Source organism: Phoenix dactylifera, chromosome 7 (assembly GCF_051530095.1).
Source record: "Phoenix dactylifera cultivar Ajwa chromosome 7, Ajwa_hap1_PhDact_Kaust_v1.1, whole genome shotgun sequence".
Classification (NCBI taxonomy): domain Eukaryota; kingdom Viridiplantae; phylum Streptophyta; class Magnoliopsida; order Arecales; family Arecaceae; genus Phoenix; species Phoenix dactylifera.
Genome location: NC_143196.1, coordinates 21,957,273 through 22,079,168, shown reverse-complemented (window position 1 = coordinate 22,079,168; position 121,896 = coordinate 21,957,273). Strand labels below are relative to the sequence as shown.

At 40.8% G+C, this 121,896-nt stretch overlaps 4 protein-coding genes and 1 pseudogene across 9 annotated transcripts; 4 read left to right on the top strand and 1 right to left on the bottom strand.

Moving 5' to 3' along the window:
- Nucleotides 1–579: 579 nt before the first annotated feature.
- LOC103718667 (cyclin-dependent kinase inhibitor 1-like) lies at nt 580–1,695 on the top strand. Its single transcript, XM_008807587.5, has 4 exons — nt 580–1,066; nt 1,153–1,205; nt 1,295–1,489; nt 1,580–1,695. The coding sequence occupies exons 1-4, from the start codon at nt 671–673 to the stop codon at nt 1,647–1,649; spliced, it is 714 nt and encodes a 237-aa protein (XP_008805809.3). The 5' UTR covers nt 580–670; the 3' UTR covers nt 1,650–1,695.
- A 5,711-nt stretch (nt 1,696–7,406) lies between these two features.
- Nucleotides 7,407–8,678, top strand: LOC149753172 (uncharacterized). Its single transcript, XM_089924059.1, has 2 exons — nt 7,407–8,412; nt 8,485–8,678. Exons 1-2 carry the CDS (start codon nt 7,407–7,409, stop codon nt 8,676–8,678), a joined length of 1,200 nt encoding a protein of 399 aa, XP_089780185.1.
- Nucleotides 8,679–19,040: 10,362 nt separating this feature from the next.
- LOC103718678 (uncharacterized) lies at nt 19,041–27,569 on the top strand (annotated as a pseudogene). The gene is made up of 7 exons (XR_016395832.1): nt 19,041–19,486; nt 21,470–21,527; nt 21,883–21,963; nt 22,060–22,160; nt 22,375–22,381; nt 24,178–24,322; nt 26,492–27,569. The product of XR_016395832.1 is annotated as an uncharacterized LOC103718678 (transcript).
- Nucleotides 27,570–30,923: 3,354 nt separating this feature from the next.
- LOC103718666 (putative membrane protein At3g27390) lies at nt 30,924–40,363 on the top strand. 2 transcript variants are annotated; one of them, XM_089924316.1, is made up of 10 exons: nt 30,932–31,304; nt 31,412–31,520; nt 31,668–31,791; nt 32,331–32,526; nt 32,635–32,768; nt 33,444–33,732; nt 33,800–33,906; nt 34,050–34,224; nt 38,749–39,194; nt 39,478–40,363. In XM_089924316.1, exons 4-10 carry the CDS (start codon nt 32,341–32,343, stop codon nt 39,641–39,643), a joined length of 1,503 nt encoding a protein of 500 aa, XP_089780442.1. In that variant the 5' UTR covers nt 30,932–31,304; nt 31,412–31,520; nt 31,668–31,791; nt 32,331–32,340; the 3' UTR covers nt 39,644–40,363. The 2 variants fall into 2 exon arrangements, with proteins under 2 accessions (XP_008805808.4, XP_089780442.1); XM_008807586.6 differs by lacking the exon at nt 31,668–31,791 and having other exon boundaries at nt 30,924–31,304.
- An 11,291-nt stretch (nt 40,364–51,654) lies between these two features.
- NQR (ARP protein (REF)) lies at nt 51,655–117,813 on the bottom strand. Of its 4 annotated transcripts, XM_088701291.1 has the most exons (19): nt 117,544–117,813; nt 115,267–115,440; nt 113,449–113,630; nt 107,844–107,949; nt 100,085–100,161; nt 99,160–99,247; nt 97,974–98,163; nt 90,951–91,077; nt 90,739–90,819; nt 81,221–81,319; nt 80,988–81,083; nt 80,654–80,728; nt 79,383–79,502; nt 77,082–77,210; nt 57,471–57,548; nt 54,316–54,402; nt 52,082–52,168; nt 51,920–51,977; nt 51,655–51,818 (listed from the first exon to the last, which is right to left on the bottom strand). In XM_088701291.1, exons 1-18 carry the CDS (start codon nt 117,596–117,598, stop codon nt 51,927–51,929), a joined length of 1,902 nt encoding a protein of 633 aa, XP_088557417.1. In that variant the 5' UTR covers nt 117,599–117,813; the 3' UTR covers nt 51,655–51,818; nt 51,920–51,926. The 4 variants fall into 4 exon arrangements, with proteins under 4 accessions (XP_088557417.1, XP_088557420.1, XP_088557418.1 ...); XM_088701294.1 differs by having other exon boundaries at nt 51,655–51,977; nt 115,263–115,440; nt 117,544–117,753; XM_088701292.1 differs by lacking the exon at nt 79,383–79,502 and having other exon boundaries at nt 51,655–51,977.
- Nucleotides 117,814–121,896: the final 4,083 nt, after the last annotated feature.

The following is a 121,896-nucleotide window of genomic DNA, read 5'->3' as shown; positions in this document are numbered from 1 at the left end:
ATTACGGCCATTAAACGGTAGACTTTATTGTCTGTTAATGCATCATAACGGCTGTTATCAACATTTCAAATTGTACGCTCTGCCGTTATGAACTTAATAACGACCGTTATAACATTTCAAATTATCACGACGGCCGTTCGATTGCAATTGGACGAGTGGCCTCTGCCGTTGCTGGTGGGGCCCACCTAACGTGCCGCCCGTTGGTAAACGGGAAGCTAAGACTGTTACTGGTAGTTTCGTTACTAAGGCGACGATAGAGGGTATTTTAGGAAATTCAAGCCGCTCCCGACCAGCCCCACGCCACACGGACTCTGGCCACCGGAAGCAGCCCGTTGCCATCCCATCTGTTAGGCGCACTAACAAGCGAGGTGACCGGATATCAGGGTATCCGACCGGATGAGCCGGTGGACGAAACGGGTTGAGACGGTGACACGTGGCGCTTCATTCCACTCGAAATCCCAACGTCCAGATTCGCCTGACGGCGCCGTTCTGTACCCCGACGTCACCGTTCCGTTCCGTGCCCACAGAAACCCCCACCTTAGAAGTACATCCCAGCGGACGGCAGGATCTCGTCACCACCCCCTTCGCCTCGTTTTTTCCAGAGAGAGAGAGAGAGAGAGAGAGAGAGAGAGAGAGAGAGGAGAGGAGGAGGGGAAGGTCTGGGGAGTGCATGAGGAAGTGCAGAGGGGTCGGGGGGGAAGTCGGGGTGATGGAAGTGTCCCAGGTGGTTGGGATGAGAACGAGGTCCCGGACCTTGGCCCTCGCCTCCGCATCTGCGGCGGCGGCGGCGGCGGCGGCGGCGGCGGCGGAAAAGGAGAGAGCGGGGTCGAAGCGGAGGAAGGCGGCGGAACCTGCCGGGGTCCAGAATTCTTACCTCCAGCTCCGGAGCCGGAGCCTCGTCATGACCCCCCGGATCGCGAGGACACCGGCGAATCCCGGCGGCCCGCGGGCTCGGGGCCCTAGCCCAGCCTCTTCCGACCGCCTCTCCCGCTGTTCCAGCAACGCCTCCAGTGAGGTCGTGTCCGTCGAGGGCCGCCGGCGGCGCCTTCGATCCGGCGATCGGGAGGTAGGCGGAACACGAAACAAAGACGGAACTGAGCTCGTTAGGGTTTCAGCTGATCTGAATTCTTCGTTTTTTTCTCTTTTCTCCAGGGTGACGACGATTTGGAGACGTCGCCATGTTATTTCGAGCGCAGCAGAGAGAGGTTCTCCACTATTTCCCATTTGCCTCCCATTTATCTTATTCTGTCTTAATTTTTGTGATTTAACTTGAATATTTTCTATCTTATTTTAGGAAGGAGACGACGCCGCCGAGCGAGCTGCGAGGGGAATCGTGCAACCTGGAATCAACGGCGGGGAAGAGAAAATCAAGGAGATCGGCGACGGTGGAGGCGGCGGCTATAGCGACGGTGGAGGCGGCGGAAATCGAGGTGTTTTTCGCGGCCGCGGAGAGAGCCGCCTCCGAGAATCTCCAAATCTTCGGCGTCAAGTAAATCCCCTCCTCCGTTCTCCCTCGTCGTACTTTCGTAACGACATATCCGGCTGCCCTAACCTGAGCGCCGTCCTCTCTTTGTCGCAGGTACAACTACGACGTCTCCAACGACGTTCCATTGGACGGCCGGTACGAGTGGCATCGAGTAAAGCCATGATCAGAAGGGAGGGGAGTAAAAAGAAAAAGAAAAAAAAAAAAAGAAATGCAAAGTTGTTATCTTTTTTCATTTTATTTTAATTTTAGGGAAATAATGTACAGTTTTGTTGTAAGTTAACAATCATCCTCTTCCGCTGTCCCTATCCCTCTGGAGTACGAGATATACGGAGAAGCTTCTGAACTGAAGCCCCCGTCCTTTCGTCTCGTTTCAGGTGGGCAAGAGGAACATTTTAAACTCCAATAATTTGCTCCGCCCTAAATCCTCCCTTCTCTCTTCCCCTTCTCTACTGCTTTCAGTTGACAGTTTGCATCTTGGGTTGTTCTGGGCGTCGGCGGAGGCGCGTCGGCCTGAGAGGAGGGAGAGACCGCGTGGGAAGGAGGGGTGAAGCACGTGGTGAGCTGGCCGTCACCCAATCATCTCCAGGCCTTTTTCTTCATCCTTTCTGGATTAAATGATGATTTTTTTAAAATTGTTTAGGGTTATATTTGATTAGTTTTTTTTTCTGAGGATCGCTTTGGATCTGGTGCCCATGTCAAGAGACATGGAGGCTATCTCAGGGGGGGGGACTCTGGGAGGAGAAGAAGGAATGTTAGCTTCAGAAGTAATTTGAGATCCAGGCTTTGTGGCGAAAGGAGAGAGAGGTGGACTTTTGGGGAGGTAAAGGCTTGGGACGTTGGGAACTGGGGAGAGAGCCTTCTGTGGATCCCTAGGTGTGCAAACTTCCGAGGAAGTCAAAAGAGGCGAGGGTGAGAACGTGGTCGCCTCAGCAGTGGATGGCTTTGGCAGTTTGCTGAATTTTTTTAATCAACTACTTTTATCTTTCCAGTCAAGGGCTTTTTTTCCCCTCTCTATCCAAGCTACCAACAGTCTTAGCTTAGCTTTTTTGTGTATGTTGAAGTGCAGCTATAGGTAATATGTTGATAAAGCTTCCATTTTAGTAGCTAAGGAGTAAGGGAGTGAGGGGGAATATTATTTTTAATGACATTTTGTTCGGAAGGATAGTGTATGTACTTGCAATTGGGGTGAGATGGATTAAACTGATACCAATTGGACTATTTGCTCCACAAACATGTTGTCAGTTGTACTTCTCATTTTTGGATGCGGGAGGTTTATGGATTGAAATCGTAAGCTTGAACTGGAAATGTTGAGCAAATGGATGGCGACAGTGGATGAGCAAGAGGCCCTACAAGTGTTGTACCTGTCCCTTTTAACTGTTATGGGAGAGCATCATGATTAGTATACTGTTAAGCACGTGAAAGCGTGTACTAATGAAGTGCAATTCTCGTTGGAGTATGGAGGAACAAACGAAATGAAGGATTCACAAGATTTAGTCGACATGATTTATAACTATTTTAAGACCTTATGATTTTAACATCTTTTTTTCTCGAGTCTTGAGACATGATAGGAAAATGAGCATGTACGGAGATGGCTGGGAGTTTGCACCCTTGAATAGAGGAAATGATCTCATCTCATGATTTATTTTGGTGATGTGGTAGGAAATAAACATGATGATACTGTATAATCGTATTTGTCCAAATCACAGTTGATATGGCCATTGGGATATACTCCGCAACCCTTTAATGTTGTCGGATTAAGTCAAATCTGACCGATCAACTAGTCAGACCCAAGCATATCAGAAGCGTCTAATCTCTAATATCACACATCATTCGATGTGCTGGATGAAATCTTACAAATCGGCCGGACAGCCATTCAGCTCGATGCTCATCTCAAGTCAACCCGAATCCCTTTAGCTTTGTCAGCGACTTCAGTACTTCAATCACACCGAGAGTTAAAGATTATAATCATGGCCAATATGTGCCAAGTAGCTCCAGTTACGATGCAACCAAAATGAATATTGGAGATTCCAAACTCCATAGCGATATATAGATTCAAAACCTCTGCATAAAGGGTTAGACAAAAAGATTATTCTCATTCCCTCGATTTTAGTTATCAAGTTACTTATCTTTCGTACACCCAATACTTTCTCTCTATCTTAAACATTGGAGGGCTTGGCAGATTCGGTGAGTTTTCTACCCATTATTGTCTTATAGATCGACAGGGGCAATCCACCCTAGTAGTCTGGAGATTGGCAACAACAGTTAGATATGGTGAAATCATGATATAAAAGAGAAAGCTTCATTCTTTGTTCATCTACCATACTTCAGACATAAGTTCGAGTTGTGCTTCTTGTATTCTTTCTTGTTTTCATTGAAATTCTTTATTTTCATTAAAGTACATCAAGCTTGCTACCACAGTGAATGATTTTTAACTAGTAGTGAGCATGAGTGATCTCTTTAATATTTTCTAGTTTTATATGTGCATGGCGTGGACGTTTAGTGGTGTTCTATATTGTTTCTATCAAAAAAAAGTAATTCTTTTTTCAAATTTATTGCAAGTTTATAATTAATAAAGCTGAATCCTAGTAGCTCATCTTTTGCCTTGGCTCCATCGATTAGCCTATCGACTCCACCCTCGCTGCCAACCTCGGCATCTGCCTCATCCACGTCAACACCATGATAAGGAGGTCGCCAACAATATCATGTCCCTCTTATTTTGCCTCCTCCTTTAGACCACCTCCTCTCCCGCCACTCCTCCTTTGCTGCCTCTTGTTGGCTTGACAATGGGTTGTTTAAAAAAATAGTGATGCTGAATATGTTTGTGTTTCTAGAAATCTTAAAAAAAGATAGAAACAGAATTTCTATTTCTAAATTGTTTTAAAAGGAAAAGTGACAGTGATATCAAATATAGCCTTAATGAACACAAGGTGAGAATAGGCTTGGGGAGACCTAACGTGGTTTCACCCTTGTTTGTCCTAAGGATCAGCCTTTCCAATGTTGCCACTTTTCAGGTTATTAAAGCACAACTAATTAATTAGTTCTAAGGATGTGCGAGCATACCATCGGCCTGAGTAGAAAAGGGTAGATAAGTTTTGGGTTATAGTGCCTTGAACCTTCAAAGACTTTTCCTGTTGAAATGCTACCTACTTGAGAAAAAGGCAGCGGTGATAGATTAAGCTATAAACTAAACTACTGATAATTTAAGATAAAAATAAATTTAATTGACAAATAAAAATAGGGATTTTAATGATTGTTCATCTAAAAAGACCGTTACAACTTCATATATATACATTCTTTTCTATAACTAATAGAACAAATGGTCCACTTCTATTCTAACATTTGTCATTATTGTTTCATGCCTCCACTGCTCATAACAGTTATGGTACCCCTCCATTATCTGGGCATTACTCCCTATTCCACATGATCTGCATCTTGGTAACCGTACGTTTATCACTTATCAGTCATTCCTCATTGAGATAGTTTGTTCTTGACCTACTAGGGTGCTTTGTTTTATGTTGAGGATTTGTTCCCTTTGTCACTTTGATCTACTTGGGAATTGTCTCATATCCTGCCGCTTAGCCGGCAGTTTGGCCTATGCTCATGCTCAATTTACATGGCAGTGCTCTATACTTGGTCAGTCATTAATATTCAATTTGTACTGTAATGTCCGGGCCCACAACCTACTAGGCCCAATAAGAAATGGGCCCAGTTAAGGGTTTGGGCCCAAATTTCACTGTGGGCAGTGTTGTTATAATGTTAAAAAAAAAAAAAAACAAAAAAAAAAAGACAGAGAGGGAAAGAGAGGGAGTGACCGAGAGGGGGAAGGCCACAGATCTGGCCGGAGGAGAAGAAGGGGAGCCGGAGGAGAGGGCCGGAAGCATGGGCTTCGGTAGAGACGAAGGAGAGAAGAGGGAGAGAGAGAGAGGGAAAGAGAGGGAGTGACCGAGAGGGGGAAGGCCACAGATCTGGCCGGAGGAGAAGAAGGGGAGCCGGAGGGCCGGCCGGAGGCATGGGTCCGGTGGAGACGAAGGAGAAAAGAGAGGAGAGAGAGGAGAGTGGGAGATGAAGAGGCGGAAGCCTCTGGAAGGGGGGAAGAAAACCTGATAACGGGTTCGCGGGTCGGATCCGAATCCGAATCCGCAACCCGTTAAGCCCAAAGAAAAAGAAAAAGAAAAAAACAAGAAAAAGAAAAAGAAAAAGAAAAAGAAAAAGGGAAAGGGTTTAGCCAAATTTGACTAAACCCGAGCCCAATCAAATTGGGCTAAGTCTGGACAAGCCAGACTATAAATTTAACCAAAATTAAACCCAATTTAAGCTGGGAATTAAGCTTAGTGGCCAATCGGAAGGCCAATTAAGACTTATGAGCCCAGCCAAGACCCCAATACAGAGGAATTAGGCTTGGGCTAAATTTCAGGTAGAAAAGGAAATAACATATTGTTATTATGACATGATTGTAGGTGACTTAGGACTCGTCACCAGGACGCAGGAGACCTAGGAGAAAGGCAAATTACTGTAAGTAACTTGTTTTAATCTTGTTGTGAATCGTGTATGTAAGTAGCCTGTCCTAATCTTTTATGGATCATGCATGAAATTTAACCCGTTATACTTGTATTATAGGTCATGTACCCTAAATTATAAGCTGTGAATGGTGAATGTATATGGCATGCTTTAGTTATACAAGTTATGATTATATGTGCTTTATGATTTCCATTGTGCCTACGAAATAAGTAGATTACATTATATCCTAAGATATGGATTATGAATCATGTGTATGAGTGGCATGTGTTAGCCATATAATTGGTGATTATGCATAAATCATGCTTATGTAGATTTCATAATGCATGTAAGGTGAATGGAATGGTATGTCATAATTTTTATTAGCATGAGCATAAAGCATGATGATGAATTGCCTCTAGTTGTTTGCACATCTTGCAAGGGGTACCTAAGGGTTCTTGATGCTACGGGCCGAATGCAACTGAGCCGGCCTTGCCAGTGGCCGATAATGACTGAGCCAGCCCCGCCAGTGGCCGACTAATAACTGAGCAGGCCCCGCCAGTGACCATTAATGAATTCGCCGTAGCATCTATGAGGTACTACCTATACGGAGCATTATTTATGAACTCTTAAGAGCTACTGACCTAATGTAACTGAGCCGGCCTTGCCAGTGGCCGAGAATGACTGAGCCAGCCCCGCCAGTGGCTGCCTAATAACTGAGCCGGTCCCGTCAGTGGCCAAGAAAGACTTCGCAGTAGCATTTAAGAGCCTGACCACGGCAATGCCGGTGGCGCGATTTTTCCTACATGTGCATATTACTTGATTTCTTGATATCGTAGGATACTGTTTTATTTACTCAGCATGGATATTTTATTATGATGATTGATTTAGTAGCATACATGTCAGCTTTTCAAATCCTGATAAGCATGGTTAGTATTTTTAAGTCGATTCGACAAGATTATGCAGGATTACTTACTGAGCCGTGTAGCTCATGCCTGTTCATTTACGTTTTTTTTAGATCACCACCAGTGATAGCTGCCAGAAGCATTTTTCTTTTGCAACAGGGCTTCTTTATTTTTGGAGATGATATAAATAAACTTTTGTGTATATAAACTATGTAGAAGCTCTGTACTCTATACGAACCAATGGGTTGTAATACTTTCTTTTGATATATATACAAGTTACACTGCTTTTGACTACCTGTTGACCATGTACGAGGCTGCGTGCTATTGCGGGTAGTAGTCGGCAATAGCACGGCCGTGTCACGGAGCCGGATCCGGGGCGTGACATTTCGTGGTATCAGAGCTTTAGGACTAACAAGAATATAACAATAAAATTTAGGGTTAACGGGTAGTTAAGGGTGTTGAGACTTATTAGGGTATATTGACCTTACTTTGAATTTTGGTTGCAGTAAACACTATAAGATATGGAGGATGATAGGAGGCCACCGTCCCCAGATCCTAGCTACCGCTCCGAGTCCCCGGATACACCACGCTCTGGGGCAGGTAGCGCGGATCTAGCTGGAATGTACCAGCTGATAGTGCAGCTCCTCCAGCAGCAGCAGCAGATACAGCTAGCTACCCTACAACCAACCAGCTCTTATTATGAGAGGTTCCGACGACTGAACCCACCAGTATTTGATGGCGGACCGGACCCGATAGCGGCCGAGACATGGATTCGGGATATGGAGAAGATGTTCCAAGCACTCCAGTTCCCCGAAGAAACGAAGGTCCGATTAGCCATCCCCCAGCTGAAGGGGAGCGCCGAGTTTTGGTGGACGACCATGGAGACCGCATACCCCGCCAACAGGATTACTTGGAGGGACTTCACGAGGCTGTTCTATGCAGAGTATTTCCCGGACTCGGTGAACCAGATGAAACAAGATGAGTTTTTGACACTGATGCAGTCCGAGCATATGTCTGTCCTGCAGTATGCCAGCAGATTCAACGAACTGGGCCGGTTCTGCCCCCAGTTCATGGAAAATGAAAGGAGTAAGGCAAGCCGGTTTGAACGAGGGCTGAGGTACAGGATCAGATCTCGGATATCTTCTCACCTATTCACCTGCTACAGAGACGTGCTGGACCGGGCCTTGAAGGTTGAGGCCGACTTGATGAGGCCTGACTTAGAAAGAGGTGATCTGACGAAGGCCAGGTCAGCAGGAGGACAGAGCAGTAGGCCCAAGGGCATCAAGGGGTCTATGATTAAAAAGAGGCAGAACCGAGGTTGCCCTAGCTGCGGCAAGCATCACAGTGGGCCCTGTCTGAAGAAAATTGGGGCCTGTTTTACATGCGGCCAGCTCGGACATATGGCACGTGATTGCCCAAAGAGGGCACCCAGACTTCCTGCAACTGAGGGCCAGAAGCCAACGAACACCCCCCGAGTATTCGCACTGACTCGCCAGGACGCTAGTGCGAGCGACCAAGTGGTGACAGGTACACTGCCAGTTAATTTGATTGATGCCTCTATTCTATTTGATTCTGGTTCCACACATTCCTTCGTGTCAGTTAGTTTTTCCAAACAGTTGCACTGCACATCTGAGAAAATAGAACCATTGCATGTTGCCACACCCCTTCAAGAGACAGTGATAGTTGATACTAAATACAAGAACTGCATAATTCATTTGGGAGGAAAAGAATTAGAAGCAAATCTTCTACAGCTGGACATGCATGATTTTGACATCATCTTGGGAATGGACTAGATGTCCCAGTATCATGCCCACATTGATTGTTACCATAAGAAAGTGGTATTCCGAATGCCAGGAGAACCAGAATTCTTCTTTCAGAATGACGATACGCCCCCTCAATGTAAGCCGACACTGCATTTCATTTCTTCCTTGCGAGCCATTAAAGCACTCAGAAAGGGGTGCACGGCTTACCTGGCATGTGTCACGGATACCCAAAAGGAAATCAAACTAGAAGATATTCCGGTAGTCAAAGAATATCCGGATGTTTTTCCTGAAGAGTTACCGGGACTACCCCCTGATCGAGAGGTCGAATTTACTATAGACCTCACCCCTGGAGCAGGACCTATCTCCAAGGCTCCTTATCGAATGGCCCCTGCTGAGCTCAGAGAATTAAAGACACAATTACAAGAGCTTTTGGATAAAAAGTTCATTCAACCCAGTGTGTCTCCATGGGGAGCTCCAGTACTGTTTGTAAAAAAGAAGGATGGGAGCATGCGGCTGTGCATCGATTACCGGGAACTGAAAAAGATAACTATAAAGAACAAATATCCTCTGCCCCGGATCGACGACCTGTTTGACCAGCTGCAAGGTGCCCAAGTCTTCTCCAAGATAGATTTGCGGTCCGGTTACCATCAGTTAAAAATCAAGCCGGATGACGTGCCAAAGACTGCATTCCGAACCAGGTATGGGCATTACGAATTTCTGGTTATGCCATTCGGACTGTCCAATGCTCCAGCTGCTTTTATGGACTTAATGAACAGAGTCTTCAAGCAGAATTTAGATCAGTTTGTGATAGTCTTTATTGATGATATACTGATTTACTCAAGGAGCAGGGAAGAGCACGAAGTTCATTTAAGAATGGTACTACAGACCCTTCAGAAGAAAAAGTTATATGCCAAGCTGAGCAAATGCGAGTTCTGGTTGAGCAGCGTGGCATTCCTCGGTCACGTGATCTCCGGGGATGGGGTGTCAGTAGACCCTAAGAAAATAGAAGCGGTGGTAGATTGGCCTTATCCCACCAATGTCAAAGAAATTAGAAGCTTTTTGGGACTGGCCGGGTATTACCGACGGTTTGTGGAAGGGTTTTCCAAAATAGCCACTCCCTTGACCCGATTAACCAAAAAACGGGCCAAGTTTATCTGGGACAGCAGTTGTGAGAAGAGCTTCCAGGAGTTAAAACAGAGGTTAGTGTCTGCTCCAATTTTAACTCTGCCATCCACAAATGGAGAATTTACTATTTATAGTGATGCTTCCAAAACCGGACTAGGCTGTGTATTAATGCAAAATGGCAAGGTAGTAACCTATGCCTCTAGACAGCTAAAGCCCTATGAGCAGAATTATCCAACCCACGACCTGGAGTTAGCTGCAGTGGTCTTTGCCCTGAAAATCTGGAGGCACTACCTTTATGGAGAGCATTGTGAAGTGTACACTGACCATAAGAGTTTAAAGTACATATTCACTCAGAAAGAATTGAATATGCGACAAAGAAGATGGTTGGAACTCCTGAAAGACTATGATTTGGATATCAAGTATCATCCAGGCAAAGCTAATGTGGTGGCTGACGCTCTAAGCAGAAAGTCAGCAGTAAGTTCATCTGCACTACTCACCACCCAGCCACAGGTTCAGAAGGATCTTGATAAGCTGCAGGTTGAAGTAATTGTACAACCTACAAAAAGTCTGCTGGCCACTCTAAGGATACAACCGACACTGATCGACAGAATAAAGATCGCTCAGCAGTCTGACGCACACACAGGTCAACTCAAGGATGAAGTGGAAAAAGGGTTACGACCCGAGCTCCAGATTCACTCAGATGGTACCCTGAGGTTCGGTCATCGATTGTATGTCCCAGCTGATGTGGAATTAAAGAAAGAAATTCTAGGAGAAGCCCACCAATCCCGCTTCTCCGTTCACCCCGGCAGTACCAAGATGTACAGGGACCTCCGAGAGCATTACTGGTGGAAGGGTATGAAAAGAGAAATAGCTGAGTATGTTGCCCGATGCAAGACCTGTCAGCTGATAAAAGCAGAACACCAGAGGCCGGCAGGGTTACTAGAGCCATTGGAGATTCCAGAATGGAAATGGGAGCATATCACTATGGACTTTGTTACAGGGCTTCCAAGAACAGTAAAAAGGAATGACGCAGTGTGGGTGATTGTCGACCGCCTCACAAAGTCAGCTCACTTCCTACCCTTTAGGGTTGGAACCTCATTGGACAGGCTGGCCCAAGTGAACATTAATGAAATTGTGCGCCTACATGGAGTGCCAGTGAGCATCGTTTCTGATCGCGACCCCCGATTCGTATCCAGATTCTGGGGAAGCTTTCAGAAGGCCATGGGTACCGAATTGAGGCTCAGTACCGCATACCACCCCCAGACCGACGGTCAGTCAGAGCGAACAATACAGACCCTGGAAGACATGTTAAGAGCTTGTACCATGGACCTAGGTGGAGGCTGGGACGACCACATACCTCTGGTAGAGTTTGCCTACAACAACAGTTACCATTCCAGCATCCAAATGGCTCCATATGAAGCTCTATATGGAAGGAAATGCCGATCTCCTCTGCATTGGGATGAGGTCGGAGAGCGAAAACTACTCGGTCCTGAATTGGTCCAGAGTGCTAGAGATAAGGTACTGCTAATAACGCGGAGACTACAAGCCGCTCAGGACAGACAGAAACGATGGGCTGATAAAGACAGGAGAGAATTGAAATTTTTGGAGGGGAACTTTGTCTTCCTAAAAATTTCTCCGTCAAGGGGTGTTACCCGATTTGGGCGGCACGGTAAACTGAGTCCCCGCTACATCGGCCCATTCGAGGTTCTCGCTAAAGTGGGCAAGGTCGCCTACAAGCTGGCCCTACCTCCAGAGTTATCAGGAGTACACGACGTCTTTCACGTCTCCCTCCTACGCAGGTACATCCCAGATCCCAGCCATGTATTACAGTATGAACCCTTGCAGATAAATGAAGACCTGACCTATGAGGAAGCTCCTCTGCGCATCGTCGATAAGAAGGAGCAAATTCTTCGGAGGCGTACCATCCCTTATGTCAAAGTTCAGTGGGCCAACCACACTGAACGGGAAGCCACCTGGGAACTTGAAGAGGAGATGCGCCAAAGTTACCCCCAGCTCTTCGAAGATAGAGGTATGTATAATTTCGCGGACGAAATTTATTTTAAGGGGGGTAGGATGTAATGTCCGGGCCCACAACCTACTAGGCCCAATAAGAAATGGGCCCAGTTAAGGGTTTGGGCCCAAATTTCACTGTGGGCAGTGTTGTTATAATGTTAAAAAAAAAAAAAAAAACAAAAAAAAAAAGACAGAGAGGGAAAGAGAGGGAGTGACCGAGAGGGGGAAGGCCACAGATCTGACCGGAGGAGAAGAAGGGGAGCCGGAGGAGAGGGCCGGAAGCATGGGCTTCGGTAGAGACGAAGGAGAGAAGAGGGAGAGAGAGAGAGGGAAAGAGAGGGAGTGACCGAGAGGGGGAAGGCCACAGATCTGGCCGGAGGAGAAGAAGGGGAGCCGGAGGGCCGGCCGGAGGCATGGGTCCGGTGGAGACGAAGGAGAAAAGAGAGGAGAGAGAGGAGAGCGGGAGATGAAGAGGCGGAAGCCTCTGGAAGGGGGGAAGAAAACCTGATAACGGGTTCGCGGGTCGGATCCGAATCCGAATCCGCAACCCGTTAAGCCCAAAGAAAAAGAAAAAGAAAAAAAAAAGAAAAAGAAAAAGAAAAAGAAAAAGAAAAAGGAAAAGGGTTTAGCCAAATTTGACTAAACCCGAGCCCAATCAAATTGGGCTAAGTCTGGACAAGCCAGACTATAAATTTAACCAAAATTAAACCCAATTTAAGCTGGAAATTAAGCTTAGTGGCCAATCGGAAGGCCAATTAAGACTTATGAGCCCAGCCAAGACCCCAATACAGAGGAATTAGGCTTGGGCTAAATTTCAGGTAGAAAAGGAAATAACATATTGTTATTATGACATGATTGTAGGTGACTTAGGACTCGTCACCAGGACGCAGGAGACCTAGGAGAAAGGCAAATTACTGTAAGTAACTTGTTTTAATCTTGTTGTGAATCGTGTATGTAAGTAGCCTGTCCTAATCTTTTATGGATCATGCATGAAATTTAACCCGTTATACTTGTATTATAGGTCATGTACCCTAAATTATAAGCTGTGAATGGTGAATGTATATGGCATGCTTTAGTTATACAAGTTATGATTATATGTGCTTTATGATTTCCATTGTGCCTACGAAATAAGTAGATTACATTATATCCTAAGATATGGATTATGAATCATGTGTATGAGTGGCATGTGTTAGCCATATAATTGGTGATTATGCATAAATCATGCTTATGTAGATTTCATAATGCATGTAAGGTGAATGGAATGGTATGTCATAATTTTTATTAGCATGAGCATAAAGCATGATGATGAATTGCCTCTAGTTGTTTGCACATCTTGCAAGGGGTACCTAAGGGTTCTTGATGCTACGGGCCGAATGCAACTGAGCCGGCCTTGCCAGTGGCCGATAATGACTGAGCCAGCCCCGCCAGTGGCCGACTAATAACTGAGCAGGCCCCGCCAGTGACCATTAATGAATTCGCCGTAGCATCTATGAGGTACTACCTATACGGAGCATTATTTATGAACTCTTAAGAGCTACTGACCTAATGTAACTGAGCCGGCCTTGCCAGTGGCCGAGAATGACTGAGCCAGCCCCGCCAGTGGCCGCCTAATAACTGAGCCGGTCCCGCCAGTGGCCAAGAAAGACTTCGCAGTAGCATTTAAGAGCCTGACCACGGCAATGCCGGTGGTACGATTTTTCCTACATGTGCATATTACTTGATTTCTTGATATCGTAGGATACTGTTTTATTTACTCAGCATGGATATTTTATTATGATGATTGATTTAGTAGCATACATGTCAGCTTTTCAAATCCTGATAAGCATGGTTAGTATTTTTAAGTCGATTCGACAAGATTATGCAAGATTACTTACTGAGCCGTGTAGCTCATGCCTGTTCATTTACGTTTTTTTTAGATCACCACCAGTGACAGCTGCCAGAAGCATTTTTCTTTTGCAACAGGGCTTCTTTATTTTTGGAGATGATATAAATAAACTTTTGTGTATATAAACTATGTAGAAGCTCTGTACTCTATACGAACCAATGGGTTGTAATACTTTCTTTTGATATATATACAAGTTACACTGCTTTTGACTACCTGTTGACCATGTACGAGGCTGCGTGCTATTGCGGGTAGTAGTCGGCAATAGCACGGCCGTGTCACGGAGCCGGATCTGGGGCGTGACATGTACTAAGTCTCCTGTTAGTATTTCATCTATGCTCGGTTTGTACTCTGATGTCTGGTTCACGCTCGATTTACTATTCTAGCTCGGTCTACATTATCGAACTTCCATACTCTGGCCAAGATCTTTGGATATGTGATGATTCCTCTTCTTCATAGAAGTCACTGTTTCTTAGCCTGTTTTTAGTCTCCTCACCAATCTGTATTTGATTGGACCATATCTCTTAACCGTTCGCTTGGATACGGTGTAAAAATTATTGCCTATAGCCCATTAATTAATGATCACAAGGATGATAGGATATACTTGACACCAAATCCAGCCTCAATCCTGTGTTTGAAGAATTTTCCACACACCAAAATTTCATCATTATTTTGCACCTCTTTAGTTTTGTAAATCATAATCGATGTGCCATGTATTTATATCAGGGAGGTTTTTCTAAGTGGCATACTATCTTTACCTTATCCTAGAGATTTCACCCTTGCTTGGCATCTTATCCATATGTCTTTCTACGGTGCGCCCAGCTTCTATAGTAACGCCCAGCCTTTTTCTTTCATTTATCCCCACCGTCTTCTTCCTCTTGCAAAAATCTAATTTCATTGCTGCTCGTTCCTATGTTCTGAATTAAACTTCATTCTTCTTCTATTCGCAACCCATTCCTTCATAGCCTTTACTGAGATAGAATCTGTAGTGAAGCAAGTGGAGTAGCGATCGGAGCAACTCGAACGCTCTTGGTTTTCTTAAAGCTATTTCTCCTTAGGTACTCATTCCTGACCATAGTCTTCTCATTCTTAGCCTAATGGGATGTTACATGTTATATCCTTTTATAGGTCTCCCTCTGCTTCCAACCAATCTTTACTTCTTAGCCCTTAGGTACTCATTCCTGACCATAGTCTTCTCATTCTTAGCCCTTTGTTTGCGGTTGCCTTCGACCAATTCGTTGCACTTGAATCATGGAATGTCAAGTCCTAGTCTTTTGGACCTCAGAATTCTTTTAAACCTTAGGCTGACTGACAAGGAGTTTAGCATCCTTGATGTGGAGTCTGGCTGTGATTTAGAGAAAAACGCTCGCTATACTAGTTACATCAACACCTTTGATCAAAGAATCAGCTTATTTCCAAGCAAGAATAAGTTGCCCTTTTACTTGTCTGGATTTGTAAGTTTCTTTTGTGCTCTTGCTTAGCTAGAGTTGTCATCAAGACCTACCTTCAACTGGCTATTGCTGTGTTTGAGGATCGGCCTAGTATGATGGCCGTCTAGTTTTTGCCGGTAAGAAATTATAAAATATATAAATAAATCTATCTCATCCTATCAACTTAAGCTTTTGGGATAATTGGTAATTTTAACATGGTATCAGAGCAGAGGTCATGCATACTTACCAAGACTTGCTCATTTGGCGGTCCTTGTCTTTCATTTTCCATTTACTTCAATTTTTTTTTTCTGAGAGTTCGGCTCGCTGGACCAACTTTTTCTTTTTCTTCCCTCCTCGCGACTCTAGTTTCCAAGGGTTGGTATGTCTTTTAAGGATGCCAAAGCTATGAGGGCATTGTGAACATATTTTCTAGTCACATGAATGGGATCTAAACATGGGCCATATTATCGAACAGTCTAGCAATAACATTGTGTTTTGTAGAACATGATTCTTTCAACTTTTTCGCCAGACAGTTCGGCCTTGCTCTAGTAATCCCATGTTCATCTATTAACTCCCTTATCACCTCCTTTTAATGATCCACACTTGATAATTTATCCGGGCTTATTCTCTTCAACCATCTTCTTCTATAGCCAGCATGCTTAGAGTTCCAATTTATCACTTTCACTCATAAGCCTGCCATGACTGAGAACGTCTTGGCTTGGTGTGATTCTTATCTGAACAAAATCCGATCCTATAGAGTCACTGCCATCCTAGCCCATATCGATGTTGATTCTCTTTTTGCTTGGATGATGAGAATGGTTCATCCAGTACCTGCAAGTCGGAAAATAACCAACCTATTTTGCAGCCTATAGATGGAGTGGCGTTGGTCTTCCCTGAGAATAAAGGTAACCTCCAGCATCTTTGTAAGGCAATAAAGATGCATGAGAAGTTTTATGGGGTCAATACGTTGGATATCTTAAGGATATTAACTCGAGTCAGAGATTGTTAGTCGAGTGTAGATCGGAGATTCCGGGTAGGATGAAGGTTTAACTAGTTGGCCTACCATAGAAAATTTAAAGAGTGCCTAACTCCTCATCAGCCTGCAAAATATTATAATATAATAATATTATTACTATAAAATAATATTACTAATTATATAATAATATTATTATCTTAGAATGTTTTATAATAATACGAATTACTTGTGTATGTTATTTTATCATATTATATTAAAGTATTATTATTCATTACTGTGTTAATAATATTATTACATGACCATTACATAATAATACTAGTGGCAACGACATTTTTGAAATTTTGTAAATATTTTGTTATTACGTGACCATCACATAATAATGATTTGTAATGGGCAAAAACGACCAAAATATATTGCAACACAAATTAGTTTATGGCATCTAATTAAAGTTTTAGAAAAATTGGGATAATTTTTTTTTTTATCCAAACTTAAAATGTTGTTTATATAATTTTTTCTGGGCAATACCATCTTTTTTTTTTTACTGCTATATTTTTGGCTATTATTATATATCAACATAGACAGGACACTCAGATCATTATTTATGGTACTTGTTGTCAGGAGCGCCCCAATATATTTGGAGGCCTAAGGCCATTTTGTCTTTGAGGATTTTTTTTTGGGGTAATTAATCACCGCTACATTTAATGACCGGTCTCTAATGTTTAATCCCTGTTGACTGATTGTTTAACAATCAGTCCAGCCATATTTCAATACTTTATTATGAGACGAAAATACCCCCTAAAAATATTAAAATGCTCCTAACCCTTTTGATCTCCCATTCCCAGAAGAAGAAGAAGAAGAAAAAGGGGCAGCCGCCACCGACCACGGCCCGTCCCCGCCCGAGCTCCCTCCCGCGGCCGCCACCGGCCCCATCTCGCTCCCTCCCGAGCCCCGTCCCGCGGCCCCGCCCCCTCCCGTGCCCCTTCCCCTCCTAATCTCTCGTTCTCAGAAGCAAAAGGAAAAGAAAAAGGCCTGGCCGTCGCCGGCCCCTGCTCGCCACCTCCCAAGCCCCCTACTGCGGCCTCGCCCCCTCCCGCGACCGTCGCCGGCCCCTGCTCGCCCCCTCCCAAGCCCCCTTCCGCGGCCTCGCCCCCTCCCACGGCCCGCCCCCGCCCGATATCCCTCCCGCGGCCGCCGCCAGCTCCTGCTCGCCGCCTCTCGAGCCCCCTCCCACAACCGCGCCGCCATGAATGCCCCCACCCCCGACCCCGCCTCTTCACGAGCCCCCTCTTGCGGCCACGGCCCACCCTCCTCCTGCATCTGTCGCGGCCCGGCCTCTTTCTGGAGCCACCGGCCTTGCAGGAGGAGAGGTGTTCTCCGCCGCCGCCGACGGCGGCCCCGCCCCATCCCGCGGCCCCCTCCAACAGCCCGACCCCCTTCCGGTGCCGCTGGCTCGCGGGAGAAGAAGAAAGAAGAAGGAAAGAAGAGAAGAAAAAGAAAAAAAAAAGAAAGAAAAAGAGGAAAAGAAAAAAAAGAAAAATAAATAAATAAATAAATAAATGCATAAATAAATAAATATAAATAAACAAGTAAATAAATAAATAATATATTCTAATAAAATAAAATAATTATAAATAAAAAAGGAAAGGAAAGAAGAAGAAGAAAAAGAAGAAAAGGAAAAAAAAGAAAAGAAAGAAAAGAAAAAGGATGAAAAGGAAAGAAATAAAGAAGAAAAAGGAAAGAAAAGGAAAGAAAAAAAAAAAGAAAAGAAAAAGAGAAGAAGAAAAAGGAAAGAAAAAGAAGAGAAGGAATGAAAAAGAAAAAAAAAGAAAAAAGAAGAAAAGGAAAGAAAAAGAAACAAGAAAAGAAGAAAAAAAGAGAAAAGAAAAGAAAAAAAAAAGGAGAAAATGAAAGAAAAAAAATTAAGTATGTGCAGAGAAGACTTAAATGTGTACAGAGAACACTTAACTGATTTCTTTTTCTTCTTTTTCTTTCCTTTTCTTTCTTTTTCTTTTAACTTCTTCTTTTTCGTTCCTTTTTTTTCCTTTCCTTTTCTTTTTTTTTCTTTCTTTTTGTTTTCTTTTCTTCTTTTTCTTTCCTTTTTTTTTTCTTCTTTGTTCTTCTTCTTCTTTCTGTTCTCTTCTTTTTCTTTCCTACTCTGCACATAGTTAAGTATTCTCTGCATCACACAATTAAGTGTGTGAAAAAAAAAACTTAATTGTATACAGAGAACACTTAACTGCGTGCATTACACATATAAGTGTTTTTTTGTATACAATTAAGTCTTCTCTGCACACACTTAATTTTCGACCTTTTCAAAAAAAATAAAAGGGGCTCAAGGACCGGGAATTAAACTTGGTAAAGATATTGGATGAAAGATTTTAAGACCGGTCAACTGGGACTTTTTGTTATAGCGTGGTCTTTTGGAGGGTGGGAAATTAATTATCCCTTTTTTTTTTGGTGTAACGACAGCTCATATACTGCAGGTGTGAAAATGGCCAACAAAATAAGAAAATAAAATACTACGTAATGGCCCTACAACAGACCTACTCCCAATCCAAATAAAATCACCAGAGTGGTGGGCCGCATAGGAGGCCACCTAGTCGGCCGCCTCGTTGACCTTCCTGAACACGTGTGAAGCCTGGTGGAAGTCGCACTCCTCCATCAACCTGCGAATCTCAAAAATCAGTTGCCGATTCTCTGCAGTGCGTCCCCGTCCTCAGATCCATTCAACCACTGAGGCCTTCCCTTCAGTGCCGGCCTAAGGCAAACTCACAGGTAACCTTTTTTCTTTTTATTTTGTCTTTGAGATCTTTTCTGCGGTGGGCCTTCTTTAGGCCGGGGTCTTAGGCGACCGTCTCAGTCGTCTAAAGATTGGGCCGGTCACAGGAGGACTGTTGTTAATATCAAAAAGTAAGGATTATAACGCCGTTATTTTAAACCTCACGGCCAAGGTGAACCTCGTTCGCCAAAGCTTATCCTGCGCCTCCAGCGAAAATTAGCGCGGGCGCTATCCAGTTATTTTAGACCTCGAAGCCAAATGGTGGCGAGGGGCTTCTCTTCCCATTTTCCTCCCTACTTTTCTCTTCTCCTCTTTCCGAAATCTCAGACGATAATAGGGTTTTTCTTTCGAAGAAATTAGGCTTTACGGATTCGATCATCGGAACCTTGAATCGCCTCTGAACGACGAGATTAAGATTTCTGGAGTCCCTAGCTCTATAATCTCCGGGAATGTGGGAACATGGAGGTCGGTTCTACTCGGGGAGGAGGGAAGGGTTGGGAGGCAGGACGTGGAAGGAATAGTGGTGGTGTTCGCGTGGCTCTCGAGCGAGGCGAGGGATCTGAAGCCGTATATAGATATCTACTGGTCCCTCGGGTGGAGCTGCCTCGTCTGCCATGCAGATTTCCTCACCCTGTAAGCTCTACTCCTTAAGTTCCGGGTTGTCCCTTGCTCGCATCCTTTGCCTCTTAGATTTGAATTGTTGGTGTCTGTTTGATCTGTTGACACAGTAGAAAAGCATTAAATAGTTGAGCTTTATGTGTAATCATAGCTCTATGGAGTTCTAATGCAATAATGTTGCAAACTTTAACGTGGTCATACTCAGTTGCCAAGTCAAAATACATCAATTTTTGTTTGTCTTTCTTAGTTTTCATACTAAATTATTATGTATAACTTATAGGGAAGAGGGATGAAGTGTCACAAATAATGCCTTTGATTGAATTTGGAGTCTCCACAAAATATATTATTTGTTTATGTTCGTTCGTGCAATGTTAGGAAGCTTGCTTGCTTAAGGGACTAGTCATTTTACTCGAAGGTCACTGGTTGCCACACTAATATGTAACTGTTATTGTGAACTACATCAATAAGCGTGATGTTTTATTCTTCTGTTACATGATTATGGATCTGTTCCAAAGGTGTTCAGCTCATTGAATATGTTGCCCTCTCTTGGAGTTCAATTTGTTCTACTTAGAAGAATGTTACACCATCAATTGATGCTGTGCAGGGTTGCTTGTAGAATAGAATAATTATAAAATGCTGTTGTTATATTCCATGAATACTGTTGATCTAAAGTTATACCAGTGAATTCGGTCAAAATACAAACTTGGATTAAGTAGAGGTGCATTTTTTTAGTTTGATTTTTCTGGATTTGAAATTTGCAGTCCATGTGCTTCCCAGAAAACCATTTTGTGTACCAAAACCGACACTGCAGTAGAAATGCATTTAAGTGTCAGTGAAGTTTTATCAAGCTAAATCATGGTTCTAGAGATACACTTTTTAGTATATATGGTACCCTTTGTGTGTTATATTTCTAAATATCTTTTTAAGATGAAATATCTTGTGAAAAAGACAAATTCGATTCTATATCTGGATCCCTTCACTTAGATTTTAACCAACAGACCAGCAAGACTTATCGCTTTCCATTTTAAGCGAGATCAGCTTAAAGATCAAGCTGTGATCCAAAAGGTTTGTGAATGTTTTATGACCAGCTTTGAACTTACTATCAAGCTTCTCATTTTATGAGAATTCCTAGCCAAAGCAACTCTGAGCAAAGTACAAGCCTATTATGAAACCTAAAAGCCGTGACCCTATCTTACTGGCAGAACAGTGTAAGAACATGCTCTGGGGAACAGTCATTCACCTACATTTATCACAGAATTTTTCTGACTCATTAAAAAAATGAAATAAACACTTATTTTCTTCTAGTTCAGTTAACTTATCTCTGAAAATGGAATTGGAACATAATTTTGTTTGTTTTTTCAATTTAATTTGATAGAAGAATATCTTTGCACCTGATAAATAATAGCTAGAACTCAACTATTTGCCAATAATTTACATTAGCGAAAGTCAGGACATGGCTATTATGGTTATATGCTAATATAATAAAAGTAAAATTATTGTTGAAGCTTTTAAAATAAAATATTCTAACATATGATTCTTCTGAGTAACAGAAATCTACTAATTTTGCAGAGCAATAATTTTAGAAATTGAGTACATTTTTCTGTCTTTTAAACTATTCTCTGCAAGTGGTTATGTCTAAATTAGGTCTAATACTTTCATTTTTCGACCTTTTAAGTATAATCTCCAAGAGAACTTTCTTTAGCCTTATATTGACAAAAGTATTTTTATGTAAGAAAATTTCATTCATGATCAGAATCTTTGAGGCCGATAGCTAATGGAGGGTCAATTCCAAGGATTTTGCAGTGTGAATTTTAAGCCCCCATATTTAGCAACGGGATTATCAGACTTAAAGTGGCTCTGAGTGAGCTTTTATTTACATTTAATTTCTGTATCTCTGTGATTCTTTGCATCACTCTATGAATTGAATCTTTATTATTTTAGAAGGTCTATAATAAATATCTCAGAACTTTTTGAGCACATAATTTGTAACTTATGCAGATTTTTTTCTGATAAGGCCAGATCACTAGCCTGTGGTGTTCTTGATGAGCTTGTTAAGGTATTATTGTGGTATAGCAGGTTCCATTGGATTATTTTCAAGGCATATTGTCCTGTGATTATACATTATCTTTTATGCAACAAAAGAAACTCTAGTGATTATATGCTTCCTACTGTACCCAAAATGTTCTTGGACTTCGAATAAATTGTAGTCCACTTTTTGGATGAGCTTTTCCCAGAATTTTCATCATATAGCTGTACCTTTTGACCTGGATTGAGTGAAGGTTTGTCCTGGTGAATTCCTGATTGCTGAACCTTGCACATTTGAATCCCTAATGCCGTCTTAATAGAATTTGACATCAACTAGTTGGATTATAATTTGTTTTCATCTTTTTGGTGCATTGCTGGGGAAACAGGAACTGGAGTATAGGCCATTGCCTATTGTACTCGCAACTTTTTCTGGAGGTTCAAAAGGTTGCATGTACATGGTTCTTCAGGTATAAACTTTGATGCTGGACACCATTCAATAGTATGCTTTATGTTTAACTTTCATTTCTGTCAGCTAGTTCTTGTTCTTTTTATTCCTTTTCCAGTTGCTTGAGGGAGACTGCGGTGGACAAGTTAGTCTGGTACACTCATTTACTTTTAGTTGCAAAGCCAATTGCTTTTTCTTACATATTGATACCAACATTTAGCATGCACAATACATGGATTTTTGAAAAAAAAATAATAAAATGGGGCATAATGGCGGGGATTTGAGGAGAAAGATGGTTGGTTTAGGGTCCTTTTTAATGCTCTCTTCCGCAGAGTGACCTATTATGTTATTTAGGATCTAGCATATAAAATAATTAGGAGATAGATAAAGATATATGTAATAAAATTAGAGCTGATTGGATGATGTGGAGAAGTGCATCCGTAATATTATGTGATAGGCACATAGCTTAGAGGCTCAATGGAAAATTTTATAGAATAGCAATAGTTGTATGGCTATGAAAACAAATTAAGTGTGCTAGAAATCAGAATATTAAGATGAATGTGTAATAAAACTAGTTAGGATAAATTAAGAAATGAATATGCGAGAGGAGCTGTAAGAGTTACACAAATTAAGAGCAAAGTGATAGAAGATCGATAGAGATGGTATGGTCATGTATAATGAAGGTTTAAGAAGGCTTCTGTAAGGAGAGGTACATTAGTGGGTGCTGAGATTTGTAAAAAAAGAGAGGAGGAAGACCTAAATTAACATGGATAGAGATTATGTGGAAGAATATGGAGAAACTTGGAATAACATCAGAGGTGGTCCTGGATAGAAATACGCAGCGAATAAGGATTGATGAAGCCGATTCAAATAGTTGGGAAAAAAGCTAGATGATTGTGCTTATGATTATGATTTTTTCCCATACGGAAGGCGATGAGATTGACCTGTTTCCTTTTCTACTAAGTTATCTTATTGAAACTTGAAATCCCAAAAATAATACTCCTCATGCCTTAATAAATTTCTCTGTTCAAGTTCATGATTACGTGGAGAGTTCAGCTACAAAGGCTACAAAGGCCTCGACACATTAGAATGGCTACAAAAGTCTTTCCCTCTTAAATAATAAAGTTGCGAAAGTTGTGTCTGCATATTAAAGAAATTCAAGAATATAAAGGTTAACTGATCTATATATTCATGCCTTCACTATCTATGTTGCATATATCATACAGAACCTGCTGAAATCTATATGCAAGGAACTTAGTTGCCACAAAATTTAAATGAGCCAGTGATTAATGAGGTAGTATTTTATGCCTATTAATCTGCTACTGTACTTGTCCATGCAGTTGAAGTGGTAGGTGGTCTCCATTATCGTTAAATTCTAAAATTCATGATCCAGATCTTACAATCTGGATCAAAATGGCCCTAAGCGATCCCAATCTCATTTCTGGATTGGGATCAAATTAGGAACATAGGATCTAGATCCGTATTATGAATTAGACAGACTCTTAGTTATGTGACCTGGGTACAAAATGATGCGAGGCCCCATTTTCTATAATTTATTTGACCATATGACTTTAGTTACTTATGACTCATAAATTTTGCATAGTAAAAATTAGTAAGCCTGCTATTGGAGTTTATGGAATTAAAAGTAAGTGGTCGATTTTATATTTTTAAAAACTAAAATTAAATCTTATCCTTCTTTCCTAAGACATTTTAACTAACTTGATATTGACGTAATAGGTAATATATAAATATCTTGAATTACTGTAAAGAATGTTTGTTTCATAATGATCTTATGTTGGTGGGAACAAGATATCTTATATGTATGCCTTTTTTTTTGTAAAATTTCATACATGTATGCCTTTTTGTTCTCCACTAATATTATCCTATATACATTTAACTCATTATTTAATTTTCGTTTTTATTTTATATTTTTAATTTTTGGAAGAAATCAGAAAAATCTTACAACTTGCTTCTGATCCACAATCCCATTGGATCTCACTCACTCTATGATTTATGAGTTGTATCTTAACAGCATTGGTTGTCTCTATTGATTATCCCTTCCATTTTTTGGTTTTGATTATGGGGTATTGGTGATTCTAAAGGATTTGGTTGTACTTGTCAAGCTTGTTTGCTATTATAGGAACAGATATATGTGCACTACTTATTTTAGTTGTGTTTATTAAATTCGAGATATTTTTAATTTACATATTATTTTCCTTCTGAAGGATGATATCAGCTTGTAAGAGGCTGCATCTGCGGACAGATATATTCAGAAGATGATGACCTTGCTCCCTACCAAATCATCTCTAGTTTTGCTCAGCATATGCAAGAGCTTGGTGGCAATGTCAAGCTAATGAAATGGAACAACTCCTATCATGTAGGTGCATCCATAACTAGTTTTTGTTTTCCATTCCAACATGACATTATTATTTTTTTCCTTTTTGATTAGATCCAACATGATGTTATTCAACTAGTAATGTTTGATGGTTTTTTCCCCCGAATTGCAGAATATACCTTGGAAGAGGAGTTAACAGAGAATAGTTGGTATGAGTGCTGCACATGCTTGAGAATGAACAATCCATGTGAAGCTTTATCTGTGTTTTATTCCTAGCCGTGTATACGGTGTAGGGACAAGTTCTATAGAGCATATGCTGGCTGGTTGCTAGCATAGTATGGAATCTATGGATTATATTGCCATATTGTCCTGACACTTGGCACATGCTGACATGAAAATGATGCACAAGACCACTAAAATGTACTAAATTGGCAGCTTAATGTGCACTAGCTAAGCCTTTTTATTTTGCATTTCAATTGATTTTGGTTTCCTTTCTAGTAGGAAAACATATCTCGAGTACTTAGTTACAATTTTTGACATATTTATGTACTCTACTGAAAAAGCATAGACATCGAAGATTCATTTTGGAAGCTTAACATGAGTTACATTGAACTATGAATAGTTCAACTAAGATCAAGCTTCTGTCCAAATCTTAATGCCCTCCACACTTCCATTCATACTCACTAGGAACTAATTTTTCTACAATGCAGTGTAGCTAATAGATGTCCAGAATTGACCACTCCTCTTCTAGGCTTCTAATAATGTCCTGGGTATGCATTGTCTTTTCTACTGCAGAGATTACATTGCAGAAGTGTGATGAAAATCCATGTATCTATAGGCATTATAATTTCCATGTTATTTTATATCATCTGTACATGCTAGAGAAGTACCTTTACAGAGGTCACTAGACAAATGTTGCCTCACATTGCAGCATGGTGCTTTTATATGATTTATAACACAGCACAATTTTCAAAAGAGATTGGTTAGCGTTACAGAGGAAGAGTGTCATAAGAGGTTATTTTTGATTGTATTAAACATTATCATTCTAGACTAAGGATCAGCCCTAAGCATATGAAATTGTTAATAATTTGGTGGTGTCCCTGTGGCTCTCTATATGTTGTTTGGAAAGAATAATTGCTTATTGATGAGATGATACGATATCTAAGTCAGTAGATATATGTAAAGTTTAATGTGCAAGTTTAGTGGAAATACAAGGAATAAAGTTTAGTGCAAGGATCATTTATTTTTATTTTTATTTATAAAATTTTATATGATGTAGAGATGGTACTTGGATTTGCTAAGGAGGAGAATGGCAAAGAGACATATGATCAAATGATTCCCTACTGGATGAGGTTGAGAGGTTCTTGAGGTGTCTTATTTATTTATCACATGCTTCTGAGCCTAAAGGAACACTTTATAGGACATCAAAATGGCCAATATTCTATCATGGTTTACAATGTAAACTGTAAAGGCATGTAGGAGGGGTGCACGACAAAACCTGAAAAGATTTGTTTTGGAATGAACACATTTAGGGAAGGTTTGGGGGGGGAGGGGGCGGGGGAGGTCAGGTTTGTCATTGCTAATCATGTATCAGAGATGTGAAGAGGCCTGATTAGACTCGAGACAGAGAAGAAAATATCGGAAAATGTAAGATTAAGATGGGGTGAAATTGTACCGATGCAGTAGGCAATAACGGTGAATATTCTCCATAATAGGTATATGCTTTGGAGAAGAATTCTTATTTTTTAGATTAGTTTAATGGACTTGTTGACTGTATTATTGTTTATTGATGGAACCATATGAACCATATGCGATGTTTGCTTTTCTGAACTACAGATAAACTAATTTGTAGAAGTTTTAAATAGTGATGTGTCACTGGATGGAGGAAAAGGTTGGATATGACATGGAAAACAATTACAAAATAGATTCCACAAAATTTCCTGAGTGATATTAGTTTTGAAGATGCAGTTATTGTGACTAGACACTGGAGATGCATCAAACAATTGAATGGCATTCTCATGAACATAGTTGTTAGATGTGAATTTAGGAGCAACATTAACATTTTAGCAGTAGATGTTACAGCAAACTGAAAGCAATACAATATTACTGGCATAAAAAATAACTGTATCGTGTCGTTTATGTATTGTAAGCAATTTCTGTCAATTCTATTATGCTGCAAAATTGAGATGTCATTATTATATTTTGTTTTCTTCAGTGCATTACTCGTATCACCAAACTGAGTACAAGGATGCTGTGTCTGAGATGCTCGTTGGAGCAACTATAACCTATTCTCAGAGAAGGCAACTAAATGGTGAAACACTGGGCACGTTAGGTGCATGCAACAAGATATCAGAGTTTGCAGTCTTCATGAAGCAACAGTGTGCTCTAGTGAGAGTGTTAGAAGGGTAGCTATTGGTCCAAGTGACCATTTCTTCTTGCCCAGCTCAATGGAGTCTAGTGAAACTAAAGATGCTGCGTCTTTGCTCAAGGAGCAGATGGTGGAGTTGTTCCATCTACCTAGTATCAGTCCCAAATCCAATGGGATTCTGGGCCAAGTCCTTGAAGAACATCGAAAGGTTGGAGTATTTAGACAGTGTTCTCCTTGAATGGAAGGCAGATGCATGCTTCTTCTCATAGGCATGACCCTTTCAATCCTCTCAAATGCATACGCCGCCCTAGATTGTAAGGTGGAAACTCTGATGAATTTCAATGTGAATTTTGACTGCTACCATTGTTCGGCCTTAGATCCCTGGATTTGCAGGAAGAGAATGACAACTGTGCAGGAGCGATGAGGCATGTAAATATTCTGTTTAACCTTGTAGCTTTTTTCCCCCCTTGGCATATATTTTACGGTAGGCATGAATTGTTGATAGTTAATAACAGTGGGTAATTAATTTTATAAATGGGGCTACGTGGGAAGAGTTTGAAACTTCATGCATGACAGTTCTGGGCCTTAAAGAAAAGATTTTTTGGTCGTTAGAACTTCAAGCCGCCATGTGTAAGGGTTGTCCCGAATGCCAGGCTTCCTGGGACCAACTTCTAGAAGTCTCAAGGATCACAGAATTTTCTCATCTTTATCTTGTAACCATGATTTTTAAGTCTTTGACCAAGAGAATGCGTCAGCTCTTGGGCCATAATCTTGTAATTATTTCTCTCTAAAGGTAACAGTTGCCTGTTTTATTGGCACCAACTTTCATTGATTCCTGAAAAAAAAAAAGTCTTCGCACTTGTAATAATGAAGATCCTTCTTTGGTGTTGGCAGCTTTTGAAATTATAGAAACAGATAAATAAAATAGGAGATAAATGTTGAACTTGAGGATTATGTGTCAGTGCAATTATTGAAAAAGCATCGCTGGTTCTGGTGCGTAGAACTGTGCAGAAATTTCCCGGTCCAAGCTTATTGCAAGACTGGACAATACCTCTAGGCGCTTCGAACCCAATTATAGTCCTGAACCATGAACATGAAGAGCCGATAAGGACATCAGGCATTCATAACAAGGCTCAGGAGTAAGAGGAGACAGAGGAATGGAGAAACCAGAGGGTTATCAGAGTCCAATTATGCAAGAAACACTTATCACAGTTGTCAGGACTGTCTGGGTGTTCAAGCATACTGCCTTTCTATTAGATATCCTCTTGCTCGGATTCGACAAAGATATTTTTACTTGTTGCCACCAAAATCCAAGCTGAATACATCGAATGAGCGGGACAATTGGTGAGTAGTCGGATATGCTTGGATGAAGAAGTTTGCTTGATGCTAGCTTTCAACTTGAAAACAAAGAAGAAACACCAAAGGATTACCAGAATTTGTTCAGCCAGACCCTTTAATGCCTTAGTCAAGTAAAATTATGGAAACACAATGAAGCTTTGAGAAGAGTGAGAATAACCAAAAAAAAAATATATATTTGGAGGTGCCTATATGCTACTTATATAAGATGAGAGTTGGCGTCCATCACCAAGTAAAGAGAATATGCATTTTAACAGCTTGATGACCTTCTATATGTCATGCACATCACGGAGTTTAACTGCACACGTTGGTAGGTTGAGCTATAACCACCGCTTGTTGGAAAGATTTTAAACATCTTTATGGCACCTTTAATGAAGATTATGTAGCGAGCTGCCATTGATCAGTTAGATGATGTCAGCAGAGGTCAGATCCGAGATATATCACCACTTATTGTCTATTGGGGCTCGATAACTAATGATTAGACCATTATAGTTCATGCGGCCTTGTCATGTTTTTTCTTGTGTTTTTTTGAGTATAGAGGACATTGAATTGGAGTCACTAGTTGGTTTGAAAGGTCAGAAGAAAAATGATGATATTGAATTCGCTCTATTTTCGTCGTGCCTGATTGGCCAGCACAAGAACCCATTTTAGACTATATAGAGCCTAGAATTAGGGGTGGCAATCGGGTCGGATCGGGCATAAATGGGTCGGGTCAGATGCAGGTCAGGTCAAAAAATCATAAACCTGAACCCGACCTGTTTATTAAACAGGTCAGAAAATTACAATCTGAACCTGACCTGTTTATTAAACGGGTAACCCGACCCGACCCGTTTAACCTGTTTAATAAAAAAAAAATTTCTCTCAACTCCCCAGTCCCCAGAGTCCCCACCGAACCCGTTCTCCTTCTCCAATCTCCACCCGTTTAATCCGCCGGCTCTACAGTCTCTTCCTCCCATCCTTCCGGCTTCCGCAAACCTGCAAATCCGCCGGCCCTACTCTCTCGGTTGGAAGAAGCCGACAATCACCGGCCTGACTCTATCGGTTGGAAGAAGGCGACGATCTCTGGCTCGACGACGACGACTCTTGCGGAGGTGGAGAAAACGTACCTCGAGGAGTTGCAGCTCGACGACGACGAGATCTGGCTCGACGACGACCTCTGGCTCGACGACGACGATCTCTAACTCGGGGTATTGAGGGCCGATTCGCCGAAGAAGGAGAACAGAGAGAGGGGAGGGCCCGAAACCCTAACCCTAGCCCCCACCGCCGCCCTCGTGCTCTGGGATTCTCCCCCCTTCGGGACGTCTCCGACATCCTCCCCACCGCTCGATTTCAGGTCAGCGGCGTCTAGGGGCGTCGCGGAGGTCGTCGGGACCGAGGATGGTGAGGGGAGCTTCCAAGCCTTCCACGGGTCCTTGATCGCTGACTAAGGAGGAGGAGGAGAGTCCTATGGAGCCGATATGGAGGGGCGCTTCCCACTTCCAAGCCTTGCAGTGGTCTTTGGGACCTTGATCGCTAAGGAGGAGGAGGAGGCCAGGAGGGTGCCATGGAGCTTCGGATAGAGGAAGGGGGAAATGGGGAAAGAGGATGGGGAGTTGCGATTCCATCAGCCTGACTCAACCGCCTGACTCAACCGAAGACGGAATTCCACAGGACTTAGATGGCTTGATCAACAGTGACCAACGGAAAAAAAAAACACACACTATTTGCATCAAATTATAAACAGGTTAAACAGGTTAAACGGGTCAAACAACTAAAACCTGTATCCGACCCAATTAATAAACAGGTTAAACGGGTCAACCTGTTTACGACCCGAACCTGTTTAGGCCAAACCCAAACCTGTTTATGGCGGGTCGAATACGGGTCAGGTTGGCGGGTCGGGTCATATTTTGCCACCCCTACCTAGAATGCATGGCTCTCCATAAACAAGGCCCCAAATGCATCGTCACAAAAATATGATGCTAGATGTGGCGATGGTCTGACGCGAGAGAAACACATCTATGGGGTGGCTCCACGTACCTACATTCATTCTAACATTTCGGATATGATCAAGTTCTCAGCATCGACTTATGAAAGAGGCCGCAGAAATCATCATTCGGCGACCGACTCCTTCTTCCCATGGCGTTGACAAACCGAGTTCTCCCATCTCAACTCCTCGGTCTCAATCGCAGATTTTGCTGCCAAAATTAGCCATTTTTTACCGCACCAAATCAGCGAAAGGTGCAGAAAAGCTGCCCGTGTTCGGATAACTCCCTTTCCTGAATCCCAACGTACTCGTAATGATGTCCGATTGTGCGTTGAGATTATCATAAAAAATTGCACCTGAATCAGACGGAGCCGATTGAGATATCGTGATTGCCAATGTGTGATGATAGGTCCCCATCATTTCAGGTGTTTGTTTCGTTTGCTTTGGAACCCAGTAGGCTGGTCCACCTGCACCATCACAAAACACACGCAACCAGGCTAAGGATGAGACGGGGGAAATTTGAAGAATAAGACTCGGAACAGACAAGCAGCACAATGTCAAACCTCCACGATATTTTCCTTTCTGGTCCCAAAAGACGTCATTGATGTGGAAGACTTACGTTGCAGATGCTGATTGGTGTACCACGCTGTTTTAGTACAATGCATGGTCCAAGCTCATCCTCTTCCTAGAGAAATGGCGGCAAGAGTGCGTTGCCGGCGCGGGCAATGATAAAATGTGCCGCAGGTACAAGGAATAATCAGGTACTAGTCTCATTAAAAATAAATAATATCTCATTATTTATATTTAATCATAACGGTCACGTTACGACGCAAGAAGGCGCGCGGGCAGGGCAACCCCCGATCCGAACGGCGATGGCCATCGCACTTCACGGAAACGTCATCCTTTGAGACGACCGAACCGCGGACAAGTATTTAACCTCTTCTAAACAAAACGAACCAAAAATAAATAAATAAAAAGTTCTTCTCTCCATCGTCCGCCTTCCCTTTTTGAATACTTCTATTTGTTCTTCTACTATCTATCGGATTACTTAATTAATTAGTTAACTAATAGTTTGTGAAGCTTCTCTGCGTTTCTCTCTCTTCCCTTCCTTCTTCCCCACTCTTCTCTTTTCGTTATATTTCTTCTCCTCGCTCTCTTTCTCTTTCTCGTTATATGGTGGTTTTCCGACGGAGATGGCATCGTCGTCGTGGCAGTTGGATTCGCTGATACGCTGGGTGACGACGAACTACGCGGAGCCGTTGGATGCGGTGCAGAGAACGGTGAGGATCGCCTACGTCGTCTTCGCCTTTTGCGCCGCCCTCTTCCTCGGTGCTCTCAAAGGTCTTTCTCTAATTTTTTCTGATATATATGAATACATTTATTTTCCTTTTAATTTTCTGTTCAATATATCTAAATTATATTTGTGCTGTTCTTGTTCTTGGGGGCAGCTCTGGTGGTGGGACCCATCGCGGCGCTGCTGCTGATACTCGGGAACGTCGGGGTGATTCTCGGCCTCTTCCCGGCTCACGTCGCCTGGACTGTCTACTCTCTACTCAAGTTAGCCATCAATTCTTTCTTCAATCTCTTTCTTTGTTTTTTTTTTTTTGCTTGTTCTTCTTGTTTTTTGCTGGTAAAGTTCTTTGAGATTTTAATTGTTTTTGGGATTTTTTGATTTTTTTTTTTGGTTTATATTGATGGAGGCAGTTGATGGATCGATGGATTCTCGTCGAGATTGGATTATGAATGCCAAATATGTTGTTCCTTCGCTGGATATTCTGAGTATTGATTTTTGCAAACAGAGGAAGCACTTCTAGATAACTGTTTGTTGGTATAGAAATGGGTTTTTTTTGTCGCAATTGTTAATTGTTTGGTCAAGGTATTTGGTGTCATTGCTTTGGTTTTTGAGTGAATGAAAAATTAATCTTTAGAAATCACAATGCTCTCTCTCTCTCTCTCTCTCTCTCTCTCTCTCTCTATCTATCTATCTATCAAGGATGTTTCTTGAACTCAGCTAGCTAATGAAATGATCATCCATTGGAGGAAATAGCAACAACAACAAAAAAAAAGATAATTTAGAGATGGGAATATTGGACATTTTTGTTGGGATTAGTGTTGAAGCTTTCGTGGTTCGATATCTTAAAGATCATAGAACTCTGCTCTCTCTCTCTCTCTCTCTCTCTCTTTTCTATAATATTTTTTAAAAATCTTTGATTTTATCCTCTTTATGTTTGGACAATGCTTGCTCTACCAGATCACATTCTCTTTGATTGAAACTTTTAGCTTTCTGATAGAACTAAAATGAGTTCTATGAATTAAATATAACTAATGAGACTGACATCCTAATCTAAGCTGTCTTTTTGATTGCAGGACTAATTGTATGAATGCAGCTCTTAAATTTGCATTTCTTTTTGCTCTGCCTGTATTGTTTGGCCTCTGGTTGGCCTTAAGCATCTTTGGGAGTGGCCTGGTCGGAGTTGGTTATGGGTTCTTCACACCATGGGTGTCAACTTTTGAAGCCTTCCGACAGAACAGTGAAACAAAGAAGTTCCTTCACTGCATTGTGGTAAAGAGAGAAATAAGCTCATATGTCGAGCAGTTCTTTAATTCATTTTTTTTGAGTGTTATAAAAAATCGAATAATAGCATCCATATATTATCTCACAATTAACCAGGATGGAACATGGGGAACCATTAAAGGGAGTTGCACGGTGGTCAGAGACTTTGCAGATTTTTGCTACCACTCATACCCGCTCTACTTAAAAGAGTTACGGGAAAGCACCCATGATCATCAACCACATTCAATCAGGTAGGATATCAACTCAACTTATTTTTCTCCATTGACTGAAAAATTGCAAGTATGTTGGGCTTATTAGTAAAACAGATTCATATTAAAAATGTCTTGCGCAAAATTATATATATTGGTGAATTTTTATGCAACACTAGACAATAATTTCTACACATAGTAATGCCTTGTATTAGCATAAATCAGGTGTACTTACAAGAGGAATAAATGAATCTGTAAGGTTGCTAGATTGGTTGCTAAGCAGCTTTGTAGAAGAAGCCTCTCATAAGTGATTCTGTCTTGCATTTCTTTATATTGACATGTTTCAGTGTGTGATTATATATTATCAATGTAATGGCATTAAATTTGCTTGTTATGTGAGTTTTATAACTCATAGTGATTGGTAATCCTAAATATTATGGTGCATGACAATATAAATGCTCTCTGGATTGATGAAGATAGAAGTTACTCTTATTGAATGAAGAGTGATTTTGTCTGCAATAGTATGCATTAGGTAAATACTTTCTAGTAGTAGTTGTAACCTAGTTTACTTTAATGGTCTCTTCTGTCTATGTCTTAGTTGGCTGGCAGTTTTATTTATTTCCAAGTTCTAACATTTGCATACACTGGATAAGTTTGCATTGCTGAAATCATTCTTCTACATTCTATCTGAAATTCCTCTTTCAAAACTATGTGCAGGCTGATGGAGGTGCCTTCATGTATCGTTGTGGGCTTGATGGGCTTAATTGTGGATATACCACTTTACACTGTTATTGCAGTAATAAAGAGTCCATATATGCTTTTCAAGGGCTGGCAGAGGTTGCTGCAAGACCTGATTAGTCGAGAAGGCCCATTTCTTGAAACAGCTTGTGTGCCAATTGCTGGTCTGGCCATCCTTCTCTGGCCACTTGTCGTTGTAGGGAGTATCCTATTGGCTATCATCTCCGGCATCTTCATTGGGCTCTATGGATCAGTTATTGTGTACCAGGTACCTATCTGTTCTTATGTGGCCTGCTATATGCAGATGAACTCTAATTCTAAAGCATCTTCTATAGGAGAGATCTTTCCGAAGGGGAGTTGCTTTTGTGATTGCAATGGTTGCAGAGTTTGATGAGTACACTAATGATTGGCTCTATCTGAGAGAAGGGTCTATCCTCCCAAGGTAACCGTTCATTGCTTTTTCTTTGTATTTACCTTTAATTTTGTCGAATATGCTGTTCAGATATGTGGCTAAAATACTTAAATATTTGTTTTACCTTTCTTTTAGGTAATTATTTAACTTTAGCTTTCTTGCTGCCAAGCCAGGCCTCGGTACCGAAAGAGGAAAGTCTCACACTCAACAGAGTTTTCTGTTGGATCCAGCACTGCTAGAGGAGTTAAGATTGGTTCTGGTTCTTCAAATGCACCTGCAATGTTGGTTCCAAACCTGGCTCCTTCAAGATCTGTGAGAGAGGCGATACAGGAAGTGAAAATGGTTCAGGTTGGTTTTCTATTAACATCCTTTTTTTTGCCTTGACATTTCTTAATGTCATAAAATGTTATTATGTTGGAAGTCAGGACATCTATGATTACATTTTTGTGCCCTAGAGATTTGTCAATTCCTTGTATTAAACCTTGGTGGCTTTCCCCTTTCTGAAGGCCCTTTCTGAGTCAAGAAGCAGTTGCTTGTTATTGGATGCATAAGCTTAAACTACAATGAATCAAGCAAGACTCTCTACCTGCCAATTGGCCTTCAATATTTTACGTTTGGCTCCTCATGCCTAGGATTCCTTGGTTGGAGTTTACCACCAATTTGTCAAGGGATGGTGTTTAGATGATTGTTGTAGAAGCTGCTTGATCCTTCCATGGCTATTATATTTACTTAAAATTCATTGCAATAAATTTAATAATGTTATGAATCTATATCTCCACACAAGTTTTTGTTAGTCTGATCCAATGTGGATTGAACATTTGATGAGATTAATATCTGTTAATTGTAATTTACTGGGGGCTATTGCAATTAACACCATTGTTATGTCATTGGCTATTATATTAATTGGTGGAAATACGAAAAACTCTAGGAGGAATATCTATTCTCAAAGTTTCCTATACCAATTAAGAGAAAAAAGTAAGATTGTTTCCCTAACTGCACTCTGAAGGCAAATTTTGATAAAGAATGGTTTCTTTAATCTAAATTGCAACTACTGAGGTTGAAGAAATATTGTTTCTTATATTCTCCAAAATATGGTTGGCGGAACCTTCCTGAACTGCCCAGTTCGGAGTGTCCCGAGCTGTACCGGTGGTTGATCGGGATGGTTCCGTTATTGAAACCGAGACCCTATTGCCAGAAGGGAGGAGGAGAAAAAAGAGAGGAAAAGAGAGAGAGCGAGAGAGCGGGGGAAAGGGAGAGGGAGAGGAAGGAAGAGAGAGGCTAGGCCGGCTGGGGCCGGCTGACGATGTCACGACCCAGATCTGAAGATTTGTCGTGCCCTAGATCCAGAACATAATATGGCTGTGCTACCGAGGGGTACTGCCTACGATAACACGAAGCCAACATTACATTTAACTTCCAATTTCATCTCAAATATAATAGAATAAATAGAAATTCAATTTTATTATCCAATAAATGTAACTAATATAAGTTCAGAGCGTCTAAATCCAAACATAATACTAAATCCATAATCCTCAATATTCGAAAAATCATTGACTACAAATTTATAGTCAATTTAAAATGCTAAAATTCTTTTACAAAATCGCCAAGTTTGCTAGTGCGAACTCCAAGCTTGGACCAACCTTCGTCCTTGCTGATCCTATTCGCCTAGAGAAAGAAAAATAAAAATAGAGGTATATGAGTGACATAGCTTAATAAGTAAACTTTTCACCATTTTATCGGATCAAGTATAAATTTTTACATGTCAAGGCATCATTTAAAGAAAATAACAGAAATTACAAAATAAAAATTTCATAGTACAATATATTAAACAAATCATAAAGCCGATCATGCATGCATAAATCATTCATGAATCATGGTTCCTAGTGTATAGCATAAATAAAATCATAAAGTATTTATCATTGATCAAATTACTGCTCTTAGACTAAATGCTAAGGTCACTATTTTGTTTATGACAGGCCGTCATCAACAAACATCAACTACTATTATCCGTTGGTAGGGTTATATACCAACTATTGTTACCTGCTGGCAGGGTTGTATGCCAACTACTATTACCGCTGGCAGGGTTGTATGTTAACTACTATTACCGCTGGCAGGGTCGTATGCCAACTACTATTACCTGCTGGCAGAGTCGTATAAAACTGAATGTCGATCTACCCTACTTTCAGGGGACATACATAGCTATTTGAGAGCCTTTTTGCCATAGTCATTAAGACAATTTTTCTTAAGGCATATTTCTTAAATCATATCATAAATCATACATGAATAAAATACTAATTGACTTTATAGTGTTCATAGCCCATAAATAAGCATTTAACAGTAGAATAATCATGAATTATTCTTTTCATAACATAAATACGAACTATCATGGATCCATTAATTCACAATAAATCAAAGGGTCCCTCTCTGGCCTCCTGTTTCAAATAAAATACGGGACCGGTCACGGAGATCCAACTCTGCATTTCCCCGGCCTCCGCCTCCCCGCGAAGGCTCCCTGGCTTTCGCCGACCGGCTTCGGCCGTTCTTTCTCTTCTTTCCTTTCCCTCTCCCTCCCTCCACCGCTCTCTTTCTTTTTTTCTCTCCCGTTCTCCCTCTCCCCCATCTCTACTGTGTCGGTACTGGGCCAGCCTCCCCCGCCTCTACTGTGTCGGTACTGGGCCAGCACAGCACGACGCAGGGCTGTATCGACTCATGCCATCGGACAATCGGTACGAGGCCCGGTACGGCCATAGCAGACTTTGCTTCAAGACAAAATGAGATTTACAAATCACCATAGATTATGCTTCAAGGTAACATAATTGGATTAAGACTGCCACTTACCAAAAAAAGAAAAGAGTATTGTTTAATATTTTCCTCAAATTGATGAGCTTGACTATCTAGGATGGACTGTTTCTGCAATTTCAATTTAAAATCTAATTTAGGCACCTGATATTAAAAATTTGATTACTTGTTCTCATCATTTATTTTACGCATGAGGTTGTCACTTGCAGCACATCTTGATATTAAACCTGCAACAACATCACATCACAAATCCTATTAAACATTGTGATTGAAAAGATAATATATGCTCCTATTTTGAATCATGAAACTTACAATTTCTAGGGACCTAAATTTGAATTTAATATTTTTCTGAGTGTAGAGGTCCAAGTTGGGGGTTTATATGTTGGTGGATTGTTGATTGTAGAAAATGAGGCAAAAAGTTAGAAATGGTATCTTGGTTTAATTTATTTTAACTATAGGCATCTATTTATGAGAACTTTTTAGGGTTGGTCAAAGAAAGATCTTAACATTATTCTACTACAATACAAATTTAGCGAGGGTGCTTAATAATTAAATTCAGGTGGGTAAGGAATTTTGTTTCTTTAGAAGAAGAAAATCAAATCTGTTAGGACACTTCTATGCGAGACTTTCTATCTTAAGTCATATTATTTTAATTTACTTCGTGCCTTGGAGTTATTAATACAGAGACAAGTGAGGCATAAAGTTATATCCATGCAGATTTAGTGTATGACCATTTATACAAATTAGAGATGACCCAGGGTTAGGAGTTGAAAGCATGCTTAGTTGTCATTATGATGTTGCCAAAATAGTCTAAGATAAAAATAAAAATAAATTTTATGGGTTTATATTTGTTTATTTAAGATTATCATTTAAAAAGACTTTGTATATTTCTATGTGAGTATTGGTCAATACAAACACAGGGATTTATAAAATTCTCATATCAAGCATATAATTAATTAAGCAAAATGAGATTATGAGTTGGATAAATGACTATTGAGTTAGGTAATGTTATAATCGGTCGTGTACCAGATATTACAAGAGTGGTGAAGTCTTCAGAAAATTCTATAATAAGCTGGATAAAAGCTAAAGAAGTAATTTAAAAATGTCATTTGAACCTAAGATGGGATTGTGTGAAGAGGGGAATCATAAATGAATGTAAGATGGGATTATGTTAGGACTGAAAATATAAATGAGAGACCAGATCGTAAAAAGAACCATTAACTCAGATGCATTTTAACATGAAAGTACTATCCTTAACCGGCATATCCATAGTCTTGTAGTAGTTATTGTGGTTTCCTTTCTGATCTCTCTTTTCTTTAATGAGTTTTTACTAAACATACTTGAAAGAAAAAGAGATAATGGAATTCACATTTTCACTAAAATAAGTTATAGAGAGCCTATTTTCCATTTTGAGGCAGAGGTGGAAAAAATTGCGATCTTTTTTCTTCTGAAGGTATTTTTCACCTTTGTTCAAGGCTTGGAAGAGCTTGGTCTGAAGGCTCAAGTATTGGGCCGTGAGCTTGATCTGAAGGCTCAAGTATTGGGCCGTGTTGACCAGTCATGTTGTCAGGCTTATTTCTGGGCACATTGAGAGTAGAGCATTTAATTCTTTCTAATATTGTTAAAAATTAAAGTTCGGAATTCCTTGAATTTTTAACTATTCTTTTTTTCCTTTTAATGGACGCCTCCATCTTGCTACAAAAGGGAAAAGAGATTAGGAAAATGTTACAAAATGCATGTGTCATGAACTTACACAGATATCTATTGATGTTTACTTCTTACATTTATGTGTTCATGGATGGTGTGTGCCAACTAAGCATTGGCAAGAACAGTTTAACTGTAAATATGGCATCTGATATGCATATATAGATTCTTCTATGTATCTGTTACCATAGGTTTGCATTTCAGTTTCTTGATGTTCATAGTTTGGCATTCAGTTTCTTGATGTTACTGTCTGTTTCACGTCTTCCTTGTGACTCATTGCCAATCACTTGTGACCTTAAGTTCTTGTTTCTTTTAAGCTATTCTTTCTCCCAATGTATAACTATGATTATCGATACTTTGGTTCAACAGATATGGGAGGATTTAATGAAGTGCTGTGAGATGAGGGGCAAGGAACTTGTAGATGCAAATATTATAACATCAGTTGATCTAAATGAGTGGTTAAGAACAAAGGGAAGCAACCAAGAAACCATTGGCCTTGGCCTGCCTTCTTATGCTTTCCTACACAGTCTTCTTTATGCTATAAAGGCTGGATCAGGTGGATTCTTGCTAAGTTGTGGGATTGAAGTTACCCAACTAAACCGTCCACAAGATCGGCTATTAGACTGGTTCTTCCATCCTGTGATGGTTTTGAAAGAGCACATTAGGGTCATAAAAATGGGAGAAGATGAGGTGAGGTTCTTGGAGAAATTAGTTCTCTTCATTGGTAACATTCCAAGCATTGACACTTGGGACAATGGTTCTGTGGCTCCTCAAGATGCTCTCAGGGCTGCTCAAATTCAAGCCATTAGCAGAAGGTATGAATATCATTTGAATCTTAGCCCAGCTCTAATTGACTTGATGCATCATTTAGAAACAAATCTACTGTTTTATGCAAATACAACTGTGCACATGATGATAAATCAAAACAGTCATGATTTTTGTTCACACCAATTAAGAAAATTTATAAATGTGATTCAGAGGAGATTGTTGCACCAAAATCATTTTTGTTCACAACAAGAGCATCATTTAGAAACATGCACACGAACACACAGAAAGCAGGAGATGCTTTTGTTGGATGCTGACAGTGGCCATTGGCAGGTTAGTAGGCATGACGAGGGGCATATCAAAGTTTCCAACCTACAGAAGGAGATATAGGCAGGTTGTGAAGCAGCTGATCACTTACTCTCTCGACCAGCAAGGATCCTGCAGATCACGTTCAACCATATCAGTTTCTTCAGTTGAAATTATGCCTGCTGAAGTATAGCAAATTTTTCTTTGCTTATGCACACCAATACTCATAGTTCTCGGAGTGCTTGTATAGGTGATTTAAGCAAGTTTTGTACCCTTAACAAATTTAGTTTGTAGAGCTTGAATGTAGAGGTGGTAGCACTTGGCAACCGAAGTAGTTGCATGGCAGTTTTTCATCTGTGACATGGAAGAATTCTTGAGCTCAAAATCATTTTAGCTATTGTGCGAAGACAAGTCGTGTGCATATATAGCAGTTCCCACTCAGCATTAAGAGATGCATACGGAGGCAGCTTGCATAATGTTACCAGTTGTTTGGAATTATCTTGGCTTGGGTTTTAATTCCTCCTTGATAAAGGATATAGGGTTAGACTGATGGTCCTTGGTCCTTGCTGATATTTCCTTTCACATGCCTGGTTTGCACTGAGAAGGTAATTGCTTATCTCAGTATTAGAAGCAAGATTGGACTGCAACCCCTTCCTAAAAGAGGAAAAAAGGGGGGAAAAAGAGAGGAAATAACTGTCGAGGAATGGAGGAAGATTGCAGGTGGGCATTTCAGCCATTTATATTAACTTGATGTACATGCATCCTTTCTTTTTTTTTGTTTTGGTTTTTGGTGGTGGATACGATGTGGAAGCACACCGAGTAATCCACTTCCATTCATCCAAACATTCACAAGCTAACTCAAATATTTGCATCCTTTTACTAGCATTAATGGAAAAAATTTCATCTGGATGAATTGTAAAGTTCCTCATGTAGATTTGCATTGTTATTATTATGTTTGACTAAAACTAATCATGGTTGACCGTGAGTCCGTAACTACATAAAGTTGACTTTTAGTAATCATTGTGAGTATTTTTAACTCTGGTCGGCAGTATTTGCATGACACTTGGAATGAAGCATGTGTGATGCCAGATATCTCTATTTTGCATTTAATTTTGAGATGGAACATGCGGGGCTATGTTTGTCCAAGGTCATGGTCTGAAACACAATATCTCTTTCAAATGTAAGCTGAAATAAAGATACTCTTGTTTCACTAGATGCATCCAATTTTCTTTTCTTTGAAAGCTTGGAGAGTGGATTGCAATGTGTCCATCAGACAATATCTGTGAGGACAATATAAGCAAACTATTTCAGGGATTAAAATGAAAATTTGAAGAAACATGAATTAATATGCAAATATGGACAATTTTAAGAACTAATCTGAAAAAATCCCTCATAGTTAACACAGCTCACAGGTGTATGCAATTTGCTGATGTGCTGAAATTTGACAGGTTTCAAGCATAAATTATATGATTTACAAGGATGCAAAAATGAAATTCACAGGTTATAATATCCTTCTCTACATTGAGATGGAATCATTCAAGGACACTTTGAGGTTAAACAAAAGGTTTTACCTTATCTTATGTTTGGCTTGGCTATTTATGACACAACTTAAATAACTTCGGGCTTTATTCCTGATAACATTTTCCAACAAATTTCTGTCCCATCCCAACTAACTAAAATCCTTCGTAAAGAAAAAAATTATGTACAAAAAATTTTAGATGGCTAAGAATTGAATTGAACTACTAACGTATTAGAAAATAGAGTTCATGTAAAAATTAATAGAGACATAATGTTGCTAAGGTTGAATAGTTATGGGAGAATACAGAAAACATAATATTGCAGAATCTAATGAGTCCATGACATAAATTTCTCTAAAGCTATTGATATAAAGCCCAAGAATTTTATAGAAAGTCAATAAAATTAGAAAATATATGCAACGAATATCCATAATCACAAATATATTTCAAAGACTCAACCACCATGCCTTTTCTTTTGTTTTTTGAGAAAAATAATACTTAAATATTTTACATATAATAAAAATACAAATCAAATGCAAAAATTAATTTGAAGAAGTGTTCTTTGTTACCATATATATTCCTCTTCCTCTTCCTAGTCACTGTATATATGGTCCCCTTCAACCCCACTTGAATTTGTCTTTGCTCTTTACTCTCACCACTCTTGCCATTGCCAGAAGAGGGTGAGCAGGATGAACGTATTAGTTACTAGAAGTATGCTAATATAATAGACGTATGATGCATGTGTCATGGAACTGATATACATCTACTTGATCTGATGCATATCAAAGACTGACCTAAGAAGCAAAGAGATTTAACATTGGGTTTCAAGATCCAACATCAATCAAATATGGGTAAATTTGGAAAATCTGATATTAAGATTAATTAGTCATCTTATCAAATCAACAGGAGGTTATTTCTACAACCACTTTCCATATTTATACCAAATCAAATCCTAGCAAATTATGGGAAATATTCTTTTCTACGGTTATTTTTTTTGTTGTAAAAAATCTCCTACTTTTCAATAACAAACGGATGTGGATGTATTCATGGATAGGTTCAAGGTTTCCTACATCTATAAATAGGGTGGCAAGCTATTGTAAAAGCCATCTTGTGTTGAATTAAAATTCTAGTTCTCTTTTCCTATTATTCTATGTGCCACGTTTCTTACTTTTGTTGTTTTTTTCTCCGATTTTGCTATTCCATTGTTAGATAGATCTTCTTTTTCTTTGAGGAGAGATTGCCATGTGCATTATTATTGGCATCAGAGCATTTCGGTTTGTACATAGTGTTTTACATCAATATTAAAGCCATCGTTTGCTGGAGCATCAGTAATGCCCCCATATTGGAGATCGATCTAGTAGATGTGGAGATCCAATATTTATGAGAACACTTAATACAACTACAGGTGGAATTTGTGTCATGCCCCGAATTCGAAGCATGACCGACGCCACATGCCAGTACGGTGGACAGTACAGGCATGCAAGTCTATAGATTATATCAAAGCAATGACATATCCTTAAAATTTATTTAAGCATTAATTTATTCATATAGTTCTTACAATAGTTTCAATATAACATGTGCTAACATAAAACAAATATTTTAACTAGTCTAAACTAAAATGCCAATAACTGAAGTATCTCTAGAAAATCTAGCACACTCCTCAGTCCTGTGCGATCATGCATCTGGATCTGAAAATAGAGAAAATATGATAATGAGCTATATTGGCCCAGTAGGCAACAGAATACCCCAGAGTGGAGTCAAAGCATGGCAGATATTTAAATAAAACATAAAATAATGACCAAAAAAAATAATCAATAAACATACTTTTTTTGAAATTTATTATTACTTTGTAAATCTTTGATACCAAAATTTCAACATTAATAGGCTATGGCTACGAACCTCCATGGCACGAGTCACACGAAGAGCCAAAAACTACTATTATTAACCATCGATAGTAATAGTATCCATTTAACTACTATCTAATCACCGGTGGTGTGGTGTCAAAATCAGTTTGTTATATATTACAAGTCAACAGGCCAACGAATAGTCCCCATTGGTAGGGCCAGATCATAGCCATGTTGAGAATATATATATGCAAACAAAATTGATTTTTTATAATTTGCCCAATTACATATTTCAGATTTCAAGCATATAACATAATTTTTAAATTGATTATTAACATGTCTGACCTATTTTACTAAGTACAAAACAAATATCAGAATTTAATCAACTAATAATTATTTTACCAAATAATTTAAAAAATATACTTTGAAGTATTAGGTTACTTACCTCTTTTCGTTTTAAATTCTATTTCAGGCAAACATGTCAGATACCCTTGTTTAATATTATAAAATATTATTAATTTTAACATAATTTTAGAAGTCAAAATTAAATACTACGATCTCATGTCCTCAGATCAGCTCGGTCTGGTGATGGTGCCCGACTGCTCCGGTTGGTCCGAGCCAGTAGGATTCAATGAGTCGGGTAAAGATCATAAGTGGTCAAATCTGGCTGGGGTTGAAGTATTGGCCGGTCTACTGTCCGAATACTAGGGCGGTTTAGGGTCTCCAAACTAGGTCAACTTGGATCCAAGCAACAAGAAGAATTGGGCTTACATTAGGATCTCCGAGCTTCTCTAGAGGGAGAAAAAAGGAGGAGAGAGAATCTCAGTTCAAGTCTGAATTTGGTCTGATCTTGATTTTGGGCCTGGTCCGAGTGCTTCGGATTGACTATTAGGGGAAAGATCTAGATCTACTCAGAATTTGGGCTTGCTTAGAGAGAGAGATTCACAATCTAAGGCTAGTTGAGTTTTTGAGCCTGATACACTTAGTTTCGGGCCTAATCCATATGATTAGGTTCAATCAGACGCATGACCTATTCAGTCCGGTTTGACCAAAATAGGAAAAAAGAGATTTGGCCTAGGTCGACTTGGATCGATCAATAAATCTGGTCCACGAGTCAAGTAGAGAGAGAAAAAGAGGGTTTCTTTTCTCTCTCTTTTTTTAGCCCAAAATGAACGGACTTGGCCCATAATGTATGAACAGGGCCCAAAAGCTATACGACCTATAATGGATACGACCCAAAATGATGAATAGGGTCTAAATTCAGCCCATGACGACCCAACAGAGTGAACAGGGCCCGAACTCGACCCATAATGGACATGGCCCAATAGGGTGAATAAGGGCTATCAGGGTCCAAAAGGTATACGACCCACAATAGACATGACCCAACAGGATGAACAGGGCCCAACTCGGCCCATGATGGACATGACCCAACAGGGTGAACAAGGCCCAACAGGGCTTAAAGGTATACAACTTACAATAGACAAAGCCCAATAGGATGAATAGGGTCCAAACTCGGCCCACGATGGGCACAACCCAATAGGGTGAACAAGGCTCAAACTCGACCTATAATGGACACAGCCCAAAATCAATGAAGTAGGCCCGAATTGGTGAACACAGCCCAAAACAACCAAAAAAACTCTTCATCCTGAGAACTAAGAAACATGGAGGAAAGGAGAAGAGGAAGAAGAGAGGAAAGAGTAGCCGGTGGGGTGGCCGAGCCTGGGTGGTCGAAGGCCGGCATCCGGTTGACGCCCAGTCGACAGTAGTGGCGGCCGGCGGCCGCTGCGGCGGCTGGCAAGAAGGAAGAAACCGAGATCATTCTCAATTTGGGTTCGGAATAAGGGAAGGAAGCTCGGATTATCTAGGAATAGAAGAACAAGGGGAAGGGGAGTTGACCGGTGTGTCGCCGGAGGGGAAGGGTCTCGGTCGAGGGTAGCCGGTCCGGTGGCTAGTGATGGCAGCAACGCTCGAAACAAGTCTTGGAACAGAGAAAATAGGGCCATAGAAAAAACTTTGGATGGAGCTCGACCGGGGGCGGCATGCCAGCCTCCAGAGAAGGAGGGAGGAGAGGCTCGACGAGGCTCTCAAGGACGAGTGGGTCGATCGTGGAAGGAGAGATTTATACAAGGTTCTCGAAGGGAATCATGGCTTGTTCACCGCTGCAATTCACGCAGCAATTAAGCGGGATCGGGGGCCATTCAAATGGCTGCGGGATTGCCGTGAAGCTGCTGCGGCATCTCCACCCTCATTATGCCCAAGCAGAGGATAGCGATCACGATCCTCTGTTCCATTTTTTTCCTTTAAAGGGCCATGGGCTTTGAAGTCGTTTGGGCCTGCCAGCTTCAGCCCTTTTTGGGGCCTATTCTCACAATTTGATCCTGCAATTGGCCATGATTGCTACCTTAGAAGATTACATTGAGAGGATGATATGCTATGAGATGCATCTTTCGAGCAACTTGTCAACCCTTTAAATTCTCTCTAAATAATGGTTTTCTCTTCTTTGAAATTTTGACCTTTTGTATCTCAACTTATTCTATGAGATAGAAGATCACTGAATAGCTGCAATATGGAGGATTGAGAGGTCCTTTTTGACATGATAAACCATGACCTTATAAATGAAAAGCATCATTTTTAGTCTCAATGACGGTGTGATGTAATCTAGTGAGATGCCGAATGGTCATGTGCAAGACAAGGATCTTTGTGTCCCTTTGTCTATCCCTACAACTCCATGGATCAAAGGGTATGCATACTTCATTCTTGAATTTTCCAATAACACAATGGGATATTGACTCTATATTCATAGTGGTGGATGGTTTTACCAAAATGGTTCACTTCATCCCTTCCTGGAAGATGATGAATGCTTAATGTAGGGTGGATTCGTACTTTAGAGAGATGGTTCAAACAGATGGGTTCTCAAGACTATCACCTCAAATTATGATATTAAATTTATGATTCACTTCTGGAGGATTCTATGGCAAAAGGCTAAACTTGATTGTTCTTGCAGCTAAGGAGAGATTCTTTGCTGGAACTTACAAAAAGCTAAACAACAAAAAATTGGCCCTTGTAAAATCTTATGAAAGTCAACGACGATGCTTAACACGTGGAGCTTCCTGAGGGCTATGATATTTCTCCTATTTTCATTTTTGTAGCTCTTTCTCGACTTTCATAAACATAAGGATGAAAAGTCTGACTCCAACTCAATTACAAACAACTACACCAAAAAATTCAATTGAGCAGATCCTGAAGGAACTCTCCAACATCATCGGACCACATCCCACTGAATTTTGAATCTCATAGGTGAGTCAACAAAGTTGTCTCTTACTTTGTTGGAGAAATACGTTCAAAGCTTTTAACTCAAGACGAGTTTTCTCCAACCCATGAGGAATGTTGCACGTGAAATAAATTTGGCTGACATGTATTTGCTCCGGTACTTGTCAAAGTTTGACCGAATTAGCAAAGGGGTTAGATATTGGGTTCGGACCTAAATCAATAGCTACAGATTAGGAAATAATCTTACAAAATTGATTAAGGCTGATATCAATCAATCATGGGCAAATGAAGGGACCCAACATCTGGAGATTACTTCTACGACCACTTTCCATGTATGGAAAATCCAGTAAGATTGGGCTGGACTTTCTATTGGATCATGGATTACACAGCTTATTTAAATAAGTCCAATATAAATCCAATCCCTCTCCAACTTAAATTCTGTGGGAAAAAAGAAAAGACCTCCATAGGTTTTATTATTATTATTATTTTAATCTTATAGTCCAATAGGCTAATATATGGGATTTAGGCCAAGACAAGAATAGGTCTTTAGAGAGAAAAAAAAAAAGAAAAGAAGAAGAAGAAGAAGAAGAAGAAGAAGAAGAAGAAGAAGAGGCCGAATAGGCCGCCCAGCTCGATTTCTGTAGACCTAGCCCAATTTTGCTGGATTTTTCTAATAGGCCCTTGTTTGTAAAAGTATCCTAGCAGCAAGAAATGAGTGTAGATACATTCATTGGTAGGTTCAAAAAGGTCCTATAACTGTAAGACCATCTCGAGTTGAACTAAAATTCTAGTTCTCCTGTATAAGTTGAGTTTATCATATTTGATGTTTTCTTCCTCCCACCATTGCCACCACCCACTCCTCCTCCTCCTCCTCCTCCTGTTCTTTCTTCCAGATATAGAGTAGAAGGAAACAAAGCAAGGAGGGGAGGTGAAGGAGGGTGAGCAGGAGGGGCTAAGGGCAGCGATGGGCGTAGGCGTTGTGGCAATGGGGGGAGGAGAACAAGAGGGGGAGGAGAAAGAACAGGAGGAGGAGGAGGAGGGAGAGTTGGTGGTGGCAATGGTGGGGCCTGCTCCAATAGTCTTGAGGTGTCAGCTTCTCATTCAGGTGAGAAAGAAAATATAAAATATATAAATAAATTTATCTCATTCTATAAGCTTAAGTGATGATTTCAACAGCAATTATGGGGTGGCTCCCAAGATGAAGATGGTGCATCGCCACTAGTTGGGAAGGTAGAGGAGGAAGAAGGGAGAGCAATGTTCGTAGTATTTACAACAGGCACCGCAGCTTCAAACTTGCATCAACTTCTATTCCGTGATCAATCAAGAGAACCTTAACCTAGGATATTGACAAGAGTAAAGCATAAACTTATTTGGGTTGGATTGCAAATAACTACAATGTGGAATTTAATAATGTAAAAACTCAGTTTTGTAATTAGACCTAAACTGCGTTTGACCTGGTAAAAACTGGGTTAAACTGGAAAGTTCTCAAAAACACTAAGAGGTTTTCAAAAATTGGTGGTCAAGGGACTTGGTAGAGAGAACGAGTTTTAGTAAAATAGTAGTATGAAAATACTTGAAGAAAGATTTAAACCTCTAACTTCTTAAATGGTCACAAATCCCTCAACCACTATAATACAATTTATAATAACTTTATGATTTATTATACTTATAATATCACTAAGTGGATAATTTGTGAATTTTTTACTTTTAAAAGAGCAGGATTGTCATATCTTCTAATAATCAATTCTTTTCAATAAATTCTTTTTCTTTTAGGTAGGAACGAATAAACATGTACTTCATATTATTCTTTTGAATATTTTTAACAATTTACTATTTAGAATAACCAGAAATATCAATAAGTTTTACATATTTTCCTACATCATATATACCATACCTTCCAATTTTTTCACAAGTAGATGATTCACGATATTTTCTATTTATGTTGCAATTAAAGACTAGTTTAAAATGTAGATCCCCATGATCTAAATATTAATATTTTAAGTAAATTAGTTTTTTCAGTATTTATGTATATTTTTATAATATAATTCATTTTTCATACTTTTTAAAATTTTTAATAATATAGTTTAGTTATAAATTAGACCGATTGACCTGAAACAAAACTAGTGAACTGGCCCCTTGGCCAGACCGTTCTATGGATTAGGTTTGATGTAGCCAAAATTTGATCCTCTTATCATGGGTTGACATGCAGCGAGCATTTTGAAAATATCCAGATTTCAAAACTTTTTGAATCCTTGGCAGGGTCCACAGATAAGAAAGGAAGATATGGCAATCTCTTGATATTCATCCCCAAATCATGATGGATTCAGGCTCCCTCCTTAAAAACAAAGCTAGAGGGAGGGGGAGGGGGTGGGGGGCGAGAGAAGGACTAGCTAGAGGTTTCTAAGCACAGGAAGTTTCCAATGAGAGGCTCTCAAGCTTTTATGGCGACAAGCTCTTGTATCTACTTCTGTGCCTGACTCATCTTCCATGGCCATTCCCGCACACTATCTCCTCTCCAGGATGGGATCCGAGTCCTTGGAGACTGGAATGCGAGTCTTCAGAGGCTGCCCTTTTGTCCCAGTTTGCGCTCCCAGTCCGTGCATGCTTGGTGATCAGGACACAAGTCTTCGGAGACTGGCACCCGTGACCTCCTACCAGAGCCATACCAAGCTCCCAAGCCGAACTCCTAGTCTGTGCATCCTTGGTGATCAGGACGCAAGTCACTAGAGATAGGAACCCGTGACCTTCGACTAGAGCCATGCCGAGCTCCCAATCTGCGCTTCCTATCCGTTCATCCTTGGTGATCCGGATGCGAGTCCTTAAAGATTGGGACCACGACCTCCGACCAGAGCCATGCCAAGCTCCCATGCCGAGCTTCCATTATGAGCTCCTAGCCGAGCTCCCATTATGAGATCTTAGACCGCGCTCCAATGCTAAGCACTCCGAGCCAAGTAATCAGGCTAGAAACTCAAGACCTAAAAATCTAGGAAGATCACTCGACTCTGATGCTTATTATGCTTTTGCTATTCATGCTATTGTTCGAAAGCATTGCCTGAAATAAGCATCAGAGAAGGCCTAGCTGGAGCCACCTTGGCGGGCCTTTTTCTTCTCTTTATGTGTAGACCCGTGACACTCCCCAGTAGTTGGTATTCCATCTTCTACCACTATGGACCGAGCAGGTTGATCTATGCCATCTATGCCTTCAAATCATCAGAGCATGGTCAGGCAGGATTTGAGCATCAATAGATTGGCATCATCTATGGAAACAAGGACACATCCCACTTTCTTTCTTTGCTAGATCTGAGTGCGTTCGACAACGATCTCACTAGTCAGGTGCATCCCACTATGACCACTAACGAAAATGCTCTCAAGTGTAACAGGCCGGATGAGCCATTTAATGACTCCAAAGAAGGTCGGGCCCCGTGCCGAAGGTTTGACATGCCAACCAACCTCTCTAGGGCAAAAACGACCTAAGCAGAAGGCCAGACCCCGTGTTGAAGGTTCGACATGCCAACCAACCTCTCTAGGTTTAAAATGGCCATAGTAGAAGGCTAGCCACCGCGCTAAAGACTTGACATACCAATAGACATCTCTAGGTTGAAAACAGTCCAAGAGAAAGCTGGTCCCCTCTCCGAAGGCTCAGCGTGCCAACCGACCTCTCTAGATCGAAAAACAGCCCAAGCAGAAGGTCGAAACCTATGTCAAAGGCTTGGTGTGCCAACTGACCTCTCTAAGTCGAAAATGGCCTAAGCAGAGTCAAGGCGACTTGAGGAAGGCTGCTAATCCATGTGGGAAGCCCCATGAAGTTTCTGCATTTGATTGCACTCTTGATCTGTGACTTTAAGAAGATGGGTGAGGCAAGATGAGCTTGAACCTATCTATAGTTGGCTAGCTTGACTACTTCCTTCGCCCGGGACAGAAAGAATATCTCGTACTCGGAAATTTGGCGGGGGGCAAGTGATGTGACTAAAATCTGATCCTCCAATCACAGGTCAACATGTAGCGAGCATTTTGAAAAGATCCAAATTTTAAATCTTTTCGAATCTTTGGAAGAGTCCACATACAATCTCTTAATATTCGCCCCCAAATCATAAAGGATCCAGGCTCCATCCTTAAAAACAAAGCTAGAGAAAGAAGAGGGGAGAGAGGAGGAGCAACTAGAGGTTCCTAAGCACAAGAGCTTTCCAATGAGAGGCTCTTAAGCTTTCATGGTGAAGCTCTTATAGCTACCTCTGCACCCAACTCTTCTTCCACAGCTAGTCCTGCACACTATTTCCTCTCCAGACAAAATCCAAATCTTTGGAGATTGGGATGCGAGTCTCTGAGAGGTCGCCCTTCTATCCGCCATTCCCGCACATTATCTCCTCCCCCAGTCTGCACATCCTTAGTGATCAAGATGCAAGCCCTCGGAGACTGGAACCCGCGACCTCCAACCAGAGCCATACCGAGCTCCCAAGCTCCTATGTCGAGCTTCCAAGTCAGGCTCCTAGTCTGCGCTCCTAGTCCGTGCATCCTTGATGATCAGAACACGAATTCCTAGAGACCAAGACCCACGACCACCAACCAAAGCCATGCCGAGCTCACAGGCCACACTCCAAGGCCAAGCTCCCATTACGAGCTCTCAAGCTACGCTCCAATGCCGAGCATTCTGGGTCAAGTACTCCAGGACATATACTCAAAAGTCTAATAATACAGAAAGATCCCTCTACTATGATGCTTTCTATTCTTTTGCTATTTCATGCTGTTGTTCCAAAGCATTGCCTACCTTTAGCATTAGATGAAGCCCAGCCGAGCCACCCGACAGGCTTTTCTCTTCTCTTTATGTGCAGGCCTGCATCACTCCACAACAGTTAGTATTCCGTCTTCTACCACCATAGACTGAGCGGGTTAATTTGCACCATCCACTCCTCCATATCATTAGAACATGGTCAGGCAAAATTTGGATATCGATGAGGTTCAATAATTAAAATATTAAAAGGGTTTCTTCAAACTTCTTCAATATGCTTAAATATTTTTTGTAATACAACATGATTACTATATTTTTACTGTTAATATATTTTATTTATAAGTGCAGTCCAGCTAAATGTGTTGGGACAGGCCCAGTGACCTGGTGACCCGTCCTCTTAGATGGGTTTATCTCTACTCCGGATTTGATAACTATAATATCCGGCGACTAACTTCTCTCTCTCTCGCATGTTTGCACATGTTTGTCAGTCATTGGTGGTGTATCTGGAATTAGTCAATTAGTTCCTTGCATAATCTTAGTTCCAAAGATGGGCCACCAAAACTAATTGGCAGCATCAGCGCCTGATCCAAATTGAGCAAAGGCTGCCGCTTCACGATATTGCGCAAATTCCAGTTTTGAACTGCCACGAAATTATTTCGTAGCTCTCTACTAAGCAGACCCGACGCAACTGACAGATAAGCCAATATTAATAACTGATCTAATTCCACAATAAAAGAGCTGTTTCCGAACAGATTTGTCCAAATGTAATGGGGATCAAATTGGTGGGGTTAGGCCGATACATCTCCAGCTTGTGTTTCAAATAACAAAATCTGAAGGGTCACTGATATTGCTTGAGGAAAATAATCACTTTATTGCTATATGTTTAACACCAGGCATCTTATAGTTGTTTGTTGTTCATTCACATTTGAGTTCTTATTCCAACTTGAGCTCCAAACACCCTGTAGCAATTAATTTCTTACCTTGATAGACCGATTCCAGATCAATGTTTTCCTGAAATATTTTGATCAATATGGAGGACAGGTCTGTAACTATTTGAGGAGATACCAAACAATATTAATGCTGCTTGCTTAACATTTGACAGATGATAATACTCATCACTTATAGCTTTGCTGATTTCTGATTGAATGCCGGATCAACGCACACAACAACCTGCAGTTTGTGTTGTCTCCAAATTAGAAAATAATTATTCTACTGATACAAGAGTAAAATTAAAAGATGAGAAAGGGAATGCAGATTCTCATAAGCTGAATTACCTTGCCAAGGCTATCACCAGAATGGAGATACTCTACTGCATCTGCTACGGAACCAAGACCCAAAAATTTCTTGGGATCCACTGCTACCTGCAGAATGAAATTTATTTAAAACAAGCAATTTGATCAGCGAGAAGCCATTATATGCATTCCTCTGGATATCATTGTTATTAGCAAAATGTACACCTAGAATGTAGGTGTTTGGTGTCATGTTTAAACTCTCTAAAAATTGTTTCCAACACTTGGTTGCTAATTCAGCAGTAGATTCCGGTGTTTCTTTTTGGGGCCTCCTAAGACGTTGTTTGTTTGTTTGTTCTTTACAACGGGAATATGCAAAATGGAAAGGTGAACATTATGAAAACAAAACGATACATCTGAGATTAAGTTGCACAGATCTCTCCCCAAGCCTTTAGGGTCAGAATAAGAAGAACTATGCTTCTCTCTCCGCACCGCCCCCCCCCTCATCTAGTTCTTTTCTCAGGTCCATCATCTTTAAAATTTGGCCCCCCATGGTCACAGTCTGTCACATACATGCACATACATACATAAATACATACATAAATATTCAAAATTTGCCCCCCATGGTCACTGTCTGTCATATATATGTAAATATATAATGCAATAACTGCATCTACAAGTTCAACAATACATCTCAAAATTCATGTCATATAGGTGTGATAATATGCTCATTTGCAAATTTTTCTACAAAAGCAAACTGTGATTCTTATGTTTTGCAGCCATGGTACCGCTAAGAACCAAACTTCTCTTCATCGGAGGGGAAAAAAACAACACCAAATATAACGTTTCTCCTTTTTGGTATCATTTATTTGGGATGGCAAGTATGATATGAATTAAAAAACATTCTCACGTTCAATCTTTCTTCATGCAATTTGGATATTTTTCGGATATACAAAATTGCAAATCAGCAATCTTTATTTGCTGTTAGGTTAATGAGTTATTCATTTTCTTCAATTAAAAAGAGTTTAAAGAAACAACAAAAAAAAAAAAATCACGCTTCAGTTTCTGGATCCTTGCCGAGTACTTCTAAATAACATCTTGTAGTTTAAATCGCATGTTTTGTATATATTGATACTTGTAGCATATGGCAAGAAGAGTAGCAGGCGCATTTTTTAAGTGTCCTATTTTTGAAAAATAACAGAGAAATGCTTGAGATAGTTCCCAGATATTACAGGGATGAGAGAGAGGGCCTTCTTGTTCATTATTTTTAATAATGTTTAAACCTTTTACTGATGAACATGATGGATGATTAATTCTATAGTTCATGATGTAAATGCTATTGTATGAACTATGGAGTATGGACTATGTTATTGTGTTATGAATGTACTTTATGATTGCTTTTAACATGTGTGTGTGTGTGAGAGGCGTTGTACTCTCTTTTTCATTTTTGTTGTATCAGCAATCCATGTCATGTCATATCAAGGATCGTCGAACTAATATCAGTCGGCGTATCGGTCGGCCACCGGACCAGTTCGGTATTGATCCAATCTGATTCGGACACACGCTGTGGCATTTAATGCTACAACCTCTGTGGTTGTGGCATTTAATCGAACCGGACTCGGTACTGGTTCACACCAAGTCCTGGCTGAATCGGACGGAATCGGTCCGGTCTCGGCCCCGTAGGGGCTAGAATCGTTTTATGTCGCCGAACCGTTCCGGTCAGAGACCGGACCAATTCGATACAGACTGAACCAGCCGGTACGGGCCGGTTCAGCATTCCTTGTGTCATATCCATAATTCTTACCCATGTCCATCCTTTGTTGCCATAATTTTTCAATGTCTATATCTCACCCACTCGAAACCTCGAAGATTGAAAATTTTTGATTAAAGACTAGATTAGAGGATTCAAAAACTGGTAAATTTTATTAAAAGCTAAAAAATCCAAAATTGTAACACACGTGAAGAGACATAAGAATTGCTAGAGTCAAATATTAAACGAACTAATGGTTCAATAAAAAAAGTATAGATGTAAAAATGTGAACACAGCCATTTGTATATTCAGTTAAAATACAAATGGAGAAATATGTTGCTCAAAGAGCTAAATCCTAATCCTTCCAACATATTTGACAAGGTTTTTCTTAGTTGCTAACAATATATTTATGAGTAGACTCTCTTAAGTCACTTACACATTTACTGGCTGATATCAGCTGGTCAGCCAAAATCATTGTCTGAGTGAATCATAATTCTTGACCTTATGATCTCAGGATTATAGAGAGTACCTTAAGTTTTCCTGAAGAGTAGAGATCAAAAAGCCTGTCGAGATGTTCTTGCCACAAATGAGCATATTGAACCAGAAAAAAGCCAGCCTGTCACAATAACAGCCCACAAATGAGACTTAACAAAAAAGATTTTGTTTCAAAAAGAAAACTTAATTGAATGTAATAAATCATCTTACCAAGACACAGTGCTAATTTATCATGGAAGGCAAATGCAGAAATATCCTCTAGTTGTGCAAGCAAATTCAGGACTGTCAGCTTTTAAACTCGATCGCTATTTTTCATGGCAACCAAACATATAGAAGCAGTCCATCTCAGAGATGATTTGATCATCTTCACATCATGGACCCAATACTTAGTATAGGAGTTATGAGAGGAAGTAGTGCAATGTTACAAAAACAAGTATGATAGGGCTTATTTAGCAAAGTCATATGCTTAATTTGATGGAATAACCTAACAAAGGCTAAAGTATATAACAAAGAGTGAATAAGGTCATAACAGAACTCCTTTCCCAGTAAGTTCTGTTGATAGTTCATGAGAATAGCCTAAAATACATTCCTCAATGCAAGGTCCAACAGTCAAACACTAGGAAAGTCATCAACTAAATGAACCTGAGACTCCATAGGAGTGCAAAATAAGACATAGATCCTAATAGGCCAGGAGATCCTAAGAGATGTAGAAGAGAAAATTAAAGTAAAGATGCCAAAAGAAGGTGTCGGAAACCGAAAGGTTGGAGAAAGAGAAAGATCATAAACAGTCTGGCTTGCTATAAACTAGATACGGAAGCACATTCCCCTTTTCCTCAATTGCCACAAGGAAGCCCCCAGGTGATCTAGAAAATCAATTATCGCCACAACTCATAAAAAAATTGATGGCTGGAAGAAGCCAGACCAGACTAGCTTGAGCTGACATGGATATGCTTATAACATCAAGTTTAGGCCTTCAACCTTGGAAAATGATTTTAATCACTAATTTGAGGCCATGGCATTTGAGAATCTGTAATATAAATTCTTCAACTATTGCAATACATTAGAAGTTCATAGAAAAAACTAGAACCAACAAGCAAACTAGGATCTAGAGGTTTTCTCACCCACTCAGAATATTAAAAGAACAATCTACTCAAACTTATTTATAATATCATTTGAGAAAAATTAATATTCAAATTCATAGTCCCAAGTTCCTTGCATGAATCATGTACGAAATGTGTCTTGCAAGTTTCTTTATTTTTTGAAAACCCATGCAAAAAATGTCTCAATTCCTTAAACTCCCTTCTAGTTTTCTGTACAGTTTACCTAGTCCTCTGCAAAAGACTTATTCTTGTGAAAACAAGGGTGGCAATTTTTTTTTTCCAACCTGTATAACCAAACCGGCCTACACTGGTAAAAGCCACATCTGGATATCCTTGTTTGAAAACTGGGTCCAAAAATCCAAATCAAAACCTCATGTTTAGGCCTGCAAATCTCTGAAATTGATTTTTTTTACTATAAGCCTTAAAATTCATTCTCGATCAGGTCCAGGTTGACCAAATTAAAACCAAAACAATTTGAAATCCTTTTTTTTTGTGCTGTGCTTGTTCATTAATGGGTTAAATTTAGTCAAATTGAATAAGGTCTATGCTAACCAGATCAAAACTAAATCAATCTGGAATCTCTTTGATCTATATTTACAGTGTCGATTATTGAAGTTAAAATTCACTTGTTAGGTCAGATCCATGTTGACTGATATAAAATATATAAAATTGGTTTGGTTTCAGATATATCTTTCTGATATACGAACCCAAGTTAAGTATGGGTTAGATAGAAAACCATAGCTTAGGCTATTATCTGACCCAGAAGCAGTTCTAGTTACCTTAGTGAATACTTATCCTTGCAATCTATGTAAGCTGAAAACTCTAAAGCCGAAAAGGCTCCATGGAAGGATTGAGCAGATTTTATAACTGACTGCCAACTCTTTCTAACACAAATCTAAAAATAGTAAAAAAAAAATAAACAACATACTCCATGTCTCTCTAAGAATTTTGTTAAATGTATCTATGTATGCATAACAAAAATCAAAACATCTTATGTATGCTGTGAAAGATAATACATTTAGACAAAAGAGGCACAATTTTGTATATGCTCAAATTAATATTTTAAATATCCATCATCAATGTAGAAATCCCAATACATATACTTTGTTAAAAGATATTAGAAATTATTAGTTCAGTTATTAGCCCGCCTGATTAGTTTTGATAGAGTTATTTGATATTAGAGCAGTTCATAATACATGGTTTTCCTTATGCAACACATTCATTTATACGTAGAAATCTGTAGGGATGGTTCGATGTTCCGAGGTTACAAATAAGTCATGACTTGGTGCCAAAAACCACAGACATATGCAAATCAATGATCAACCATTCATCATTTACACTGTCCAAGTATGGACTACCATATGGAAACTTTTACTATGAATGTAATGGCTATTATTCAACTGACCTTACAAATATTGAACTAATGAAGTGACTGGATTCATGGTTAGAGAATATCCAGACATGCTCTTCCAAAATGTAGTTTGGCATTGTCATCCATACTATTATGTAGCTTGGCATTGTCACTACATGTGATAACACACTCTTCCAAAATGTCTACTTTCCTAAAATTTTCTCCCCCATAATATTTGCCCATGCTAACATTACCTTCTAGGCAATGAATTGAAAGATGAATTCATCTAAACTTTTTCAAACTTTTATTCTCATATGGATGAAAGTTGCTATAACAAATTTACAAAGGAACCTCGGTAACATTTTAATACCAAAACAACGGATTATCAAACCATTGATACTATCAACAAAAGAATTCAAGTGCCAGTAGTTGTGCCACCAGTGATGGGCATGGCACGATAGAGGGTTGTACTGGCCCGTGCCGAAGCAGCATGGATTGATATGGGCCAGCAGGGATTGATGCACTGTGATATGCAGGGAATCACAGCACATGCATGTCCAGTGCGGGCACCAGTCCAGCAGGGCTTGACAAGGTCCGCATGGACCAGCAAGGAGCGACACTTCAATCCTTTTCAACAATATATAGTTGCAAAGTCCAGCATTAAGCATGAAGAGATGAAATTATACCACATCCATAACTGATCAAGTTATGTGTACAAAAGTTCAGAATATGACATACCACTGTTTGGCTTTTTGCAAGAATCTTTTCACAAAGCCCTGCATATGGCAATGGTTTCCATCCATGTTCTCCCTGATACTGAAAAACCAATGAGCTGATTAATAAGAAAATTAAATGAAAGAGTATATATATGAACAAATTACAATCTCCCAATTATTAGAAATCTTTTAGTTGAATGAATGCTCCATGGTAACATTAAATGAATTGCACATATTTCAAGCACAAATTATTGAGCTTATAGAGCACATTCTGTTATGCATGCCATAGAAGCAATTTAGTCAAGGTAGAAAAATAGCCTTGGAATACATAAAGGTAGGAAAGCCTGAAGTATTTGATTGAACAGCTTTTGAAGCAAACAGGATGCTTAGTGTATCAACTAATGCTTATTTTATCTTGAACTTTGAGCAATACAGCATGAACAAGATAAAAAAGAAACCCAAACAACCACAAAATTTTTATGTCAGTAATAAAATGAAAAGTTAACAGGAACAAGTTGCTTAGAAATTCTAGAATTGTCATGCAAGAATAATGTCTTCCTGAAGACAAATTCTTTGCAATAATAGTATAAATCTTCAATAATATTATCAATGACTGTGAAGTTATATATTTTTATGTTTATATACTTTTATATTTTAGCCTTTGAATAGAATGTAACATTTCGAAAGAACCTAAAGCACTATAGGCAAGTTAAACACCACCTTCATATGATTTCTATATTAGATTGTTTAAATCTAAATAAAACTGCCAATAAAAAGGTTGATTGAAAGTTACTCATGGTTCTACACAATCATCATAGGGATAGAATATAATATCTAAGCAAATTATATATCCAATCAGTTTACATTACTCATATCTTATTTGTAAAGTATGCATTAAGAACATGATCATACAGTGAATAGCATAACAGAGACTTGAATAATGAAGGGAAACGACTAAAATTAGATACAGCTTGTGGTTTCGGACACAAGGCCATTATTATTATTAGTTATTTAAAATATTAAGACTGGTTTCTTCAAGATTTAGGTCAGTATAATGGTCTGCATATGAAAGAATAAGGCCAAACCAAGGATATTGAACAATACAATTTTCCTCTACATCCAAATTCTTTCCTTTTAAATTAGATTGAGAAATTTTTGAAATCTTTAGATCCTTTAAATCAATTCTGAAGACATTAGGAAACTTGTCTCTTATATAGCACTATTCCTCCTGTAGGACTTGCAAAACATCCATCTCTGCTCCTCCATAGTAACATTGAGACTCAAAGAAAGAGAACATTTGGGGTTGCTAAATATTCTTGTAGGCTCAGACTGTAATATGAGAAATTTCATGCATCCATTTGAATTGATAGTGGGATTCCATCTTTGTACAAAGTGTGGTAACACGTGCAAAGAACCTTAGCATACAGAATAGTATCAATGAAAGGAATGCCCCTGCAAACATGGAACTTAACAGAGAATGTAAATGTCATGGGATTAATATCTTATTCTTGTTTGCTTAATCACACTATAGAAATGTGTTTAGATCTTCTTGGGAGGCCAACATGAGGCAATATAGAATTTTAGATGGAATATCATGGTAGAGAACAAGGAACAAGTCTAATTCAAGTTCCCATTGCTTAGTCAGCCTCAGTTTTCAGATCCGACTCAGTGTCTTGCACAAAATACAGGTAGAATGATGTGGCACTTAAGAATTAAGATACATGAGATGATATTGTTTATGGCAGCATAGGAAAGAAATTTCCTTAGCGGCTCAGAGAAAATGTTTTGTGACAATAATATAATCTATATAGCTTGAAAACTTGTGTATCCAAGTGAACAAAGCATAGAAAAGTGGGTTATCACTTTGTTAGAGAGGAGCAAATCTTTTCAAGTGCCAGTATGTGCTAGGTTTTCTTGGCTAGTACCAAAATTAGAGCTAGTTCCGCACAGGACCCATATAATCCTTTTTTATATTTTTTAAACAAATAGAGTTTTTCAAGAAAAGTTTAAAGGTCAGCAGAACCTGTGATGTAGAACAGACTAGCGGCTGCCTACGTATGCATGGATGGTCCCATGGATGAGCTTAATCTAGGTTTAAGACCTTGTTCTCTAGTTTCTGGAAATAAGGTAGAAAACGACAATTTTGACTTTTATAGCCAAATAAACGTTCAAATAAACTTTCCCTAGGGTTTTGGTGATGGGGAAGGATAGGAGGAACAATAGTCTAATCATTTTCAGTCTAGATAAGAAGGTTCATTTTTGACCTGTAAGTGAAAAATCAGCAAACAGTGCATGCAATTTTATTTAAAGAAAACAGATGATATATGAGAAAGTTGAAGAAATTAAAGAAAGAACTGATATTAGCTTAGAAGAGCAAGGGTCAAAAAAGTAGAGAAGTAAAGGAGGAGGAGGAGGAGGAAAAAGAAGAAGAAGAAAGAAATAGAGAAGATAAAGAGGGATAAAAGGATCTGGACATGAGTCATGTACGACAGCCCTGGAGAACCTAATAGTTGATGTCACACAAATAATGATAAATTCTAACTCAAAGTTATGCAAACTTAAATCTATGGATGTAAATATCTGAAAATATGATGCTATACGAACCTAAACAACAATCTGAAATTCAAACCAAGAAAAAACTACTGCACTTAGGACTCAATTTACAACTAATGAAAAGAGGATATCATATAAAGGCCTAAATGCCACTTGTTGAAATTAGATCCGGACAATAGCTTTTCGCAATAAAGCATATGACCTTGCCACAAAAGTATTGAAAGTCACCAGAATTCTTGGAAGAATGCAAAGCAATGGATCTTCATTCGCCTAGGTGAATACGGTGCAATGGCCATCCAAATCAAGTCTATTCACATTTTCTGCTCATAGATCATATACAACAGCCCAAGAGCCGAGACCTTCTTTTTAGTTATTGTTGCTGGTGGTCCAAACCGAGAACGATTGACACGACGGTGTGAACGGGGTTCCGCCTGAGTTGTCTTGGTTGGTGCTGGTTGCGCTCCACCTTCCGCCAAGGAACCTGCAAACAAGCCTTGCACCACCACCAGGGTGGTGATGGCCCTCCGACGGTCAAGTCAGAGGAGATTGGAGGAGGAGAGATGATAATCACAAGTGGAAGAGAGTGCTCTGGGAGGTATTGCTTACCCCCCCCTTCTCCCCCCAGCCGCATATATACCTGGCTGGGAGGTCTCTCAGGGGGGTTTGTCGTCGTGGGGCACGATAGAATGGCCACTGACATGGCCGTTACGGGGCGTCGTGGAGCAGCGCTGGGTACGGTCATGACAGGGCGTAGTGGAGCTCCGCTTTGTACGGTTGATACAGGAGATCGTGGGCAGCATCGGGTACAGCCGTTGCAGGGAGTAGTGGAGCAGGAGGCCGCGGCGTGCCTCTGGAGAATAGCCTGTCGTTATCAAAAGATCTCCGACTCGGGGTCGGAATGCTGGATCATAGGGCAGCCGACCCGGGGTCGGGCTGCGAAGCCGAGGAGGTCCGACTCGGGGTCGGAGTGCTGGATCATAGGGCAGCCGACCCGGGGTCGGGCTGCGGAGCCGAGGAGGTCCGACTCGGGGTCGGAGTGCTGGATCATAGGGCAGCTGTAGCTTTCCTGGATACGCGTGCCGATCACGTGGGGCATGGCGGCTCAATTCCCCCATAACAGTAGCCCCCCACTTCCGAGCCTGGAACCAGAAGGGGAACAGGTGAAGGGAGTGATGTTTCGAGATTGCCGCCATCCTTCGGAGAGGCGCGCGCGCTTCAAGCTTCCCGCCTTCTTTATGGCGTATGGCGGTTGCTGCTGACCTGGCAACCTGAGGATTTCGGCGGACATCCTTCCTTAATGGTGTCGATTCGCCTTTGGGGTGCGAGCGACCCTTCGGCGGCCAGGCGTCTTCTGGCGTCATCGAGGTGTCACTTGCCCTTTCGCCTATTTAATCGGGGGCCCTCCCCCGTCCGTCTTCTTCTTTACGGACATTTTCGAGTTTCTCCTTTGCGCTACCATTGTTGCCGCCGAAACGTTCGCTTGCTTTTCCTTTGACGCTCTCGGAGCCGTTCTTCCTCCTCTTCAAGTGAGTTTCCCACTCTTCTACTTTGAGCTCTTCATACTTTTTCTTTTTGTACTAGTGCACCCCAGTCGTTCCGGCCTTCCCTCCTTCTTGACCCCGTCCTGACCGTAGATTGGCCATTAGGGATGGGCGAAGTGGGAGCAGATAGCATCAAGTCAAAACTGGTCGCCGAGGACTTAGACGGATTTGTGGCTCGGTACCACCTTCCCGAGGCCTGCAATGTCACGCTCCCAGGGCCTGAGGAGAGGATGTCTCATCCTCCTCGAGGGAAGATCGCCATCAATGAGGGCATCCTCCAGGCCGGGTTCCGCTTTCCCCCTTCAGACCCAGTCTTACAGGTGCTCCGGGGTTTAGGAATGGCACCGACGCAACTGGTGCCGAACTCGTGGCGTGCTCTGACGGTCTTCCAGGTTCTCTGTCGCTTGCATGCGATTCCCGCCACCTTGAACGTTTTCTGGGAGCTCTACGGCCTGAGCGGCCACCCCCAGGACAAAGGGTGGTGGTGCTTCGCAGCGCGGCGAGGGTGCGGCCTTGTCAAGGAGGGTCCTACCTCCATTCACCACTGGAAGGAGCGCTTCTTTTTCGTTGATGCAGACCCCTCCTGGGAAATCAGGGCAATCTGGGGGACGCCGGTGAAGTCCCCAATTGGCCTGTCGAAGTTGTCGAGGGAGGAATCCGAGGGCGTCGCCGCCTTGAAGGGGTTGGTCGCCGAGGGCCAGCTTCCCCCGGTGGGCCGCCTTATTTCTGAGGATACCTTGGTGAACGTCGGTTTGAGCTCGGTCCCCACCGACCGTGAGTCCGCCATCGTTTCTTTAGCTCTTGGTTGCTTCTTGCTGACTTTTGATTCCCGAAGTTCTTCCGGCGCTAGGCCAGGCATCCGAGGGTTAAACCTCAGGAAACTCTTCCGGCGCTAAGCCAGGCATCCGAGGGTTAGGCCTCAGGAAATTCTTCCGGCGCTAAGCCAGGCATCCGAGGGTTAGGCCTCAGGAAATTCTTCCGGCGCTAAGCCAGGCATCCGAGGGTTAGGCCTCAGGAAACTCTTCCGGCGCTGAGCCAGGCATCCGAGGGTTAGGCCTCAGGAAACTCTTCCGGCGCTAGGCCAGGCATCCGAGGGTTAGGCCTCAGGAAACTCTTCCGGCGCTAAGCCAGGCATCCGAGGGTTAGGCCTCAGGAAATTCTTCCGGCGCTGAGCCAGGCATCCGAGGGTTAGGCCTCAGGAAACTCTTCCGGCGCTGAGCCAGGCATCCGAGGGTTAGGCCTCAGGAAACTCTTCCGGCGCTGAGCCAGGCATCCGAGGGTTAGTCCTCAGGAAATTCTTCCGGCGCTAAGCCAGGCATCCGAGGGTTAGGCCTCAGAAAATTCTTCCGGCGCTAGGCCAGGCATCCGAGGGTTAGGCCTCAGAAAATTCTTCCGGCGCTAAGCCAGGCATCCGAGGGTTAGGCCTCAGGAAATTCTTCCGGCGCTAAGCCAGGCATCCGAGGGTTAGGCCTCAGGAAATTCTTCCGGCGCTAGGCCAGGCATCCGAGGGTTAGGCCTCAGGAAATTCTTCCGGCGCTAAGCCAGGCATCCGAGGGTTAGGCCTCAGGAAATTCTTCCGGCGCTAAGCCAGGCATCCGAGGGTTAGGCCTCAGGAAATTCTTCCGCTCGCTGGTCGGCCAAGGCTGGCGCAAGCCGAAGCGACCGGTCGGGGCTTCCGGCTAGTCTGCTCCCGGGATGATCATCGGGTTAGCCAGGCATCTGAGGGTTGTCAAGCCTCAGGGAAATTCCGCTCGTTGGTCGGCCAAGGCTGGCGCAAGCCGAGGCGACCGGTCGGGGCTTCCGGCTAGTCTGCTCCCGGGATGATCATCGGGTTAGCCAGGCATCCGAGGGCCGAGCCTCGGGAGATTCCACTCGTTGGTCGGCCTAGGCTGGCGCAAGCCGAGGCGACCGGTCGGGGCTTCCGGCTAGTCTGCTCCCGGGATGATCATCGGGTTAGCCAGGCATCTGAGGGTTGTCAAGCCTCAGGGAAATTCCGCTCGTTGGTCGGCCAAGGCTGGCGCAAGCCGAGGCGACCGGTCGGGGCTTCCGGCTAGTCTGCTCCCGGGATGATCATCGGGTTAGCCAGGCATCTGAGGGTTGTCAAGCCTCAGGGAAATTCCGCTCGTTGGTCGGCCAAGGCTGGCGCAAGCCGAGGCGACCGGTCGGGGCTTCCGGCTAGTCTGCTCCCGGGATGATCATCGGGTTAGCCAGGCATCCGAGGGCCGAGCCTCGGGAGATTCCACTCGTTGGTCGGCCTAGGCTGGCGCAAGCCGAGGCGACCGGTCGGGGCTTCCGGCTAGTCTGCTCCCGGGATGATCATCGGATTAGCCAGGCATCTGAGGGTTGTCAAGCCTCAGGGAAATTCCGCTCGTTGGTCGGCCAAGGCTGGCGCAAGCCGAGGCGACCGGTCGGGGCTTCCGGCTAGTCTGCTCCCGGGATGATCATCGGGTTAGCCAGGCATCCGAGGGCCGAGCCTCGGGAGATTCCACTCGTTGGTCGGCCTAGGCTGGCGCAAGCCGAGGCGACCGGTCGGGGCTTCCGGCTAGTCTGCTCCCGGGATGATCATCGGGTTAGCCAGGCATCTGAGGGTTGTCAAGCCTCAGGGAAATTCCGCTCGTTGGTCGGCCAAGGCTGGCGCAAGCCGAGGCGACCGGTCGGGGCTTCCGGCTAGTCTGCTCCCGGGATGATCATCGGGTTAGCCAGGCATCCGAGGGCCGAGCCTCGGGAGATTCCACTCGTTGGTCGGCCTAGGCTGGCGCAAGCCGAGGCGACCGGTCGGGGCTTCCGGCTAGTCTGCTCCCGGGATGATCATCGGGTTAGCCAGGCATCTGAGGGTTGTCAAGCCTCAGGAAAATTCCGCTCGTTGGTCGGCCAAGGCTGGCGCAAGCCGAGGCGACCGGTCGGGGCTTCCGGCTAGTCTGCTCCCGGGATGATCATCGGGTTAGCCAGGCATCCGAGGGCCGAGCCTCGGGACATTCCACTCGTTGGTCGGCCACTTGTCGCTCGCCGCCCATCGGGGTTTCTCTGTGCCCAGCCGCGACCGTGTTTCTCCTCTCCTCCAAGCGTTGCCTGGGGGGAACACGAGAAGGGTATTAAACGCTAATTAATGCGTTACCTGAGAAATCGGATCGCCAGTTGCTGCTGGTGAGGAGTGTTAGTTGAGCGGCCGCGATACGCGGGTTCTTCGAGGAGGATGCGGCCTGGGCGCGAGCGGAGACACGTGGACCTAGGGGTATACGTCACCCGGATCGTCCTGCACAAAGAATGCGATTTAAGGAGAATGACGCTTAGGAAATCGCGGGGAGATACGCCTCGGGAGCCGGAACGGCTCCGGATTCAGTGCGCCTGCATTTATTGGAGCCACCCGTATCGGAACTACCAGGGGGCCGCAGCTTGGCTATAAATACAGGTGCAGGTACGATGAAATTTGCCAAGCCGGAGCTGCAGGTTGCCATGGATCGCGGACCTCCTCCTTGGCATATGACTGAGAGACTCCTGTCGAAGGAAAGGGGAGGCGCTCCCCTTACAACTTCAGCCAACTAGCCGTTTCATCTGGGATCAACGAGGGTCTCCCCGGCGGAACTCCGCTCTAGGCGTTTCATCCGGGATCACATCTCCCCTCCTTGAAGTTCAGCCTCCCGGTTGAGCTCTGCGCCGGACGCTCAATCCGGGACCGCGCCTCCATATACTCTTCCCCCTTGAATCCCTTCTCTTCCCTACCACTGGGGAAGATGGGAATATCCTTTGGAGGCGGCGTTCCCCTGGGGGCAGCGGGAGCTTCTTCTGCGGCGGCTCCTCTTTTTGGTGAGGTGCTGGATGGCGCCTCCGGTTAGAAGCACCCACTTCTGGTGGGACTGCAGCCGCCCTGGGTTGAGGGTTTGGGTCCCCACCTCTTCTTTACTTTCTTTACTCCCTAATTCCCCTCTGGGAATTCCTTGTAATCACACGAGCACGCCACTGTAACCAGAAATTATTGAAATGAAAAGTATTGCACCTTTTTAAATTGTCTTTCTGGCCTTGTTGTTCTACTGGTAATACATCCGCAGGTTAGCGGAATTCCAGCCCCTTGGAATTCCTCGGCCATCTAGGGCTTCCAACTGGTAGGAGCCAGGTCGGTTTACCCAACGAACTTTATACGGGCCTTCCCAATTTGGCGCTAGCTTCCCACCTTCCGTAGGTTGAGATGCCTTAGCTCGCCTCAGCACCAGATCTCCAATTCTGAAAAGCTTCGGTCGGACTTTGGAGTTGTAATATCGGGCCACCCTCTGCTGATACATTGCCATCCGTACCTGAGCCATTTCCCTTGCCTCTTCCAAGAGATCCAAGTTCCCTCGGAGTTGCTCTGAATTGGCCTCGGGTCGGTGCGCGGCCACCCGAGGCGAGGGGAGTCCGAGCTCCACGGGGGCAACGGCTTCCGTGCCATAGGTTAGGCTGAAAGGCGTCTCTCCAGTAGGAGTCCGTTGTGTGGTCCGATACGCCCAAAGGACATTCTCGAGTTCCTCGACCCAAGCTTGCCCCGTCCGGCCGATCCGCGCTTTGATACCTTGGAGGATTGTCCGATTTGTGACCTCGGCCTCGCCGTTGGTTTGGGGATGCGACACGGATGTGAACCGATGCTCGATCCCGAATTCCTCGCAGAAGTCCCGGAAGTGCTTGTTATCAAACTGTCGACCGTTATCCGAGATGAGGATCCGAGGTACTCCAAATCGGACAATGATGTTCTTCTTCACGAACTTCCGGACTTGTGCCTCCGTGATGGTGGCCAGTGGCTCTGCCTCCACCCACTTGGTGAAGTAGTCGATGGCGACAATCAAAAATTTCCGCTGGGCCGAAGCGACGGGGAATGGTCCGAGGATATCCATTCCCCACTGTGCGAAGGGCCAGGGCGCGGTGATTGGCGCCAAGGGGACAGAGGGGACTCTCTGGACGTTGGCGTGGCGCTGGCAGGCGTCGCATTTCCGCACGTGGTCCTTCGAGTCCTCCAACAAGGTCGGCCAATAGTAGCCTTGCCTCATGATCTTATGCGCCAAGGACCTAGCCCCCAAGTGCGATCCGCAGATGCCTTCGTGGACTTCGCCGAGGGCGTAGGCCGCTTCCGCGGGGCGGAGGCACCTTAAGAGGGGGGCGGTAAACGAGGTCCGATACAGCCTCCCTTCATAAAGTACGTAGTGGGCGGACTTCTTTACAAGCCGCCGGGCCTGATCTTCGTCTTCAGGGAGGATTCCTTCGGCGAGGTAGGCGACGAGCGGGTCCATCCAAGACGGCTCCGGATCAATTGCCATCACCGCTCCAGCCCCGTCAATGCTCGGGGCATCCAGGGTCTCCAGGTAGATTGCCCTCGACAAGTTGTGCGCGTCTGCGTCCACTAGGCGGGACAACCTGTCGGCCCTGGCATTTTCGCTCCTCGGGACCTGCTGAATGTCAACACTGCCGAGGTCGGAAATGAGTGTTTGCACCTTCCGGACGTAGCTCTGCATGGTCGGGCTCCGCGCCTCGAACTCCCCTCGAACCTGCCCGACCACCAGCTGGGAGTCGGTGAAGACTTTCAGACGCCGGATGCCGAGCTCCTTGGCGAGTTTGAGTCCCGCGACTAGGGCCTCGTACTCCGCCTCATTGTTGGTCACTGGAAATCCGAATCTCAAGGCATACTCGGCTATCACTCCATCGGGATTGGTGAGGACCAGCCCAGCCCCTCCACCTTCAGGGTTCGACGACCCGTCAATGTGGAGCGTCCAAATCGGGAGATCGAGGCTGGGTGTCTCCGGCGGCTTAGGTTCCGCCTCCTGCACAGTGCACTCAGCGAGAAAGTCCGCGAGCACCTGGGCCTTGATGGCTGGTCGGGGCTGGTAGCGGATGTCGAACTCACCAAGTTCTACTGCCCACTTCACCAGCCGTCCCGCATTCTCTGGATTGCTGAGAATCTGCCGCAGTGGTTGATCGGTCAAAAGGGTGACAGAATGAGCCTGGAAATAGGGGCGAAGCCTCCTGGTCGCAGTCAGCAGCGCGAAGGCGATCTTCTCAGCCTTCGTGTACCGCGTCTCGGCATCCCGGAGGACTCGGCTGATGTAGTATACAGGCTTCTGAAGTCTTGCCTCTTCCCGAACCAGTACTGCGCTGACTGCGGTTGGGGAGACCGCCAGGTAAAGGTAGAGCATCTCCCCCTCTTGCGGCTTGGACAGCAGGGGAGGAGACGCCATGTACTCCTTGAGCTGGTCGAACGCCGCATGACATTCGGCCGTCCAGAGGAAGTCTTTTGGGCGCTTCAACACCTTGAAGAATGGTTGGCAGCGTTCGGCCGACTTTGCCACAAATCGTCCGAGCGCGGCGACCCTTCCAGCGAGCTCCTGAACCTCCTTCACTTTGGTCGGAGGGGACATATCTTGGATGGCTTTGATCTTGTCCGGGTTGGCCTCGATCCCGCGCTGGTTGACAATGAAACCGAGGAACCTCCCGGCCGAAGCACCAAAAGCGCACTTCGCTGGGTTTAGCTTCATGCGAAACTTTCGCAAGGTGGTGAAAGTCTCCTCCAGATCTGCAATGTGCTGGTCTGCATGGCGGCTTTTTACCAGCATATCGTCCACGTACACCTCCATATTCCGGCCGATCTGCTCCTTGAAGATTTTATTGACGAGGCGCTGGTAAGTGGCGCCAGCGTTCTTCAGACCGAAGGGCATTACCTTGTAACAGTACAGCCCCCGGTCTGTTATGAAGGCAGTTTTCTCCTCGTCCTGTGGAGCCATCATTATTTGGTTGTAGCCGGAGAAGGCGTCCATAAAAGACAGTAGCTGATATCCGGAAGTCGCGTCGACCAGTTGGTCTATCCGTGGAAGCGGAAAGCTATCCTTGGGGCACGCCTTGTTCAGGTCGGTGTAGTCGACGCACATCCTCCACTTCCCGCTCGCCTTCCGGACAAGTACGACGTTTGCCAGCCACTCGGGGTAGCTCACCTCTCTTATGAAACCTGCCTCCAAGAGTTTGTCTACCTCCTGGTCGACCACCCGGATCCGATCCGGGGCACAGTGTCTCTTCTTTTGCTTTACTGGTCGGTGGGTCGGGTCGACGTTGAGGGCGTGAGAAACGACCTCCGGGTCGATCCCAGGTACATCGGCCGCCGACCAGGCAAACACATCTGCATTGGCTCGGAGGAATTCCACTAACCGGAGCCGAGCTTCCAAGTCGAGGTTGGCACCGACCCGGACCGTGCGGTCCGGGCGGCCTTCTTCGAGGGGAACTTCGATTACGCCCTCGGCCGGCTCCCCGTGCCGCAAGGCCACTTCGTCTCTGGCGTCAAGTGACTCGACGCTTAGGGCCTCCATGGGCTTCTTCCCTTTGAGAGTTGCTAGGAAACACTGCCGTGCGGTCGGCTGGTCACCTCGGACCTCTCCAATCCCGGCCGCTGTGGGGAACCGCATGAGCAAATGGTAGGTAGAAACCACCGCGCGAAGGGCGTTCAGTCCGGGTCGTCCGAGGATAGCGTTGTAGGCCGAGGGGACACGGACGACCAAGAACCCGAGCCGCACCGTGGCTTCTGCGGGTGCAATGCCCGCAGTCACAGGCAGCTCGATGACACCTTCGGCCGAGATAGCGTCTCCAGTGAATCCTATGAGGGGGGTGGATGTTTTGTGCAACAATTGTCGGAAAAAGCCCATCTTTTGGAAGGCCTCGTAATACAAAATATCAGCTGAGCTTCCACTATCCACAAGAACACGCCTTACATCATAGTCCGCCATAGTGAGAGAGATCACCATGGCGTCATCGTGGGGAGTCTGAACCCCCTTTACATCTTCATCACAAAAAGTGATTACATTTCCGACCCGCTGCCTCTTCGCGACGGCCACTCCTGATACTTCCGCCGAGCCCCCTGCGTTCCTCACGGGCCGAGAGCAGCCCCCAGTGATGGTGTGGATCACTCCCGCAACGGGTCGATTCTGCTCCCGAGGCTCCTGAGGGGCCGGGTCGGCTGGACGCGGGTCTGCGGGGGGACGTCGGTCGTTTACATATCGACCGAGACGCCCTCGGCGAATGAGAGCCTCGATCTCGTCCCGAAGCTGGAAGCAGTCTTCGGTATCGTGGCCGTGGTCTCGGTGGTACTCACAGTACGCCCGAGAAGGCTTCCTCCCAGGGATCTTCTTCATCTGCCTCGGGACCGGGAGGTCCTCCCGCCCCTTGACCTCCATGAGGATCTGGGCCCGGGGGGCCAGGAGTGGGGTGTACCGGTTGAAGCGTCGGTGCGGAGAACGAGGGCGTGTGGCGCCGTGGTTCCTTGCTGGTGACGGGCTTCTGCGCCGGCGTTGAGGCGTCGGGCTCCTCCTCTGGGGTGCCTCTTTTCGCCTTTTCTTCCCGGGCTTTAGAGGGGCCTCGGCGGCCTCCTTGTTCCGGTGGGAGGCTGCCTCCTCGGCGTCTGCATACTGGTTTGCCCGAGACAACAGCTCCGGGAAGCTCCGCGGCAGGCGTTTGTCCAGGGAGAAGGTGAGTCTGCCCTTCCGGAAGCCTCGCTTCAGGGCTGAGAGAGCCACCTCCTGGCTCAAATTCCGGACCTCCAGTGTTGCCTTGTTGAAGCGGGTGAGATAATCCCGCAGGCTCTCTCCCTCGTTCTGCCGGACATCGAAGAGGGAGTCGGAGACCAGTCTTCGCCGGCTACTGACGGCGAAATGGCTGATGAAGAGACGGGTGAACTGGTGGAAGGACTGGATGGAATTAGCCTCCAGGCCGGCGAACCACGCCCTTGCCGGGCCGCGGAGGGTCGCCGGGAAGGCCTTGCAGAGGAGAGGATCCGATGCTCCATGGAGGAGCATAAGAGTCCTGAAACTCTCCACGTGGTCCCGTGGGTCCGCCGCCCCGTCGTAGGGTTCGATCGCCGGCATTTTGAACCCCGGCGGGTTTAGGGTTCGCAGGATCCTTGAGGCAAGCGCCGGCTGGGAGGTGATTTCCAAGTCGGCGAAGGGATCTTTGGAGTGGCCCTTCAGGACCTGGAGCTGTCTGTGGAGATCGTCCACCCGCCGGTCCAGGGAGCGCGACCGGTGGGTGGGAGACAAGGAGCGGCGCGAGGGGGACCGACTGGAGTGCGGGCCCCTCGAGGACTGGGGTGTCTGAGAACGCGCCCGGGTCCGCCTCTCGTACCCCGCGCAGCTCCGATGAGAAGGTCCTGGCAGAATGGACCGCACTCGAGAATCCTCCCCGCGCCGGCGCTCCTCTCCATGGGAGAGGAAGGAGCGCGGGTTGTGAGGAAGAGGCGAGTGCTCGGGGAGCAGCGGCTCCTGAGCCCGCTGCGGCACCCGAGAGATCACACCCTGCAGATTCTGCACTGCCTCCGCGAGGGTGCGAACCTGCTGGGCTAGCTGGTCGAACTGAGCAGGTTCGACCGTCTGAATGGGAGGAGAAGCGGTGGAATGCTGCTGAGAGTGTGTTGGGGACGCAGCAGCCTCCCGGCCAGAGGCGCGAGAGGCTCCGCGACCGGAAGCATTGGAAGCTCCGCGACCACCTCGCCGTGCCATTACGATCGTTCTGAGATTCGTTGCCCTCCTTCTAGCGCCAACTGTTGCTGGTGGTCCAAACCGAGAACGATTGACACGACGGTGTGAACGGGGTTCCGCCTGAGTTGTCTTGGTTGGTGCTGGTTGCGCTCCACCTTCCGCCAAGGAACCTGCAAACAAGCCTTGCACCACCACCAGGGTGGTGATGGCCCTCCGACGGTCAAGTCAGAGGAGATTGGAGGAGGAGAGATGATAATCACAAGTGGGAGAGAGTGCTCTGGGAGGTATTGCTTACCCCCCCCTTCTCCCCCCAGCCGCATATATACCTGGCTGGGAGGTCTCTCAGGGGGGTTTGTCGTCGTGGGGCACGATAGAATGGCCACTGACATGGCCGTTACGGGGCGTCGTGGAGCAGCGCTGGGTACGGTCATGGCAGGGCGTAGTGGAGCTCCGCTTTGTACGGTTGATACAGGAGATCGTGGGCAGCATCGGGTACAGCCGTTGCAGGGAGTAGTGGAGCAGGAGGCCGCGGCGTGCCTCTGGAGAATAGCCTGTCGTTATCAAAAGATCTCCGACTCGGGGTCGGAATGCTGGATCATAGGGCAGCCGACCCGGGGTCGGGCTGCGAAGCCGAGGAGGTCCGACTCGGGGTCGGAGTGCTGGATCATAGGGCAGCCGACCCGGGGTCGGGCTGCGGAGCCGAGGAGGTCCGACTCGGGGTCGGAGTGCTGGATCATAGGGCAGCTGTAGCTTTCCTGGATACGCGTGCCGATCACGTGGGGCATGGCGGCTCAATTCCCCCATAACAGTTATACTAGGAACTGACACACTCCTCGTACTAGGTATAGGATTTGCTGATTTACTGCAAGGTTTTTCAGAACAAAAGAAAGAGGGATGACAGATCTGTAAAGTTGCTGATCTAATTGGACCCACGCAGATCAGATTTTGCACAGATCAAAGCCTGAAATAGGTGTTGATTAATGGTTGTAGCGTGTATCATGAGGGAACGACAACAAGGGTAGAGCCGTAGAGGGATGTTTGCTTTAAGCGGAGATATGACAGAAATGAAGAAAAGAAAAGAAAGAAATAGAAACACAATGAGGAGATATGATTGCAAAGGAAGAAGAAGAGGAAAACAAACCGATCTCACACTAGTCTGATAGAGAATGATTTCATTCTCTACACCTAACATGCATAGAAAAGCGACAAAAAACTTGGATTTCATTGATGGAAAATTTCACATACAATATCTATGGAAAGCCTTAAAACTAAGCCTTAAAGGCACAATACTATAGCATTATTATTCATGCCGAGGTTCTCAATTTTGGTACCGGGTACCACACCGATACATTATCTATTTCGTACGGGTAAGCATCTCGTACTAAGACCCCCTTTTCTCACTTTTCATCATAGTACTAGCCAAAATCGGGCAGTATAGGTCAGTACAGGTTGGTCCAATTTGAGGCAGTAGTCCTTGACACTCCATGGCATTTAATGTGGTCTGATAGGCCGGTTCGATACCGGTACAAATCGGTCCGAACTGGAACCATACCGGTCCGATAGGCAACCGATACGCCTACTGGTACCAATACAACGTGCTGCCATAGTACCGAGCAGGAGGGTCAGTTTGGGTGGGTATAGGGCCTGTAACGACCGATTGATGTTTTCATATTGGTTCCAATCCGGTACGCTATGGGGCACTTTGGCAAACATTGGTTTGTGCTACAATGTCATGAATAGTAATCCACCCCTTATGTAATTCCAAAAATGTTTTTGACTCTTTAATAGTATAGGTGAAATTCAGTCCTTTTCAACATTATACTGAACAAAACATGGACTAAAAAGAAAATATAATTAAAATAAAAAGCAAATGATATTAAAGCCCAAAACTCGACAAACTCCAAGGATGCTCAATAATATACATGAAGCTCCTATCATGGCACAAGGTAATCCAACTCAATACAAAAGCTTGAATGTTTCATTCAAAATGCATCATGATCCTCATCAAGTCTTCCATATTTGGAGAAATTCTCCTCCAATGAATCAAGATCATGATGATTCGCAAGCAACTCTGGGTTAAGCTTTTGTAACTCATCAGCTATGACTCATGTAACATTTTAAAGATGCACTCCTCTCCACTTGACCAAGTATTTTCAAAATCCATTAGTGCTAATTGAGACTATTTGCTCATACATGATGTCTTCAATCTCATCCTCTTTCTTCCTTCTCAATGGTAGATGAGGTGGAGTGGGAGGCTTTAGGAGCGTAAACATTAAACCTGGTGGAGATGCAAATGCAGCAGTAGGTGTAGTAGGACAGAAGGAATGAAAGACTTAAAAGGTACATATATGGACTTATGGAAGAGTGTCAAGTCCTCTACATTTCACACATGGCCAATCCCCATGTCTTAATAAAATCCAAATCATAAGCATTTGCATCAATCCATTACAAGACATGGTAGGGACCTATCCTTCCAGCATGGAAACCTCGTTATGCTGACTCAAACCCTCACCTTGTCTTCCTCTCCAAACTCTTGGTACATGCGATTTACATCTGTTGCAGATTTGTAGCTTCCATTGCTCAAAGCTATTTTTCAGCAAATTTCAAATGACACATATGATATGCAAATAAATATGCTAACTTACTAGGTCCAGATACAATAGGTACGGGAATCAAATCTATAGGTTTCCTAGGCTGGTTACCCATGACAATCTCTAAAGGAGTATAACCTGTAGACTGATTGATGGAATTGTTTTAAATAAATTCTACCAGCACCTGATCCCAACCAGACACATGACCTTCTACAAAAAATCTCAAAAGATCTATTGGAAAACTGGAGTGTCAAGCATTTTCTAGAGTGTTTTTCAGAAATAGCTCATGAACTTTCTACATCCATGTCTGAGACAAGGTTCTTAGGAGACCATGCAAGCTAACTATTTTGAAGAACAAATTCACAATATAGGATGCATTAGTAGTCTTGTTACAAGGGACAAATTTTGCCATCCTAGAAAACCTGTCCACTATAACAAGGATGGATTCATGACCTCTAAATGTCCTAGGAAGACCTAAAATAAAATCAAAACTGATGTCCTGCCACAGTGCACGAGGAGTAAACAACAGTGCCTACAAGCTTATTGTTTGATTTCTACACATCCCTACCTGACATGTACAACACTGTGCGGTAGCGTGCACCGCGTGCAGGGAAGAACACCCGTGCAGGCGCGGGGCCGCGCGCGGTTCCCCGTGGTGGGAACTGCGCTTCCCTGCGCAGGGAACCGCTCCCGCCAGCTGGGAACCTCGCGCGCTGCCCCGCGCGGGATATTTAATGCCACAGAATGCCACTCTGTGGCATTTAACGTGGGGCTCAGGCGCCCCCGCGCGTCCGTGTGTGCTCCCACGCGCGGAAAAGGGGCCAGTTCGGTACCGGTTTAAACCGGTAGGAACCGAAACCATACCGATCCGGTAGGTGACCGGTTCGCCTACCAGTACCGGTATGACGTACCCTGCTACATGTATATCTTCCACTCTATTTCTTCATTTTTTCCTAAAATAAGCAGGTTCCCTTCACCATTCTAAGAATCCCCAAAATCTTTCCTAAAAGAAATTCGGAATACCACATAACTCAATATAGAGAGTCGCCTAAAACAGTGAAAAATCGTATCTTAATTATCACATGACTTTTTAACCCAATATATACCTTGGATAGGACTCTTTTGCACCAATTTCACTTAATATAGTACTCTAAAACCAACTCTAAGAAATGCCTAAGAAAAACATTCAAAAATATATAAATTATTTTGTCCTCATTTGCTTTCACTGTGGAAGGTCTCATCCATGCAATCTCTTGAATGGTGCCCACACACAATCTCCACTGTTGGATCCCTAGAAATTGATGATGGAGTCCCACGAGCAATCTTGAAATCAAAACATTTGACGACAACTCTGATGCATCTTGATCCACTGCTTGAAGGCTCCCAATCACCTGGTGCACACTATAACATGAGGAACCACCTAAACTGGCCAAGAACGGGTCATTATAGCAACGATCTGAATATTAATCACTGTGCAAGTCCGTAAGAACTAATTTTGCTTTCAACAATCCAATCTTCTGGTCTCCTTTGACGACACCATAATTTGATAAAATTGTTGAAAATCCCCTCATAGCTTGATAAGATCACTGTTGAGTTATTCTTCAATCAAATCATTATTTGTTTGATCTTTGCATGACAAATCCTCAGTTTCAGGCTCTTCTTGCAACTCAACATGGGCTTGTGTTGAAAAATCTGCTTCAAAACCTCTAAATGATTAGAAGCTAGAGAAGATGAAACACATCAACGTGACGCACAATGCCTCGGGCTTTTACAAGTGTTTGCAACAAATCCTTTGTTGTTGCAAGATCATTTTGATAGATACAATATCATAATGCATCTGCCCAAACACCTTTTGTTCTCATATTTGATATGCTGATGAAAGGCACCGAACCTGAAACTAACTCTTTGTTTGTTAACATGATGATGAGGGAGAGAAAAAGGATACAAAGAAGAACTAGACAAAGAAAGGAAGAAAGAATCGGACCCTTTAGCTCCGACACCAAATTGATGTAGGACAAAATAGTGATTGCCCACATATGCATGGATGGTCCCATGGATGAGTTTAATTTAGGTTTCTGGACATAAGGTAGAAAGGGAAATTTGACTCTTATGGTCAAATAAACTTTTTCTGGGTTTTGGTGACAGGGAAGGATAGGAGAAACAATACTTTAATTATTTTTAGGCTAGATAAGAACATTCATAGTTGATGTATAAGCAAGGATCGTTGAACCGGCTCTACGACACCCAATACGGTTCGGTACGAACCGATACCGAACTGGTTGGGCGTGCCCGTTCACGAACCGGCACGCCCTAAATTTTTTTTTTTTGAGTTTTTTCTCTTTTCAAACTTTTTCTATGAATTTAAGTCTAATTTGATATTTTTTGGATATTTTCTGATATTTCTATGATCCCGGTTAAGCTAGATGATGCATCTTATAGCTTTAAAATGATATAAATCATAAAATGAACATAAAATATCTTCAAATCAAGATACAATCAATTACATACTTTTAAAGTCCAACAAATATATATCATGATATCTAAAATCAGGTCGAATGGCGATGCCTCTCGTAGATATCCGAATCATCAGCATAATCAGGAGGCACATCAACCCACCTCTCTATCCAAGCGGCATTGTAGTCTTGTATGTTCATCCCATAAGGAATGCGCATCGAGTTATAACACTTTCGGGTTATAAGCTTGTATGCCCCAAAATACATTTTCGATTTTATAATTTTTTTTATTTTTTAATAAAAATTATCTTTTTTAATTCAAAAATATATTTATAATTTTTAAAAATTATAATCCAAAAATTAACAATTTTTATGTCAGCATATACATTGTCCATAGATCTACAACATATAAAAAAAACAAGCCCAAATCAAAAAAAATGGCATGATCTTCTCTTATTTTGCAATTTTTGAGTTATTTTTAAGGTCCCTAAAAAAAGATAGGAGAAAGAAAACACACTTTATTTAGCCTTAGCTCTTCCTTCTGATAGTCTGAATCAGTGTTGTTTGTGAATTTTTTGAAAAGAAAAAACCGGTACCTGACCGTTGGGAAGGCCTTCTTCGGCCTCCCCCTTCAGTGGCGTTCGGCTTTTAAAGCCAACGCCACGCCACAGTGCCCACGCTGTGGCATTTGCCACGGCGGGCCACAAGCCCCCAACTCGGTGCAAACCGACCGGTTCACACCGAGTCCAAGTCCGAATCGGACCGGACAAAATTTACTTGTTTTGCATCATAGTTAACGGATTATTTGCTCATCCAAATTTATATTAACAGAGCAAAATTGAGTACAGAGTGAGAGATCAGTCCTTACTCTATCCTTGCTTCCAAGATGTCCATAACAAGTACCATGTCAGTTAAATTACAAAATGAGGTGAACTATGACAAGTAGCACGATAATAACCCCATCAAAGCAACAATTTTAGAATCCAAAGAAATTAAGAAACTGAAAAAGCATAGAAAACTACCTGAGAGATCATTCCAATTATAATAAGTCGTCCATAAACTGCTAGAGCATTTAAGGATAGATCAAACAGTTCTCCACCAACAGATTCATATACGATATCAACACCTTTTGGAAATTCTTTCTTTAACACCTGAAGCAGATGATGTTCCAGTCATAACTGTTATTACAAACAATTCAACCAGGTTGTGAGTAACAAAATTTCAATAACATGGTGGTTAATAATTTCCATGAGCAAAGCTATTTTCAGATTAGAACTTAGGAGAACACTCATATCAACCACTTAACAAGAAATTCACAAATTACAAAAGGTGTACTTTTGTTTTTGTCATGCAGGAGAAATCAAGTAAACATGTGAAAAATAAAAACTGAAAAAACATGTTGTAAGTGTTCCTTTAAAAAAAAGAGCCTTGCCTTGTTAAACAGTATGTTCCACACTTCATAAATGACAGAATCAAGAACTACAAAAGATGAATTTTTATACTTATAATAAAATAGAATGTGTATAAGAAAGTGAAAGAGTTGCAACTGAGGAAATCATATTTTAGAGAAGCAGAACTCTGAAAGTTCCTGTCCTTAACTAATCCACCACTATGTTTTAACTGTTATAAGTTAACAGGAGGATGTGACACTCCAACAATTTTCAATGTATTTAAGGATGAAAGGAAGGATCAATAGAGCATGGCTACCAGTAAAAATGTTCTCTGATGAAGATCTCTTTTGTTAAACAAAATTATCAATGGCTTAAAATAAATCATCAGCAACTTTGCTCCAGCATATAGACATTGGTTAAGGAGTTGGACCATACAGCATATATCTTAATAAGTGGATTTGACAGTTCGAATGTTCGATATTAGTATTTTTTGAAAAATGGTGAGAAATTGACCAAGGCAAATATATGGGAACCTTTCACATAATGATTGTAAAGTGAAAAAGAAAAATACATCACTTTAACAAACAGTTATATGAAACTACTCAGTTTTCTTCTTTCTGAACGATGAAGACTAAGAGTGTAGAAGAAAACTTTCTTCTTTGTTACTGGTTGTGTAAAATTCCTTCATGGCTTTCCTATATTGTCTAATACCTGAACATTCAGTCAAAGTTAACATGTAATCAACCAGAATGCCCCACAAAATGTAGCCTTTTAGGGGAAAAAAAGAAAAGAAAATTTGCCATCACCTCTCCACAACCTATTAACAGCTACATATATATGACCATTTTGTAGCCCTAGAAACATGCTTATGCTAAATTTCTCTCGAAAGAAAAAGAAACTAGCTAGTGTTAATCATGCCAAATTTTATGTTTCTATTTTAGATTCATTCTTTCTATTATCATATGTTTCATCAATGAAAAGCCTTAGCCTTTTGCATCTCAACAATGGTTTGAACTTTCAACTGTCAGCAGTGCCAGTCTGTGCTGGCTGGCGCATATCATGCTGTGCTAGCGCTGGAACCTAGAATAGTTTGGCATGACACCTATTTAACTCTTGTTTTAATATTTTTAGATGGAGCATACTGCAATCCTGTTTCAGGATGTTCGTGATCTTCAAATTTATAATAATATATTTTAAATTTAAGAATGCATGTTAATGTCCCTTTTACAGAAAATAATGGGAATGCCATGTTAAGCAACCTTGAAAGACACATTATTACTGTCAACAGCCTATGAGATTATGACATCATCCATACAATTACGAGGGCAATAAAGTCTGTTTAAAGTAAAAAATTACAAATTAAAACAAAAGAAATACATAGCAATGAATCAGATGTACCGTTGCTATATGCACTGCAAATCGTCGAGACAATTACATCCCTTTTAAGTATCTAAGTTAATGTTAAACAGCACAACAAACAATTTGGAAAAATCAGATGAATAGATGATATTCCTTCTAATGGTGTCAGTGCAAGAATAGATGGTGCTAATGAGTAATGAAATTAGCATAACTTGATATGTAATATGTTTCCAATTAATCATTCTACCCTGGAATGGGCCTGTGCTTGATCAATAACATCTATATGAAACCGGGCTCATGTTACATGAAAATGAAAAATGAAGTTAAAGATATTGATACCAGTGAACAATCTTGTAGTAAGCCATAGATATTTTCAAGTGCCCCTATTGGAGGGCAAAACACTTTAAAGCAGTAACTCTATCAGCAGAAAGAAGGACCAAACATTCCCATAGAACAATGAAAATCCAATTAATTATCGATCTTCAATAGAAAATGATAACTATTCATGAACATGTTGTAGGAAATGAAACTAAAGAAGACAGAACAATAACTTTGAAGATGTAAGAGACATACGGCTTTTATATTTTCCTTCTTATAATCTATAACACGATCAACTCCTAAAGACCTCAAAAATGCGGCTTTTTTTTCACCTCCACATGTTGCAACCACCTTGTTTCCCGCCAATTTTGCAAGCTAACACAAACACATTGAAGATAATTTAGGAGCCATAGGTCACATAAAACTGGCATGTGAGCCAAGCTATTTCATACCACATTTCAGATAATATATCAAAATTTCCTAGCTGTCCAGTCCATTAAGCTTTCAACACCTATTTTACCTTCTACAGTGCCAGAATAATATAAAAACGTTTCATCAATTATAAATATTAGAAACGACATATAGAATATATTTAATTATTGAACTTCTCAAAACACTTTTGAAAGGAAAACAGAATAAATTCTGGAATATAAAATCGGAATATAAAATTAGAAAGAAATTTGAAAATAAAACTATGCAGATAAACCAAATAAACAGTAGTACTTTCTGCAATAAATATGATCATAGATTTTATCTTGATTTAGATAGAATTGAATTATACGATCAAATCAAAATACCAACTCAAAATCGATAAAAACATTGGAGGGTTCAAAACAAAAACAGAAACATCTTTGCTTCCATATTTTGTGCCTGCATTACAAATAAAAACCAAAAGCACCTTTAAATTCTTTTTCCCCTTTTCCCTCAAAAACATTTAGATGCAACGTTCCTCTTGATTAAAATAATAGACAAAGTGTTTGGAACAATTAAGGATAGCCTTGGATGCAGTATACCACATATCCTTTAAAGGAGTTATTAACAAAAGATAAACACAACAGATTGCTAAATTGTAAATAAAACTAATTTGCTTGAAGCATTTTGCACAAGAAATTCATCTAAGTCAGATAAAAATTGTCATCGTAATTGTAAAAGTTTTGGTATTAATGCACATGCTTTAGTTAAAATATGGTAGCTGTAGCAGCTGTCACATTATGTGCGTGAACAGCTTACCAATTAGAATCATGAGGATTGATCATTCTCTCCAGCTCTGTGCTTATGTTACAACATTACATTGATACACTATGAATTGGTATTACAGGATAATCCTTAATTATCATTAAGTTATCAATTTCGACGATCTCTTATTCCATGTGTGCTTACAGTTTGATTTCCTGTTTTCAATTTTCCTCGCAAGTTGCAACCATAACAATAGAGCATAATAGCATGAGAAAAGCTGATAATGATGTTTTAAAAGATGAAGATGACATTAATTCAAGAACAAGAAAAATCTTGCTGTAGTTGCTGACCTGAACTGCAAACTGTCCGGTCCCACCAGCTGCTGCTGTAACTAAAACTACTTGTCCAGATTCCATTTGTCCTGCCTAGAAGTACGGCAGATACTTACATACATGAATATGAAGAATACATTATATCTTGATATTTATATATTAAAGAAAATACTAAATCTCACAAACGATGAGCTACATGATAATCACAAAATGACTTAATCTTCATTGTTTCAATCATAAACATATTGCTAGATGATATGGCAACCAAACTCCAAAGTCCAAATACTGATATATAAGAATGAGTAAAGTTTCTGCATAAGCACATACCCAGACCTTAAAACTTATGACATACCTTTGCTAGAGCAATTGAAGCTGTCAAACCTGATGTTAGCATTGCTACAACCTCGGGATCTGGTTTAGGTACAGGAAGAAGATGTTTTGCAGGAACCTGCAATCAAAAGTAAGGTATGAAGTAGTAGTAGTTAATTAACACATATAAAATCCTAGAAGAATGAAATAGACAGTCAGAAGTAACATCAAATAAGGATAAATTTAAAAATAAAAAATGTCAAAGAAAAGTAGTACCATTGTGAACTCAGCATAACTTCCAAAAGTCATAAGAGCGACAGGAGTGCCAACTTTTATATGGACTGAATCACCAACAGCTGCAACTATGCCCACAGCCTGCAAAAAGATGATGTGAAAATTTGGCAAGGGAAAAGAAGAGATAAAAGAGTTATGCCTCTGAAAAATCAACTAGCCAGTACCAAGATTGTCTAACAACTATGAACAAAATTGTGATGTTAAATTGGGCAAAAATGTTCTGTTTTAACTGGATGCTTTCAATTTCAGCAGATACTCAACCTTGGGGTCATCTCTAGATCATGAACACTAGATAGATAATCTCAAACATATCATGTTTAGTTCAGCCTCACTACTGGGTACCATGAAGATCCTTTTTCTGTAATGAATTTTAACTCTACCCTTCCTAGTTTAACTACACTTCCACCAAAAACCTTACCACAAGGTCTTTCTATGATGATCATGTGCTCTATTCACTTCTTCATGATACACAATTCCACATTGCTGCTGGGATCCTGTGATCCACAAACTAGCTGGATCAAATGGTGTTAGGCAAATGGAGATATCCTATGTACCTATGCAGTGGAGTAAAACCATATTTAAATAATTAAATATGGTGTTTGTTATTCAGACACAAGGTCCGTCAAATCGTCCCGAATCAGGTAGTTCGGGCCAACGTCCGCCGAATTGGTACCGGGACTCGTATTGGTCGGCTGTCGGTTCGATACCGTACCAACACGGTACGTAGAGACATGCCGGTTCACTGGCATGCCAATTTTTTTTCCAATGCCTTTTAGGTTTGATTTATTGGTAATCAATTTTTTTTTAGTATTTCAATCATTTTAAGTATAATTTGATGTTTCTTGATGCCTTTTGGTGTTTCTATAATTCCGATACAACTAATGATGCATCTTGTTGTTTTAAAGTGATGCAAAACATAAAATGATTAGTGAGATGTTGCATATTACAAGAAACAACATGAAATATTCTAATATCAATTAGTGAGATACAAAATATAAAATGATACAATCAATTACATATATTTAAAGTACAACATACATACCGATGTTTAAAATTTTGTCAAGTGGCGATGCCTCTCGTATATATTCGAATCATTAGCATAATCAATAGGTACATCAACCCACCTTTCTAACTAAGCGGCGTTATAGTCCTATATGTTCAGCCCATAAGGAACACACTTTAGATTACAACCACTTTCAAATCTTTCACTAAAGCTCTGACTCTGAGAGGTATCTCTGTCTGATAATACAGCTGTAGAGGAGTCCATCTGAATGGACAGCAAAATCCGACCCGTAAGATGCTTCAAACTACGTAGGATAGTAGCCACGGAAAGACGATGTCTCAGATGCACCAAAACAATATTCGTATCCGTATGGGTCATAGGTTGTATGTGGCTGTGAGTAATAGGATCCAGTATACGACTCGAAACTTGATATATCTATAGATTCTATTCCACATGCGAGATCATCTGTAACTACATCATGTCCTCTTAAATGACCTCGAGGAGCTCATCTTCTATATGCAATCGTATTCTCGCGGGCTCTATCAGATCGTACACCATGGTCCTTATCTTGTATGGCATATATAAACTGAAACTCGCCGGTAAATCGAAGACCACCCTACGACTATCTCATAAATGATGGCCTCATGTCCACTTTTTTTCTAGCTATCAGATCTATAACCACCAGAACTATCATCGTTGCTCTTCCTGGTCTCTAAATCTAAGTGCATTGACTCACTCTCCATCGGGGTTGCAACTGTCTTTTTTTTTGCTATGCTGAGCAGCTGCCTGCTTATCTTTTGTTTTGTACCTAGCTATACTGGGAGGATAGATGTCGCCCTCCTGAGTCAACTGGAAAGCGTGGTGGCCTCGTCTAAGCAACTCTACATCATATCTCGAAAAGGATGTCTCGGACAAGGAGTCATGTGATGATCGGCTCTCCAGTAACCTCTATGGCTGTGGGTGATCAGCTAGAAGGATGCGTGGAATGTTGTGATCTGCTCATTACCCTGTATCCATTCTAGCCTCGCTAGCTACGAAACTGGCCGATCATGGAGGCGATCTTGGCTCATCAAGCTTCGACTCTTGTTGCTGGTCCACGAGCCATCCGATCAAAAGATCATCTTCATCGTTAACGGAAGCATTATAGATCGGATTCGTATACTTCAGCTCCACTTCATCCTAAATGCACTTCAGCCTCAACCTCAAATTATAGTAAACATATACAAAATCGTTGAGGCGCTTTCGTGTAAAATGATTTTTTGTTTGCTGTGGATGGGGGCAAAAGTGGACCAGTTGCGCCCACAGCCACTCAAGGAGACCGTCTGAAAGAGGATCTAGATAGCTAGCCGCTTAGGATTTGTCGCGGACAAGCCAAAATTAATCCACCATTCAGTTACAAAAAATTGAAAAAAAAATTACATATTAAATAGTATTATATTAGTAATCATCTAACGTCAGATAATAATTATCGTTGATATGTAATACACCTAGATTCATACTTTTCTTATTTACGACAGCTATCGAGACTCCAAAGTTGTCGGTGCCCATTCTAAATATTTTCGTCTGTAAAAAAAATTGTGTTGTAATATATTAATCATTAAAGATACGAGTTAACTTACGCATGTCACTTGAGTTAACTTACCTCTTCTAGATATAAGGCTGCGACTTCTAGATCAGGCTCCATGTTATACATCACATTATGAGAATAGCCAAAAGTTCGTCATCTTTATCGATTCCAGATATAGTGTACTGAAATCTAGAGTTCAGATAGTAAGCTGTAGATAAAGTTCGTAATTATTTTAGTAAAATTGTACAAGTACAGAAATAGTCTTTTTTTTTGATATTATTGGTTACTTGCAAGATGCAAGTTCCTATCTATCTGGTAATCCCACCGCTACTCAATGATGTCGATATACTCCTGAGCATGCATCGAATCTGCCTTCTTGATTTGATTTTTTTTCTCTCCATCATATGATACAAGAAGCCCATCTAAGGATACCTCTCGTTGTCCATGGTCCGAAACGCTTCGTACAATGGTTTGATACCTTTCACTACTTCTTGGCCCACTACCAGAATGTCTGTCTCATCCAAATCCTCAACAATGCTTTCTTCAGTGTCGGCCCTCACAAATCTAGTTTTCTGCCACCCAATACTGACAAACATCTGACGTAGGGTTGCTTCTCTTAAAGAGGCTATCAAGCGCAACATAGTTAGTCTCAAGATCTCTCCCCCTGCATACCTCCTCATCAATCTAAAGATGTGCATATAATCGTGCACCTGATCGGAAGTATCAATCAACATTTGAAAAAGTCTTCATATCACAATATGTCAAAAAGTTGAGGCTTCACCTAACAGGACTAGTCCAACCATCACACATCATCGTAGGCAATCCACTTCTCTAGCTCCATATTATTATCAAAAAGCTCACTATAAAGTCCTTCAGTCTTGAAAAATCTACACCGGAACCGGCAGCCTGTATCGAGAAAATAGCAGACCTATAGTATGTATTGTCTTTGCAGCATTCGCTAGAATGTGGATAAAGTGAAATCACGATCCAACAGCTCGCCACATATCCTTCTTCTACTCCTTTAACATGGTGTCAACTCTCTGCTGCTTCGAATCATCATGGATGGTGGCTCCTGGTAGAATCTTTCTGAAGAACTTTCTACTACAAAAAGCTCCCAGCATAGATACAATACGACCACCTCCTCTACTAACGACCTTCCTAATTGAGAAGATCCTCCTAAATTTGAATATGCCCTGCTGGTCATAAAATTGAAGCTTGACTCGTAGTGTGAGGGCCAAAATCAAGCCCTATGCCTAGCCACCTCATCCTATTGTTATTGATCATCCAGGCTCACCTAAAGGACAAGTTGAATTTGTGCCTTATCATCTAAAGCAGACGCCTCCGACTCCCTCGAGTGATAGAAAGGTGGCTCTACCGCTCGACTCTCCACCTCCATTTTTTTTGTAAACCCTCTCCTTCGCTGCTCTGAATCAGCGAAGTACTTCATCAACTGTTGGACTTTCTGTGGATATTTCGGCACATATATATACATCGAGATAACCACCAATTAGGTGCTAATTCAACTTAGTTATCCATCCTCTTTTTAACTCTATATTGCACCAATTGCCCTTAAAGTGGTGCCAACCCGAAAGCATTTGCCCATTATTCCAACCAATGTCATGCTTTAGATCTTTTTCTTGATCGTTCCATCTTGCAGGTTTATGAAGCAGGTTAATTTATTAATTTTTTAAAAATAGCAAAAATTTATTATGATTCAAAAAAAATATTTTCTACTTCAGAATATACATCTAACTCATCTAATGCATAGTACTATTTTTTCATATTTCTTGATTTATTTATATATTTTTAATAATTTTTAAATTTAAAAATATGTTTAAATATCATAAATTCAGAAAAATATATTTTTTACTTCAAAAAATACTTCTGAAATATAATATATCTTTTTTTATAATTTTTTGTATTAACTATATATTTTTAATCAACTTTTAATTAAAATAATTTTTAAATACAAATATTTTAGAAAATTAATTGAGCTCAGATCTATGTAGAACCCTACCATGGATGCTCCATATATTTTTCTAAGCCCGTGGGCATGTATCAAAGGCTATTTATTTTTTATTTTTTTAAAATTTAAACCTAAACCACTATGTGCATAATCGCATGAAAACTTGAATAAATGGACACTAAATTTATCTTGACAATAGCTTTCATGCCCCTAAATAAGCTTCTAATTTTACAGTCATTTTTCTGAATTATATTTTATTTTATTTTAATTTTTAATCCAAATATATATATATTTTAATTTTAAAAATTATATATAATCCGAAAATTAAAATTTTTTGTGGTATTGTGTAGATCATCCATACATCTACAGTATATTGTGAAATCATGCCAAAATCAAAAATTTTGGCATGAACTCTTCTCATTTTGCAAATTTCGAGGCATTTTTCGACCTTGGAAAAAAAGGAAAATGAGTTTGGAGAGGGTGAACCATACCTTATTTTGGGTTGGATTCTAGTTGAATCGTCACATTTTTTTGCCATGGGGGGAGGGAGGGTTGAAGAAGAATTCAACGAAGGCCTGAGAAAGTTCTCAAGCCTTCCTAATAGAGACTACCAACATATAAAAAGAGAGAGAACTGATTCCGACCTGTTCGGACCAATTCCGACCGATCTCAGACTGGATCCTACCAGTTCGGGACCAATTCTGATCAGTTTCGACCCGGTCTCGCACTGGATCGGCTTGGTACTAGCCGAACCGCTCGGTTCGGCCTAGTTTGGCAAGCTTTGGTTCAGGCCATATTGAACCAATCCGGTCAAGATCGAGGCAATTCGGGTGGTTGGGGCAATTCGATCCCTTAAATAACCCCCAAGCCCCCTTCCTTCCGCGACCTCTTCGATTGTTCAACATCTCTCTCTCTCCCCCTTACCGCCCCCAGTTCCACCATGATCGGAGCTTTAAAGCTCTACAGCACTCGACCGAAGACTCCACCGATGATGGCGACACTGACACTCCCCTCGATCAATGCCGACGGTGTCTTCGATGCCCTAAATCGCAGCCGAACATAGGTACGCCTCTCTCCTTCGATCTCCCTCTCCTTCTCCCTTGCTTCCTCTCTCTCCCCCCTCCCTCTCCCCCTCCCTCTTTCTATTTTAGCACACCCCGACACAGTATAGCACAAACCCATATCGTACTAAATCGATCATTGGCCGGTACAAGCCCTGCAAGCAGTCCAACAGACCTTGCTCATATATGCCATATATGCGTTTATAATTTTTAAGATACAAAGATTTTATGTTTCAATATAATGGTGTCTTAATAACTACTCATTTGATCTACGAACAAATCAGTGTTGCATGGGCACAAACATGAGAATAAGATTCAAACATACATCCAAGTGTCTAACTTAGTGAAAGGAAAGGGGATGCGGCAACAGATAGAAAATAACTGTAACTAGATTATATATCCATTTTTTAAAAAATATAGTAGAGTAGAAAAATTAAAAAACATTATTTGTTAAGGTGTTTGTGCATAAGTGTTTCTTATCCAAGCTCCAAAATAAGCTCAAGGATACAAGAAAATAATAGGTTAGAAAGTTATTTTAGTTGTCCCCATCCTTGATTATGACTAGAGACTAAAAGTAAGATATGCCTACCACTAATGTCACTACGGTCGGTCATTGGCAAGGTCAACACTCCAAAGATACCATATTTATCGATCATCATCTGACTTGTCGTATAATTTTTCTTTTTTTTAATGACCATAGTGCTTTGGATCATGTAGCACTCCAAAGGAACCACTCCTCATCCACCATGCTTCAAAGTAGGCAAGCCAAACCGCGGCCAGATCAGGGCATACCAAACTGGACTGGTTACAGACACAATTTACCCTTACAAAATGGCTTATTAATTGCATCTCTCCCCCCCTAGTCTGAAGCTAGTTGTCATCCCTACAAAGCCCCCAGCGAGTCTCTCTCCCTCTCTCTCGATGTCCATATTGCCGACATTGGAGCTCTTGAAGTTCCATGTCAACAGATCCGGTTTCTCTCTCCCCCTCTCTCCCTCTCTTAGGGTCCCCATCACTGGATCTGGAGCTCTCAAACTCTTAACAGATCCGGTTCTCCCCCCCCCCCCCTCCCTCTCTCTGTCCCTTCCTCTCCTTCCTCTTCCTTTTTCCCCTCTTTCTCTTCCTCTCCCTCCCTCTCTTCTCGAAGCTCCCCGTTGATGGGCCTCTCGGCCTCTCTCGGGCTAGTATGGCGTTCCATGACTACGAACCTATACCCTACAAAATCGGTCGTCAGCTAGTACCACACCTAGTATCGGTACGGTGAACCTTGGTTCGAACTTTATCAATCTTATCCATGTATCGCTCTTTTAATTAACAGGATCAAGATAACTAAAATAATTTTCTCTAGACAATCTCTACCCTCGGTTGCAAAACTAGAATCCACATATACCAACTATATTTGCAGTTAAAGAGTTCACTTTGGTTGGATTATTCTTTTAGACTTGGTCCGTAGAATCTGTCCCACAAGATCATTGAAATGTTCGCCGCTTGCCAGCCTCATCAACTATTCTTATATAGAAATAGCAAGCATACAATTTCTATAAAGTTCAAGGTAGATGGAATGCTACTGGAACCAGCCCACTCTTCCATCCATATTATTACTACATTAGTATTTTGCAGCATTAAATCTGATTACTAATAATAGCAGCAGCGTGTTGCCTGCTAAACTTGTATCAAATAGCCTATAAACAACAATCAACAGCATTTGATATGGAAAACAGAAAGTTTGCCTACGGCATCCATCCATCTGTCACAGATGGATGGATGCATGATCCATGCATGCATACATTTGTATATATGTTACACATACATCCATTTTGGCTCATTGATAAATTTTGGTGGTAGCAGTAAATTCATATCCTGATCGCAAGGGCTTTGAGGGACAATACATTTCAGGAATAGCAATGACTTCAGATGTGTCTACAATTAGATGCAAAGACAGTTATTGTCTTTGGATACGGATTAAGATTGTTAACGAAATAGAAATTTTGTAATAGTAGTATGAGGACTCCAAGAGAGGGGGGGGGGGGGGGGGGGAGAGATTGACTTAGCTACACTCGAGTAGATTCCTACTTAGATCCGGTCAAGTCTACATTGGATGATAGGGATCCCACATTGATGAACTACTTGTACACCAAAAATCATTTGATTTGGAGACCCCTAGCCCACACATCAATTGGTCAAAATAAAAAATGAACAGTTTAACTAACATGAGACAAAATACATGCTTTTTTTGCCACTTGATGCATGAACTAGGAGTCTCCAAGTCATTTGATCTTTTTGTATGTAAGCAATTTTGAGGTAGGAAATCACATCCAATAGCTTGGATTATCGAGGGACCCCCAGCATCCAACCTATACTTGACTATATCTAAATGGACATCCGCTTGAGTATAGCCAAGTCAATCTCTCTCTCTCTCTCTCTCTCTCTCTCTCTCTCTCTCTCTCTCTCTCTCTCTCTCTCTCTATATATATATATATATATATATATATATATATATATATATATATTATGTATGCATACAGTGCTATTAATAGATGTCATTGGTCCAGGAAAATTTCTATATCGATGTAGACATGTTAACATGGTCCATGTACAACATCAAGCAATGTAAGAGTGAACAAACATGAGATAATGGCATTTGCAGGATTTCTTTGGCACAAAAACTGAAATGCTAAGGTGACACAGATTGCACACATCACCATCCCATCATACCTTTTAATTAAATAATTTTCGTTACTTGGAAACTAAAGCCTCCAGAAATCAATTGACGGTTGACATATGCAAGATTGGAAGCATGTCTAAGATGTGCAACCAGCATAAGCATGACATCCTAATCGAAGTTTCAAAATCTACTTCTAGACCAGAATCAGTTGGTTAGGAATTGGATCCATACAGTAACAGACAAAACTGTATGAACACTTGAGATGGTCTGGCATCCTAGTAATTCACTTGGATGCCAATATTTTTTGTTATTGTCTACTTTTTCCTCTTGTTTCTTGTTTCCAATGGTTATTTAGAGGCCTTCTAAGGTTTGTTAGGGTCATAATTTAGGATCAGGGAGGTTTTTGAGCCAATGATGAGATTTATGGTGTTGGTTGTAACACCAATTTGTCACTTTTTTAATTTTTTCTTTTTTTACGTATTTATTTGAAATGGTAAATGCTACTTGGTTTTCTCCATCTTTTGTTTCTTAGGGGAAAGAAAAGGCCTCGGGCACCTCTTTTTGATGCATCTTGGTTGACACAACTGAGTACTGCCAGTGCCGATCATTGGCCCAATTTGTAGCAGATATGCCAAGCAATACCAAACAGGGCAACTTGTTTTTCCATATAGTGTGGTCCTAAACCTGTCCCAAGACCCAGCATCTCACTGGTCTGATATGGGACAGTTGATTTGGACTAGCATAGACAATTATTTTGATTCTTGATAGTTGATACTGATGATTTTTGGGAAAACTATATATTTTAGTGCACAGCCCCCTCCCCACCCTAACACACACATGCACCAAAGTGGGGAAATGGAGGCACAAAGATCAACAAATTCACCAGATCACGTAAGACAAGTATTACATGGAAAAGAATATATTAAAATCCTAGAAGGACAAAAGCATCAATATTAGGCCAGGAGAACAAAAGAAAAATTCTGGAACAATTTGAAAATTTAGCAGGTTGATAAAAGGAAATAATTTACAAGTTAGATGAAGAAAAAGGAATAGAAAATGACATACAAAAGATTGCAACTATAGTGCTTCACTAATATATTGTAAAGAAAATATCTTGAATATTAATGAGTTTGATGCTACAGCATCAACAAACAATTGCAGATGTAATGTAAACATGTGCAACAGTACAACATGTCAAAATATTCATATATTCATGCAGAGGTTAAGATCTTACAAACCTCAAAACCAGCATCAAATGGAAGGTGTGCAGCAACTTCATTCTTATTGCCGCCAAAATAACGCCCTGAGCTAAAATTCACCTATGATGCATGCAATCTACATTAATCAAGAAAGTTAAGTGCCATAAAGAGCATAAAGAATCAAGTAAACATTCATTGGTTTTATCTACAGAAAAACTGGTAATGTAAAATGCAAAATAGCAATAACTTACATCACTGGCATTTACACCAGCATAGATGACTTTCACGAGAGCATGCTGTGGTTTAATGGGTAAACTCAACTTAGTTCGAACAATGCTAGTAGCACTTCGGAATTTATGATTGAGAGTGTGGACAACCCTAACAACAAGCAACAGAAATAAAAACATAAATATCAATAGATAATAACACTAGATAATTTGAGAATTGATAATTAATAGAAAAAGAACTAAGATGTTAATTAGAGAATTTTAGGTTTAGCAGTAGAAATTAATTGAATATGAAGCAACTAACATATCAATTAACACATTGTCACAAAGATCATCCAAGAAATATTACACATCTCAAATAGTTTTCCATTGCTTAAGATGGTTATGTGATCTTTGAGTCATTTCAAGTAAGAAATCTGTTCATCAGCTAAGAACAATAAACTATATCCAAAAAAAAAAAAAAGCTAAGGACCGTAAACAGCATGTCTCGTTTGATGCATGATAAGCATACTCAAGTTTCAAAAGCATAGCATTTGTGCCCAAGGATTGTTGAACTGAGCCGACCCCGTCTCCGACCGGGTCGGTTCTCCAATAGAAAACGGTTCCGTCCTCCTAGGGGCCAGAATCTGATTAAATGTGGCCGGAACCGGACGGTTCCGTCTGATTCGACGGACCTTGTTTGTGCCTACAATTCTTCATATTTCTATCGCATGTTGCTTTCATTAACATGTACCATATGGCAATAGAAGAATAACAGATACTTATATTGACATGTAAAGTTGTGGAAATACAATGACATTCCAGTCATAGTATTTTAATTTGATAATGATAGCAACAGCTATCATGCATTACCCCATCAAAATGAAGTCGCCTATGGAGCATAAATCTAGTTGATTTTTCACAACTAGCCATGAACTTCACATAAATCATCCAACTGATTATACCAACATACTTGGCAAGACCAATTGGCACCAAAAAGTAGAGACTGGAAGGGGAGAATTGTATTAGAAGTATAAAAGTATTAAAAACACCAACACTGATCTAACAAGAATAAAATAATGATTTAAGGTATGTCGAACCAGGCCAAACCAGCCGAACCGCTCGGATCACCCCATACCGAACCAAACCAGTGCAGAATTAGGTTAGTTCGGCCCTAATTTTCGAAAACCTCCCCCGAACCACCCTGAACCGCTTCGAACCAGCCCGAAGCCTTCTCAGGTCATTCTTCTTTTTTTCTTTTCAACCCCCCCCCCCCCCCCCAACACACACCAAAATTGCCAAAAATACAATGATTTCGACGATTAAAGGATGATCCAATCCAAAACAAGATAAGATGACTCTCCCCTACCTCATTTTCTCCCTTTTCGTTTTTTCAACATCGAAAAATACCCAAAAAAATTCTAAAATAAGGGGAGGTCATGGCAAAATTTTTGATTTTAGCATGATTTCATGATATGTTAAAGATCTATGGATGATTTACACAATGTGACTAAAACCTTTAATTAAATCTATAATTACACTTAAAATCAAATTACACTAAAATCTTTGATTTCATGATAGGATGTATCGGAGTGATAAAAACATCACAACACATCAAGAAACATCAAATTACACTTAAAATTATTCAAGAAATTGAAAAAAAAATTAATTACCATTCATTGAAGCTTAAAAGAGATTTAAAAAAATGGCATGCCGGTTCGTAATGGCCATGCCACCCCATACCGTATATCAGTACAGTACCAAACTGGTACCTTACCAAACCGGTCGCCAACTGATATGGGTCCCAGTACCAGTTCAGCGGACCTATAAATGATTCATCATCAATAGACTATCATGCAACTATATGACTTTGAGCAATTAGCTTTCTTAGGCAACGGTTGTGCCTCAATTGTGAAAGGTGCTTAATATTCCATACATTTTTCACCGTAGTTGCACTCCATATACACTTTTTTTGCTTCAGCTAGACCTTGTCCCTCTTTCTCCAACATTTTACCCCATAGTTTCAATTCAGTGTTGAACCCTGCTCAAGTTTGATTAATCTAAAATACCATATACAATAACATAAAAAGGTACAGGTATAGGGCAATGCAACTGCAAACCCCACAACTGTTAGAAACTTTTTTTATACAAGTTATTAGTAACTTGTAATGTTATAATCAACCATCCTTTAGTGTCTATTATCTCAACTGGCAATTTGGCATAATTTTAAAAATATTGATTCCTCTTCACTACTACAAAATTCTTGAAATTTTCTACATTCTCATTTCTTATGTTTCTAATAAAATATTTTCTTATTATATAGAAATAGGACCTATCAATAACAAGAAAAATTAAAATTTACCACTACTTTGAATAAATGCATGCCATCCAGATCCAACTTAAAAACAGAAATTGGGAGAAAAATTCATGTAAGACAACAATGCAGTCTCATCCACAACGTATCTTCAGGATGACACACTATCAAGAGAAAATAAACCTGAAGAAACTATAAAATAATTAATGCTTGCTAAGGTATATGTCATATTTTTTGTATCTTTTATATATAATAGTAAAATTAACATCATTCCAAGCCACCATAAAGCTGCGTACATATATTAGGCTATTGCTCCCATTAGATGATTACTTCATTGCCCACTGTTTCTTCTCCATTCTCCTTCATGTAGCATAAAATCAAGGCCCACTGTTAGTTTCCTGAAACACATCTGGTTATTCACTCAGCCATCTCCCATCACAACCACTAGATCAAAGCTCTGTGAGGTAACATCCCACTATCCTCATATGATACTGAATAGCATTTTCAAAGTATCACCAATAGTCCAATACCCATCTGAGAATTGTCAACACCATGAAACCACTGGGTTTCGAATAAGGAAAGATTAGATTCTAATGGCAAAACATCCTAAGGATTTGAAAAACATTTTTATTTTGCATCTCCATAAGGACAGCACTTAGTTACCAATAATTCCAACCACCATCTCTTATCAAAAGATCATTCTGCCCTGATCTTGTGACATTTGGACTAATTGACATCTCTTTTCTTCTTCTCTTAACTCAGTGCCCTTTTTGTATTCGTTTTTATTCAACAAAAAAAGCAATATCGGCCTATCTTTTATGTATTAGTAGTCCTATCTTGAGTTAACTTTCATTGTCTTGATCTTTCTATGATCCTTGACCATCTGAGATAACTTTCTGAAGTCCATTATTGACTCTTCCATCTGGATGTTCTAATGAAATTGGCTCCAAAGCATTTCATTAACATGAGGAGGCTGCTCTGAACTAAAAATGTCTATCACTCAATTTGTTGATAGCAAGTCCTTTGGAGATTTTTTCACCCATGTGTTACAGTGTCCTTTCTGACACCTTTGGAGATTTTTTCACCCATGTGTTACAGTGTACTCATCATAAAGGCATTTTTTTGTAACATTAGCTGTCTATTATTTAGTTGACATTCTTAAGGATATGTTTTAGAGCCTACTCATGTTCTTTACACAATTATTACTATTGATTTTGACAATTCCTTGACTACTACTTACAGTTTTTAACTTATGATCGTGATTTATTACATTCATTCTGAGATTGGATCCAACATAAAAAGGAATTGGTCATGGCAGTTTTTTAAGAAATCTTCAAAGGTCTTCCAATTTGTAAAACTTTCAATGATTGGAGTAGATTGAAGCACTCACAAGTCAAAAGAGAAGAAAATGGCGCATGTAATGGGACCTGAGGTTCCAGAGGATACATACAGCAGTTACAAAGTGAAGAAAACAAGATACACAGGCAAATGACTTATCACATGTACTTCATGATCAATATAAGGCTGAGCAATGGCCAAAGGAAAAAACAACTTATTAGCTATCGATAGTAGCGAGAAAGTCACCTCTGGCAGTAACTTGTCGTAAGCAGGACTTAGTTTCAACTTTCAAATGAAGCTATATGACAGTACAATATAAATCAAGCATGGGAAGATTGAAATGGAGAAGTAGTTTAGCTGTAGAAACAAGTACATCTAATGAGATATGGCAGCCTCAAATTACATAAAGTAGCAAAAAGAGCGAACACCCTTTATCAGTTTATCTCAAATTTACTTTTGAGATGATGACTTAGTTACAAAGGAAAATGGAAGCATCATATTTAGTGAATTATTTAAGAATAGAATGATAATGATGCAAGAATAGCAGTTAGGCTATTTTGTATCTCCTTTTATCCCTTAATCAAAGCAATTAGGCTTGCCTTCTATATATATATATATATATATATATATATATATATATATAGATAGATAGAATTATAGATATACTGAAAACATAGCATGGAGCAATGAGCACATAGTCAAGCTACCTCTCCATAAACCTTTAGTAACGACATTCCTAATATGCTAAAACCAGGCAAGAAGAATCCATTCTAGCTCATTGGTCTGATGGAGGAAATTACAACAAGAGTGTGCGAGGCAAGCCAGAGTAAGTATATAGATTTTAGAGTGATGACTAACATAGAAAGGAATTATTTGTATCCATTCAAACTAATAGTGGGATTAACCATTATTTACAATGACAAAGATCAGTAGATAAAAAAAATCATATGGGCTACAAGAACAGATATGACTTCATAGTTGATGCGGTACAGGCTTGAGAAAACAGTCATGTCTTGCACTAGATAAAAGATAAAGCAGATCTTAGCCTTGCGTAGATCCAATTGCAGCCAATGGAGATATTTATGGAAAACAGGAAAACAAGATCTTAGTATGATCTAGAGAGCTAAAGCTCCTCATCCATGGAACAACTTTGCAGTGCGAATGTCAAACCATATCACAATAAGATTGAGATTCATGTTCAGCATGAAGAGTTATGGGAAACAGCAAATATTGATTTGAAAAAGAACCAGTCAAAAGCCAGGCAAAGCAATCTAGAACATGTGAAGTTGTATTTTCAATATAAAGGCTAGGCAGAGAAATAGGAAGTATCAATAAGTGATGACGCTTCTGCCTGAGAACATCGCTCTTCTCAAGTGTGTAAGGATATGACTAATTAGGAGCAGTTCCAAGAGATTTTAATGGCACCATGAATTTTAGATGAGAGGTACTCAGAGAAACTGATAGAACAGATGTCTTTAATTGGTCGGTTAGATTTGAAATCAATCATGGCGGCAAAGAATTATAAATGACAGAAGGTTCAGATTGTCGATGGACAAGATAGACAGCGATCTAAGCAACAAGGATCATCAATCAAAGCATAGACTAGAATAACTATAATAACAATAAGTCATCACAAGGCAAGGGGTGAGTCCAAGTATGTTAGAACAGACTAGGTCAAAGGGAAGAAGAGACTTGATTTCACAAGTTGAAATAGGTACAACCAGGCGCTTTGCCACTTGCAGCTCATTCTGTATGACAAAGGAAAAGGAATTATCAATCATCACCCATTACACTTGATCAAGATAATCTCTAAACACAAAAAATAGAACCACAACCTGGTATATGATGCTACAAAACAAATAAAATTAATTTAAGACACTGTAGAAAAGCTACAGCAAAGGCGAAGAACATGAAAGATTCAGATGATAAAGCTTCCTTTCTCCACAAATAACCCCATTTCTTAGGCTTACACAAGGATTGAACAAGTAGAGGAAGTAAACATAAAACTGGAAACTGAAAGATCATTAACATATTGTAGATTTATCAATAACTACAAGATTTCGGAAACATCTGCAAGGATCAGAACTCAGAAAAGAAATGGGACTAGAACATGGAATCATGAACTCATGTTATCAGAAAGAAGTGAAGATTACTTTTATGGTAATCAAAGAGGCGAATAACATGTCAAGTCCAAGCTGTGAGAAAAGAAGCAGCTGATTCAATGTTGTGTTTGGCTCTATAATCCAATGTCCATAATGATCAAACATTCTAGGTGGCAAACATGGAAAACAGAGCATCTGTGGAGCCAACTTGATAAATCTATTGGAGCTACTCTCTGATCTGAGTAATCAAATCTTAGGTTAACAACAATAAAAGGACTCAGGATCTGTGCATGCTTTTTCGATGACTTCTAACAAGTTTATTTCAGTTGGCATGGCATTTCAGTAAACACACAATTAAGGGCTAGATAAGGAGGAAGCCGATAACCCAAGACGAAGTCAAGTTGTGACAAACATCAAGTTGATCATATTTGGGACGAGTCTGCTAGGATGTCAAGTTACAGAGGCAGCTTTCATTAGCAACAAGATTGACAGTGGTAGACTCCATGTAAGGGACTAGATTACAAAAAGTACCTGTTTCTAGAATAGCTGGCCTCAGGGTGAAAAGCTAATAAAAGTTTCCTAGATATTGAAAGGTTAATGACGCCAAAAGTTAACACCAATTACCAGCTGTGAGATTGGACAGGCCATTTACCTCATGGAGTGGAATAGAAAGCAACTGATCTAATTGCTAACACAATCTTTCCGTTATAACACCCATGTCAAGACTCAAGTACTTCACGTTAAATAATTTGAATAGAAGCAAACCTACACACTTTATCCTAAACTTTGCTTCAAATTTTATCATTAAAGTACCAATGAATCACTGAGAAATTTCAAAAATCTAGCATACAACTAGGTAAAATAAAAGGAACCTTGTAACTCTGATTGAACCAGTTTCTTTATATTGTGATATAAGATTTATTACATGATTGATGATCTTTTTAAATTTGAGATAATTAATAGCGACCCAAGACCTCACCCTAAAAGGGCTAGCCAGATAGTTCATAATTGGGATCCTTGATTCTATGTAAACACCCAAGACCTCCCAAACAAATGATCAATGTGGGACTAAACACATGCCCACATAGGTCCTCTCCCCCCATTAAGACTTGGTTTCCTCACAAAGGAATTGTCCAATCTAAAATAGAAACATCACAACCAACTTGTGTTCATCCCCAAAAGGGACCTACAGTGTCCTCTAGTTAAACATGGGCCATAAGCTAGGCCCAATTTAATACCATTTGCAATAACCTAGGACTTCAGCCAAAAAGAGCTATCTAGAAAAGTTATGTAACAAAAGACAGAGCAACTCACATTTTCTCAAAAGTATCGGGTAAATCAATTTTAGAAGCTGTAGTGTACACAAATCTTCTTTTTGACTTATATGGCTGCAATAAATACTTTCTTTCTTCCATTGGTGTAGGCCAATACTCCATGCCTTTACGTTTAGTGATCCATAGACAAGCACCAGCCTTGCTCTCATCTTTAATAAGCTCAAATGCACCTACGTCAAGTAAAATATGGAGCTATATTAGAAAATATGAAGGAAATCATGAACAGACAAAACCTTTAATTTTGATTTATTGTTTATTGTATATGCCAATAATTTTGTACATGCATATGCTCTCAAAAGATCTATAATCATTTATTCTACAAGCTGGCTAGTTGAAGCCCTATAATTTTTCTCATGTAGTATACTTTATCATACAATTGCATGTGGTCCAAATCTTCCAATCTGATTCTAGTTGTATGTTAATTCTAAGAGTACTATAATTAGATATCTTAAAATTATCTAGTATGTGCATAATCCCAAATACATATTACTAGAGGTAATATAGTAATTATAATGGAAGAATTATGTAGACGTGATAAAGATGCATACTCCAAAATTTGTTCAAATTAACAACTACTTTTGGGTCTTAAATAACAGTTCACAATACTAGACCATTTTGCCTGATACCGAGTATACCATAACATACCAGTAGCAAACCCATGCTCGGTACAAGGAGTGTACTGAATGTCGGTATCATGAACCACCTTGTACTAACATTGTACCAGCTAGATACTGGTACAGGTACTGAAACTAGTAATGGGAACCAAGGTTCACTGTCTCACTACCAGATTCTATGCCGTACCACATACCGATCCAATATCTGTACTATACCGTACGGTCGTACGCACCAATATCGGCTAGTATGGCAAACCATGCTGGGAACCATAATTGTAAGCATCACACTGCAACCTATATTAACTATTACGAGCATCAATTCTTTTAAAGAATTTTGCAACCAGAACTACTAGTACAACAAGATATAAAATAATATCAAGAGTTCAAGACTAATAATAAAACCACCAAAGAAAGAAAGTGTGAATGGCAATCAAATATAGATACCAATAATATCAAATCATAACTTTAAAATTAAAATATTTAAATTCAATGAATTTGAAGTTTTTTCATGAAGCTTGTACAAACTTAGCAACCATCATCAAGATAGCATACCATTCACAACCATCTCCATGGAGAGGAAGCCACCAAGTGCATTAATTAGTTTAGGATCCACCTTTGATGCCATCTCAGTTTGAATAAACTGCATGTGATTAGAGAGTGAGTGTAGACAAATTACAGATCAATAATAAGATCATGAGCAAGCACTATTCCATATCTGCTGTATAATTTAGCAACAACAAGAAAATAAGTTTACTCGTCACTACATGGATTTTTAGAGAACATTCAGTTCACATGAAAAGACGCTAACTGATATTGATACAAATCTTCATCATGTTACTCACTAAGTATGAGCTGACAAATCCATTACAAGTTTAAAATCAGGGGGAAAAGAAAAAAAGAAAAAAAGAAAGAGAAAAGTATAGGATTCTTAGAAATATAATCTTGTTTGCACTTACTCACTTAAAACATAGAAATTGATTCGAAAACACATCTTACTCATAATAAATATGATTGTATCTATCAAACAACAATTTCCACCAAATAAATCAAAAGTTCATAAATTTACAATTTAGCATTCTTAAAATAATTTCAATTTTTAATTTTTCTAACTAATTTAAAAAACGAAACATGCGTTCACATATTCTACAATGTATGATATTGAATAGAAATAGTAAGTAGATGGTTCTTTTAACACCTTGGACATGGCATAAGTAGTTTGGATATTTATTGACATGAACACACTGACTCCAAGATTCTATTTATCTTAAGAACAGCCTCATAACTATAATTATCAAGCCTTTTCCCAACTACTAAGAGTTGGCTTTGTATGGTACTTAACAATAATTAATATAGGACATTTTGAAATAAGCTTAAATAAATCTTATTCTAAGGAACTCTGAATTTTAAAAAAGAAAAATTATTCGAGAAGTAAAAATAATTTTAACTTCATTAATTCCAACTTCCAAGTATACATTACCTCAGGGCAAAGCACATTGACACGAATTCCTCGGCGTTTTAGTGGAGCAAGTGCTCTAGTGAACAAGACAACACCACCTGTTAAACACAAAATTCTGAGTGCATAAACATTCTATATAGCCCAGTGAATCAGACATACATACATGCACACATGCATTTACTTATGTACGTATGCATGCATGTATGTGTGTAAGGGAATAAATCCTTGATGCTTGCGTTTACAGCATATGTTAGGCAAGGCTTTTTGGCTCTTAAGCATTTACTCAATCAACCCATGATTATAAACTATAATTACACATCAAGCTTTTGGTTCCTTTTCCCATGAGATTGGGAAAAAGTATAAGTAACACTAGGACTATATTTGTACCCCCTATCCATTTATCATTATTCCAGCTATTGTCACATGCTTCTGATAGAGATGAAGACAATGACCAAGCCTTAACCCGCATCAATGATGAAGCAGATGAAATCAGTGGCTCGGATCACAGAGCATATTTTTTATAGTGAACATCTAAGTCCACAAAATGTTGTCTAGAGCATCAAAGGAGCACCATTATAGCACTAATCACTTAGAGAAACCAGATTTAATCATCAAATAAGGGCTTTCTAGCAGGCCAAGTTAAGATCTGATTCTTAGGAAGGATATCAAAATAGCCAGATTTTTCCCTCTTTTTTTTGGGGGGAAGGGGGGGGGGGGGGGGGGAGCTATGATGAATCATTTGCCACAAAGCAAAAGGTGAAGTGCTACTCTCTTCTCAGCAAATTTCCTCCAAAAAGGATTTTTTATTATATCTTGAGGTCACTGATACATGTTAGAAAAGCTTGTAGAAATGTCATGAGGTGCTTTTGATGCGGAGGCTTCAGACACAACAGCCCAGTGTAGTGCAAGAAATGCTGAACCGGCCCGTACCGGTCGGTTCAGCCTGTACCGAACCGATACTGACTCTGACCGATCCGGTTAGTTGTTAAAAACCGGTACTGGCACGTACTGATCCGTATCGGCCCGAACCGGCCAACCGTACCAGTCCCGAACCGGTAGCGGTGCCAACTGGTATGCCTACCAGTACCGATTCGGCGATCCTTGGTGTAGGGATCTTCCTCGTAGCTACATAAAGGGCAGATGAGGCGTGGAGGTCATTAAGAGGGAAGAACAAGAGAAAGCTTTCGTAATTGTTACTTTACCAAGGGCGAAATGTGATTTTAATATCCTATACAACCAAGAAAATTTCCTAGCAAAACTGGACCAAGATTAAGGAGAGGAGTATGGAAAAGGTATTGGGTTATTATGTGGAAAAGAAACGAAAAATGGCAAGCATGATCTTTAGATGATGAAGAAACATCTATCAACTTCCCATCAGGACAATAGATTGGGAGATATGAGTGATTTTTATTTATCAAACACTTAAAAGGGTTGAATATGAGAACTTGAGAATGGATATAGCATGCTCTATCTACATCAAGCTTCTATACTTACCATTGATTTGTCAAAATTAGGGGGAAATGGAGCCTATGTTAAGTGATCTTGCTTTTAATGGGAAGCATATACGTGGAACAACCTTAAGAAGTTCAAAGCTATGATCTTCTGCAATGATGATTGCAAGTTCCTAGACATCACAGAGCTTATAATGGGAGCTTAATAACACAGAATTAGAATCGTGCTTGATGGTTGGCTGATTGGCTCAAAGAGTCTTTTCCTCTTTTCTTCAAACTCCTAGTAGGTTTTTGAAAGAATGGTTCCTATAGATGGGTATAGTATAAATTTGCGAAAAGGTTGATCATGGAGAAAGGTGAATTTTTTAGGTATGGAGGAGATACAATGAATTAGGAGTTTGGCATGAACAAATGTTGCAAGTCAAAAAAATCCATTTACCTAGAAGAATCGGGTAAACTTAGGGGTGAATTGCTGTCTTGGTTAAGTTTATTTGCAAGTTACTAAATTTCATACCAAAAAGCAATTAATGCTAAGGCAACATCAATTAGGAGCTTGAGACATAACCTCAACGCAAAAACGACATAAGTGGAGGAACTCAAATGTCAAGCACTCCTCAAAAGAAAGTGCAAAGGCTCCAATATTACCAACCATGTGAATTTAGAAGGTTTTGTAGAAAAGTTTGTAATTCTCTAAGTACTTTGGGAACAGTCATTGGGTGAATCATGGAGGGATGGTAATGCAATATAAAACCATTGGAATGCCATGAGAGAAGGTTAAGAAGACTAATGAAAGCACTAAGATGCCAACTCCTTTTGGATAAGTGATGGAGAAAGCCCACTAGATCCGAACACATGAGAAGCATCAATGGACCTAGTGAAGAATCTCATGTCAAGCCATGATCATCTGTTCATATGGATGAATCAAGTCTAATCTAGGTAGAGTAGTTTCACGCAAAACACAAATTCCATCCCTGGGTTTGGTGGTTGGAAGAAGCTGTTTATGCAATGCAAAAGGTTCATAGTCAGAAGCATTAACTAGTAAACTAATAGAGAAGAGTTCGAACTCAAAGAGAATGAAGATGGAAAAATTGGAGGCTGAAATGTTAGGGGAGAAAGAAATGGAAACAGAGGCAAGGAAGCTTGCATTCGATAGTGAAAGATTTCTAATAACTTATCCAAAAAGCAAGTGCTATTTGTAGGAGGAAAGTGCAAGGTTATTCTAGGTAAAGCTAAAGTAGGAGAGGTGATAGCAAGGCTAAGCGAAAGGAAACAATATTGAATAATAAGGACGGATAGAGGAGACAACCATTTGCGTGGGATTTGAAGTTAGGGGAGAGTTGGTTTATATAGAGAAATTTTCTTTTCCATCATAAATGAAGTTTTTGATGCAGAATATTTTAGGCTTATAAAGCATGCTTCAAAGAGCAATTTTATAAAAACAATAGTATGTGTGGAAAACAAGTTGAGTATGAAAAAAATAAGAATGTTAAGATGGATTTGTGAAAAAACTAGAAAAATAAAGAAATGAATATGTTAAAAAAAGTTTATGAATTGCACAAATTAAGGATAAAAACAAAGTGATGGAAAATGATTGAAATGGTATAGACACAGTTTGCCGAACTTGCCGGGTTGGAGCATGCCAAGCCGGGCCAATCGATTACCGCCACGGTTCAAGCCTCCCTTTCGGTTCGCAACATAAAAATGCCCAATAGCCCCTCTTTGCCTTCGTTTGCCCCCTTCGCCATATCGAAATGACCCGACCCGCCAACCCGACCCGTGTTCGACACCCCATAAACAGGTTTGGATTTGGCCTAAACAAGTTCGGATCATAAACAGATTGATCCGTTTAACCTATTTATTAATTGGGTCGGATACAGGTTTAAGATGTCTAACCTGTTTAACCTATATAACCCGTTTAATATATAGGTCAGGTTGGATAAGGGCCACAGCCCACAAGGATCCATCACCCATTTAAAATATTCTCTCCAAGTTCACCAGGGCATCGATTGCCCCTTTTTTTTTGGTTCGACCTCTCCCTCTAGTCCACCTCCTCCCCCACCCTCGAGCCCGCCGCCTCCGACCCCTCCGACGGTGCCGACGACCCCTCCTGCCTCCCCGACCGCCTCTTCCACCCCCGCATGCCGACCCCCTCTCTCCCCTCCCGCCGATTCGTCGCTGAGCCGATCGCCGCCCGGTCCTGCTGCTTCATCGACACCCACGAGTATGTCGTCCACGAGGTCGCTGCCGGCCGCTCCCACAGTCCCATGGCAGCGTCGCATCCTCCTCTACGAGCTTCTCTACGACCGGACACCCTTCGTCAGGCCCAACAACAAGGCCACCCTCCGCAACATCGTCAAGCAGCCCCTCGCCTTCCCCCCAGCTGGTGGCCCGGCCGACGTCAAGGCCCATCCCTTCTTCAAAGGCTTGAACCTAGCTCTCCTTCACTCCTACCGCCCCCCCGATCATCAACCCCACTCTCTGGTTCGGATCCAAAGACTGAGAGGTATGAAACCCTAACTCTAGATATCCTCCAAGGATCCGGATCATCCCTTGGTACGTGATCTTTACGAAGCCATAGCATCAGGGTTCCCGGGGCGCGATCTCCGCGGGGGCTTTGGGTTCGAAGCCGTATCCACGATCCAGATGCCGTTGTTGCCGAACCGATCGAAGCCCGCCGGCGGCGAAGGAGGAGCCACAGCGGTTGGAGGTCTATTGAAGCGGTCGCTCAACGAGATGGAGAGGCAACAGCAGTTGCAGCTTCAACATGCTCTTTTTCTCCGATCGGTGAAGCAGAGGACCCATCTTGCCTCTCCCATCTCCTCTGACGACGGGCGATACGTGAGGCTCGACAACACATTGGAGTCTCGGAGAGCTCCGATCTGTTGAAATTTTTCAAGCTGTCGAGGTCTCCGAGGACAATTATTAAACGGATCGGGTCAGGTAGGTGGGGTCGGGTTCGGCAGTTTATTAAACAGGTTAAACGGATTGGGTCGGATTACCTGTTTAATAAACAAGTCGGGTTCAGGTTGTAATTTCTGACCTATTTAATAAACAGGTAAGGTTCAAGTTTATGATTTTCTGACCCGACCCATTTATGTCTGACCCGACCCGATTGCCACCCCTACTCTCGGCCTCTCTCTCCCCCTCTCTCTCACCAAATCCAAGCCTCTCTCTCGGCCTCTCTCTCCTTCCTCTCCTTCTTTCCCCCTTCATCCCTCTCCCTCCCTCCCTCCCTTCCTTTCTCCCTCTCTCCCTCCCTCTCCAACTCTCCCTGTTTTGATATGCCCGGAATGCCACAATACGGACCTATATCTTGCCTAATTGGTCACCAACTAGTATGGCCTTCAATATCGATTCAACAAACCTTGGGTATAGATATATACAACAAAGATTTGCAAATGCTCCAGCAAGAGGAGGTATTTTAATTTGTGTTTAAGATTGTAAGAAAAAGAGCAGAAGATATATAAGATAACATGGAATCATGGATGGAGTTTATAAAAAAGATATGGAGAAACTAAATGGCAAAACTTGACGAATGAGGATCCATAAAGCAGACCACAAATAGTTGAGAATAGGCTGAATGGTTATGGTGGTTACGTAATTCATCTGTTAGGTGGTGTCACTTTGATATGTACCAACGAACATGTACCTTTGCAATTTGTTTATGATTATTAGTCCACATTATGTGAAAATTTTATTATTGTGATTTTTCTCCATGAGAATTTCTACTTCCATTTTTCTCGAGAACTAGGTGGAAGTCTAGCTCAAAATCAGGATAAGGCTGAGATCATCAAACCCAAACTTCTTATATCAATACAAGAGACTTTACCAACTTTGCCGGTTGATACCCTTAAGTTTTTCTTCAATTTCAATTCTATTATTGGTATTTTAATGTCATTTTTATATGTACATTACTAAGGTTCCTATGAGCTCTATATACCTGCCATCGAAGTAATATTTAGTCCTGATATTGGTATTTGTTTTGAACCAATTGCACCATCTACATATCTCTTGTGCTAGATATAATGTGTTAATTCAGTGGCTCATTTAGGCAATGAATTTCACATGCTCAAATTGCTCCAAAAGAGAGAGAAAGAAAGAGAGACACGTGCACTATGAGGTGGCCCATGTTGCTTCTGTAGACTTGCCAAGGGCAAAATTGCAAAAGAAACTGAACATAAAGAAGCAGACCAAAGAATATATCAAGAGAATGGTGCTTTTTTTTTCTGGAAATCGCGCGCAGACGCGCGAGCGGAGAATCACGTGCGTAGTGTTTTTTTTATGGGAATCGCGCGCAGACGCGCAAGCGGAGAATCACGCGAACGCGCGCAATTCCCTGCGCCTGCGCGCGATTCTCCGCATAGGGAACCGCGCCCGCGACTGGTTCCCCAACAAAGAATCGCACCTGCACGCGGTTCCTCGTGCGGCAGCGCGCCCATACGGGATGCCAGCCCGCGTGGACCATTTAATGCCACAAAGTGGCACGCGTCCGCGCGCGTTTTTTGTTTTTTCTTTTGACGTTCACACGCGGCCGCAGCTGCGATGCCACTCTGCAGCATTTAACGTGTCCGCGCGCAGACCCTTTTTTTTGTTTTTTTATTTTTTTTTGACGTCCACGCGCGGTCGCGTCCGCGTGCGCGTCTCCAGTTCGGTACCAGTTCCAACCGGTATCGGTGCTCACCGATACGTCGGTACGGTCGGTCCGGCGAACCTTGATTGATACCATGATATTCCTTTTCCTATTGTGTAAACTCTCCAGACATAATGCTGCCACAAACATGATGATCGTATGGTACTTGAATAACGACCAGCATAGTGTCACCTGGGTGCTCTTCCTCAACATATGCATAAGATGGGGCATCACCTCTTGTGCCACCATGATGAAGCTCCATGATCAAAGGAAAGCAGATTTACAGTCCAATACCTGACTAAATCCTAGTGACATGGCTCTCTAACCATGCCTCCACAGATTCATTTTGATTTTTGGGCAAATCTAGGCACTCTTCCAATAATAATGGACTCTAGATTAATGTGCAGCTGGAAAAATCCACACGCACATATCCAACTAAGAATTGTTTCCTGCAGACAACCTGAACCGCAACAACCCAATTCTAGTACCTGTCTAGTGCAAAACTATTTTAATATCAACCATCATATGGTTTGACATTATGCGCGTATGATATTTAATGTGAAACTCTTGGCTATGTCCTTCAGACTTGGAAAACTTTAATCTATGTTCAATTCAAATGAATCCAAGCCAGTTAATTTATGTTCTCATGAGATTGCACTGATTTAATTTCATGCTTGTGCATATGAAAAAGCAAGATAGAATCCTAACCACCACCCCCCCAAACAAAAAAACCCCCGGAACAAAAAAGAAGAAAAATAGGCTAGATAGAGTCTTGGTTCTTAAGTTAATACTGGCAAGAGCATATGAACATAATCATGTCCATAGATAACATCAAAATGCTGGTGGAACCATTTTTCATATTTGAAAAACAAAGGGATTCCTAATGAATATTAGTTAAATTTCAAGTTGTTATATCAATGTATATTATAAAATTCTCATATGGATAAAATGTGAAGTCATACTTGATATCATTGTATGTAATGACAAGTCTACAATATTATAGATGGTTTATTTGCTTGTCAACAATAAAACTTTATGACCCTTATTCTTGCACCAAGTCATGACTAAGTGCAAGAAATTTATTATTTGTTGCTATATCATGTGATTAGTTTTACTGATTAGTTTTACTTTAATGGTTTGCATGCCTTAGTTGAGCAAATTATTCTAATTCAAAAGCATATACATGTGCAAACATACAAAAGTATATATATGTTGATGCAATGTTCCTGCGAAACCAAAGTTCATATCTTGGTTTTACTGGAAGATGACAGTTTCACCACCATGGATTGTATTAGATAGTGTTAGTTGTATGGGAGTACTTCTATAATTTAAATGTGGCCACTACTGCATTAAACAGTGAAGTAATCAATAAATCACAAAAATGTGCATTGGTGGCAGCAGTCAAATGACAAAGATACACCTATGCTAGCTTAAGCATTAGATGGGAGATGCAACTGTCATCTTCCAGTAGGAAAAGTGACAAACTTGGTCCACCCAGAGCAAGATAACTATACCACATATGCAAACATACATACATATATGAATGTTTTGTCGTTCATATATCCAAAATTGATACACACAGAACATAACAGAAAATATAAGCTGAAAAGATGGTTGTAAGTCCATATTCTGTGTAGTTCATTTAAGAAGTTGAAACTTGGACAGTTGGACAATGAAGTCAGAGAAGAGAGAGACAAACCTTTTGTAGCAGAATAAATAGGGTCAGCATACAAGGGATAAAGACCTGAGGCTGAGCCCAGATTTATTATCACACCAGGCTTTTTTCTAGATAGCATTGTTTGAATCTGAGAAAAATATTTGTGATCAGATAACTAATAGAAGGAGCTTTCAGTATATTTTACACAGTATATATTAACTAAACATTCTTATCTGTTATAACAACAAAATCTTACAGATAAAATAGGCCCATTTTCAATGGAAAATTAAAAATTAGATAAATAAAATCAAAATTGTTAAGCCTAAGTTTGAAGCTATAGACTTGAAAGCATTCTATTCCAGCCATGGTATGTTGTACCGTACCATACCAGACAGTACCGGTCCGATGCCGACACTCGATTTGCCAGACATACCGCATACCATACCGTACCAACACTATAATAGTATGGCACCGGTACAGGATCCGGTACCGGTACAGAGGTCGGTACCGATACGGCAAACCTTGATTCCAACAAGTCTTTTAATATCTCTTTGTAACAATAGTATTCCACAAGTCATCTTCCTCTTCCCGTTTTTATAGAATTTAGCCAAGCTAATGTTCACATCGTTTAAAATAGGTCACAGCAGAAGTGGCCTTAACTATTTTTCTTGTGCAAGTTTTCCGACAACCCAAGTCATGCCCCAACCATGGGAGAAGCCAGGATTCCTATGTAGGGGGCCCATAATGTTATTTAATAAAGGCTTGTTAGACTTCAAACACAATCTTGTCATGTCATTAGGGCTTGGAACTAGGCCAGGATGGGCCACACACTAGCTTAAGTGCAGCCCAAAAAATTTGTTAGGGCTTCAGTCCGAGCTTAGGCTCAAAATTTCTTCCCAAATCCCAGCCAAAGCTTGAGGCCTGCTCGAAGCCCCTTTGGGATGACCCGAATAAGCCTGTTTTAGCTAAAAGGTTGGGCCCAACCTGAATTGCCTCAATTGACCAAAAAATCTTGGCCCAATTGGCACAATGCTCTAGACCAAGAAATGCTGAACCGGCCCATACCAAACCGGTACCAGCTCTAACCGGTCCGGTTCGGTGTTAAAAACTGGTACCGGCCCATATCGGCCCGTACCGATCCGAACCAACCCGTACCGATTCCAAATATTTTTGGAGCTTTTGGATGCGTGAACCAAGACCGGTACCGAACCAGTACCGGCGCCCACCAGTACATCGGTACGACGGACCTTGCTCTAGACTAACCTAATAATGAATTCCTGGCAAAAGATCCTAATAATGAATTCGGGCTAAGATCAAGCCGAGTTTCGAATCTGGCTTTGGGCTAGAAGTCAGGCTTGGGCTTCTGACTAGCCCAAGCATTGGCCAAGCCCAGCCTAAAAATTATTTGGGTCCTATTTTTAGGACCAAGCCCAACACGAACAATATCGGGCTTGACTCAAGGCCCAACCTGAAGCCAGCCCTACCCATCAGACCTTAAGCTGGCTTTAGCCCATTTCCAACCCTATATATCATATATAACCATAAAAATAAAAATCAACTAATTAATATTTTTAACTAATAAACTATATTTTTAAATATAAATTGTCATATGCCGCAACCATACTCAATATATAGATCTTCATCTTCTAGGGCAAAATTTTGAAATGAGCATCCTCTAAATTAGAAGATCTTTATATGGAGAGTATACATCCTTTAATTCAATTTCAGGCACTAGTGTTTAAAACCAATTATTTTCCGAAAATAGTACAAAAATCCAAAAATAACTATAGCATAGTAACCTTATCCATCATATGCAACTACTCGAGTTAGTTCTTTCTATGCGACCTTGACTATGACTTTCATCTTGTTTCTAGACATTTGTGCTGATTAAAGGAAATACAATCAAAACACTTTTAAGAAATGCTGTTTATAAGTAAGAGGCAACCTCTCTACTAAAGCTTCTGAAAATACAAAAAAAAAAAAAAAAAAAAAATCATCTTATCATTGTTTTTACTTATGCTGGTTAGTAAGACTTCACATAGATTTATTATAATGCTTAGTAGCAATAAAACTAAACCAATTACAAGATCTATTAGCCATAAAAATTGTGTGACTTTGAAAATGTTCTAAAAGAAGACTATAAAGAAGAAAAGAAAAATTGACTCTGTTTTACTAGCCTATCAATTTTCTAACAGAGTTAGAATGACATGGCCAAATCAACAACCTGAGGCATTGTTTATTTTTTATTTTTCTTTCGTTGAACACAGCTTGGGGCACTTTGATTTCAGCAATTACAGTTTGTGGAGAGTGATGAGAAAAACATATAGGTAGGAGAAGCATAAAAAGACTTGGTGGAAAGGCCTTAAATATGGAAGGGACGATCCAGAAATTCCTTGAAATTAAAAAAGACATGTTGCAATGCAGAATCTCAAACTACCAGGACTGCATGTCATTTTTTATTCCCTCTGGTACCCCCACAGGGCCAATCCAATTCTCCATCACATCTTTCCCCATCAGACAGTAAGTGAATGCCATAGTGGTGCAACATTATTACTTTTCCTCATTTCCCCCATCCGAAAATCTGAAGGGACAATTGATTCTAATTTGACTTATTGTGTTTCTTTTTTTCTTTTTAGCTAGTGGGCCAGGCCTTCCAGCAAATTGCTCATCACATTCACAAGGGAAGGAGGCCTTTGAAGCCAGGCTCTTAGGGGGTGCTCTGCTTGCGAACTAAGGAAACCAAACTCATTGACACCAAGGTGGAAGTCACCTCTTATTCTATCAGTCTATTCAAAGTCTTACTTTCATAACCCATTATTTTGCCTATGAACATTGAAGTTTAAATTTTGATAAGCTGCTTAGGACAATGATGTCCTCCTATTCAAAAAGATAAGGATTAATAAACTTCCTCTTATAGAAGACCTACTTTCTATTAGGTTGAGGCACATGACTGACAAGAAACTCATTTGGATGAAGCACAAGTATGGTTTATCACAAAGGTCTTAACTGTTAACTTTTGGCCAGAACCTAATCAAACTGTTTCAAGAATAATGTACCGCTCATGGTTGGACCTGATCATAGAATAGTGTTTATGATCTGTTCAGCTAAAGCCAAAACAATTACTCCAATACAGTTCAGAGTTTCAGCCAAATATCGCTGGATGAACATCAATGCTAGGTTCAATCATTATTTGGGTATTCAGTGTATTTTAGGATTCATTTCTTTATTGCTTCAAGTATGACTAGTGTCAGATATCATTTTTATTTGGGAAATTAATATCCAATCCTTTTGTTTGAATGCCATCTTACATTTAGTCCTTTACACAGTTATGGTTGTCTTATACACAGTTATGCATGGGCTAGGGATTAAACATGAAATGACCCTAGAAATTAAGAGCCAGAAAAAATTCAATCACAGGTTTTAAATATAGAATGGCAATCAATACAAGGGCAGACCTCAATTTCAACTTTTACTTTTACTTTTTCGTGTTAAAATAAGGGTCAATTACTTATGATGATAACTCAACACCTTACAAGCACCTAACCAAAAAGTTCTACCTAGAATCTCATTCTTGTTTCATAATCTCTAAGGAAAATCTCTTCCCATACACTTCCAAAGTGCTTCCTATTCTAAACTTTTTTGAGAGATTCATTTCCCTGCACTTACACCTAAATCCATTTCCGCAACTGTTCCCACTTCAGGTAACTAAGTTCCAGACTCCAAAAGCATTTTATTAAGATTAAATAGCGTTATTTTTGTTGAGGAGAAGAGGTTAAAAGGAGTTGAAGGAATAGATTGAGCCTCCCTCCCCCACTGAGTGGATTCACAAGATTTGAACTTGAACTTGGATAATTCGAGCTCAGTTCTATATCTTTAGATCTTTTCAAAATTTAAATTGTAACTCATGTACCGATATATAGAACCATATACAATGGTAATCAACATACCAACTTCATATTTCTATGCATTTTAACACTCGTACAATATTTAGAATTTTAGATACTTACAATGTTATGAATAAGAAGAGTAGATTGTTGTCAAAAAAATTGAAAGATACGGTGCAAACTGGACTCGTATATAAAATGATTATTTATGTTTTTCTTTTTTTTAATAATTTTTATTTTTCAGTTTTCGGCCTTTCAAGCTTTCACCCCAAAAATATCACAATCATACTTAGAAAATTTCAAGCAATAAAAAGTATTCAAAATTTCAAATACCATAATATGCACCCTCTTGGATTTTTTTTGTTTATATATTATTTTTCTTATTTTACTGGTTTTCCAATATATTGCATTTATAAAAAATCCAAAACATGGAGCAAACTATCAAAATCATTGCTCAACAAGACCAACTGAAACCCAAGTCTCCAAACTAATGTTTTTAGCCTCAGTATTGTGCCCCATATTGGTATCTAACTAAGACATATTGGTATAGTATGGCAATGGTATATTCTAGTACCAATATATGGTACACTGGTGGACTTGGCAGAGCACTTTTACAACGTGTTGGTACAGGGTGTTCCAAGTCCCTATACCAAACCAATACCTTATGAAGTCGCTAAAGTATGCCCTGTGCCCCTCAGCACGTCAGACATAAAATCTTGCTCAAAACCTTGAGTGTAACAATCTTACAAGATTGTTAGAAAGAAACATAGATGCAGTTAGTGAAAAGAAAAATATAATTCTTCATCATATATTTTGTCGTTCTTTTGAGTGTTGAGTCCACATTATTGTTTAGATTCTTTAGAACATTAAAAGATGCTACAAGAGGAACTCCACAAGAGAGAAGCAATTGATGTAGGACAAAACCAGCTATTTTACACATTAGTGAGTTAACTCATCCATTGAACGGAAGTGCTATCATTGTAAAAATTTTGAGTTCTACAAGTATCTAGTCTAAGCTTTCCCCAGTTCTGCCATCATGAGAAAATGAAATGAAAGTCAAAAATCCAATTAGACTAGTAGTCTGAGCCATTTAATTAACTCTTCCTTTTTTCTCCTTTTATCTTTTCGTTTTTTGTATCCTGGGAAACAATAAGAGGTTAAAAATTTTTAATCAAGAGACTAGTATGCATAATACAGATCACAAACTCGCAATATATACTAGCATTAGAATTTTTTGTTGCAGGACTTCAAGTGTTCAATTACTACTGATAGTAGCTTTCATCAAGTTCTTCACTCCCGCTCTCTCCTTTTCTTTTGACCAAGCACCTCACTGGCAGCCTGTTTTGCATTATATTGATCTGCTTGCAAAGAATTACTACAAACCATAGCTTTTTGCTACCTTGACAATGCCAACTTATACAATCATGAATTTCATCACACAACAGTTCTCGGCTTCTTGCGATAAAGGTTTCATCCCTTTCATCATTTTCTTGAAATTCTAGCTTTCTTCACATTTCACAGAGCACCCAGATATATAGGTGAGCAGCTCTGCTGCTCAAAAATACTATCTAGCCTGTAGGATATTCAGTATAACCTAATCTCTAATATATATCCACAAGTTTTGTCTTCAAGAAGTCGCAATTTTAGTGGGTGTATAAGATATTTAAGTAGCAGAAAGAAAAGTTTCTAGATTAAGGTTTCAGAATGAAATTTGCTATGTCATCACAATGAATTGCCTAACAGTTATTAATGAGTATGCATACCCCAATGCGTGTACAATCAATAAGTGCAGTCAGGTTAACATTGACAGTACGTCTCCATGTGCCATTCCCATCAGTTTTGTCTTGATCAAATGGAACAATATTGCCAATTCCAGCACTATTGATACAGATATCGAGTCCTCCATAGGTCTCCACATGCTTCTCAAAAGCAGCAGCAACATCACCTGCTCATTATTAATTTTCAATTACAAGGCCATTAAATAAAGAGTCAAGAACTTACATACAAATAATTTATTTACATACCGATGATTTCTAAGATGTACCTGATCAATATGAACCAATAAGCTTCCTATAATATTTAATTAAGTTAAATGGTGGAAATTAAGATAACTATGGATTTCTCTTCAATTCATTTTATAAAAAATGTAATCATAAGGATGGCATTAATGTTCATAAAGCATTTAAACGTAGTTATTCCCTCTTGCGAAAGTATATCATGCACCATCAAAATCAAAAAAAGAAACATTTGTCATGATTTACAGATCTGAAGATACAGGTGGACTGCCACAATTGGTTTAGTTCCTCTCCGAAAATTTATTTATTTATTATGCTTTTGATATTAATCTTGTGGCCACTTGATGCATACATAGGTAACAGCTTCCAAAACGTTGTTCTTGTTATATCATGTTTTGCAGCAGATCATGGCTCAAGATAACAACAACATTAGTTGTGGTCATTTATCATCTTCTGTACAACTATAATTTCTGCAAGTGCATATTATCATAGGATCAGCAAGTGAATATCATCCAACCGCTTCATGGTAATAGCAGATGATAAATCATTAGAAACATTTGGTTGATGTTCACAACCATAATCCAATTGATTTACTCATATGTCTGTTTTAGTACATGGACATTCAAAGCTTTAAAAGAAAGAAGCACGGAAGAATAGCTATCTACAAAAATGATTATTTTTCTGAGAAGTATATACAATACCATTTGTAGAATAAAGGTAAATAACAAAGAAAGAGGAATCCTTCATCCATAATTCAGGTGATAATGTGCAGAGCATCAATGGTAAGTCAGTATCTACCCCTTACTGTGCTATATTATATTTCATATGCAGTTACTTTTGTAATTGTAATATAGTAGTTTACCTCCTCAGCTAATGAGAAATCCAGTCACATATTTAGGCCAATGACTTCAATCCAAAAGATGGATAGAAGTTTAGATATTTGTGTTGCTGTATTAAGCTTGGAAAAATTTAAGCAGCAAAAAATAACTAATAGAATCTATTTAGGGCTCGTTTGGTTCGCGGGAAGTATTTTCCCTCCTAGGAATATGATTCCTGGGAATCAGATTCCTAGGAAGAGGATACCTAGGAAAGTACTTTTGACATGTTTGGTTAACCATGGGAAAGTGACTAATTTCCAAAGTGCTTATGTTTGGTTGACCATCCACTTTCCTAGGAAAGTTATGTATAATTCCTATTATGCCCTTAATAAAAATTAGGTCTTTAATGCCTCTTTAATGCTTCTTTAATGCTGAAGGGTCTTTTTGGGAAAAAATAAAAAAGGAGTGATTCCCACCTCATGGGAAAGTAACTTTCCCATGTTTCTCATGGGAAAGACTTTCCCATGAAATGTGGGAATCATATTCCCATGGGAATACAACTTTCCCATCTCTCTCCTTTGAAAACTCCAACCAAACAAAAGGCATTTCATTACTTTCCCGTTGACCACACTTTCCCCCCTCATTTTCCTGCGAACCAAACGAGCCCTTACTTTCAAATTTCAAAGAAATATCTTAAGGTATAGAAATTGATAGTTGTCATACGCAATTGGGAAATGGGAATACCTACTTGCATTCGTCACATCACACTTGATAAACATAGCAGGTGGAAATTTAAGTTTCAGATGGAACTTCTCATTCTCTTTTCCTATCAAAAGAGCAACTTCCTTCCCCCTCTCTTCAAAGCTGTCAACCACAGTTACACATACACCTTTTTGTGCAAGAGCCAAGCTAAGTGCTTTACCTACAAAAGTTTGATAGAAAAATTAGTAATAGGCTTTACATACACATTACCTGTATAAGGATAATTTTACGTTACAAAGAAACATGTAATAACAAACATTATTGCACAATGGCACATTGGTTTGACATCTAAAGATCTCTTTTGATCTCTTAAATTTCCTGAATCCTGATCTAAACAAAACTTATAATATATTGACAGATCATATTTCAGAATATTTTATGATTTGAGCCATTTGGAGAAACATTAATAGAGCAGTCAGTGCATTGTAACTTGTTTTAAATGTTGAAAAATCAGACTTCCTCTGTTGTCATCAGTCACAGGCCCGCAAATAGTAAAGTGACCAGAGATTCAGACAGGCCCTAAATATATTCGGTATGTAGGAATTTACTCTTCATGCTATATACTTGATTGATAGTTCAGAAAATCTGCTCTGATAAAGAGTGTAGAATAAGCCTATATACACAAGAAGGTTTTATTTAACAGACAAAGTACCATTCGAGCATTATGCAACTGCAAGACGGGAAAAACCCAACTTCCAATTTGCCTAAGATTTTATGTGAGTTACTTCTTTTTTTCAATTTTCAAGATTTATAATCCTAGCTATTCATGGTAAAAGAAGCTTTCAGCTCAAAGCAATGAGTAATGGATTCATAAAATGATAAAAACAATAAAAACAATATAAGTAAAAAACCATAGGAGAAAAAGATTGCACCATGTACAAAGTCCATGATTGTGATGACTATGTAATGGATGAAGATGGTTTATATACTTTTTTCCACATAACTAAAAAATAATAATAGCAATTTCTAACAAAAAGGTCATGATGGCAGTTCAACATATGCCGAACTCCAGCAGAGCCGACCCCAGTTTATTTGCCAATCACAGTACTCTCAAGAACAAAAAACTCACATGGTCTCTACATCAGCTCTTTGTCCTTAAGCATCACTAAGAACACATATGTCGATAAAACAGAATCCAAAAGCTTAGAGAAAATAAAAATTTCGCAAGTAAGTGTATTCAGCAGGACATAAACCATCAAGTAGCCCCCAAGTTGTTGACAATTGCGGCAAAATGAAATCCAAATAAACGGAGTATGTGATACCCCACTGTAACAAATATGTAATCCCAAACAAATATATCCGTTGGAGAAGAGATGGAACAGAAACAACTTTCCTCTTATTATGGAATCCGAATGTTAGAGCACTTCTATAAGTGATGGACTCTAAGATCAAGTATGACAAAACCTCAAGACCAAGTCTACCCATATCCACATACTGGCTACGTGAACTTCCGAGTATCTCAACAGATTCCGAAGGTGATTCTATTGCTCCCCTTTATTTTATTTTTTATTTTTTAACACTAGTATCAAAGTGAACCTGTTCATGGCCCATGTGGATTAGGGAATATTGCAACATAGATCTAATTGGGTTGACCAAGAGTTGATCGTTGTATTTATGACTAGATTTATAGTACTTTTGATTGGATTTGAATGGATTTGATCCTTCAGAGCTTCAATAGAAGTATGTAAAGACTTGTACGGGCATGATTTTGGCCCCACATCAGCTATATACTGAATAGATCTTGATTGTTTGTACACAACCAAAGAACCCAAGTAACACCTTCTTAGCTAGCCTTTCGGATGAGGTTTTATGTTGTTACACAAGTTCGAAGCGACCCATCACCATATCCATTATTTGACCAAATTTATAAAAAATGGAGGGCAAAAAAAAGTAAAACTTGTACTTTTGATCTATACTTTTGATGTTCATACCGATCAGAAACTCTTTCCACTTTCCACCCTTTGAGTCATCCATCACATCTTCACACCAATTGCCAATCGATAAAAAAAGGCATCACTCGAACTTATTTCAACATAAAACTCCACTTTCCAACACGGAAGGAAAGAGAACGGGGAGAAGAAGGGCGAGAGCCTGTCCTGTCCTTGCTCTCTCCCTTTTTTTACCAAACAGGGCAATCTCACCCAGTTTCCTAATGACTGACAGTCCCTGAACAAACCTCTCGCAGAAATTTTGAATTTTCTACCACAATCTTCGGCCAAAGAAAACATACGCGGCAAAGAAATAAAGAGAGAAATCAGGTTACCGATTCCGGAGGCGCCGCCGGTGACGAGAGCGGACATGCCGGGCTTGAGCTCCATCTTAGAGCCAATCTGAGCTGGGGTTCGAAAAACTTCTTGGGCGGAGACGAGGGTTGCGAACCGGTGATGATATTAATAGAAGACAGCGAGGAGTGACGCCGAGTCAAAAGACGTATCAGGCTGCCTTTTTCCGTTTGGTAATGGATTTGCGTCTTGCCTTGAAGTTAGCATGGGATTATTAATACGACGGGCCATTGGAAATATCAGCGGGATTTGGATCGCCTCTCCCAATGTTACTCGGCATGTTCGCCACTTTGTGCGAAATGTCGACCCATCTGGTCTACCATTTCTGGACCTCCATGCCGTCACTTCGGCACACGATCCGCATTGCCAAGTGGGTTGTCCAAGGCCCATCTCAATCATGTTGATGGGTGACCAAGACATATGGATGGTTGGAGATCTCGGATGATCTTGGCGAGAAAGTATAGATTTTCGAAAAGAACTGATATTTTCCGGCATCCCCGTGGATATCTTATAAAAAAAAAAAATTAAAATCTTGGCCTGCATAGTAAATACAAAATTCTTAAGCATATTCAAAATTCTTGAGCATAAGCTAATAATACGCCACAGCTAAGATTTTAATTTTGAAACTAGGCCTCGCAAGCTCAGGATATGGTAATTAAAATTAAAAACTATATGAAGACACTAAATGCCAAATTCATGCCTTAAAATTTATTTTAAAAGAGAAAATGTTTTAAGATACTAATTTAGGTCCAGGATATTTAGAAAAATATTGTACTCATTTAAAAATCGTTACAAGTTGTTTTCGAATAAATAACAAGATTGAATTCCATGGTATAGTGTGTGCGAGTTTATATATGTAACAAGATGTCTCAATATCCCATCCCATCCTGCCAACCGTCTAGGCTCTAGATAGATACCTTTTATCTCTTTTTCTTTCTTTTCTCCATTTCTTTCTTTCTTTTTGTTTTTTTCATCTTTCTTTTTTGCTCCCCTCTTTTCCTTTCTTTCTTTTCTTTTTTTTTTCTTTTTCCCTTTTTTCCTTTCTTTCCTTTCTTTTTTTCTGTCCTTTCTTCTTTATTTTCCTTTTCTATTCTTTTTTCCTTTTTTCCTTCTTTAGTTTTTCCTCTTTCTTCTCTTTCCCATGCAAATGGGATTTAAAATCACGCCGCACCATGGTTCTATTTTCTCATAGTACAATACGGTCTAGGAGACTCTAGTGTCACCTTGCATGTTGGGTCATGTATAAATTACAACAAAAAAAAACAAGATGATCGAAGGAAGGATGTGCTTACAAAGGTTGCTGCTTAAATTTTAGAGTATAACAATGCTTTGTTTTAGCTATTTTTGACTAGGCTACGCTAGTCTATTAGTATGTGTACATGAAGAGCTAAACTAAAACCAATAAACTTTGTATATAGGTTTAAGATTTTGTATTCACTTCTAAGGGAGACTTTGTGCTCCTCTCCATCGTTCTAATCAACAATAGTTCAACAACCGAAGAAACTAATTAATTGAAGTGGTTGAACCATATATCAAGTAGTTTGGTTTTTGATCCAAATAACCTTTAAACTCAAAATTCCTCAAGAATTGTTTTCTTCCAAGAGTTGCCTTAAACCATTATTAAAACGACTCATTCAAACTATTTAAGGTTTGAGCAAACTGGCTGATTTTAAACATATAGATGTTTCATGTTGTAAAAGGATTAAGGTTTAATTTCTCATCATTTCAATGTCCTGAGGATCTTGACACCTCATTGCATCCTCTCCCACCTTAAATGAGATCTCTCTCTCCAGCGCTAATACAAATATCCGGAAACCAGCCACCAACTATCCCAAATAAGCTAGAACTTCTTCTCTTCCTCTCTTTCCCACTATTCTCCCACTCTTTTTCTCTTCACATCCCTCTCTTCCTCATCAAAACCCACTAGTTAGCCAACAAGCATCGACAAAGATCCTCCCAGTCTCTATTACTTGAATCTTTCTATCTCTCACCTTTCTTACTGAAACTTGGTGGTGCCTAATGGAAGTAGCAACCGAAGCCTCCCATGCCTCTCTCTTTCCACCTCACTTGCTAGAGTCCAGTGGCAAGCCAATAGGAAAAAGCAACTCTTTTTTGATAGACCTATGGTAGGCCAACATATGGCTTCATGCGAGTAGCTACCTTTCCTCTCTCTCCTTCTTTGATCTCTCTCTCCCCCTTCTCCATTCGCTACGTCAATTCTCTCTTCCTCTCTTCTCCTCTCTTTTCCCTCTCTTTCTCTCTTCCCATCCCTCTTTTCCTTGCTAGAACCCACTAGCTAGCCTGCAAGCAATGACATGACCCTTTCTAGCCTTTTACATCTGAATCTTTCTCTCTCACCTTACTGAAGCTTGGTGGTTCCTTATTAAAATAGCAACCAGATACAGGGGACTCACCTTGAGCATATTAAACATCACCAAAATGTCTCTCTATGAGGATAAAGTCAAAACTTTCCATCTTGGAGAAGAAGATCCTGCTGATCATGTGATGAAGAAGTCTAATCTCTACAGAAAGTTGGCTTGCATTGACTTCTTGCTTTTCATTAACTTCTTCTTTATCCAAAATAAGCTGCAGTCGCTATTCAAGGTAGTCATCTGAAAGTCCAGTGATTGGCATGTGCAGAATTCTTCCCAAACTTGATATATCCAACAGAATGTGAGTCTGTTTGACTGTGGATCCAAGCTTCCTACCCGAACTTTATATTTTCATAGAACTCTCTTACTAGGTTGGGGTATGCAGGAACATCTAGAGAGCACACGAACTTCCAACCCATCAAATTTAGTTTGCTTCCAATAGAGAAACCCTCTCATTCCAAAAATTCAAAATCAATCTTGCAACTAATAGTTACTACTTTTTTAGAGAGGGGAATCTGACTTGGAATGGCTTGGGGAGGAGAAAAAAATTGTCTCTTCAGCCTGCGAAGGCACTCGGTCCATCATAGCTTTAGTTCTTCTTTCTGATGGAACTAAGATTTATGTCTGCTTCATTTATTAAGCAATATGCTTCTTAGGGGCTATAAGAGACCAATCCACTCAAAAGAAAAGAATTCTTGGTTGAGGATGAACTGATTTTGGAGGGAAAAAGGAGAGTTTTGAATGGAAGGAGGGAGCAGATGAAATGAAATGAAATTGGGATCATTTAGATATAACATCCATCTCATGACATAGGGGTCAGCTTAAATTCACTTTGGAGTTAGCTCCTAAGTGTTGAGGTCATTCCCTCAATTTCTGAGAGTCGACTCCTCCACTGTTAACAAAACTTCGAGTCGACTCGAAGCTCCTCCTTACTTTAAGAGGTCGACTTCTCAATATCTAGAGTCAGCTCTTTAGATTCAGAGTCGACATACAAAGAAAAGAAATTCAAGAATTTCATTAGAATAAAACTTAAATTGAATTAATTCAATATAATAGTTAGGAGTTTATCAGTCAGATTTCAATAAAATGATATTAATAGAAAGGATTGCAAATTCTATGTTCACTCCTAGTTGAACAAAATTTATTTCACTAAGAGGTTTAGTAAAAATATCATCTAATTGCTTTTCAAAATAAATAAAATCAATCATCATATCATTATTTTGAACATGATCTCTTATGAAATGATGTCTTATCTCGATGTGTTTAGTTTTTAAGTATTGTATGAGACTTTTAGTTAAGTTAATAGCACTTGTATTATCAAATCTTATGAGTATTTTATCAAGTTTTATGCCATAATCCTCAAGTTGTTGCTTAATCCACATTATAACAATTATAACAATTGTTACCAAAACCTTTATTAACTATTATAATGGTTATAATGATCATTATTTGTTCAAACAACAACTTTTTACATTTTTGATATTAAAATAATAATTGGAAGATACAACATTTATGATAGGGTTATTGTGAAGACCTGAGTTGGGCCCGTCCTAGGGCCCAACATACTGAAGTCGGCAAGGGGTGCCGACTTCAGTTGAGTCATCGTGGGGGTGACCACGATGACCACGCCGGCCGAACGGCCAGCGGGATCTCCGCCCCACCCCCCTCTTCCCTCTTCCCCTCTCTCCCTCTCTCCCTCTCTCCCTCTCTCTCTCTCTTTGAGAAACTCTCAGAGGAGCTCCCATTCTTCTGAAAGTTCAAACCTTCTCCTCTTCGTTTTTCCCTCTTTGTGAGAGGATCGTCGGAGCCCCACCGCCGCCGGAGCCGCCAACGCCGCCGGGGATCCTTTCGTCGACGACCGGAGGTGAGAAAGACATGTTTTTTTTTATCATTTTGATGGTATTTTCAATCGATTTCACTTCTCCTGTTTCGGGAAAGTTTCTTGTGTGAGATTCGTCCGGC

Excerpts from the sequence above, each read along its gene's own strand:
- LOC103718666 (XM_008807586.6), top strand. The coding sequence starts at position 31,157 with ATGGCATCGTCGTCGTGGCAGTTGGATTCGCTGATACGCTGGGTGACG. Across the intron at positions 32,527-32,634 it reads AGTTCCTTCACTGCATTGTG|GATGGAACATGGGGAACCAT; the intron begins GTAAAGAGAGAA and ends ACAATTAACCAG. Across the intron at positions 33,733-33,799 it reads GATCAGTTATTGTGTACCAG|GAGAGATCTTTCCGAAGGGG; the intron begins GTACCTATCTGT and ends CATCTTCTATAG.
- LOC103718667 (XM_008807587.5), top strand. The coding sequence starts at position 671 with ATGAGGAAGTGCAGAGGGGTCGGGGGGGAAGTCGGGGTGATGGAAGTG. Across the intron at positions 1,206-1,294 it reads TTCGAGCGCAGCAGAGAGAG|GAAGGAGACGACGCCGCCGA; the intron begins GTTCTCCACTAT and ends ATCTTATTTTAG. Across the intron at positions 1,490-1,579 it reads CTCCAAATCTTCGGCGTCAA|GTACAACTACGACGTCTCCA; the intron begins GTAAATCCCCTC and ends TCTTTGTCGCAG.
- LOC149753172 (XM_089924059.1), top strand. The coding sequence starts at position 7,407 with ATGGAGGATGATAGGAGGCCACCGTCCCCAGATCCTAGCTACCGCTCC. Across the intron at positions 8,413-8,484 it reads GAGCGACCAAGTGGTGACAG|TTAGTTTTTCCAAACAGTTG; the intron begins GTACACTGCCAG and ends CCTTCGTGTCAG.
- NQR (XM_088701291.1), bottom strand. The coding sequence starts at position 117,598 with ATGGAGCTCAAGCCCGGCATGTCCGCTCTCGTCACCGGCGGCGCCTCC. Across the intron at positions 107,950-113,448 it reads TTGATTGTACACGCATTGGG|ATTCAAACAATGCTATCTAG; the intron begins GTATGCATACTC and ends TATTTTTCTCAG. Across the intron at positions 79,503-80,653 it reads CCGGACAGTTTGCAGTTCAG|CTTGCAAAATTGGCGGGAAA; the intron begins GTCAGCAACTAC and ends TGTTTGTGTTAG.